Source organism: Rhipicephalus microplus, unplaced genomic scaffold (genome assembly GCF_043290135.1).
Source record: "Rhipicephalus microplus isolate Deutch F79 unplaced genomic scaffold, USDA_Rmic scaffold_28, whole genome shotgun sequence".
Taxonomy (NCBI): domain Eukaryota; kingdom Metazoa; phylum Arthropoda; class Arachnida; order Ixodida; family Ixodidae; genus Rhipicephalus; species Rhipicephalus microplus.
In genome coordinates, this window is record NW_027464601.1 from 4,762,440 (window position 1) to 4,906,618 (window position 144,179).

A 144,179-nucleotide genomic window follows, 5' to 3' on the forward strand; every position below is an offset into this window, starting at 1 on the left:
ATTCAACTATCCGATTTATCGCGAAGACTCTGCATACACGCATGCAAAAGTAAAACTAATATTATGACGTGGCTGCTACGTGTCGCATATAACTTCACCGCGCTCACGACATTTACACTCAAAGCCGCCTTCCGCCATGATGCCAGCGCACCTGTTGTTAACCTCTCTTTCAATTTATTTGAATATTTCATAGATGCAAAACGAGAGCGCGAGGGTGCTGCGTGTGCACCCAGCTACCTTCGAGAGTGAAAATTTTCTGCAGTGGAATGAAAGAACTTGACCGAAAGAGTGCCAACACGCACACGCCTGTGGGAGGTGCGTGCTGAGTGGGCGAAAAGATAGCGCGACAATTAAGGTAACGGTCCTGCTCTGTTAACTCAATGGCGGCACTGACATGTATGCACGCGCTGTATCTTTGATAACCAACGCAAAGGCCCAACATGCGTTTCTGGCGCCACACGCGTTCTCATAGCCATTTTGATCAGGATTTGCTATCACGCTCTGTGCACCGTAGCGGTGCCATGGCTAGCGTAGAGTGAGCTCGGAGCGATTTCGTCTGCGCGAGAAGCTTGGCACATCCTGCATAATACCCCTGGTGACATCTACGCTAAGTGTAATGACCCGATATAGACCAGTATGCAGCCTATCCGATACAAGCAAATTCATTGCTTTCAAGCTGTCATTTTAGACGTAGGATCCTGCTGGAGCACTCATCCTTATCACTTCTAAACAAAACTGGCTACTGTTCCCATAGTGAAATTCATCTCAAGATAAAGGCGAGCATCATTAGTAGCACCATGCTACAGCTTTAGCCACTAGACCAGCACAGCGGGCAAAAATAAATTTTATTGGTGTCCATATACCTTGTTTTAGTATGTTTCGCTTCATGCGGACGGCCTTTCGTCATGCTGTCGATTTTGTTACGCAGTATTATGTGACGACGTAACTTAATAAATTGATCTGAGACGTTTTACCACGGCGCAAGTTGGAAATTGAAGCGGGAGGCTCACGCGCTCGTCCTGGTGGCCGCAGTGATGTACGCAAGTTATTCATGAGCTCTTGAGCTCTCGTTAGTGGCACTCGTCTGCTTAAAAAGGTCTAATACGTATGGATAGATGAAGCAAAGAAAAAAGCCGTGCTGCTTTGTTTAGAACGGTCGTCTCAAGGACTTCGCCTCCAACAATGATGTAAATTTAAACAATAGAAAGGAGTACGGGCTAATGGGCAGATAGATTATTCCTGTCTGGGTGACCAGTTACTTGTCATTTCGACAAGGAAACTCTTCCTTGTCAGTTTGACAGTCGCTTGCCTTGAAGGTGTTTACAACATTCTATGCTCCACGAATTCGAAATGCTCTAGAAGACAGGACAAAAATAGTCACAGCTGCATAAGAGCAAAGCCAATGCAGAGATAAGTTGGGGTATTGTTAAGGAGTTTGTAAGTGCTCCTTCAAGAGCGGTGAAAGGCGGCGCCATATGATAGAGTGCGACCTAAATTGGCACAAAAAGAACTGCAGATAAGGGCAGATCTTTAAATATAACTACCACACATGCAAGCGATACTTTTTAATTATGTGTGTTCAGTACTGCTCAAAAGCAGAACTTAAACATCATGTGTATCCTTCACAAAAGCAAGAAAGCGCCATGTAAGCGTCTTAAAGCACTACTTACTTTGACGGAGTGCACAAGGACAAAACCACAGCGCGCAATAGCGGTTGCTGAAACCCCATTAAGGTAGAGGAATACCGACGAACGTCTAGCTTTTCAACAAATCGGTTGCAAACTTCACTCTCTCCTTGTGTAACCCTGTATTAATAAAACTTCTATTAGATCGCTCTATATTACCTCGAATAGCTGGGCATGAATGAGCATAAGATGGAATTTGAATAAATGTGTAGCATTGTTTTTTTCTCGAGAATATGTATGAACCCGTCATTATTACTATTAATCCATAAATTTACTGGGCTGAAACGTTTCGACCCCAGAAATTGGGATGAAATCAGTAGAAGCTACGACTGTAAACAAATCAGTGTGACTAATAACAATTTTGACGTGTACAACATCAGAATAAAAAAACTTCACAATGATTAGTGCGCTGAAATTGAAGCAATATGATAAAATTGAGCCTTTTAAGGCACCACAGATAACGTGCGACTCCTGAAACATGAGTTTTTTGGACTCCAGTGAACCTGCCGGTTTCGGCTTTCTGAAATTCAAGCATAAATTTCTAGCTAGCCATTGTTGGCAGAAGATACATAAGCCATTTCCAATATTTTACACAGCTTAGCGTTTTCTGCATTTTTGGTCGTGTTAGACCAAAGAACCATGCTCCTATAATTTGATCCCACTAATTCAGCCTGTATAATTCACTGTAAAAGTATTTGTTAAATAACATAAAAACTAAAGATTTTCTGTTTTCGCTACTAATACTGATAGAAAAATAAATTTCTCGCTTTAGAAGACCAGTTTTTTTTCTAAATACAGAGCATTTCTTAGCGAACTTCGGTAACTTTGAGCGTATCTATCTATCTATCTATCTATCTATCTATCTATCTATCTATCTATCTATCTATCTATCTATCTATCTATCTATCTATCTATCTATCTATCTATCTATCTATCTATCTATCTATCTATCTATCTATCTATCTATCTATCTATCTATCTATCTAGCCGCCTACGACTTTAGCTCTCCTGGCCGTTTCGATAATGGTATCGATACCAAACTTGGTATGGCATAACACGACTGTATGAAGAACATATTTGACTAGTCATAACATGAAAATCATAGAATGTATGTCATGAACGTCATGATTTTCAATTCATGGTCTTGCAGCTCTTGCGGTGGGTTCCTTTACATGGTATTTTGCAAAACTGGTATGGTATGATATGATTGCACGGCGAACACAAGCGACAGACTCGAAAATCATGACATGTGTGTCATGTAACGACATGACTACATGCCAAGCTTATGATGCACTCGCGGTTGTTTCGCTAGCGTCACATATACCAAACTTGGTATTACGATATGTGAATGGATGACGGAGTTATGTGACTGGTGAAAGCACGATAATCATGACATGCGTGTCTTGTAACAACGTGACTACATGCCACGCTAATTATGCGCTGGCGGCCGTTTCGCTAGCTTCACTTATACCAAGTTTGGTGTGACTGGACAGGAATGAATGATGAAGATGTGACACGGCTGCAAACATGATAAACATGAGATGCGTGTCATGTAACAAAATGACTACATGCTATGCTCATTATGTGCTCGTGGCTGTTTCGCTAGCTTCACAAGTACAAACCCGGTATCACGCAACGCAAATAGACGGCCTAGGTAAATGACACATCCAAACATGATAATCACGACATGCATGTCATGTAACAACATGACTAAATGCCACACTCATGATGCGCTCGAGGCCGTGTCACTAGTTTCACATATGCCAAATTTGGTATTACATGACGCCCATGAATGACGTAGGTGTTTGACTGGTGCAAACATGATAATCATCAGATGTGTGTCTTGTGAGAACATGACTACATGCCACAGTCAATGCGCCAATGCATTTCGATGTGACGCGGTGCGCGTGCTCGCCGGCATTGCTATGCCATCGAGCACGCGCACCGCGTCGCGTCACCGGGAGGGTACCCTGTCAAAGCCAGGCGCTCTATTTGCTTAAGAAAGCCTCCCACGTGCTATCAGCCGGTGTGGAAAGCGGGCTCAGAGGCTTGAAAGGTGCAGACCGGATGCACGAGCAGGTGGCAGCTCAAAGGAAGAGGAATGAGGTGGTGGCGTACGTGCACAGGTTGTCACACAACCTGAAAAAGATTGCCCGGTGTTGTGACATCAGGGTGGTGTATTCGGCCCCTGAAAATCTCTCTAGGTTGTGCACAGTGGTAAACGCCCCCCCTGGGAACAAGGACATGTGCGAAACTAAGCACCACTGTCCCTTTGTGCCGTGCAAGCCAGGAGTAGTATATTCCATGCCACTCTCATGCGGCACGTACTATGTTGGACAGACGCAGGTGTCTTAATGTCCGTCTCAGAGAGCATCTGCAGAGCCTCTCATCGGTCGTCAGCAGTCATGTAGCGATACATTGCCGAGACTGCGGCTGCTCCCAGCACTTTGAGTGTACAATTGTACTAGCAAGGCATGGCGAACAAATTGTGAGAGAAATGTTAGAAGCAGCTAACATTCTGAGGCTGATGGACAAATTTGTAAGCAGGCCTTCCATTTTCCTCTCAAGTAAAGAAATAAGTAGCCTACAGCGCAGGCCTTTTTTAATAGTTTTATTCGGTGCTTTACACTGTTCTTATAATTCTTTTTAGTTTTTTAACGTTTTACATGTTGTTTGTCTTACGTGTGTGCGGCTGCCTGGGCTTATATGGCTTTAACGTGTTCGGCCCGGTGGTTTCCGCATCAAGTGCATGAATTTTTTTCCTTTTGTCTTTTCTCTTTTCATATCGGGGGTGTACCTTGTGGCGTGATTGCGTTCGGTTGTTTGTCTTTTTGGCAAGCGGTTGTCACGTGGTTTTAGTCACCCTTTTTTAATCATGTTATCTTCTGTTGTTTCGATGCGTGCCCACAAAAAGGCCCTGCGATTGAAATAGTAAATCAGTTGTGAGGACAGCGCTGTGTTTGTGCGTCTTTCTGAATGTGCCGTCTTTTTGCACTGATAAGTCAGTTTAAATATTCATGAAACAACTCACCCAAGCAACAGTTTTAGCGAACTTTGAAAGTATTTTTTCCTTAAAATATACCTTCTCGAGAGTAAGTATTCACAACTCAGACATTCACACAAAGTGCAGTACTGTAGTAGAAAAAATGCAAACATACACATTTTGGGTAAATTCTTTAAGGTGTATGTGCCATAAATTGCACTATCATTACTTAGTTTCACAAACAACACCTCACAATGAAACACCTCATAAAAAGCTTTACTTCACATGCAAAAAAATAGTATAAAAAGACAGAGCGGTACTTTTGAGATATTTTTTTCCCCAAACAACACCCAAACGCTATTCCGGGAAGTTCAAAAGGTTGCCACGTGACCAAGCTTTTTTTCTCTCGAAATATTCTACGGTTTCACTTTTTTCACTGTAGTATATTGGCGGAATTTTTAAAAATACATTTGAGATGGTCGCTAAAAGGGCTGGGACGTTTGGAATGGAATGACCCATTCGTGAACGAACGCAGAATCAACGTACCTAATTCGAAAGTTCTCTATTAGGAAGTTGTCAAGTAAGGGCCCCCAAAGTGTGGAATCCTAAATTAATCGCGGCGAGGCCAATGCGCATGCGCAAAACTGAAACCGCGTTTGGGCTTCGTGTGGGGAACGCTATTTCTTAATGTTGCCGGAAGCCCTGGAGCCTGCCCCAAAAGCTTTGTGTCAGACAAACGTGACAGCACCCACTCAAGTGGTAGCTCTCGACCAAAAATGGAGTAACCAAGCTTTGGTTGAATGTCCAAAGTGCCGCAGACTCTGCTCCAAAAGTTTTGGCTCCACATTGACCCAAAGCGTGCATGCGCTAAGGGCTGTGGCAACCCATTTTTTTGGGCACCTATTGGAAATGTTCCCATTACTACCTGCATTGCAATGTTCGTTTTCGCTCCAGTGCTGAGTAATAAAAGGAAATTCGTTGTGACACGGTGATGCGCGAGCCATTTAGGGAGACCCAAATGACCCACACGCTCAACATGCAGGACGATGACGACAAGACTTGACCACACTTTCTAGCTCTTTCCCCACTTTGCTCATTGTGTAACAAGGATGAATGAATTGAGCATTATTTTTATCATGCAGTCACTGTATGTTACTGAGAAACACGCTCTTAAAACGGCTTTTATTTGAAATAGACTGAACATTATCATTTCTAACGTTCTACTTTTGAGAGCTTCCTTATTAGATCATTGTCACCGGGATAACTCTGCTACTGTAGAAAGATTCTTAATCAAATAAAGAAAGTAGCGATCGCCTATCTCTCAAATAGCAAACCTAATTTTATCAAATCAATTAATAAGTCAATAAATTAACATTAATTTGTGATCTTTTTATCTAATTACTCGTTTCTTGGCCAATATCTCGAAGTGGTTGTGAGCCATGCCTTATGTTTATCATTTTCATCATCCTCATCACCTTACTCTTTAGTGAGACAGCTTGGAGTCGAAAATGAAGACGTCTTCCATAGGCGCGTATAAAACTTACGACATTTGGCAAAATATTTGCGGAAAAAATATCTTTGGGTGACCACGTTAGCTGCATTGCACAAATGTTATACATCATTGTAGGCATAATATATCCTAACGAGCTAACTGTACCCACGTATGATCCAATTTTAAGCGTGAGTGACTAGATAACAACCATGAAGGAAAATGTAAACTTCAGGGCTCGTTTCCCTTCTTTAGGCACTGTGTAAATGAGAACTAACAGACAATAACTAAGAAAGAACTGAAGGACAATTGTCTGTTAGGTAAAATTAGTTCACAACCATGTAAAGTACTTTCATATTGCATGGGAATTCACTGCTTTCTCGAGTTTACCTGTGTGAGACTTTTTTAGACAAAGAAAAAATAATGTCTGTGCCCACCTAACATACGACTTTCAGTCATCCTTGAACAACGCTTTTCTATAGCACCCTATTTCGCAAATACTATATTTCTAATGCTATTTAGCCTACTCAGAAAAAAGAAAACAGAAATATTCATATAAATATTCATTGGCTTGTAAAGCAACATTATGCCGAACTAATTATTTTAGGTAAATAATAAGACAAAACTTTCCAGAAATGTCATTAACTCATGTAGAAGTGAAAATGTTGCACAGGAAAGCCCCCTCCAGAAAAAAACTGTGTACCTCTTGCGCACATTTAGTATTTTGTGTTTCTTTTATTAGCTTTACAAGTTACGTCTCACGATGTTGTAATTCCTGTTTCGATGCAATGTGTGATGGCGTTTGAGCATAACTGCATCGTTCTTCGTAAAACTAACACGTTGCTTCATTCGTGCATCTGGAAGTGAAACACTACGTACTTATGAGGGTTCGTTTTTGTGATGCAAAGGGCTGCAACCCCTTTTTCTTATAAAGTTGAGAGAAGTTTGAATTAAGTGAACGTTAAGAGACCCAAAGAAATAGTCACACAACTAAAAGTTAGCTCATTTAAATGTACTGTGCAGTACGCAACAGCACTGAGCGCAACAAAGTTCAGATCAATTTCTGAGAATGCAATATATTTAGAAAAACAATTCTGCAATTTCGCATTTGAACTAGTGCCCTTATAGCACAAAAAAAGACAAAGCCGTCCAGAGAGTCTACGTTTCTGTCCACTGCGTTGGACATAGCTTCTTGCTGCGACCAAAAGTCAGTTGTTTGTCTTGTAAGTATATTGCGGTAGTGTATATAGACGCACACGTGGATCTTCGTGCACGAACATACATGAAGTATGGTTGAGCTCCCCTCCTAAACTGGCTACGCCCTTGCCCACGTGATATTGGCCAACAGCTGGCACTGCAAAACAAACGATGCTTGTCCAATGCAAGAAGAATCTTCCCTTTTGTTGAAACTTCAAAAGCAAGGGCCATAGATAGAGATAAACGTAAAGGGAACAGAGGAAGGTTTACAAAAGGCGACCAAATGTCAACTGTGATGGGAATAAATTGCAGCTTTGGTGTAAAAATTATTAATCAAATAAATTATTATTATGCATGACACAAAAAGACTGAAACCACAAAAAAAAGGCAATGCTTGAATTATTCATAAAATTCAAGAAAATCATCTAACAAGTGTTGTTACAAACATTCTTAATATCAGAACACAGCCATACAGCCTCGAAAAAAACAGAAAGAAGTTTCAACAAGCGACAGCATAACTTTCAAACCACAGTCAGTGCACTTATGTCAACGAGAAAAAACATTGAGTACATGGCAATATACCGATTTCCACTTTCGAGAACGGTAATAAAGAATGCCATCATCATCGGTGACTGTGGTGCCTCATAAATGTTCTATAAGTATGCCACCTCGCTACTACATGCTTGGGATAATTATTCTGGCATATAGGCTGTTCTCTTGAGAGATTACGAGAAGTAGATCAATCTCTATTTTTAAAGTGCCAATCCCCTTTTAAAAATGGCTATAAATTTTTTTACAAAGACATACTGCGGTTTCTTCACAGGACCGCCTTCATATGCAGTATTCTTTTGTAAATGTATTGTTAGTATGTTGTCATAACAGCACGAAGGAGACTGGTGAAACTGTCAGATCATTCATCTGTCAAAACGATTGTCCTCACTACCACCTTCACATGCAGTATCCTTTTGTGTATATATTATAAGTAACTTGTCATAACATTGTGAATGAAACTACTGTCAGAATATTCATCTATCAACGGATGACCTCACGTTGAATATTCAATAAAACTGTCACTTTATTATTCTTTTCTCCGTGCCCTTCAAGCGATAGATAGATAGACAGATAGATAGATAGATAGATAGATAGATAGATAGATAGATAGATAGATAGATAGATAGATAGATAGATAGATATGGTGGGTTTAACGTCCCAAAACCACGATATCATTATGAGAGACGCCATAGTGGAGGACTCCGGTAATATCGACCACCTGGGGTTTTTTTACGAGCACCCAAATCTGAGCACTAGGGCCTACAGCATTTCCGCCTCCATCGAAATTGCAGCTGAAGTGATAAAATTGTCTAGAGAGACAAGCCTATTCGCGTGATCTGTTAGGCCAGTCAAGCGAAACAATGGCAGAGCTGCAAATGCTGCCGTATGACGACAGGTCAATTGAGTGCGTTTGATGTAAAAGCTGCGTCAGACAATTCTTACTGACGTTCGAGACGGATACGATGTCGGTACTGCCATTGCCATCGGCGACGCACTGCTGATAATCATTGTGATAGCAATGGCACCCATAAATCTCTTCTTTGCCTGTATTCTCACTGTTGCTTGTAAGTGCGATTTTTTCAGTATAATTTATACGGCGTCAATAAGAAATCACCAAAGACAAGTTAGAGAAATCTATGTTTTATCACCAAAAATTATGATACGCGCATCAATTGAGGAACGCTCATGCCGTGTTGCGTGGCGCCAAAGAGAACTTAGCGTACTAGAGGCAGCCATAAAATATTGCATGATTTTGAGCCCCCTCCTCACCATTTGCCATTCCTCACCAGCAATAATACCTAGAAAACACTGCAGAAGTACCACTGAGTGGGTGACTTGGTGTTAAAATGTGACGCCACAACGCCAAAAAACAGCAAGAACAAAAACAGAAAGCAGTCGGTGCTGACTCTCAGGCTTTTTTTGTTTGTTTGTTTCATCGGGGAAAGATGTGTTCGTGAATGTCTTTATATGGTAAGTGAACTGCGCACAATGTTGCCGTTGTGTTGACTGACAGTTAATTGCTTGAAAGCAGACGCGACTGCCTCTGTCTTTTTCTACACTACCAATGAGAGGCAAACCAAACTGAGTGTAGATAGAGAATAAACAATTTTTGAGCACATGGCATCTCTTCAAGATATATAAATTGAGAAAGTGGCATGATTGAACAAGTGTCTCTGAGGCACTTATAAAAAGTTCAGGCATGGGAAAAACTGAAGACTACTAATTGATAGTCCAGCTTCTTTGCAACTATTTGTGTGCATTTACCATAAGGCTGCACAGAATAGTAATATGTATTCAAATAGAGCCTGAAACACTGTTTTGAAGAATCAGGACCTTCTTCATCAAGGAAGCACTTTTTCTCACGAATCAATTGTCGCGAAAATGCTTAGAAGCTGTAAACGACGACCGCATTTACAGTGGTTTGTTTCACGCTTTATTCGCTTTCTCCATTTGTACCAGCAAGCACGCTGAAAGCTACGCAGAGGGGAATTCAAAAGGGGCAAATTGCTAAATACTTTTGCAGCTATCTTCATTAACTTGGATATTTTATTTTCTTCATTTTTTTCTTCAACACGAGGCTTATTCTGGGTGATCGCAGGCGAGTGCACCAGCGCGTTGCATTATCCTTGAGCGGCCACTCTAACTAGACCGCTTGCGATCTTGAAATAAGCCAATGACAGTGAAATTTGTGTTCATGGTGGGATTATTTGCCTTTATCGCATTATTTTGCGAAAGAAGGGGGAGCTACTCCTATGTGACCTTGACAATTATTTGTAAATTCGAGGCCGTGTGCTCCGCTATCAGGTTGGCTTCACATGTTTCAATAAGCTTAGACTATCGACCGGCTGCGTTTTTCGGTACGCAGAAGTGTGCCCTGGGCTCCTTTATCTGTCTGTACCAATACCTAATATTGTTAATTATTATAGTCCAGACAACAACTTCCAGAAAACACTTTATCATTGTTTGTGCATGTTATACTTAAGAATATGCACTTTACTTCCACTGCAATGGCCAGCATGAACACGATCGCAAACGTCATGTCCCATTCAGACACAATCGAGACTTTGGTTTGACGTTTGGTGTCCATTAGTCCTTTGTCTGATAACAAAATAAATAAATGTTTCATTATTTTATAAGTCTCTGCAAACCTGTTTTAGTCATTAGACCACATTTCAGTTGTAGCAAGCATGAAACATGAAAAATCTGTTAGAAAAACATCAAAAAGTTGTTAAAAACATGAAAAAGGCCGCCATGTGAATTCACTGAGGTGCTCGGTATAAACCAAGAGGGTCAAATTTCATCTGCTCCAGCCCATACATGCTACATATTTGGATGCGTGAAACAACAGCAATTATCGCAAATATGTGCTTGTTATTGCAGTACTGCCGCAGTTGAAAGCCTGGGCACTAAGCGGAAATGACTGCCACCGCTTGGTTCCGTTACAAATAGTAAGTTGGAATACCTTTTATGTCATTGCTAGGAGACCTACGGGTATAGTGGTAAAGGTTACGTACATATAATTTGTGGAATAAGCAGGGCACTTTATTGTATTGCAAAAACTTCAGTGCTAATGAGCCTACACAGTGTAAGTTTTTACAGTGCTGACAATTGTGTTTATGGTGGTCATCCCTGATGCCGGTGCCATTTCGTGAACCAGGTGCAACATGCTTTGGCTTCGCCATATTGCAGAAACAGGGAAATGACGCATGATGTTGGTCGCGTGGGCACGAAACTATAAAGAGTCAAGCAGTAACTTAAGCATAGACCTATCCGAGAGACTTAAGCACTAACGAGGAAGCCAGTGTGCTGGTTCATTTGTTGCATTTCTTGCTGCTGCATTTGTTTGGTACGAGCATAAAATGATTCACCAAACCTGAAAGCTGACTAATAACGGCCGCGGCGGTGTCATCGTCCAGACAAACTGAAACACAAAATCATCATCCCATGTTGAAGTGATCAAATGCCGTCATATGATATCCCAGGTCACCAAAATTCGTGAAGTCACTATGGCACCATGATAACGTTGCAATGAAGTCATATGACGTGCTGTCATACGATCACATATAACACCACGTTGCAAGACGCAGTCTGTTGTTCAAAATGACATGCTTTGGCCGCAAATAACAAACTCACAAAGTGGCCAAAGCATGTCATTAAGCAACTACCAACTAGGCCAACAATCAGTACTGTTGTTCAAACTTAAACCGAAATCAAAGGCAGTTTTTCAAAACAAGGATCAATGCAATCGTCTCAGAAGACGACGTTACGACTTTTATGACTTTCGCCTTCGACGTGTACATGTGTCTGTTACTGATGTGTAATTGTATATGTCGCTTGTGTACAGTGTTAAAAGTAACAGGAATTCAGACCATGTCAAAATTTCAGAATTTATTCTTCGCCTCCCGCAGGAAAATTCTGTATTTTTTATGTTGATTGTTAATTAATTGTTGAGTCATCTTTGGCAAAACATAAAATGCGATTGAGTTCCTTTCCCGTAAGGTGTATAACCGAACTAACACGTGTGAAAGGGGTGCTCTCAACCATGTTGAATTCCCATTGTCGTGCTCTTCGTTTACATAGATACAACACCACAATTGAACTTTTGACAATATATTGGAAGAGCCGCCCTCAAAAAGCATATGCATACACAGGAGTTTCCACATAGTCGGAGCGCTTTATAAATAGCGTGAGCAAGCCCGTCGTGATAGTTTGTTGCAAGAGTGAAAGGGGGGCGTATCAGAGCCATGGCGCGAATTGAGCGCATGAAGGCTGTAATGATAGTCTTGTTTTCTATGCAACGCCACTTGAATGCTAGAGCACGTGGTAGCTTGGACAACAAAAATGGCAATTATCGTAATCTTCTCTGTTTGCAAATAAATATATTTCAAGAAATGTACTCGCCAGTTCTTCCAGAAGAAGGTAGAAGCCCTGTCTCAGTACAGCCAATCGAGTTTCTTACGTTGGCTATAATGCTCCTGGCTTCCATGTTGCGCATACAGGTTACTAAGTGGAACTCTCTTCACAAAGTAAATAATCATGCAGTGGCGTAATATTTATTTATTTATTTATTTAGGTACCCTGAGGGCCAGAGGCATTAGAAAGTGGAGTGGGTTACAATAGTTACAAACAAATTATAAAACAGAGCAAAAAAAGTAAAACGTATAAACACAACAAAACCAGGAAAATGCAATGGTGGTGAAAACTTATTTATTTATTTATTTACATGAAATTTTCTGCGGAGAAGCTTCGAGTAGTCGGACATACTTGGCTTGCGGGGGGGGGGGGGGTGGGGCCCTTAGTCCAGGGCTCCGCTTGCAGCAGCCGCTCTGCGGGCCCGGTTGATTAGATTCAACTGATCTTCCAGGTTCTCGCTGGCCAGCAGCTCCTCCCATCGCTCCGCTGTTGGATTTTGTACTGGTTGTAAGGCTGTAATGGCCTGACCCTCCCACGTGACGTGGTACAGAGTGGCTTAGCTGAACACCATGGGCAGAGAGGAGAGTATGCCGAGGGGTGCATTTTACTCAGGATGTGCAAATTTGGAAACGTGCCGGTTTGAATTTGCCTCCAGCTGACCGATTCCTCTTTATTTAGTGTTCGGTGTGGTAGCGAATAAGCTTTCCTAAGTCCTCTGTAATGGTTTAGGATGGCCGAATAGTCGCAAGGGACCGGAACGAGTTCCTCAGGGGTGGAGTTGGAAGGTGCTCGGCTCGCATACCCTCGAGCTACCCTATCCGCTCCCTGATTCCCCTCCAGTCCCATGTGGCCCGGAGTCCATATAATCCGATGCCAAATTCTGAGTGGATGTGTAATGGAATGCTCGCCAGTGTCTGTAACGCTCATGATGACGCTGAGAGCGGGTTGGCTGATGCGCCCCTGTAGGTAGTTGCGGCAAGCTGCTTGAGAGCCCGTGAGAACTGTCAGCGACCTTCGTTGTCTGTAGCCGAGGGCGAGAGCGAGCGCGATGGCAGTTTCTTCAGCATCGGTGATGTTGCGGCACCGCACGGAAGCGCTGGTACGTTCTGTGAGTGTGTGGTCCATGACTGTGGCTACAGCCTTATTGTTTGCATGGTCGTAGTTGGCGGCGTCAACATAGTACGTAGTGTTTTTGTGTGCATAAGTTCGCTCGAGGGCTTCCACTCTGGCTTCCCTCCGGCCCTGATGTAGTCGGGGATCCATATTGCGGGGGATGGGAGCGACCTTATAAGTGGCACGAAGTTGGTCCGGAATGGGCTTGCGACGAGCTGCGTCGTGAAACTGGCTGATGTAGCCGAGGCGTAGGAGCAGGTCACGGCCTGTAGGTGTTTGCTTGAGCCGTTGCAGTTGTGTGGCGAGTTGCGCTTCACAAAGTACTTCAAAGGTGTTGTGTAGGCCCAATGCGATGAGCTTGCTAGAAGGAGTACCCGATGGTAGCTTGAGTGCTGCTTTGTAGGCCTTGCGGAGCATTGCGTCTACTTGGCCCTGTTCGCGCTTGGTGAGGCGTTGGTAGGGCAGACTGTATGTCACCCTACTGACCACGAGGATACGTATGAGTTTCAGTGTGTCCTCCTCGCGCATGCCATGGCGACGAGTGGCTACCCGAGATATCATTCGGGCCACTTGCAGTGTAGTGGTGCGGAGAAGGGAAAGTGTGTGATTCACATGGCGGTTCGACTGTACCCACATGCCTATTATTCGAATGGTGGATTTCTCTGGGATTTGTTTGCCAGCAAGGACAACCTGGAGGCGGGAGCCTTGGTTGTTCTGCGTCGATGGCGGGAGCTTGCGTCGATAAATTCGTAGAAGCTCAGATTTTTCTGTTGCACAGGCCAGGCCTCGTGCCTGCGCGTAATGTTCGACGCATGTGGCTGCCTGCTGCAGGTTATATTTTTTTTCTCCAAGGGACCCCCGCGTGGCCCAGACGGTGTTATCGTTCGCATACATTGCGCGATGGATGCCATCGATGCGGTGGAGTTCATGTGCCAGGCCAACCATAGCTACATTAAAGAGTAGCGGGGAAATCACTGAGCCCTGCGGGGTGCCCTTGTTCGGAACCTTGATAACATCTGATCGGATGGAGCCGAGACCGACTGTGGCAGTGCGGTCTGACAAGAAGGCGTGAACATAACTGTGGACGCGCTGCCCACAATGAAGGGCCTCGAGGCCCTCAAGTATGGCCTGGTGGCTAACGTTATCAAATGCGCCCTTAATGTCTAAAGTCAAGATAATGTTTTCTCCTTGCTGGGGGGCGTTATCAATGACTTCTTTTAATTGTAGCAGTACATCTTGCGGTGAAAGATGTGCCCGGAACCCGTACATTGAGTGCGGGAAAAGGTCATTGTCTTCGAGGTAATCTTGCACGCGATTAGTGATGACGGGCTCGAAGTGTTTACCAAGGCAGGAAGTGAGGGATATTGGTCGGAGGTTTTCGATCTGAAGTTTTTTGCCCGACTTCGGTATCATTATGACCTCCGCGTGCTTCCATTCAGGAGGAAGCGTGCAACGTTGCCAATGATCATTGAAAAACGCCGTTATTTCTTGTACGGCGCTGCCGTTGAGGTTCCTGATAAGGGAGTACGTGATTCCGTCTGCCCCAGCAGCTGTGTTGCGATTGCTGCTGCGAATGGCTGCGTAAACTTCGTCCACCGTTATTGGTCGGTCGAGAGTGTCATTGGCACGTCCACGATACGCAGCTTGAGATGTGGGTGGGTAGAAACCGCCAAAGCATTTTCGCCGGACTTGAACCAGCAGCTCATCGTCAGTACCCTCAAAGGCGTGTATGAGGCGCATGACTGACTTATTCGTCTCATTTTTTTGTGCGAGTGGGGTCCATCAAAGCGCGCAAAATGTGCCACGTGCGGACCGTGCCCAATGAGCCTCGAAGAGAGTCGCTAAACTGGGCCCAATTGAGTCGCGCCAGTTCTGTAGCGTTCTGCTCTGCCTGAGTGGTAAGTGTGGCGATCCTTAGCTTGAGGCGTCGGTTATGTCTTTGCGTCCTCCATCTGCGGATAAGGCTCCTTCGGGCTTCCCACAGACGTAGCAGATGGCCGTCCACTTCCGGCAGTGCAGGTGTTCTGTTAATGGTGGTGGTCCAACGCTCTCGAATTTCTTTAAGTTGGGTGCACCAGTCAGTGAGGCTTGTGAGGCTGTCGAGTGAATATTCGCTCTCACGACGAAAGGCGTCCCAGCTTGTGATGCGTGCTTCTCCAATAGACGGACGCGCTGTGCTCTCTGTAACTTTTGTGCGGAGAATGAAGTGGTCGCTGCCCAAGGATTCCTGCAGGTTGTCCCAGTTATAGTTTGCACGGCCACGGGCGAAGGTGAGATCGGGGCAAGTGTCCCTGCACACACTGTTGCCGATCCGGGTAGGGAACGCGGGATCCGTAAGCAGTTCAAGCTGAAATTTTTCAGTGGCAGCCGCAAGCTGTTTGCCTTTGACATCCGAACGGTTGTAACCCCAGCGTTCGTCGAGAGCGTTGAAGTCGCCGAGCAGTAAGAGTTCTTTTCCCTGGGCCAATCGGCAGGCACCTTGGACGAGAGCATGGAAATCAGTGGTTTTTTGCTTTGGGGCGCTATATACGTTGACAATGATGATACTTCGCTTTTCTCCTTTTTTTTTGCCTGAGAACTAGCTCCACAATCAAATGTTCTATGTTGGTGTCTGGGATATTGTCTAAGCCAACTGCGGTTAGCGCTTTGTCAATCAGGATGGCCGCTTTGCCCTTTGTTTGACTATTATCAGACTCATAACCTGAAAATATGGGTGGCGTTCCGGGCTCCTGAAGCGCTATGTTATCTGGCCGAGCAAGGTGTGTGTTAATGTACTGTTGGAGGAGGCTCCGCTTTCTGCGGAAGTCGCGGCAGTTTCATTGCCAGACTTCTAAATGTTCGCCAATGAGTTGGGCTGTGCTGCCCATGGTTAATTCGTTGAGTGTGAAGGCGTGGGTATCGGAATCTCGGCTTGCGACGCCGATGTAGGAGTGAGGGTGAGGGCGCTGGGTGTCAATGCGGGGGTAGCGAGGATTTCGCATGCATGTGATTCCAATCCTAGTCTATGGTAACCTTGATCTGTCGTGGCGTGCGAGCTACGAGTGGCCCTCTTCCTGCGTATTTTTTCGCCTGTTTCAGCAATTTGCGCCTCGAAGCGTGTCTCGAGAAAGTCGAGGCGTTCTCCGAACTGCGTGAATACGGCACTGAATTGTTGCGATAGCTGCTGCGCGAGCGTTGAGAACATTTCGCGTAACTCTTCGCGTGTGACTGTGGTGCCCGACGCAGCAGGAATTGATAGCGCCATTTTGGGGGTCTTCTGTCTCTTGGGGGAGGTTGGAGGTTTTTTTTCGGGGGAGTCGGGCGGCGATCCAAGACGCGCCATTAGGGCATGAAGTTGAGAACTGTCCTTTGCTTGACGTGCCCTGACGGCCGCCAGCTCCTGTTTGAGTTTTATGTTTTCCTCGAGAAGGTGTTCGTATGCGGTGGACAGGGTATTGAGTGGAGCGATGGGAGGATCTACATTTGCTGACCAGCTCACCTTATTGTCGGCACCAGCTGATGGAGTGGGATAGGGCTTCTCATTATGCTTGCTGGAGGCGTGCTGGGACTGTGGACAGGTGGGTTGCTGCTGCTGCTGCCCCTTGGTCATCTGGTTCTTCGGATGCTGTCGCTGCTGTGGCTGCTGCTGTTGGCCAGGTTCCACAGAAGGGAGGGACGGGAAGGACTGTGACCTCGAGCGTGAGTGGGAGTGGCTGCATGAGGTCTCGTTTTCCTTGCTGAACCACCTACGTTTGGGAGTGGGTGGGTTAGGATGGGGGTTGCAACCCCTGGCTGGTGCTGCTGGTTGAGGAGGTGGCCGTGGGCGCGGGGCCTTCAGTCTCTGAGAGCACTCTTTCGCGCCCGTTAAGTGGGCATCTCCACACAAGTGACATTTGGGAGCACAGGGGTGACCGTCAACGGGGTTGAGGATACCACACTGCCGACACACGGGAGTGTTTGGCGTGGTGCATACGTCTGAGCGGTGCCCCGGTTGTAAGCAGACTTGGCAGGCTTGTCGCGTCGGCTTGTACGGATGGCAGGCCACCTCCCCACCGTAATACAGTACATATCGGGGCAGAAGGGGGCCTTCAAAAGAAAATGCGATGTACTTCAGTGTTACACGTTATACAATGTTAGCTAAAGCAGTTTTAAAAAGTTGGTGGTTCGAAATTGTTGCCGTCAGTGCGGATAAGTGGTTCCATTCCTGTGATATACGCGGTATGAATGACTGGGAAAAGGAGTTAGTTCTGCAGGACGGCAAGCCGACTTTATGGACATGATTTATGCGAGCTGAAATGTACCGAGGAGGCAGAATGAGTTCGTTTCGTAGCTGGCTGTGATAGAAAAGCTTATGGAACAGACAGAGGCGAAGGATTTTCCTACGAGATGATAAGGAAGGTAATCCGAGGCTGGATTTCATAGTGCTTATGCTGGCAGTCCGGTTGTAGTTAGAGAGTATAAAACGAACAGAGTTATTTTGAACCATTTCAAGTGAGTGTATTAAATTTTCTTGGTTAGGATCCCAAACTGATGCAGCATACTCCAGTTTGGAGCGGATAAACGTCTTGTAGAGAGTTAGTTTTAGTGTTGAAGGAGCCTGTGAGAAATTTCGACGTACTTAGCCGAGCATGCGATTAGCGTTATTAATTACGTACGTGGTATGCACGGACCAAGTGAGGTCGGTAGTAATATGTATTCCGAGATATTTGTAAGTGCTGACAGATTACAGTGGAGCATCGTTCAGATAGTAAGTGGGCAATATACGGTTAATTCTAGATACGCGAACGAACTTGCATTTGTTAGTTTTGAGTTCCATTACCCATGTTTTACACCACACAGAAATAGCGTTAAGATCGGATTAAAGGGTTAATAGGTCATTGTCATTAGATATTTCACGAAAGAGGACGCAGTCATCGGCAAACAAGTGAATGTGAGAAGTAACAGATAAAGGTAAGTCGTTAATGTAAATAAGAAAGAGCAGGAGAGCCAGGACAGATCCTTGAGGGACTCCAGAAGAGACGTTCGTTCGGCGTGAGACGTCATCGTTAGCTAAAACAAACTGATCGCGGTTAGAAAGGAAACATTCAAGCCAAACTAAAAGTTTCGAATCAAGATTAAGATTTTGTAGTTTGTGAAGTACCAACTTGTGACATACTTTATCGAAAGCTTTGGAAAAGTCTAAAAAAATGCAATCACCGATGGATGAATGATCAAGAACGATGTTTAATCCATGGGTGAAAGATGCAAGTTGAATCTTGCATGAATAGTTTTTTCTGAAACCGTGTTGACACTTGGAAAAAAAACGAGTTAGATTCGAGAAAACCTGCCAGTTTGGAAGATAATATGTGTTCTAGTATTTTACAAGGTATGCTGGTTAGCGAGATAGACCGGTAGTTAGACGGTGAATGTTTGTTACCAGTTTTAAACAGTGCAGTTATCTTTCCAATCTTAAAGTCGACGGGGAGACAGCCTTCATGAAGCGATTGTTCAAATATCTTTGTTAGTATGATTGAACAATAAGAGCTGGTGTTTTTCAAAAATTTAGGACTGATCGTATCACACCCAGAAGACGAGGAAGGCTTTAAGGACTTGATTACACTTTCAACACCAACGTAGTCAACAATTATAGGAGGCATGGGTGGGTAGTCACAATGGGGGGTGGTCGGAACAGGGGCGTCTGTAGTTGCTGAGAAATTTCTGGAAAGTGCATCATTAAGGGCTTCTGCACACAAATGGGGAAAATAGTGTTTCCAGCACTATCAATCAAGGTTAACATTTCGCTATATTTGGGGTAATAACGCGCCAAAATTTCTTGGGATCAGTTGGTAACATATTCGGAAGCATGGTGTTAAAATAGCAATATTTCGCATTTTTTGGTGTGGTGGTGTACTCTTGTGAGGCTTTTTTGTAATCGTCCCATCGAAAGATGCAGGAAGATTTTTTCGCGGCCTAGTAAATACGATGCTTTTTGTTTAGGAGACGCTTAATTTGTATATTGAACCATGGTGCATTTTGGTTCGATGTGATAGTGCGAACAGGAATGTGTTTACTTGTTAGTTGTTTCACCTTATCTACAAATACGTCCCAGTTAGTTTGAACACTGCGACTATCAAACGTGGAGAGGAAACTATCAAGAAATGTGCAAAGTTCATTATTATTGGAGACAAAATCGGCTTTACCGTAGTCATGAATTGTTTTAACCGTTTTTACACGCTTGGGACAGGATGCGTTGATGTTGAACGATAGCAGAGTATGATCGCTTAAACCGCTTTACTAATTGTGACAAAGGAAAAAAAACAGAGCACAAATTTAAGAAATCATTTGCGAATGTGAAAAAGGAGCAGATAATAGGTGGTTCAGTTGCCCAGGAAATGTTTGGAATATTAAAATCGCCTATTAGAAGCAAAGGAACCGACGGTTGGCGAGACTTAACAATGTTGATAGCGTCGTGCAGTTCGTTGATAAAGGACGGAAATGATGCAGGAGGACGATAGCATACACCGACAACAACTTTTCTACGGGAGAATCGGATAATGGCTCATACTATCTTCAGATCTGAAGGAATATGAACGCACTGTGACGGTAGGGTTTTCGTAATAGCCAGCAATACGCTGCCCCCTTGGCGGGCTGTTCGATCACATCGGTAAAAAGAAAAAGAATGAGCACAGTCGAGTAATTCGTGGTCAAGAATATCTGGATGCAGCCAGGTCTCTGTTAGTGCTATGATATCAGCATTAGTTGTAGTAACGGCAAAATGAAGATTATCGCGTTTTTTAAGAATGCTACGAATGTTTGTGTAAAGAAATGATACGCGATTTAGTTTCCTTCCACTGCCCCTCAGTTTTTCCTAGCTTTCATTGCTCGGCACGGCGTGGTTTTGGGGGTTATGGGGCAGGCGTTGTAGGTGCTCTGTTACGCGATTAGTTGAGGGGTCGAAGAAGTATTGTTTTTTGTTCATAATCAGCTTGTTTTGCCGGAGTTGGAAGGGTGCTTGGTTTGACTGACTTTTCGCAAAGGCCGCAAGTTGATTTCGAGCATGGCGTGTCGCCGGCGAAAAATCTTCGTCCACAGAAATGTCCTTTTCTTTAAGTTTTTTGCGTGCGCAGAGTATTTTGCCTTTTGTTTTAAAATTGGCAAATTTTACGATAATGGGGCGATGTCTACCTGGGCGAAATGCTCCCAAACGGTGAGCCCGCTCAATGTCGTTTGCGAATAGCGGATCAATTACGCCTGTCAAAGCTTCTCCGATGCGGGCCTCAGATTCGTCCCAAGTTTCTTTGCAGTCGGGTACGCCATGAAACAGGAGGTTATTGCGGCGTGACCGGTCATCTTGTTCGTCAAGGCGCGATTTCGAAGTTTCAAGTTCTGCTGTTAGCATGCCGACTGTAGAATTAATAGTTGCACGTCAGCCTTGTGATCGTCAAGAGTTTGCATTTTACTTTCAACGGCTTCCAATCTACTCTGAAGATTTCCAACTTTGTCTTCTATGCTCTTTTGACTACTCTTGATGATTTTTATGTCAGTCACCAACTCCTCTCGACTCTTTGCCGATTCCACAGATCGGGCGTGAACATCTTTTAGAAGATGAAAAATGGCAATCAACTGCTCAGAGGGTTCATCAGGCAAGTTTTCAAGTTGCGGGAGCACCTGAGAACGCGTAAGGGGACCCGGATTAGTTTCGACATCGCCGGATTTCAGTAACAAGAACAGCATCAAAAAACAGTCGCAAACAATTTCAGACATAAGTTGTGGGCGCAGGATCACAAAAAGAAAAGGGTTGTCGCTCTTTTTAGCGTATAAAGGCAATGGTTTACACACCTGCGATGGGCAGAAACGACGTGCGTTAGGCATGCTGTCCGCGCTGCTCTCGCACCCACTGAAAACATGGCCAGGCGTGCAGCAATTTAAACTGTCCTTAGGCACAAATAACGTGGTTGACGAGGGCGATGCGCAGAGGGTCGTGCGCGTCAATGAAGGCAGATGGTGAAAGGAACCTTGTTGTAGAAGGGGCTGGTAGGCGTGACATTTCGGCAGAGGCAGCTTGATCCCGATGCTTTCCGTGGACGACGACGACGATGGCGCCGACCACAGCACCAAGAACGCAAGTGAAACCTGCGATGGGCAGAAACGACGTGCGTTAGGCATGCTGTCTGCGCTGCTCTCGCACCCACTGAAAACATGGCCAGGCGTGTAGCAATTTAAACTGTCCTTAGGCACAAATAACGTGGTTGACGAGGGCGATGCGCAGAGGGTCGTGCGCGTCAATGAAGTCAGATGGTGAAAGGAACCTTGTTGTAGAAGGGGCTGGTAGGCGTGACATTTCGGCAGAGGCAGCTTGGTCCCGATGCTTTCCGTGGACGACGACGACGATGGCGCCGACCACAGCACCAGGAACGCAAGTACAACCTGCGATGGGCAGAAACGACGTGCGTTAGGCATGCTGTCTGCGCTGCTCTCGCACCCACTGAAAACATGGCCAGGCGTGCAGCAATTTAAACTGTCCGTAGGCACAGATAACGTGATTGACGAGGGCGATGCGCAGAGAGTAGTGCACGTCAACGAAGGCAGATGGTGAAAGGAACCTTGTTGTCGAAGGGGCTGGTAGGCGTGAAATTTCGGCAGAGGCAGCTTGATCCCGATGCTTTCCGTAGACGACGACGACGATGGCGCCGACCACAGTACCAGGAACCTCTCCCAAAAAGACTTTTGAAAAAAAGATCTTTTGGATCAAGCAGTCTCTGCGGCGGGTTTATAGAGTCAAAATAGGCTCCTTAAAAGTATTACAGTGGAATTGTCGATCAATGGGGTCGGCTACCACAGATTTATCGTGTATTTCTTCGCAAATTTCCCCAGATATTATTACTTTACAAGAAACTTGGCTTACAAATGGACAAACATTTTACCTAAAAAATTATCGCTTATTTCGTTTAGAAAGACCTAGCAGAGGTGGTGGACTTGCAATTTTTATATCAACTAAATTTAGTCATAAGGCGAAGATTAACTACCTGTGCATGGATTCTAACTATGAAATAATGGTATTAGACATCACTCTGCCAGGCTGTTCCCCTTTTTCTTTTGTTAACGCATACTTCCCGGTAGGAGTACAGGACACAAGATGCTCAGATGCAATGTTAGCTTTCTGCAGGAAGGATGTAGTATTAACTGGTGACTTTAGTTCACACCACGTGTCTTGGGGTTTCAAGACTGATGTAAATGGAAGGCGCTTGTGGGAATGGACTGTTGATAATAACTTATCTTGTGTAAATTTCCTCACTGTTACGTTTATTAGGAGACAATCAAAGTCGGCGATAGATCTGACCTTTTCCAGCTCCTCACTAAACATTTCGTCGTGGAAAACATTAGATTGCGCAACAAACAGTGACCACCTTCCTATTAGTTTGATATTAACTTTCCCGGGATATTTTTAACTGGTAAAATTGGCTCGTTTGTAAATTATGAGCGTTTACAAAAAGACTTAAAGTCTACTTTGGTTCTTCGCAAGGACATGCAGGAAGACATTCGGGCTATGAGTCTGTGTGCAGTATTGAGAAGAGCAATAAAAAAGTCAACTTTTTCAATAACTTCAGGCACAGGCGGGTCATTTAGCCCATAGTGGAACGCTGATTGTATGAGGGGGTATAGAAAACGAAAAGCGGCGTGGAAGCAACTTATCCACAACGAATGCCCAAAAAACTGGTGTGACTATAAATACGTGGCAGCAGATTTTAAACGTACAGTACGCAAAGCAAAAGATGACTATGACACTAACAAATTTAGCTATCTTTCAAAACCATACAACAGGAAAGCGCTTTTTAGATTTTTGCGTTCCAGAAAAATGATACCCACCATCAGACAATATTGATTCTTCAATTCTATCGCCTAGCGAACTCACTGAAATATTAGAAAATGTTGCTAAAGGATTACCAGAAAGATTCAGATCAACAATGCCAAGACACATAGTAAAGCCTATTGCAGGGGAGGAGTTCAATGAGGTGACATTAGCGGAACTAGCGGGTGTAGTGAGGCACTTACCTCCTACAGCACCTGGACCAGATGGAGTAACTTCAGCAATGATAAAAGTACTATATGACGTTTCGCCACATGAACTCTGTAATATGGTTAATTGCTCTTTGAAAAATTCTTGGATACTGGCGGATTGGAAACTTTCCAAAATAATTCCGATACTTAAAAAACAGGAACTTCGGTATACACTTAACAATGTGAGGCCAATTTCTCTTACATCTAATTTGGTTAAACTAACTGAAAGAGTTTTGAATGCACGTGTAATAAAATACATTGAGAAGAAATCAATACTGAACCCAGTCAAATTGGCTTGAAATCGGGATGCTCCATATGGTGTGCGCACGCGGATTTGGAGAGTCGTATACAGTTGGCTAGGCGTAGAAGAGAGTATTGTGCATTAGTTACTCTGGATTTGGCCAAGGCGTATGACAAAGTGGAGCACAAAATACTAATAGAGCAGATGGAAATGTCACACTTACCAAACTACATGACAGCATGAGTAGCAGAGTTTTTAAGGGAGAGAGAGATTTATTGCTTTCAAAGGGGTTGTTTTTTTAACGGATATCGACAATACCGTGGCGTACCACAGGGGGCAGTGCTCTCACCGGTGTTGTTTAACATCTTCCTCAGTTCGATTCCAACACATAGCGATATTCATTTATATGTTTATGCAGATGACATTGCTTTCTTTGCGACAAACAGTGATCTGCAATTACTTTATCAGACATGACAGAATTACCTAAACATGATAGAGGAATGGCTTCAAAAATTGGAATGTCTCTAAACGTAAACAAAAGCGCGCTTCTAGCGTTCTTGTTAAGGGATCCTGTCAACATATCCTTGATGTATTGCACAGAGCAGATTCCCCAGGTGGATTCACTCAAATACTTAGGCATCATATATAACAGCTCGTTAAATTGGAAAAGCCACATCGATCACATTGCGTCCAAAGCAACACGAGCCATGGTGTGGTTACGCAAGCTCAGCATTGATTTGATTGATATGTGGGGTTTAACGTCCCAAAACCACTATATGATTATGAGATACGCCGTAGTGGAGGGCTCCGGAAATTTAGACCACCTTGGGTTCTTTAACGTGCACCCAAATCTGAGTACACGGGCCTACAACATTTCCGCCTCCATCTGAAATGCAGCCGCCGCCACCGGGATTCGAACCCGCGCCCTGCGGGTCAGCAGCCGAGTACCTTAGCCACTAGACCGCCACGGCGGGGCTACGCAAGCTCAGCAACATAACAAGGGGGTTGCGAAGAAATACACTGGTAATGGTCTATAAAATGTACATTAATCCTATCATGGAATTCGGCTGTGTCTTATTTTCGGGCAGTGCGACATATAAAATGAGACCGCTAATACTATTTAGAAAGGGAGGCTTTACGACTGTGCTTTGGACTGCCCAAGTTTGTTGCTAACAATGTGCTATACATGGAAGCGCGTCTACCGTCATAATTGAATAGATTCAAAATGCTTACTATCCAAACATTTTTAAAACTATACACTGTGCCCCAGAGAGCATCATTTTATGCTTTTATTAAAGAACCAAGTTCATTTTTTGAAACTTGGTGGTCACGATTCCACTGCCCACAGATCTTGTTCGTTCAAGCGCTGCTAGAACCACTGAACGTCAAAATCAAAGATATTTTCTCAACAAGAAACGTTAATTTAGATCTTAAGATAGAATTTGAGAATATTTATCCCTCTAACGCAAAGCAAATGTCATTTCAATATTTAAATGATCGGCTGCAGGATTACTTGGCACATGTGAACATGAACAACATAATTGCGACCGATGCATCCGTATCAAATGAAAAGGCTGGGGTAGGTATCTTCTCACGTTCCCTTGACTGGTCCTTTTCGGTTAGACTCCCAGATTACACACCAATATTCATAGCAGAATTATTTGCTATTGTACTGGCACTACGGAAACTTCCTTTGGGCGAATCAGAAGCAGTCGTAATTACAGATTCTTTTTCAGTATGTGCTGCTCTGTCTTCAGGAGCCAACTTAACACTTATGCACTTGTTTCGACAACTCATACCGACAAACTTGAAAAAACTGCAGCTCTTATGGGTACCAGGCCATCGTGGCATATATCTCAATGACATGGCGGATGCACTAGCCACAGTATCTCTTAGCGGTCTCATTATCCCGATTTTGCCAGATACGGCTTACGCGACAGCAATAAGGTTTAGAAACCTCTGTTTGCGTGAATACGACTGCTACTCATTGGATAAATATCGAGATTTCGCACATTTAAGATGCCGCTGGAATAGACAGTGGTGTGCAACACGGCACTTGGAAGTTACTTTTACAAGATTGCGTTGCAGAATTCCTCAACTGAATTATTATTTGCATAATGTTGGTCTAAAGGCGTCACCTTTATGTCAGACTTGCAAAGAAATGGAAACGATAGATCACTTCTTTTTGTTCTGTCACCGATATTCTCATTAGCGGAAAAGATACCTGGTAGCCCCACTTGAAAAATTGGGATTAGAATTAAATGTGGCAGTAATTTTGTCGTTTGGCAGCTATAAATTCGGTTATAGCCACAGGGACGTCTGCTCTGCGGTATTTGAATACATAATTGAAACAAAGCGATTGCCATGTTAGTCTGCCTATATATATATATATATATATATATATAAATATATATATATATATATATATATATATATATATATATATATATATATATATATATATATATATATATAATTTTCGACCCACCATTACCTCCGTCTCAAATCGCATTTGATGGCCTGCATCGCTCCCTGCTAAGATATACTCCTTTTTTCGATTTTCGGCTTTTCTTTCTATATTTTTTTCAGCCCAAAATTACGTTTTCTTTGAAAAACAATTAGTCTTTTAGTTAAGATCCTGCCGCCCGGTTCTTGGCCGATCCCCCTTTGTGGGTGTGCGCCAGAGTGTCAAGGATCATCATCATCATCATCATCACCAGGAACGCAAGTAAAACCTGCGATGGGCAGAAACGATGTGCGTTAGGCATGCTCTCTGCGCTGCTCTCACACCCACTGAAAACATGGCAAGCGTGCAGCAATTTAAACTGTCCGTAGGCACAGATAACGTGGTTGACGAGGGCGATGCGCAGAGGGTCGTGCGCGTCAACGAAGGCAGATGGTGAAAGGAACCTTGTTGTAGAAGGGGCTGGTAGGCGTGAAATTTCGGCAGAGGCAGCTTGATCCCGATGCTTTCCGTGGACGACGACGACGATGGCGCCGACCACAGCACCAGGAACGCAAGTAAAACCTGCGATGGCCGCAGGTCGTGGGTTCGATTCCCGGCTGCGGCGGCTGTATTTCCGATGGAGGCGGAAATGTTGTAGGCCCGTGTACTCAGATTTGGGTGCACGTTAAAGAACCCCAGGTGGTCAAAATTTCCGGAGCCCTCCACTACGGCGTCTCTCATAATCAAATGGTGGTTTTGGGACGTTAAACACCACAAATCAATCAATCAATCAAACCTGCGATGGGCAGAAACAACGTGCGTTAGGCATGCTGTCTGCGCTGCTCTGGCACCCACTCCGTAGACTACACCGTAGACTACATCCATCATATGTACAGTCCATATGTACAGTCTACCATTATGTACAATCCTGGTGAAACGTACGAGCAATAATGGTCTGAAAACGTTTAAGCCCCCTGTATTATTTTCTGCCCGGCTTTTGTTGTGTTTCCGCAGCCACTTTTGTGAACAATTCATATTCAGTTTATCAAAAACAATGTGACTGTGCCTAAACAGCATCCATACGGGCAAAAGGCTGTGGTGGTTGAGTCACGGCCACGTCTCGTAACATTTTTCATTTGCATGTGTCATGTCTTGTTGGAAGGTCTCTCTGAGACGTCACAATGTGCACAAATTTTTGCTCGACAATGCAAGACGCACTAAGACGTGAACGCTACATGTATTAGTTGGTACCCCACCACGCATCTATAAATGCAAACCGCATCTGCGTTGCGTGTCCCGTAACTTGAAGATGTTAAACAAGCAGATGCAACAGTAATCATCTCTTCACCTTCGAAAATGCTCAAGTTTTGCAATTTGACAAATCCTTGCCTCTGAAAAGCACCAGCCTCTACCGTAAAGCACGAAAGTAAATAGGTTGAATGTGAGGTGGATGTAGTCTACGGTGTTTCCCGATCTTGTGGCAAAACGTAAGTAGGCCAAACGGAGCACTGCATCAGTGACAGGCTTAGACAGCATTGCAACAATGTTGGGATTGTCAGAAAGGGTCACCTGGCAACAGATCGCAGAGATTGGAAATGTAAACCGTATTTGCAAGTACGCTCTGCGATTGCTGAATTGAAACAAGTGCAACAGATTAATAATTAGGGCAGAAATTATTGTTGATTTAGGCGACTGGGCGAGCGTGGTTTGTGTATCTTCACCTCAGAAAGAGTTGCGATATCTCAATGCGAAGGCGCAGTAATGAAACGTGACAATACTGTCTGCATAAATAGCAGTCGTTTGGTTTTTTTTTCAGCTTTGCAATAAATATTATTTCAAATCGCGCTCTGTGTGTGTGTTTCTCCCTTTTTATCCATTTTCTTTACTGCGTTTACTATTTCGAAAAATCTGGTGGAGCTTAGATTTCTTCTATTATCATCACTTGTGAACGATTGTACTCCTTACAGCAACGCGGTAGAAAGATTTGGGGATGATATCATAATGTTATTGAATAGTAGTATGAGAGGTACTCAAAGCAAACGTTTGTATTATTGTCACATATGCGAAGTCGGTTCTGTACTACAGTTCACGGTGACTGTGTTCAGTCTCTACGACGACGAAGCAGGCGCCCAGAATCTTGATCCTTTCTTGTGAACGAAACAGTCCGTGGCAAATACCAATTTGTACACTTTGGATAAGTTATATAGAACATAATAACAGCTGTTTAAAGTTGAATTGAGTGCTCTGAGATGAAAATGTCTTCTGTGACCGCCGATAGAACGGAAATTTAGGTACGACAGAAGTGGCCATATTTTGTCAGGACATACACCATCAGAATCGTTCTCGTTGCGCAGTGCGTTGAAACCGCGGTGCGTGAAGCTTGCGTGCGAAAATTCGATGCCAAATCTAATAAGGTGTTCGCCTTGACATCTTGGAGTGGCAACCTCTCGAATGTGACACCAGTTTGTCGCCTCTGCTCTCAATAACACTACAGCAATCGCTACTCCCGTGCGCGAATCGTATGCTTCTGGCGGGAACCTAGTTGAACGAACAGCCTCGCGAGGCTCAACTAAAACCCACAAAGAATGTTTTCGAGTGTAATTACGCATTTGCTTTAGTTGCAGCCTAATCGACAGGGCCAAGAAAACTCCCATATGGCCAATGACTATACTGATGCCGCCAGCCACATTGCTGGCAAAAGAGTGAAATTTTAGTCACTGTTCTCGTTCGTCATCTGCTGGTTCCGCCATTCGACACTAATTAGTTCGGGTGTTTCAATATTTCAATGAGCGTGGCTTTTGCCAACATCTTCACGCTTGTAGATACAGCAAGCAAAACGTCGTGGTGTCTCATCGATGGCTCAGTGATGTACTACACATGCCAAGTTGTTGAATATGCGCAGGCGATGCCGTCGCGGCTTTGGTCCTCAAAACACATGGACTTGCGAACTCGCCACACAACGTCCCCGTGGCAATCGAGTGCTGCGCAATGGTGAAGTATTGCTTTGTGCCTTGGCGTTCTTTGTCCGCCAGAGAAGATGACGTTAGCTTTCACAAACCTGAATAGAAGGGCACGCGTGCCTTTTCCTCTAGGATGTTTTTTGTGCCGTGCAACAATAGTGACAGTGAAAATGAGGGTATGTGAGAATATTGCTGATTTCTGCCACTCTGACATTTGCAAACAACACTGGAGAAAAAAAACTGCAGATAACATGTTTGAATTGCGACTTCGGCAGTCAATCAACCGTCCATAAAAATGCAAAGCAGCATCAAATGACTAAATTGGGATACTCGTGCTTGGATTCGCAGTAAGAAAAGTCTTGAGGTGCTGGTGTTACTCAGGAAGGGGGCAAGTTCTACCTTCTTTCTGGCCGATGCAAATGACTGCAGTTTGTCTCAGTAATATTTCTTCAATAAGAGCGTCATCATGAAGTAATTCATATTAATACCACACAGGTTCTTTACTAGGGTATTGGAATATAACAAATAGCTATCGCTGATTGTATATACTGCGCACAGGGCCACACAAAGATTATGTGACGCCATTTAGTAAATGTGAACTAAAAAGCGACAGCAGGTTTCACTTATGAATTTATGGTGGGCAGTGCGCTAGGCGGGCGCTTGTCTCCATCAGTAAACTGGGTATGTACGTACACCAAACAATGAAAACTGTAGTCTCAGCTGTCCTGCGTCGCCTCAGCGGCGCTCACGAGGCACGCCTACTTGAGGCAATTCGGAAACCGCGTCGTGGCTCCCTGTCTAGGGGCCTTGCCGGTGGGTTCAGGGGCGGCAACTTACTTGGTGTAAGTCGCCTAAGCCTGTAGACTGCGTGCAATGAATGAGTGAACTACTGTCGAGAAAGTGGAGTAAAGGACGGGTATAGCAAAAGTCACTGTCAGTGAAAAGCTTGCTGCGCATAGTCGATAAAGGCGGGGCGCTTTCCCTCTCCGAGTTTGACTATTAACTTCTTCCTCAGCTTCGGGTCCTTGGGATTGTTAAGAAAGATAAGGCCTCTTTCACGGGTGGCGATCATATAGAGGTACTGAGCAGTACTCCACATTGCGCATCTTTCACCGCGCAGAGAAGCAGCCACAGTTTAAAAAAAAAACAAAGCGCGTTGCGTTCAAAACGAATGTTAAAAGCGGACACCCATGGTTCATAGAACAGCGTCGGTAGCTACCACATGCAAGATGACCAATTAAACTGCCTCTTTGCCGAGTTTTACCACGATGGTGGTTTCTAAACAGCGCCATGCCTAAGAAGCGCGTGAATCCTCGAACTGACGTCATATAAACGCGGTTTGCAGCGCCGCCATAGGTCGCACAACGGGCCAATAGAGGGTATTAGAAGAATGTGTGTACTTACTCCACATTGCTATCTGCGATTACAAAAAGGTGAAGGGGTTACAGGAGTAGAGCATTACAACTTCAGAAAAAGACCTCCGTAGGAGAATACTGTGTGGGCTAGAGCCTACCCGAAAACCCGGGCCCGGCTCGGTCTGTGGTGCGGGCAGGCATGGGTAAAGTAGGTTTCATGCCAAGCCCGAGCCCTTCGGCCTGGAGCTCCGGTTATATGTCCGGGCCCCAGTTTGGCGTGCTGTGCACGGGTAGGGTGGTATATGAACTTCGCTATATTCTTAAAGGGACACTAAAGTGAAGCAGGGACTGGGTTTAGACTGAAAAGATGTTCTCTGAGAACTCTAACGCTATTCATTTCACCACCATAAATTTTATTAGGAGATACAATAAATGTGCAATTTCAATGTTATAATCTCGTACTGTCATTTCCGCGTGTGGCGTTTCGGATTTCAAACTGTATCCGTCGTGCTTTTGTGACACTTACTCTTCGAAACATTTTGAAACTTGGTATAGTAAGGCTGCGCCCAATTCAGCGGTCAGTTTAGTTCAGTTTTACTTATTACGATTTACGGGGGTCCTAGTAAACGCCGTCAAAAGTAATGGCGTGATGACTCTGACAGCGTGAATTTTCAGCGTGGCGTCGCAACTCACGCTTCCTTTTAACGCATTTCCGCGCCAACCAAGAGTCTTCTAAGCGTGGTTATTTTAGAATTGTAGCAGAATAATTTTCTCATAATCAAAAAAAAATATTCTTCTCTTGAGTGTCCCTTTAACTTTGTTCAGGAAACGTTGCGTATACATATGTGTTTCGCATTTTATCTCGAAAAAAATGTTTCTTCTATGTGTAGCAAGATATTTAGAGTTATATGACTCACAAGTACTGAACTTTTCGTGTTTCTTGCATGAGGGGCTACATAATTTATGTGACACGGGCGAGTTCAAACTAAATAAACCAGAGACTTCCATTGTAAACCTTTAGTTGTCATGGGCTTTATTCGCATTCTGTAATGTTATGTTCTCTAAATAAAATTTTCTGATCACAGTAATCACAATAACGCAGTAAATAGATAAATAAAGTTATCATTTTACTGTAGCACTTTGATTGTGATTACTGGGCATTGTTCTTGAATATTCCAGCCCTTCATGAAACGTAAGGACTGCATGGAGTCTCGCCACACGTATTCCGTAAAAAGACATCTGTTTCACGTGCCTTTTCATGGCTCCCAGAACTTGTTACGCAAAATGAACAGGCACAGACTGCTTTGTACGTTTCGACTGTTGGCGCTTGAGTCTTCTTTCATTACAATAGGGGTTGCAAACTCGCATCACAATAATTTAGCCCCGCAAAGGCCAAGACAATGAGTAAGAAGGATTTGGGTGGCGAATGCGTTACCCCAATTCACCCGTATTTTTTTTAAGGCTCGTTCCCATAAATCATATATTAGCCATTTGTAAAGGGTATTTAGGGCGAGATTCCAACAGTACATATATAAAAATCTCCGAAACTACTGGAATCTTCACGTTCATTATCGAACGTGTACTTTTCATCACGGTTGTGTATCATCGCATAGGGTATGCGATGATACACAACCGCATAGGGTATGGATAGGGTGCATGACAACAAAATGCTTTAGGCCTGTCGTACCTATGTATCTTAAGGATGTACTTATAAGGAAAAAATAACAAAACAACATCTTCCCAAAGCAAACCCTGTTGGCATGCGAAGCAGCAAAGGTTGCGCACGAGTGGCGTCATGGGTTAAACGGTGCTAACGTGGGACTGCGGTGAGTGCTGGAAGATGCGTTTGAAGCGATGGCTGCCATATGTCTTGTGGTTTCTCTAGAGTGAACACGGGCGCTGAACTGGAGCTGGCGTGCGTTTCACCTTGATTACCATGGCCTTGTGATCGCTGAATTGCACGCTGAGAGGTTCCTGCAGACATTCGACGTCTAAGTTGGCAAAGACCAGATCGATGCACGTTGCCCATATTGTGGTGGGTAGTTCCTGTTCCGCACACAAGCACTTCAGCGAGAGCAAGTCCCGCATGTAATCGACGAGCTATTCTCCTCTTCTTTTGATGGCGTGAACGTTGAAGTCTCCCGTGACTATAAAAGGCGCTCGTCGACATGCCTCGTCGCAAGCAGTCAGCGTCTACACTAGACAGCGCTGAACTGTCGATGGATCGCGTCGACGTCGCCGACGCGCATGACAATGCATTCAGAGCAAGAGCATCTTCGAGAGATTCCACATCGTTCTTTTATGTCGAAGTTAAACGCACGTAGCGTACACCGCCTCCGAGTGTAAACAGCGACTTCTCCAACGTTACGAGTGGTGCAGAGGATGAAGCGAGTGAGATGATATGCGGTGAGCGGTGACAGGCTAGAGAGAGTGACATCAACGCCTATGCACTGCGAGGGAAGGCGTGAACTACTTGGCACCGCCCCAACACCTGCTGCCAGGGCAGTGCAGTTCGGACGGAAGGACAGCGTTACACAAGCTAGTCGAAGAGCTGCTTTTCATCTAAAAATTAGTTGAAGCCAGTCGGGTGTGGGCCGCGTGTTTAAGATCCCTGCCCAATATAATGACAGCGATACACAATATGGCCGCAGCAGTGCTGAAATGACCGACAACAGTATAGTTCGATCAAACAAGGCTCCGGGAAAAGTACATACGCCTGCAAACATTAAAATCGGAAAAATACGACCAAGAATTACGTACCCTGCATGTTCCTTTATTTCGTATCATGTGCATGCAATGAGAATGCATAGATAAGCTTATTCCACCTTCATTACCAAACTGTAACAATCCCGAAAAGAGATGAATATCTCTTGGTTCACCTTTGGTCAGTCTTAGTTAGGAGTTAATCAATAATCACCTTCTGCTTGTACAACATCGCTAGGGAAGCATACATCATTATATTATAAAAGAGAGAGAGAGAGTGACGGAAATTATGCATAACATGCCCGGCAGAAAACTGAAAGGAGAAGCCCTCAAATAGGTGTTTTATCGTACATATGGGATAGTAGAATGAAGCTCGACGACTATAGAAATAAAAGAATGAGCTGAACAGCTATGTTCATTCGGAGAAGTGCACCGAGATCCAAAACTTGCTTCAGTAGTGGAAGTTAAAAATACAACGGCTGGCGACACCTTGATAATTCGCAAGACAGATGTAGCCTACACCCCTGCAGATAGCGCAAGCAGTGCGAATTACTTTGACGCGGCTGTATTTGCGATGAAACTGCGCATAATATGCTTAAAGCCAGTATTTTTTGATAATTTATTTCTTTGCAAGTTTCTTGTGAAGAAACAAGCTGTAAATGTGCCACAGAGGGCCAGAGGGTAGCAGTTGTGTCACAGATAAAAACGATGGCATTTTTGTTCCTTTCAGCTGCTTATAAGTATTTCAAAAGTACAAGTTGTGTGCTCGGTTCGTTATAATTTTCGACTAGGTTGCTGTATGTACAACATAAATGTTCGGTTTTATTTCTCTATTTTATTTACTGTGGCAAAGTGCTACTATACTGAAAACATGCGCTACATATTCACAACAGTGCACGATTGGCTTTATCGTTAGATCCTGTTTAATTTTTATTAGAATTTTTATTAGAATTATGGAATGGGAAAAGAGCGTTGTTTCTTGTGTCCACCGTTACTAATGTGCTCTCTAATATTGCTGTACACAATGCTGCAAATGGCATTTCCCGCTCTACTATCTCTTACGAAACGCTCTTTACAAACCCCATGGTTGTAGTTTGGGCACCCAGTACCAGAGGCCTATTCACAATCCTTCCGACAACGGCGGAGAAACGTTTAAGCGGAAGGACAGGGAGGTTAGCCAGTTCTTGGACTGGCTGGCTACCCTGTGCTGAGGAAAGGAATGAGGAGAAAAGCATGATAAGAAGTAATTTTGCGGAGAGAGAGAGAGAGAGAGAGAAATTACAAAAAAATACCGACAGAGGAAAGGCAATATCAAAATATATAAGACACTCAAGTCTGTCTCTGAGGCCACTTTTCCGCAAAAAGCGCAGCAAAGCTTTCAAAGAATTCTTGGCTGAGGATGGGCTAGGCCAATGACCCAGACTTCTTTGTTCTGACAAAGGCCGATCAACCAGTCTGTCCAGAGCTGCAGTAAGTTCTTGTCTTGGCGCGGTGAAATGGGTGCACTTACATAGAAGGTGCGCGACTGTTTTTTCGCAGCTGCAGTAAGTGCATGTAGAAGAGGTGGTCATTGCAATGAGATAGGAGTATGCGTTCGTGAATGTCACTCCAAGCCACACGCGGCATAGAAGAGTCTCCTCAGCTCGAGATATTCCTGAGGGAAGACGAAGCTTCCGATCGGGATCCAAGTTATGCAGGCGCGCATTTGTGAATTCTGTCGAGTTACGCTGTACCAGTGGGAGATCACATGCAAGTGAACGAAGTCTTGAAGCTGCATCAGTTCTTGAGAACGGAATGGCTCTGTATCGGGTACCGTTGTGTGCAGGTCTGGCGGCCTCATCTGCACGGTCATTGCCGTATATACTGCAATGACCTGGTATACACTGATACACTATGATGTGCTGTTTCTCGATTGCTTGGTGATGAAGGAGCTTTATTTCAGCTACTAACTGTTCATTAGGTTCATGGCGAAAAGGTAACATAAGACATTGAAGAGCTGCTTTCGAGTCCGAGAAGATAGACTAAGTTCCCGAAGATTCTTCAACTATAAACTCCAGAGCTGCACGTATGGCGGCGAGTTCTGCAGCTCTCAACGACGTCAAATGCGATGTCATGAATTTAATTGTGATGTGCCTCACGGGAATAACCACTGCCCCTGCTGAGCTTACTATCCGTGTAAAGCTAAAGGCGTCTATTCTGCTTCTCTTGCAGGAAGAGCAATGTTGCCTGGTTCAGGGCTTGATGCGACTTTTTCATAATTTGAATGGCAGAAATTGTTAAAAGAGCTTTGAGTGGGTGTCGGCACCACAATGAAAACGGCGGCCAAGCTGCATGCGTGAAGTACAATGGAAGCACAGCGCAAATCTAAGCTACACTTGCGCTGAATGCTCAGTGTGGCCTAGAAGTGCAAGGTGAGGCGAGCTGATGTGATGGAAGCCGAGCGAAATGTGTTAGGTGCATTCTCAAAGCGTCTAGGCTGATGTATGCGTTGACTGGATAATCACGCGCAACGATGACTGTCGCTGCTGCAGACGCGCATCTTGGGAGACCAAGGCATACCCGAAGTGCTTGGGCTTGGATAGACTGGAGGACGCGCAAGCATGTTCTTCAGATCCTGGAAAGTACGGGTAAGGTGTAACGCGTATACCCGAGTAACAGAACAGCGTAGAGTAGGAGCATTGCTCGTACCGATGCATCCAACGTTTTCCCAGCAAGAAACCTCAGCACGTGGGTGATCATGGTGAGTTTCGTTTTCATGTGGGCGATGTGAGGGCTCCAGGAGAGGTCGTGATCAACCATGATTCCGAGGAATCGGTAGGTCCTCACGTAGTCGATCGAGTGTTCGTTGATTTTATAACACATGGACTCCTCACCTTATGCGTGAATGTTAAAAGCGAGCACTACTCTGATGATAGTGGATTCCATTAGTGGTCCCACAACGTCAACTCAACTTTCTTACATTTTTGTCGGTGTGCAGCTCTTTTAAATAAATCATTCTCCCGACAATACGAATGTTCATCAAAGTGCTCATTTCATTCCCATAGTGTTTGCAGAAAAAGCAGGTCGAGCATACCACTGCGAAGCAAACATTCAATAAATGTAATATTAAGGGAAACATATACGTCAGCAAAGAGTAGATACTTACCATTTAAAACACATTGTTCTCGTTGCGTTCATTTACCACCTTTATTGGCCTAAATCTATGTCGGGCCTGGTCTGCGGTCGGCGCATGCAGAGCCGGGTAGGCGACCTTTTTCTCGGGTATGGATCGGGCCCTGTTCTCACTTTCTGTAACCGGGCCGTGCTCGGTGAGTAAGTTCAAACGAGTTTCGGGCCCTGGCCGGGCTGGGGCCAAACGTTCAGGACCCTGCACCGCTCTGCTTCGTAGTGTTTAATGGCCTGGATGTCAGGGTAAACACGAAATACTAGCTTGCGCATATAGAATGCACACGGAATTGTGGTGCACAAATCATGTTTTCTCACAGCATATTTATTCTTGAATAAATCATCATCAAAGACGGGATGCTCCGTGCACTTAACGTAAACTGTTTTGAGTGGCACATTCGGACAACTACGCCTTAGATGATCGTAACATGAGTCCCTTTCATTGATAATCACCATTTTCTTTCAGACTTCGGTTGTGACACCGTGTGTTTACCCATGCCTTTTGATATCTCCGAACAATGAGAATAGTGGTATTGTTCTACGACGAGAAGTAGATGGCACACCATGTAAAGTAAGTAAACTTTCCTTTGCTTTGCCCTCTTTCTACGCCGTTGTTACTTGTGGGTACAACTTACACGCATAGTTACTAATTTATTCTTCTCATCACCGGTGAATATCACTTAGTTCGTGCAATGAATAGTCTTCATTGACTCATGATCCAATGATATCCTAATTGTGGTATTCAGCATTTCTATCCCAATTGCTATCATGTTCCTGAACAAATATTGATATTCTTATTGTGGTCTTGGGCTCTAGAGTGGCCTTTTAAATTTGAAGCACTGCATGGTACACGAGTAATAGAGTAGAATAGTGGGCAAGTTGGAAACTATGCACACTTTGGAAATCAGTGCGAACGTGACGGGCACACAAGATGAAAAGGACACTGTACTGGCACTGTCTCACGAATGAAGTTTACTGAAACCTGTAGGCCTTTGTGGCCAGATCCGGTTGCACGTTAAAAAAAACTCAAGTGGTTGAAATTTTCTTAGCCATCTACTACGGCGTCTTTCGTAATCATATGGTAGTTTTGGGTCGTCAAACCCCACATATCAAATAATGAAAGTTTACAGAAACAAAAAAACTGACAGCCTTGCCAGAAAGACGAATCAATGAACGTGATAGCAACAAATGAGAAGGTTGCGCGCACAATGGCAAAGAGAGTGAAACGTGCCCCATGTTTCTCACACACAAAAAACGCATGAGACGTATTCACAGGTACAGATGCACGTGAATCAATAAATGTCTCAGTTGTTACTCCGCTGTGTCTGAAAAGCACGCCGTTTTCGGAAACGGGGACTGCGCAACAATTGCAGGGACCTTTATGCCCTCGCTAACTACAACTGAATAGTTACAATGAAAGTCACTGGCCAGCCAAGACGTACGATTCTCCCCACCACGAGATAAGGTGTGCGAGGGAGCGTTCGTCTTCTCTCTGCGGGGCAAAGTAAGCGTGGGAGATGAGAGCGCGTGCAGCTACGCGTTCAGTTCGCCATCTTGATGGACAAGTGATATTCCGTACTATACCGAAAACTTTTCATTCAGAGACTTTAAAAATCCCCATTTCGGAGAAATTTTCCTGTAAATGTTGGTGAAATTCTCCTACACAACAGTACTGATTTCTGCCCTATCCGCGCACACATCTACTATATTTACACGTGTCTCATGTACTGGCAACTTTTGAAATAATGACTAGCCCCTCCACTGCCGCACAACAAAAGCACCACTTTAATAATTCCTATACTGTTAGTACACTGCACATTGTTGGCTTCAGGTGTAACGCCACTAGTGAACCAGAAGTAGGTCCGCGTAAACACCACAAACAATTCTCAAACGGTATGCATGCGTGCTGCACGCGCCAGAACCGATTATAGCAGATGAAGGCGCAGTGCGACCACTAATTATTGGTCGTCATAGAAGAAGTTAACTATTACGGAAATCGCCTGCAATATCACGATGATTACCTTTTTTCCTTTGGCTCAAAATCACAGTGGATAATTCCCCAAAGAAGAAAAAAATCCTTGCACGGAACATAACTATTGCTAGTAATGCTGAAAACACGATAGTCCTCCCCCCCTTCTTTTCGAGATCCGCTTATTACCAGGAGATGTAAATAGCTTGCCGTTTGAACGTTGATGAATGCGCTTCTCTGTGGCTCAGTGATTAATGCCTCGCATTCATGACTGACAGGTTCTCTGTTCAATTCCGCGCGCCGGAGTCTTTTAGGGGCGAAGCTCTTTAAAGTGGCACGCATTCGTCCCTCGCAGTAGTGCTTAACATGTCGTACGGTTTGACCTGCAAGGTGGTGCTGGTGGGAGATTCCTCATGTGCGTCGTTGAAGAATAGAAATTCGCAGCGTTCGGGTTAACTAAAACCCGAATTTTCCTGTCTGTTATACCTCATTAGCCGCCATTGGCATGTACATTGAGCACTATCTGACACGAAACGGTTGCTACGTTAAACTCGCTGGGCGTAACCTCCTTGGTTTTAGAAAGGTTTAGCGAGCGTTGGGCCGTAGTGCCATGAGTACAGTGAACTAGTATATGCCATGAACTCGAGGTGGTTTTAGGTGGTAAGTAAACACGAAGCTCAAGCCGTAAGAGAGTTTGCGTGTGCCACCTCTCGTTTAGTCCTTGGAATGTCCGCTGGGTGGTGGTGCTTCTAGATGCGGAATATATTGTTACGTGATTTCGTCTGACTGAAAGAGGGCATAGTGGGCATATCCAAGAAAAGTGCCTCAGACTGAGAGTGAAGAAGTGGACGTTGTCGGTGAGCTGCGTTGTGGCTGCGGACTGACAACTGTTATTTTCCACGTAACATTTTGGTGGAGGTGCTGGGTACTCTTCTGACAACGGAGCTACGCAGTGGACGCCTCCTTAAGTCTGCTACCGTAGCTCCGGGTGAGGATACGGCTTCGCCACCTACCTCAGCAACGACAGCAACCCGGTTCGTTGCCCTAACGCAACCTCGTGATCCCGGTACCTGTACTGGAGAGGACAAGTGGCTTAGCATGTACGAGCGCGTCAGCAAGCAATATGGCTGGGACCCAACCGTTATGCTTGCGAATGTCATTTTCTATCTTGACAAGACCCCTCACATCTGGTTTGAGACCCACGAGCATGAAATCACAAGCAGGGAAATGTTCAAACAACAGCTCCGCGACCTCTTTGGCAACCCGTTTGGTCAACAGCTTGATGACCGAAAGCAATTGGCTGTACGTACACACACGTCCACTGAGCCCTACTTGACTTATATTCAAGACGTCTTAGCTTTGTGTCAAAGGGTCGATCCCAACATGACTGAGGCCGACAAGATTTCGCACGTTTTAAAAGGAGTCGCCGACGATGCGTTCAGCCTGCTTGTATTCACCAACGTAACGACCATCGACGCCGCGATCAAAGAGTGCCGCCGTCTCGATCAGGCGAACAGTCGACGCATTTTGCAGCAGTTTCAGCGCCTACCCAACACCACGGCAACGTCGTCTTGCGAAGCACCTCCTTGTCATCCGTCTACAACCGAAGACGTGACGCGCATTGTCCGACGTGAACTCGAGGCCGCTTACGAGGCTGCCAACAAACCGACGTTGCCCGACGCCTCAACGCCAGCTGTCGCCTTGATCCAGGCTGTTGTCCGCCAGGAATTCGCTAACCTTGGTATCCTGTCCACTGCACCCACCCTGGATAATACTGGTTGGTCCCTCGATAGCTTCTGTGGACATGAGATGTCGCCGTCCGTACTCTGTTCTAACAAGGAGCCCGTCTGAATGGCGAACAGCTGATGATAAGCAAATCTGCTTCCGCTTTGGTTGCGCTGGACACATCGCTCGTTACTGCCGCAGCCAATGGCCATCTATGTCTTCTGGCTCGTACCCCGCTTACAGTAACTCATTCCGTCCACCAAACCACCGTTATCCGACCCGCACTGAGTCTTCAGCATTTACTGCCCCTGAGGACTACGGCCACCCTATCCCGTCGTCGCCACCGCCTCAAAGCCGCCTTTCTTGTTCAAATACGCTTCGACGCTCTCACTCGCCATCGTTTAACCGCTGCATGTCCTCGGAAAACTAGGCTGCATAGCTTCTGGAGGTGAAGGTGCCCTGTCGACCTTACCCAAAAATCCTCTGTTGCCCTTACGTTTGAACCGGAACACCCGAGAAGTATATGTTGATGGCACACTTGTTGAAGCTTTAATAGATACGGGCGCTCGCGTCTGTATTATGAGTTCGCGTTTTCGTCGTTGCATGAAGAAGGTCTTTACGCCCCCCTTGACCAGTGTCGTCCAAGTTGCAGATGGTACAACAGTCCCTGTCGTCGGTATGTGCACAGCTTAACTTACCGTAGCCGGTCATCAAGTGGTTGTCCTTTTTACCGTGTTTGCAACATGTCCCCATGACCTCATAATAGGCCTCGATTTTCTTGCCGCCAACTCTGCTCTGATTGATTGCTCCACTGGTGTGCTCCGCCTTGAACTGCCACAAATCAGCGCCGCCCCGTACCAACCTACATGCCGATTACAATGCAGCGACTTTGATCGCCTGCCCTCTAAAACTGTGACGTACGTCGATTTTCTGTGCTCACCAGCTGTGCCCGACGGTGACTATTACGCTACGCCTCTCACCGACGTACTCCTTGCGCACAATGTTGCAGTGCCCTATACGGTGCTAAGCATCACAGATAACAAAACTTGTCTACCTCTTGTCAATTTCGGCTACATGAATCATGTGCTTCCACAAGGCATTTCTGTGGCCCACCTGTGTCCGTTGCCCGATTCACAAATTGAAGTGCTTGCCTTAGACACACTTGTTTCACCGCAACGCACATCTCTCGCAACACATTCGGGCAGCCGTCAAATTGTAGACATGGTCGCCACTGATCTTCCGCCTCCGCAAGTTGAAGCCCTACAACATCTTCTCGAGACCTACCAGGATATTTTCGATTTTGGCGACCGACCTCTTGGGCCGACGTCCTTTGTCCAGCATCGCATACACACAGGTGATGCCAACCCCGTTCACCACCGTCCCTACAGAGTGTCTGCTTTTGAGCGGAGCATAATTCAGAAGGAGGTGAACAAGATGCTAGCGAAGGACATCATTGAACCATCCTCCAGTCCCTGGGCATCCCCGGTGGTATTAGTTAAAAAGAAGGACGGATCGTGGCGATTTTGTGTGGACTATCGCCACTTCAACAACATCGCCAAGAAAGACGCATACCCTCTGCTCCGCATTGATGACGCCCTTGATTGCCTCCATGATGCCGCCTACTTTTCTTCCATCGATCTTCGTTCTGGTTATTGGCAGATTGCCGTGGACCCCATGGACCGAGAGAAGACAGCTTTTGTAACACCCGATGGCCTCTACCAATTCAAAGTCATGCCTTTCGGCTTATGTAATGCCCCCGCCACCTTTAAACGAATGATGGACTCCCTGCTCCATGGATTCAAGTGGTCTACGTGTCTTTGTTATCTGGATGACGTGATTGTGTTTGTTCCCACTTTTGAAGCGCACCTTGAGAGACTGTAGAAAATTCTTGATGTATTCCGCCTCGCCGGCCTTCAGCTAAATTCATCTAAGTGCCGGTTTGGTCGCCGTCGCATTACAATACTTGGACATATTGTTGACGCTTACGGCGTACAGCCTGACCTAGAAAAAGTTCGAGCTGTGAAGGACTTTCCTGTGCCAAAAACCGCCGAAGATGTCCGCAGCTCTGTGGGGCTCTGCTCCTATTTTTGGCGGTTCATCAAGAACTTCGCGGAAACCGCTCGGCCCCTAACAGATTTACTCAAACCAGATGAGACGTTTGCCTGGGGTCCCTCGCAAGCAGCGGCATTTTCTGACCTGACCACTTTGCTCACTTCTTCTCCTGTGCTGGCTCACTTCGACCCTACGGCACCGACCGAAGTGCGCACCGATGCCAGCGGTTACGGAAAAGGCGCTGTGTTGGCTCAGCGACAACGTGGGCAGCATCGCGTGATAGCTTATGCCAGCAGGCTGCTGACCACCTCGGAGCGTAATTATTCCATCACAGAGCGCGAATGCCTAGCGCTGGTTGGGCAGTCGCGAAATTTCGCCCTTATTTATACGGCCGACCATTCATAGTTCTCAACGACCACCACGCTCTCTGCTGGCTCACCTCCCTGAGCAGATTAATGGCGTCCCAAGACTCGCAGAAGCGTCGTTACGACGAGTGGCATCGCGACGAACACTTTCCAACAGGTTCCCTCGTTTTTCTTTGGTCCCCTACGCGACATGCAGGCCTTTCAGAAAAACTTCTCTCTCGTTTCACGGGCCCATACGGCGTACTTAGACGAGTGACCGACAATACATATGAAATTGTCCCTGATAATCCATCAACCTCTTCCGCTCTGCTGTCAAGGGACATTGTTCACGTATCAAGGCTCAAGCGTTACCACACTGCTCCTGCTGTGGCCCCGTCAACTCGCCGGGTCGGCGCTTTGGCCGCCGGGGGTCGTGTTACGTGATCTCGTCTGACAAAAATAGGGCATAGTGGGGCATACCCAAGAAAGGTGCCTCAGACTGAGAGTGAAGAAGTGGACGTTGTCGGTGAGCTGCGTAGTGGCTGCGGACTGACAACTGTTATTTTGCACGTAACAATATGATGAAAAGATGCGTGATGGTGGTACTTGGAGTGTTGACTAGATGGACGAACGGACACACAGACAGATGCATGGATGGACAAACGATTGGTTGCACGGACGGATGGACGCACGGAGGGACGCAGGACGCATAACCGAACATGTATGTATGTATGTATGTATGTATGTATGTATGTATGTATGTATGTATGTATGTATGTATGTATGTATGTATGTATGTATGTATGTATGTATGTATGTATGTATGTATGTATGTATGTATGTAGGTATGTATGTACGCTCGAGAACGGGAATGTACCACAGGGGATGCAAGATGGAAAATGGCGGTACTTTCAGTGTTTACTAGATGGACGCACGGATGGGCAGGCAGACAGACTAGCAGACGGACGGTCGGATGAACGGACGCGTGGAAGTATGGACGCATGGACGCACGAACGGACAGACAGATGGATAGACAGACTCACGGACGGACGCATGGACAACCTGCCCACTACTTCGTCTTCACAAAACGTTCCACTACGCCCCATCTTCGATCCACCACTTCACCTACCATGAAGCCGTTATATTGAAGAGGGAACGGAAGCAGGATATAGCTACCACTTGCGAATAATAAAATTTCTTGTATAGTATATACAGTGTTTGTCAATTCTTTGATCATGTAGGGGCGACATTGGTAGAAGTCAACGGTTTAACGATTAAACCCTCCAGCGTTTCGCCCAACTCACCATCATTCACTTCGTGAATATGCTCTCAGTTTTTCTCTTTCTTGCGTTTTCATATTGTCACGTCACTCCAGGGGTCTAGAGAAGCTTCATTGAGGTCTGAGCAACAGGGCTCTTACCAAGCGTGTCGGTTGGTTGGTTTGTTGTTTCTCAATGTCCTGGCGCAACTCATCAAGAGGAATCGTTCATGAAACGGACGGTACCTTATCTTTGAGATCGCATTGTTTTACCAGCCTAGACAATAATAGATAGGGATGTTTAACAAATAACAGATAGGTAAACGATGGATTAGAAATAGAATTAATAGAGACAGTAAAAAAACCCATGAAGCTAATATGGTTGGAAATGAAGTGAATTTATTTATCACGTTAACATCATATTCGCTTTGTTTCTTTTAGAAAACCGCAGAGGGCCTCGCTAACGTTCCTGTGGGTAACTCATTTTTGAGTTGATCTAAAGTTTCAGCTGCTCGCAAGAGCGGGAATCACTGATTACAACTTTGGGTATGGCGTCAGTCTGCGAAAGCGTGATAGCAACCTCCTCTCCCAACAAGTGATCCGTTACTACTATGCCGGCCGCACCTGCGACCAGGCAATGCACATCCTACTCTTTGCTTCCCCTCCTCTAGATACAGCTTGCTCTTTTGGGCTCCAGCCCATGAGTCGATGAGCGGAAACGCACAGGTGCACACACTCGGCCGAAATCTTAGCTGCCGAGCCTAGTGTAGGGTTCACCATGCCGCTTCCCCTGACACAGATATGTCCCGCGACACACTATTCACCACGTATACAGACATCCTACAGTACTACCGGCTCGGAAGATGCGCATACCCTACATCACAATTTTACAAGACGTGAGGCCGTCGAATGGCACAAACTACAGACCGGCAGCTTCCCAAACCCCCTCCTATACAGTAGAATTTTCCTGGAACAGATAGTGCCAAGGTGCAAGCAGTACTCATATCTGGAGACACTCATACATATGGTGTGGACGTGCAAGCATTACAACACAGACAACACAATTACCGAAGAGTCGTGAGAGTTCCTCTTGCGTGCGTTCGAGCCAGAAAACCAAAGCCAGCCCATCCAGCATGTGGCGGAGGCTTTGGTATCCCAAGAATCCCCACCAACCTCCTCTGAAACAGCGCAACCAGTCTCTGTACTGGCCTCGTTCATTTGTTTAAATTTTCGGGGACAAATAAATGTTTTACTACCACCACCGCTGCAAGAGCAGAGATACGCACGCACTTCTTTGTTTATTGGTGTGAGCCTTTTCTTTGGCTTACTACCCACTACAGGAATCACGTAGCAATATTCCTCTTTCAAAAAAAGCATCGTCCCGAGGCTGCAATGTTATTCAAAAAACAGAACGAAGCAGCTTAAACAATAAAAAATGACACTAAAAGTCAAATGGTACACACCAACATTTCATCAATAATGAGGCAACAAACGCAGCGCAAAGAAAAGAACACAGGAAAAAGTGCTCTTTTAGGAACGCGCTAAGTGACGATTCATGCGCACCACGTGACTATGTCAGAGCTCGGTTATGTTCGTTGTACCCACGTTGACGATGCACTGCCTACATCACTTCTTAGTTTACGTCACTCACGCGGCGCCACAGTTTATACTGACCGAAGTATCGCCTTAGCAAGTTTTCGGGGACGTCATGGCGACGCACAAGGGTCCAAACCTAAAATCGGACTCCCGGTCTGCAAGGTACGTCTTTATGACGCACGTTGTAACGTTGTGCACCGACCTGTTGCTGCTGACCAATGTGTAGCTGGGCGAGCTCTCGAGTTTCCTCGGCACACTCGGTTTATTATTCGGCAGCAGTTGTTACTTGATCGGCGTATTCTTAAGGCAGCATAGCATCCAGCATTGTCTGAACTTCGCGGCCATAGAGAAGGCAAATTGGTGTAAATCGCGTTGTTTCTCAAACAGTGGTATTTATCCGAACGTCACCTAAGGTAAATTGCGATCCCATGTTTTGTGTTGGACGTCGATGTATATGCAGATTATGTTTGCGACTGTCTTATCTAGTCGCTTAGTCAGCCCGTTGTTCTGTGGATGGTAAGAAGTCGTTCAATGCCTAGTGATTCTCACTCGAAAAACTTCACCCGTAAGCTGCGCCGTAAACGCTGTTCCTCTGTCGGTTATCGCTGTAGATGGAGCATCGTGGCACAGAACAATGTGACACATGAACTGCGCTCCCTCAGAAGCAGTGGTTCGAGGTATTGCCTCTGTGTCGGCATAGCGTGTCAGATAGTCAGTCGCAACAACGACCCACTTGTTGCCGTTGGTTTATAAAGCAAATGGGCCGAGAATGTTCATGCCGACAAGATTAAATGGCTTGTAGGTTGGATCAATTGGTTGAAGTAATCACACCGGCTTGCATGGTGGCGATTTTAGACGCTGGAATTCACGACAGCTTTCAACGTACTCCTTCCCGCGTGCCGAAAACCCGGGCCAGTAGTACGTCTCACTTGCTCTGGTGAGCATCCGCGTGTAACCCAGATGACCAGATCTGGGCTTGTCATGACACGCAGAGATTTCATTCCACACGTCCTTCGGAACGACGAGGTGATAATCACGGTTCGTAGAACGGGCGTTACTCTTGTAGTGCAGATCATCAGGGGGGCAGAAAGACGTCGAGACGTGAGACAGATGGTGAGGTGTAACGGCGCTACGACCCTCTAAATAGTCGATGAGTGGTCGAATCTCTTAATTCTCTCACTGCCCTCTCCTCAAGTTCGATGAGTGCTTCGCTACAGACTTATAGACGATGGTCATATCAAACTTCTATAGACACGAGCTCCACCGGGGCTAGTCATCCTGGGGGATCACGTATGTTCAGGAAGCAGCAGAGGGCATGAGGGTTCGTTGCCACTTTGAATGGACGACTATAGAGGTATGGGCAAAACTTCGTGATAGCCCATACTAGTGTGAGACACTCTTTCTCTGTGGTCGTGTGATTCACCTCGGTACCGGACAGTGAGCGGCTGGCATAGTATATGACTCGATCTTTGCCGAGCTGATACTAGAGAAGCTCTGCGCCAACGCCGACGTTGCTGGCAACACTGTGCACCTTTGTGTCAGCATTATTGTCAAAATGTACAAGAATGGGGGCTGACTGCCTCCGCTGTTGTAGTTGGGCAACAGCAGCCTGGCACTCGGTAGCCCATACAGATGGCTTGCCGTCTCGTGTAAGGCGGGTCAAGGGTTTCGCTATCTTTGAAAACCCTCTAACAAACCTTCGATAGCTGACGCACAAGCCCAGACAGAGCCGAACAGCCTTTTTGTCAGTAAGAAACGAAAACGCAGCGGCAGCGGTAAGTTTCTCGGTATCGGGTCGGAATGTTCTCACGTTCACTACATTGCCAAGGAACTTGAGCTTTTCATAACCAAAATGACACTTCTCCGGTTTGAGTTTAAGATCTGCTGATCTAATGAATTTAGCACTTTCCTGGGGCGTGGAAGATGTTGCTGCAATGTTTCAGAAATGACGACTGCATCATCAAGCTATACGAAGTCTGCCACTTCCGACCAGTAAGCACAGTGTCCATCATTCTCTGGAAAGTTGCGGGAGCTGAACACAAACGAAAACGAAAAACTCAAAATTCATACAGGACGTCGGGAGTCACAAAGGCCGTTTTCTCGCGGTCTCCATTGTCTACTCCGATATGCCAGTACCCGCTTTCCAAATCAAGACGTAAATGTAGTGGGAATGGCGCGATCTGTTTAGCGAGTCGTCGACGCGTGGCAACAGGTACACGTCCTTTTCATTCACGCTGTTCACATTACGGTAATCGACGTAGCGTTCCATTTTTCTTTTTGACTAGGACGACGGGAGCGGACCACACGCTGTTGGAAGGCGCCATGATGCCGTCGTCAAGCATTTCTAGAACTTACATACGCATGGCTTCTCGTTCTTTCGTTGACACGTGGTAAGGCTGCTGGTGTACTTGGCGGGCGTCGTGCGTAATTATTCTGGGCCTAGTGATCGAAGTTTGGCGCATCTAAGAGAAAGTGACGAAGCATTACATGAATTCAAGCAAGGGTTTTCGCACTGCTGTTTGGTTTTCTGCTAAGAGGTCAGACTTAATGTCGATATTGTTTAGAGACATATCCGCGGTCTCCACTGCGCCCGACGTGAAGCAAGTAGAAACGGTTCTAATTCTTCTGCAAACACCCACGAAGTGCCACGGAAGCCCCGCCACGGTGGTCTAGTGGCTAAGGTACTCGGCTGCTGACCCGCAGGTCACGGGATCAAATCCCGGCTGTGGCAGCTGCATTTCCGATGGAGGCGGAATTGTTGTAGGCCCGTGTACTCAGATTTGGGTGCACGTTAAAGAACCCCAGGTGGTCAAAATTTCCGGAGCCCTCCACTACGGCGTCTCTCATAATCATATGGTGGTTTTGGGACATTAAACCCCACAAATCAATCAATCAATCAATCAAGTGCCACGGAAAAGGTGTCGGTGTTCGTTACTGAAAATGGTTGTGATTGCCATCGATTGTGATCGGCCATCAATAAGCTGTATAGTACTCCTAGCCACACAAACATCTTAAGTCAGCAGCTTTTCAAAAATACTTTCTGCAATCGCTTCATTTTGCAATCCCTGGCAGCTGACGTCGACTATAACACAGGCTCTTGGAGGGAGCGTTACACTTTCAGCAGAAACACAAAGAATGTTGGAACACTGCTGGTCATCCTGCTTTTCGATTGCTCGGCCAGCTGGGAAAGTGATGCAATGCTCTGGATGATCAAAATCAGCTCCGTACTCCTGCAGGAAGTCAACACCAACAGTGGCGTCGCGAGAACATTCACGGAGCACAAAAAAAATTGCTGCGAAAGAAAAACCGTGGACCCGAACTCTACTCGTGCAGGTTCCTAGCGGAGAGACGGTGTGGCTACCAGCCATTCCAATCACGAAGCCACGCCAAGGCGTGATTACCTTATTAAGCAATGTGGTCATTTTCCTGCTCAGTATGGAATAGTCAGCCCTGAAATCCACTCAAGCACCAATTGCATATCCGTCGTTCAGCACTAGTGTATCCTGAGAAAGCCGCACATACCGTTCAGTCGAGTCTACACCTTTGCCTGTTAGCGTTGATTGGAGGCATTCAGCACGTCGACTGCCAGATACTTCACCTCCAAAGGTCGCTTTCGTTAGTTTTCGCGGTAGGGACTGGAGAACAACGAGCCAGCATGTCACTAGGACGCAGATGAAAAGCACCTCGGCGATGGTGAGCACGACTGCCACCCAGAAGGCGGTGACATGCACGGCTCAGCCAGGTATATATTGTCCTCAATGTCCTGCATTTGCTGGCCATACCAAGGAGACACTGAACATTGTCACGGGGGAATGACGGGGCTGAAGACAGAAGACTATGTTGGGATTCAGCTGTTTAATTGGGCGAACCTGTGCCCGGCCAACGGAAAGTCTGATTACCGTAGCAGTCTTGCACAGATAGCAGTAAACGGAGCATTGGCCGTCGATCAACTACTCACAATCGGCGAAGTGCGTCGGCATTTATACTCTTGTCAATGAATGTTCTAGCGTTATTGCTGGTGGTGACGTAGGTTCCAGAATAATCTGTACAGTTTGGAGAGTGGGCATGATCTTACCGAAATTATCTACTACAATTCTGAATCTTCTCGAAAACTGCAGGCGCAGCTTGCGCTGAGAACTGTGTAGTGTATTGGGGCGATAACAAAACTTGATGAATGGAACGGGACATTGCCCCCCCTCTCTGAAAAAGGTTTCGTCCCGATGCTTCAACTAAAGATGAAGCTATGACAACAATGCAAAAAATACAACGAATAAATTGCGATACAGCAATAATACAAAAGGCACTCTTTAAGTTTGTTAACGCGCGTGAAACGGCTGGAGGAGCGCGCATCAAACGGCTTCAGGTCGCTATCGGCGTCGTTGAGAGTTCGTGATGCCGTCGGAGACAACCTCGTAATCAAGTCGACCGAGACGTCGAACCACCTCGTACGGTCCTAAGCACCGTCGCAGAAGCTTTTCACTGAATCCATGTCGGCGTATCGGCGTCCATACCCAAACACGTTCACCGGGCTGATATTCCACAAAGCGTCATCGAAGATTGTAACGGTGGCTGTCGGTCGTCTGTTGATACTTGATACGGAAACGCGCGAGTTGTTCGGCTTCTTCGGCGCGTTGAAGGTACTTGCTCATATCGAGGTTTCCTTCGTCGGTGACGTTGGGCGATATGGCATCGAGCGTTGTTGCCGGGCTCCTTCTGTAGACCAATTTGTATGGAGATATCTGCGTCGTCTCCTGCACCGTCGTGTTGTATGCGAAGGTCACGTACGGAAGAATGGTGTCCCACGTCTTGTGTTCGACATCAACGTACATTGCCAGCACGTCGGCGATCGTCTTGTTTAGCAGCTCGGTGAGGCAATTGGTCTGTGGGTGGTACGCTGTCATGCGCCGGTGGATTGTCTGGCTGTATGCCAAGATCGCTTGAGTTAGGTCAGCAGTAAACGCCGTTTCTCTGTCAGTGATGAGGACCTACGGGGTGCCGTGACGTAGGACAATACTTTCCAGGAAGAACTTAGCTACGTCAGATGCACTGCCTTAGGGCAAGGCTTTTGTCTCGGCTTAGCGTGTGAGATAGTCGGTAGCTACCACGATCCACTTGTTTCCAAAAGCCAACGCCGGGAACGGTCCCAGTAGGTCCATACAAATATGCTCGAATGGTCGGCGAGGTGATTCAATTGTCTGGCGAAGTCCCGCTGGCCTTGTCGGCGGTGTCTGGCGTCGCTGACAATCCCGGCATGTCCACACAGCGAGTAACGTCGGTGGTAAGACGTGGCCAGTAGTACCTCTCTTGTATCCTCGGGAGCGTGCGGGAAACACCGAGGTGCCCTGCCGTCGGATTGTCGTGCAGGGTCTGCAGGAGTTTCGGCCGCAGAGCTGAAGGCACCACAAGGAGGTACTTGGCTCGGAGCGGTGAAAAGTTTTTCTTTTGGAGAAGACCGTTTAGCAAGAAGAACGATGCAAGCGCGCGCTTGAATTCCTTCGGTACTTCGGCGGTCCTGCCGAGGTATTCGATTAGGGCCTTAAGCTCCGGGTCGGCCCGCTGTCGTTCAGCAAAGTCGCCGGCACTTATCGTTCCCAAGAAGTAGTCGCCATGCGGGTTGTCGGGCGGTGGTTGGTCGACAGGCGCACGAGAGAGACAGTCAGCGTCGGAGTGTTTCTTGCCGGACTTTTAAACGACGGTAATGATATATTCTTGAAGTCTCAGGCTCCATCGTGCGAGGCGACCGCAAGGGTCCTTTAAAGTAGCTAGCCAATACAATGCGTGGTGGTCACTCAGAACTTTTAAGGGCCTGCAGTAGAGGTAGGGGAAATTTTCTACGTAGCCCAGATGATGGCGAGGCACTTCTTTTCTGTTTTGGAATAATTGGCTTCTGCTTTGGAGAGCGATCGGCTGGCGTAACTAATAACCCTTATAAGTCCGCCAGCCCTCTGCACAAGAACGGTGCTGAGACCTACGCTGCTTGCGTCAGTGTGTATTTCTGTCTCGGCGAATTCGTCGAATTGGGAAAGTAATGCACGGGTCTGGAGGTGAGGTTGAAGCTGCTGGAAAGCGTGTTCCTTCGGCGTTTCCCACTTGAACTACACATCGGCCTTGGTAAGGTTCGTGAGTGGATCGGCGATGTGGGCGAAGTTTTTCACGAACCGTCTATAATAGGCGCACAGGCCCGAAAATTGGCCCTCCGCCTTCTTGTCAGTGGGCGGCCGGAAAACGGCGATGGCGGCTGTTTTCCGTGGAACGGGACAAATTCCAGACTTGCTAATCACATGCCCCAGGAACAAGAGCTCCTCGTACGCAAATCTGTAATTTTCTGGCTTCAGTGTGAGTCCGGACGTCTTGATGGCTTGAAGTACAGCTCCAAGGCGCCGAAGATGGTCGTCGAAACTTGAAGAAATTCACGACGACGTCGTCCAAGTAAACAAGTCAAGTCTGCCACTTACATCCTACCAATACTGTATCTAGTACTGTATGCATAACAAGGTGCTACTTCGTTCATGTACCGGACGCCCCCAACAAGCGGTGTACCCAGCACCTCCACCAGATGTCGAGGGGTCGTGACGTGGCCGAAGACAGGAGGCTTTATGTTGGGATTCAACTGTTTATTTGGGCGAACCTGTGCCCAGTAAACGGAAATTCTGATTACAGTAGCAGTCTTGCACAGATAGCAGTGAATAGAGCGTTGGCCGTCGATCAACCACTCACAAGCGGCGAAGTGCGTCGGCATTTTTACTCTTGCCATCGAATGTTCTAGCGTTATCGCTGGCGGTGACGTAGGTTCCAGAATAATTTGTACAATTCGCGGAGTGGGTATGATCTTATTGAAATTACCTACTACAGTCCTGAAGCTTCTCGAAAACTGCAGGCGCGGTTTTCCCTGAAAACTGTGTAGTGTATTGGAGTGATAAGAATACTTGAGGAATGGAACGTGGCAATATATTGAAAAGCCACGCAGACCGAGGCACTGGTATGGCAGTGGCGGTACAAATGGTTTTAGGAGTCCACCGAAAATCACATTTCTTAGGCGATGCGCGTTGGTCGTCGAAGTAATGAGCTGGTTGCACGGCAAGATATGCAGGACTGGCGTAAACGGAAGGTGGCGGCGTGCGTCTATTCTCGAAGTACCGGAGCGGCGGCACAGACTGAAGGAAAACCGAACGAGGTGCCTGAACAAACAGCGGGGAAGAGGACGCAGGCACTTAAAGGCTCTCGGTGAGGTTATACGGTGATAGTGAGCCGGGGTGGGTGTGATGTTATCCAAACTCACTGCATCACGAAGGGCCTGGTGCAGCTTGTCTTTGATACTTGCAATAAAGCTCACCAGAGGGAGTGGTGGTGTGGCAGTCTTTTGCAGCTCCTCCTGTACTATAGAGCAGATAAGGTCGTGGAGACGCTCGGAGTTCTTCCCAATAGCCTTGAGCACTTCAGCAGCACATTTGGTATTAACTTGCCACTCATACAGAGTGGATCAATGCTGAAGCATCTTTGCCATCGCGACTGCCTCGGACAAGAACTCGGCGACTGTCTTCGGGGGGCTCTGTACAAATGCAGCGAAAAGCTGCTCCTCAACTCTCCGCATCAAGCAACGCAACTTGTTCTCCACTGTCATTCCCAGATCAGCCTATCGGAACAGGTGCGTTATCTTCGACATAGGTCGTGACAATTTCATGGGGCATCTGGATGTGGGCCTGGATCTCTCGTTCTGCTCTTTCTTGGCGATCAGCACTTGTGTAAGTATGCAGCAGCCAGCGACGGAATTTGGAGCACGACGTCTTCTGTTTCTCATGGTTTAAGTACCACGAACGTACCTGCTCCGCCCTCAATGTAGAAGTACGCATCTCGTAGTTTGGCCGCGTCGTTCTATTTGTTCAAGGCAGCCACCCACTCGAAGTCGTACAGCCAGTCCTCCACGTATTCGAGCTCGGTGTCATGAAGCGGTGTCGGAACCTTTGAACTTCAGAGGGTGTACCGAATCGCCGTTGGGCTTTTCGTACCTGTTGAAGCGTTCGGAATGAACGTGCTCGTCATACTGCTGTTAACTGTAACATCCGCTTCTGGTTGTAATCCATGAATCCTGCCTCTGGTTCAATGAACGGGAGTGTTCACTCGCAATGGGCTTGTGGTGCGGCTTTCAGGAAGGGTCTGAAACATACGTGAGAGGCTACCATGCATCTCCACCAATTGGCACATCACTACGGGGTCTAGAGAAGGCTTATTGAGGTCTGAGCAAAAGGGCTCTTACTTAGCGCGTCGGCTGGGCTTGCTCGCAGAGCGGGGACACGCGCGAACTTTTTCTTTAGTGGTGTGAGTGGTGTGAGCCTTCTCCTTGGCATAGGGCACACTACTACAAGCAAGTGGCAATTTGTATAGATGCATATACGGTAAGTGATTGTGACGCCCACTAGAATGACGATGACGCCGACGCCGGCGGCGAAAGCCAGCCGAGAGTGTCCTTATAAATGCTATTGCAATAAAACAAACGTCCCAAAAACTAACATCACCCGCGCGAAAGAATTTCAGCTCAATTTAACGAAAACGTTCATTGAGCGTACCTCACAGTGTAGCTAACAGAATATACAGATACGAAAGCATCCGCCAAGATGTAAATTTATGACGCTTCGGTAAAGTCCCGAAAACGTTTTTTTGTGTGTTTCAACATAATGAAGGTGTTGTTTAAAAAGTTTCATTCATGTCTTGCTGAAGAATCTGACACCAGCGTTTCTTTTCAAATTGGCGTACATTGGTGTACACCCACTCAAATTCCTTAACTAGCGCGAGCGTGAGGCGTCCTTTTGTGTGTCAGCACCATACGGCGTACCAAATTTGCGAAAATAGCCACAGTAAACACATGTTCACAAAGTCACCTCTACTGACCCCATGTTACACTACGCTGCCCCTTCTATATGCCATCAACCCATTTTAGCGCCTCTCAGAGAAACCAATTCCATATGTTCGAGCGAAAACCAATCCCGTTCTAATGTTTTTTCTTCTTTATTGAAATGATAAAATAGGAGATGTTTGTGCCATTATAGTGGCACCGGCTACTCCTTTTCTCTTAGTTGACAAGATATGCCGTGGGATCAACAGTAAGGGCACAAAATGCGAGACTCTACAACATACCATGTTTAAGTGCACAATAGCCAAACTGGCCAGGTCAGTTCAGCTAAGACTAGTAGTTTAATATGTTCCACACACAAGGTCAGTTAACCTCTCTCAATGGTTTATATTCGCCCTATAGACGCATATGTACACAATTTTCACATGCAACGTCAGTTCCCACTGAGACTGGTGATTACACATATGGAACAAACTATCTAAATATTACATATTTCCTTCTGCATGAAGCCAACCTCGCATATGGTAGGTCAATATTTCCAAAAAAATATCTGATCCTTCAAGGAACTTCTGGAAGAAGACAAGCGCTTTTTTGTAAAGACCTGAAGTTGGCCATGGACCTAGTAGTTTCGTCACTGTGAAAGGCCTCCTATCTAAATGTTGTAAACTTCTTTGGAATACTTTTTCGCTGCACATTTCAGGTACTCCAGAAGCAACAGACGTACATGTTTGTCAGGATGGCCACAGGAGCACTTTGTACTAGGTGCACGTTTCATCCGGTGTAGGAAGTGTCACGTAAGGGCAGTACCAAGCTGTAGGTAGTGGACGAATGCTTAAAATCTTCTATGTTGTGCTAACTCTGAATAGATGCTTAGTTTGATGCAAGGGTAGAATAAATATGTCTGAACTAATTAGCTGTTTTGTCTAACCACTTGTATTTGGTGATTCTACAGGTAATCTGTTTGAGGAGTCGACAGAATTCAGTGTTTGAAATTGGCAGAATCATTTCCTCTTCGTTATTGTGGACCCTATTTGCCGTGGCGTCTACTGCAGTGTTTCCTTGAATGCTCCAGTGACCTGGAATCTATTGACACGTGATCGTTTGGTTCATTTTCCTTGCTTTTGCATGTTGTTCAAGTTCTCAAATAACAGGGAGGCGTTCATTTTCTATCACTTTGCAGCGACGATTGAGCAGCCTGCGAAGCGCTAAAGATAAACCAATTTTGTTCTCCTTTTCGAATGTTACAAAGCATAGTGCAGGGAGAGTTGCAAGCAGTTCCGCAGCAGTAGAAGACGTCACGCGACATAATTTAAATCTCTAATCTGTTGCCAAGTACAGAATGACAAAAGCTCCTGTTCGTGGTAAGTATGAATCGTCGCTTGTCAGTTGATCACCGGCCATGTGTCATCGACAATTCCAGCCTGTGTCATTGTGTGCCTTCAAATATTGCAGCCTTATCACTAGTCTTCGCGCAAGGACTGGAACAATCTTGAGTGTTCGCGTCTAGCGGAAAACTTAACAGAACGATCTGCAATGACCGCAAACGTTCATGAACGATAGTGTGCAGTTTGCGCTGAGCACTCCTGACCCCAGCTTTCTGGGCTAACACTATATCAAACAGAATTTAAAATTAGAAATTCACGTGGCATTACCTCTCTCTGAAAAAGCAATTGATTCTGATTCTGATGCTTAAAACAGAACACAGGAAAAAATATATGAACACTGAAAATAACAAGTATAAAGGAGGAGGAGGAAGGGAAGGAACGAAAGGCAGGGAGGTCAACCAGACGCAGGTCCGGTTTGCTACCCTGCACTGGGGAAAGGGGTGAGGGGATTAATGGAGAAGAGGGAGAGAAGTGAAGGGTAACGTGTGTGTAGATGTGACCTTATTCATTGCACGCTTATAGGCGGTCGCGTACTCCGGTCGTTTTTAGAAAACTTAGCAATGCCCGCGTCGCTTTGCTGGCCAGTGACACGTAGAGCCATGAGCCAAGGATCTTCCCTTCGGAAAAAGGTCTACTGTCTAGAGTCTCCAACGTATCGCGTAGCAAGTTGCGTTCGCTCGCAAAACGTTCACATGAACACAGTAGATGTTCTATTGTCTCGTCAATGTCGCACGATTCACATCGGGAGCTATCCGCCATTCCTATGCGAAAGGAGTACGCCTTTGTAAAAGCTACTCCTAACCACAGGCGGCACAGTAAAACAAGCATAAAAAGTGCAATAACAATTGGGTACAAGCAACAAAGCACACAGAAACCACAAATAATACACTCCCCAAGTTTGTTAGCGCGCATGGAATGGCTTGAGGTGCACGACATAATTGACTTCAGGTCTTGCATGGCGCCCTTTAAAGTTCGTGATGCAGTCAGGGGCAACCTCCTTGTTGAGTAAGCCGAAACATCGAACTACCTTCTGCGGCATGAATTACCATCGAAGAAGCTTTTCGTTCAGCCCACGTCGGCGTATTGGCGTCCACACCGAAACACGGTCACCGAATTGGTAGTCCGAGAACTGTCGTGAAAGATTGTAACGGCGGCTGTCGATCGTCTGTTGGTTCTTGATGCCGAGGAAGGCGAGCTGTCATGTTTCTTCAGCGCGCTGAAGGTACATAGTAACGTCGAGGTTTTTTAAGTCAGTGACATTGGGCAGCTTGGTGTGAAGCACCATGGACGGGTTTTTTCCGTTGGCCAACATGTATATCGACATCTGTGTCGTCTCCTGCCCCGCCGTATTGTATGCGAAGGTCACGTACGGAAGCATTGTGTCCCAGGTCTAGCGTTTAACGTCGACGTACATGACCAGCATATCAGCGATTGTCTTGCTTAGCCACTTGGTAAGGCCTTTGGTCTGTGGGTGGCACGCTATCGGCCGGCGGTGGCTTATCTGGCTGTGGGCCAGGATCCCCCGATTTGATTCCGAAGTGAAGGCCGCACCGCTGTCGATGAGGACCTATGAAGCACCATGACACGGAACGATGTTCTCGACAAAGAACTTTGCTACCTCAGTGACAGTATCTTTGGGCAGCGCCTTTGTCTCAGCGTAGTAGGTGAGGAAGTCAGTAGCTATGAAAATCCATTTGTTTCCGGACTTTTCCTAATAGGTTCATGCCGATTTAGAGGAACGGCTGGTCAGGTGGCTCAATCGGCTGCAGAAGTCTAACTAGCCTAGTTGGCGGTGTCTTTGGTCATGGGCAGTCTCGAAGGTGTTCACGTAGTTTGACTTCGGCGATAAGGCGAGGTCGGTAAGGCTTTTCCTGTATCCTCGCTAGCGTGCGGTCAACTCCAAGGTGTCCAGCCGTCGGGTCGTAATCTAGAACATCAAGAACTTCTGGACGTAACACTGAAAGTGCAACGATGAGGTGGTTGGCCTGATGTGGTGAGATGTTTTTTTATGAGGATGTTGTTACGCAAGAAAAACGACCCCAGTCCTTGCTTGAATACCATTGGGCACATGGCAGCCTTGCCCTCGAGGTATTTCCCAAGGGCTTTGATTTCAGGGTCGCCTCGCTGTCTTTTTGCAAAGTAATCTACACTTAAGGTTCCGTAGAAGCAGTCACTGTCCTCGTTCTCCTGCGGCCGTGAGTCAACGGGGGCAGTGGACAGGCAGCCAGCGTTATAGTGCCTTCGCCCCAACTTGTAAACGATAGAATGCCGAATTCCTGAAGTCACAGGCTTCGCCATGCGATATAACCTGAAGGGTCCTTCAAGTCACCTAGCCAACAGAGGGCGTGGTGGTCGCTCACAATTTTGAAATGTCTGCTGTAGAGGTAGGGGCGAAACATTGAGGTAGCCCAGATGATGGCAAGACACTGCTTTTTTGTTGTGGGATAGTTGACGTCCGCCTTAGATAGCGATCGGCTCGCATAACTGATGACCCTTTGAAGTCCGTCAATCTGGTTCACGGTGGATCCGAGCTCTACAGTGCTTGTGTCGGTGTGAATTTCCGTACCGGCATTTTCGTCAAAATGCGCAAGCATTGGTGGTGTCGACAGGCGTCGTTTTATTTCTTGAAATACTTCTTACAGCGTTTTTCACATTAACTGGATGTCAGTAACTGTAACGTTAGTGCATGACTTGGTGATTTGGGCAAAATGTTTGAAGAAACGGCTGTAATTGGCGCACAGGCCCAGAAATCGACGCATGGTCTTCTTGTCGGTAGATGGCGGGAATGAAGTGATGGCGTTTGTCTTCCGTGGGTCGCTGCGTATTCGTGACTTTATTATCACGTGTTCCAAGCTAAACAGTTTCTTGTATGCAAAGCGGCACTTTTCTGGCTTCAGAGATAATGCGGATGTATTGATTGTTTCAAGTAAAGCATCAATGCGCCGGAGATGCGCGTCGAAGCTTGAGGAAAACACGACTACATTTTCCAAGTATACGAGGCATGTATGCCGCTCCTATCCTGACCGCTCAGTGTCCATAACACGCTGGAATATCGCAGGCTCCAAGCAAATATTATAGGGCATGACCTTGAACTGAAGAAAGACATCTGGCGTAACGAAGGCAGCCTTTTCTAGGTCTCGCTAGTCGACTTCAATTTGCAGAAGTCCATCGAGAAAAAGTATTGGCGTTGTGGAGTCGATTAAGGGTGCCGTCTATTCAGAGGAGAGGGTAAACGTTCTCCTTCGTGGTCGTGTTGAGAGGCCTATAATCAACGCGGGAGTGTAGTGCACCACACTTTTTCTTCACTAACATCACCGGTGACACCCACGGTCTCTTTGAAGGCTCGATAATCTGGTCGTGTAGGATTTCGTGGACTTATTTTGTTCAGGGCCCCGCGTTCTCGCACCGAAACGCTATATAGGATCTGACGGAGTCTCCTAGCATTTTCTTCTGTGACAATGCAATGTCTCGCGACAGGGGTCTGCCGAATGCTTGACGATGATATAATGCAGATCTGGTATTTAAGAGCACGTTTCTGAGCGGTTCTTGTTTATTCGTCGGAAGGCTTAAACTAAGTTCAAAAGCTGGTAGAAGGGTTTGAGTCGTAGTAGTAAATTAGTATAATTGGTGAGGTTCAGAGCGTTGCTGGCTTCCAGTAGTTATTCGACGTAGGCAACCATTGTGCCTTTGCTGACGTTCTTGTACTTATTGCTGAAATTCATGAACATCACTGGTGCTTTTGACTATGCGCAGCTTGGTGATTTTTCTTGCGACGCAAATATTCCGCTTGACCAACAGGTGCTCTTTACCTTCAACCACACATTTGAAGTCTTCTGGTTTCGTTGTGCCGAAGGAAATGATCACGCTTGAGCGAGGCGGAATGATGACTTGTACTTCCAGCACATTGAAGGCTTGGCTTTCTGAGGGCGAGCGTGGCGAAAGTGTTTTTTCAACAGATAGTGGTATCAATTTCGGTCGGAGGTCATTGATTGCGCCACAAAGGCTTAAGAAGTTCATACCGAAAATGACTCTCTCCAGCGACGCAGTAGTACGACAAAGCTTAGGGGTAAATCTGGCTGTAAATAGCTACATGTGCAGATCGCTGCTGGCGTAACTAGATGACCTAGAGAAGTAAGGAATTTGTGGCCTTCCCAGGTGGTCCTAACTTTCATCAACTTTGCGGCAAACCGCCTACTGATGAATAAATAAATATTCGGCTCCGGTGTCGATGAGAGCTGCGTCGCTGTGGTTGTCGATGACGACGTCCAGGCTGATAACTCATCTCTCGTTGCAGTTGGGTCGTGGCGTCGTATCATGGCTACAATGGTTTGTATCACTGCTTCGATATTGCATCATCAGGTCTTCTGCTGGCATTGGAGCATTGACGTCGGAGCTTCGTTCAGAGTGCGGCAGGTTCTTGAAGCTTTGTCGCGTCGTCAGTGACGGCGTCAGCGGAGGATGCTCGGTGGTTTGTCGCACAGCAATCACACCTCCATCAGTTGCTGCCCTAAGTTTTTCTAATACAGGCTAGGCGACGATCTCAGAAGGGCTAGTGGACTGCCGAGTGAGGTGTGTGTTACAACAAATGGAGTAGTCAAAACAGTATACGCAAAGAGCACTGGACATCCCGCATTTCATCATGATTTATTCAAGAACAAAGGTCCTGCTGTAGAAGATGTTTCCTTCACCATAATTCTGTGCACGCTTTATACGCGCGAGCTAGTTTTCCGTGTTTTGTGACGCCCAGCCCATGAAGCCCTACGTATTAGAGCACTGCACGGGCCTGGACGTTCCACGAAGGCCCGACCCGGGCCCAGAACTTCTTTACCCACCCGCCCCAACACGCAACAGAGACTCAATGCGAGATTTGGGCCTAGCCAATATCCGAGAAAAAAATTCGCCCACCCGGCCCTGCCCGGCTTGACAGCAAATCGGGCCCGACATAGGTTTGAGCTAGAAAAGGTGGTTCATGAACGCGGAATGGACAACACCATGTTTTAAGTGGCAAGTACGTACTCTTTGGTGACACATGCTTAGCTAACAAATATGCTTTAACATACTGACTGTTTTTATGTAGGGTGCATATAGGCCTCACGGTTAAAACAGCTGAGCTGATACACTGAATGCCAACGAAGATACACAAACACACAAAGGTATAAGCTGATATGATAGATAATGGAAGCCGATAAAGTCAGGCATATCATGAAGGGTGTCGAAGACGATGCATTGCACATGCTTGTGGTGAAAACATCTGAGATTGTACGTGATTCAGCACTCTTAGAGCTATGACGAATTGCAAAATCAGTGCATAAATACGTGACGTCATAGTTACTACACGATTTATAGACTACCCTCGTCTCTGCGATAAACCATTGCGGATCAAATATCTGAACCTCTTCCGCCTATCCACCAGCCACTGCGTCTATCAGCGTTGTTGACCTACGCCGACGTCTCGAGGCCTTCACATGCACTTCCATGTAGCATTGCCTTTCCTCGATTCCCAAATACTTTCTATTCAACACAGGTGCCGCCAGCCCCGCAAGTACCACTTTATCGCCATCCGGCCACTCTTCCCAATGGTTTTGATTGATATGTGGGGTTTAACGTCCCAAAACTACCATGTGATTATGAGAGACACCGTAGTAAAGGGCTCTGGAATTTTCGACCACCTGGGGTTCCTTAACGTGCACCCAAATCTGAGCACATGGGCCTACAACACTTCCGCCTTTATCCGAAATGCAGCCGCCGCAGCTGAGATTTGATCCCGCGACCTGAGGGTCAAGAGCCGAGTACCTTAGCCACTAGACTACCGCGGTGGGGCCCTTCCCAACGGTCGTTGGCGCACACTATACAACCGACCAATATGAGACTGTTGAGGTCTACCTTGGCATGTCCAGCGTTTCAGCCGCCGCAGCATTCCTCGTCCAACTACCCTTAGCGCCGACGACCATGCACAACCGGAACAGCCGATGCCCTCCCACCTTCCTTGAAACAACTCGTCGTCGAACCGCCGCACGTCCAACTGACCTCAATTACTATACCGGCACCGGCACTCACTATCAGCAATGGTTCATCGTTCCTCACCCGTCTAAACGGGAAACTGACCATCATAGTTCCAGTGATAAAACAGGTGTTGCCGTGTCCACCTTAGTCGATACTGGAGCTGATGTGTCTGCGTTGAGCGAAGCAATGGACGATGGGCTTCTTCACTCCCTCAACTGCATAACTGAAGGTCGCAAGTTGTTATTCGTGATTCCTCGCCATCTACGTGCTAATAGGTGTTTCGGATTTGCCACTGTGGAATCGGAATAAATCTGAATCGTTCCACAAGTTTGCGACCTCAAAACAGAATAAGAAGGGAATGGCTACAAAGCTTGGAGGAATTGATTGGGGATGGAATCAAGTACAGTATTCACGAAATAGAATGAGATTAGCATTACGCCTTCTTTTGGAAATAGAGCACACTTTCACCGTCGTGCCCTGTGCTCAACTTTATACATTAGTGAAACCCTTCAATTTAACATTACAGCAGTATTTTAAGAGGGTTTGCCTGATTATGAGCATGGTACATTTATGAGCAACGCATATATACTATAAATATTGTTTTTTATAATCTGTTTTGCTCCGAAGTTTTTCTCTATTCCCGCAACCATGTCTCTATGGCATGTTATCTGTCATGCGGAACTTGGTAGCACTTCAGCTGCTTGCTGTCTCCTCATTCTTCACTTTCGTTTTGCTTCTGCCGCCGTCGGAGACATGGACGTATACTCGAAAAAGTGCTTCTAAATGTTTTGATGCGTATTGACACCAGTGTGATGCTTTTATTTACTACAAGCTTTTGTATACCAGTTTGAACGCAGTCTCTCCCCACATATTAACCCCCCCCCCCATTTTCGCAATATGGTCCCCGTGCGTACACAAACAAAAGTGCCGTCGCCTGAAACTATTCGCGAAGGTCTGTAGGTCAGCGCAGCACACATTCGTACACGATGAACTGTGTTTGCGATGAACTGCTGTACAAGATTAACCGTGCAAAGATAGGTGGAATAAACGTTAGAAAGCATTAGTTCGGGTAGCCATCCAAAGCAGGCTACGCCATGTAACCAAGGCGGCACCTCCCCGAATCCCTACGTGACGATTCGTTAAGTAATAATTTTAGCATCGGCGCATTCAGCATAAACAATAATAAAACTTCAATAGTTTAAACATGCACTAATGAAGAAATGCCTGCTGTTACTAAATATTGACTGCTTACTTATCACAAAAAGCACTTACGTTCTAGTAGGTGAAGGTAGTAAAATGCTGTTTAGTAAAACTTGCTAGTTTGCAAAATGGTTGGTGAATAGTGCGGGCTTGAATAGTTATTAGATTACTGAATTTTCAAGCAACGGGCTTTTATACGTGCATGTACATTGCTATATGATGTTAATTAGGTTACAGAAGCATATAGGACAATAAACGAAGTGCGATCGTCTACGAAGAATAATTGATGACCACTAATTACTTTGTGTAATTTCCATGCCAAATGCGCATCACAGCAGCATAAATAGAGCATGAACGAATCACAGACGAGGAATTACACGCAAACTCGCACATAGAATAATAAGACTAAGCCGGTATTGTATACTTGATATGTACGGTTTAACGTCCCAAAGCCACCATATGATTATGAGAGACGCCGTAGTGGAGGGCTCCGGAAATTTCGACCACCTGGGGTTCTTTAACGTGCACCCAAATCTGAGCACACGGGCGTAGCGGTATTGTATACTGTACCAGCCGTTCGAAGGACATTTATACGCGTACTTTAGAATAGCCCTCTACGTGGTTAGCATCCATTGAATTTAGAAAATATTTGGACGTTTCGTACACATCATCTTCCTTTCTGTACATCATTGTCATCATTTAGCACGAAATTTTTATTACCGAGGGACTGACAAAATTTAATTGGTCTATCTTTTTGTTTGAGTGCCCCAATTACTGCAAGACAGTCGGTGGTACTTGAGAGAGATCTGGCAACGTATGTGACTTGGTAGTTACCTGAAAAAGTCAAGAAAGCATTTGCAATTAGCAACTGCAAAAGTTTCAAGCTTTACTTGATGCAGGCTATAGTAAATAGATGCCGCGAAGGTAGTAAAATACGCTCGAAACAAGTAAATGCAAGCTTGGTCAACTTTTTACAAAGATTTTGAAGATTTTGTTGACCACGCAAATACCATTGCTAGCGGGAGAAGAGTCCCCCTGGTAACTTGTAGTGTGGTTGTACTGCACAAGATAAGTCACCAAGCTGATTTTCCACGACCGTGGTCACGTTTCTTAGCGTGGTTGTGCAATTGCTGTGCTTCTGATGAAATTCTCTTTACGTCATTACAATCATTCTTTGCTCAATAAATCAAAAACGATATGCCTTTTCTATATTGAAGAAATCATTGCATGAATGGAATTCACCTGTCTGGCAATTCTCGTAGTGGGAATGCGGAAAGTTCTTTTGGATTCCGAGGATTGGAAATGAATGGAAGTAATTCCACGGCACGGAATTAGAAATGAATGGAGACGCCTAAATCGCTACAGTGTTGCTATATCTGCGCCTTCTTTTATGCAAACCCGCAATGCGACCATTGTTTGATTTGTGGGGTTTAACGTCCCAAGCAATGCGACCATGCTGGTGTAATAAAGAAATATGCGCGCTTCCATCTCCGCTACTACGCTTTCATCTGCACTACTGCAGTTCGCCAGTGCGTGCGTTGATAGTCCTAGTTTCAACGCCAAAAAAGTTCACTATGTCCAATCACTGAATCATTCGAGCCATTTCCCTGTCCCTCCCCTCCTTTTTATTTTCTTGGCATTGACTAATATGGCCCCCTTCTGTGCACACTTGAGATAAATCACTGGGTAATTGTCACTTTGAGCACGGGGCACAGTGTGCTGAGGCTACTACGCTGCCAGAGAACTCGGCTTATTCATAATTCACCAACTTGTTCTTCACCACAGTGCGCCTCGCGAGCAACTCAGCGACCGTGGATGCACGTTAGCCATCCTGCGTGAACGCAGCGTTGTGCATCGAACGACCAGCGCGTACCATCCCCAAACCAACACCATGACCGAGTGTTTTAACAGCACTCTAGGTAACATGCTGTCCTTGTATGTCTTTGCTGACCACGCCAACTGAGACCGCATACTACCGTTTGTTACGTATGCTTAAAATAGCGGCATTCAGTCTAAGACAGCATTTTCTCCCTTCGTTCTTTACGGCCGCGAACCCCCTCGCCTTTATGAATATCATTTTGTTGTATCGCCCGGACACTTCAGAGTCTGAAACTCTATCTGAAGTCACCACCTATCCGGAAGCATGCAGGCAGCACGCATGTTCGTTAAGTACACAAGACGAAGCACACGAAAAGCAGTGCCATGACGCAAACATGCATTCCCAGTGATATTCGCCGGGAACATTGGTATGCCATCGTGTTGGCTCATGAGCTCCTGTCCTTTCTTCGAAGCTACTGCTCGAGTAGGAAGTCCCCTCCCTTTTCCCGCGTCAATCATACCCGGTGAACTATTATGTCGAGCCAATTGAGCCATCCACGCACCGAGGCCGTCATGCAGTGTTTTCTGCAGTATATATATATACGTGTGTGTGTGTGTGTGTGCGCGTGTGTGTGTGTGTGTGTGTGCGCGTGTGTGTGCGTGCGTGCGTGTGTGTGTGTGTGTGTGTGTGTGTGTGTGTGTGTGTGTGTGTGCAATAGCGCTATCATGTATGAAAGACGTGGGCTGGCTCATAGGCCATGTTTATTCTATTCTCTATTCTTCTTCCTCATCTTCTACCATCAGTGACTGCCTGTCCACGTCACAGGATTTCCCTTCCCCCCGAAAAAATGCGTGAGCTACAAACTATGAAGCATGAACAAGTAGTGTCTCATCATAGGAAAAAATTGTCACAAACTCGTGTAGTCCCGTGTAACACGACAGTTCCATGCACTTGCACAAAACGTTCACAGGAACGGCAGTCCAGTGACATCTAGAAGACCTCAGGTGGGCGAGGTTGGCTGTTGCGTTCTGGAGAGCATAACCATGCATTTGATGTGGAAAACGATGATGACACAGCCTGGACAGTAGCGAAAAATGAACAAGGTTGGGAGTCACCGTAGCGTTGGAAGGTTGGATGTCTTACGCGTTGGATTCTCAGTCGTGGCTGCGACAGATGCATTGTATCTAGAATGCGTGTTTTTTGAGAGATGGTGACGTCTAGATGCCTGTGTGCTGGCGGCGTGCAGGAAGTGCTTCCGCGTCTTTTCTGGGCGTTTTCCGTGGTGTTGTCGTCTGTGTAACCACAGGCGTAGAGAGCGTCTGTGGCGATGTTCCTTCATCCGGAACGTCCTACTTCTTGAAATGGCCCAAGGATCAAAGTCCTTAATTTTTTAACTTGTTCAAGTTGCGAGTGTGCTTCCGTTGAAGTTTTTTCTCGTCGTCGTATTTTCTTGGTTTGGTGATGGCTCTGAAAAAATTGCGGGTGGTCGTCGTCGTTGAATAAGGAGACGCGTTCTATATTCCCAGCAATAATTACGAGTGGGATGCAAGCATAATTTGTGTCAAGGAAAGCAGTAGATACATTTTTGTTTTTATCGGTTACCTTTGCATACAATAGTGACACCGTACTGTTTCGACTTTAGGTTGGTCAGGTTTCTGAGGATGACATCGCCGCAAACATGGCTTGACGTGGTTCCGATTTCATATGTTTGTTTCTTTGCGGGAGAATTGGGCCAAGCGTTCCTGAAGTACAACCGCTTTCGGAATGGCTGTGGCTTGACAAGTTATTTGGCCGATATTTCAGGTGGTCTGTTGCGTATCTGGCGATATCTTGAGGGGTGCGATGAGAGTGACGCGCAGAAGACGAGCTACTTGGCAGAAAACCAGGTGGTGGCTCACGTAAGCAGGATGAAGAGTCAAGTACATTGGGTGCTTGAATATTGTCTTGATTTTTGTATTGTATGGAAGATGTTGGCGTTGGCAATATTTCTGCAGATGGGAAACCAGGCGGAAGGTTGGGCATTGTATAAAAACGGCTGGGATGTATTTCTATGAGCAGATGACTGACTTCCCCTGATGGGAATTGTAAACTTCTGCTTTCTGCTCGAATGCGTGAAGGCTGGTATGACTGCGATTACTAAATTTGAATGCATCGATATGGCTTGTTTAATCGAATGTTCATTATTGTTTCAAAACCAGATGACCATTTCTTCTTTTATCTTTTGTCAAGACTCGTCGTTCTCGAATATGTGGGTAATGTAAAATTTAAATGCTTCACCAGTGACGTAGTCGCTGAAGATCGTAACCATCTCTTGTTCCGACCAAGATGCAGCGGTAGCGTGGAGCTCGAACAGGTCGAACCAGCCTTGTACGGGTCCATCGTCTACTGCTCCGGCGTACTTGGACTTGGGAAGGTCAGTAGATGCTTCTGACACGATGCTGGTTGATGCGTAATGCTAGGCGCTTTTACGTAGTCCATGTATGCTCAAGGTGTCATGCGGTGAACTGCGTAGTTGATAAACAACTGATGAAGGGGCTGCAAGGTCTTCTTTCTGTCGACTCGTGGGACGTTATGATGAATGGAAGACGTGGGCGGGCTTATACGCAATGATGCTGATGACCTCTGATGAATGGCGCTCACCCACAGAGGGGGATTGGCCAAGAACCGGGCGGCTGGATACTTAAATGAGACTAAAATGAAAATGAAGCCAATATGAAAAAGTAGTTAAAAGTAATACTACCAAAAAAGAAAAATGTTTGCTGAGCAAGCGGTCAAACAATCTCTTGTTTTTGATAGACATAGCTACGAATTATAAACTAAAGATCTGAAAAGGTTAGGATTCACTAGCACAGTACTCTTTTAGTTGCGTTGATGTAATCAAACACAGTGGAGCATATATCTCTGTGGCAGTAACCAAATGAAGTTCCGCCAAGTGATAAAATTACTGGTAGATTTACTTGTATTCCTAGCTTTTGTAATGAGGCTACTAAAATTCTTTATCTCTGATAAGAATAACGATGACAGAATAAAAAGACATGTTCAATTGTTTCAATTTCGTTGCACCAAATGCATATGCAATGATTATTTCATTCTATCTTCTTCTTCCCCTCATTCTCTACCATCAGTCACTGCCCTGCCTTCCTATGTTATATATATATATATATATATATATATATATATATATATATATATATATATATATATATATATATATATTGCCATGAGTGAGACAGAGAACAAGAGACAACACCCGATCCTGGGCCAGCTGGTCTTATTCTGCCTCTTCTTCCTCGCTTTCCAGCCCATGGCCCAAAGCTGCCGCGCCGCTCTTCGTTACATTCGGCCACACTGCGGACCCGACAAAGAAAAAAAAAGAAATTACAGTTCACTGCACCTGCAGCGGTCCGACTGCTTTTTTCAAACGCGACACATGCACAGCAAAGTTGTTTCTTTTGCGTTTATCGAGACTGAAGTTCGCATCGAAGGTGTTCACACGCCAGGTATTTTCTCCTACACGCTGAGTAATTATGAATGGCCCGTCGAACTTAGGGAGTAGCTTCTTGCCAGGCCCACTGGTGCCCTTTTGCACCCAGACCTCGTTACCAATGTTGTAAGCAGGAGCGGGTCTACGGCGTCTGTCATAGTGGCGCTTTTGATTTTCTTGTGCGTGGGTGGCTTTCTTGATCGCCTTAGTTCGGATCTTCTGACAGGCCGCTTTGCGATCGTTGGCACGTGGAATTATAATGGGAGCATCCAGACTGAGGACCGCTTTCAGCTGTGGTAGTTTCCCATAAACACTTTCGTAGGGCGTTTCCCCGGTAGACATCTGCTGTGCTGTATTAATCGCAAAAGCGGCTGACGGAAGGTGGACGTCCCAGACGGCCTCTCCTCTTTTCCCTGCCTTCGTATTTGGAGCGAGTCGTGCCTGGATGCTCTGGTTGGTTCTCTCAGTAAGGCCGTTTGCTTGAGGATGAAACGCGGATGCGAAGTGGTGCTGCACGCCTGCCGAGCAAAGGTACTTTTTCAGATCCCCGCTACGAAACGTTGTAGCCCGATCAGATATTAACTTTTTTGGTAAGCCTCCATTCAAATCAGTGCTTGAGGAAGTCGATTAGGCAAGTGGGTGCAAGAGATGGCACGGCCTCCACTTCCACGTATTTTGACAGGTAGTCTACTGCTACAATGACGTAACGATTTCCCGCAAAGGTGGTGGGTAGAGGTCCGATGTAATCAATGCCAATCGTGTGGAAAATTGTTCCGGGTATCTGGATTGGTGTTAGTAATCCAGGTTGACACGCAGGCAGTCGCTTAAACTGCTGGCAGATTTTGCAACTGACGACATAAGAACGGACGCTACTTTGCATATTCAGCCACCAAAAACGTTCTTGTAGTTTCTGGAGCGTGGCTCGTTGGCCGGCGTGTCCGGCTTTTGGGGAGTCATGAATGGCTCGTAATATTTCTGACCTGTGGGATTTCGGGATCACCAACAAAGAGGTAAAGTTCTTCGGATCGGTCCGCTCACCAGTGACGTGGGTACAACGCGGCACTGCGCACCACAAAAGTACTGTGATTTTCCTTGTCAGTGATAGATGCAATAATGGAGGCCAAATCTTTATCCTCCTGTTGGGCTCGGGATATAATCATTTGGGCGAAAAAAATGTGGGTTATCCTGGTTTGTTGCGAGCAGTCAAGGGGGTTCCGTGAGAGTACATCGGCGACGCTGTTTAGCCTCCAGGCGCGGTGGTGCACGTCAAAATTGTATTCTTGCAGCATGATTAGCCACCGGGAAAATTTGTGCTTAAGTTGCTGCTTGGAGAACCTCCATGCTATACCAGCATTATCAGTCACAACAGTGAATTTACGCCCGAAAAGATAATGTCGAAACTTGGCATCGACGCTCCATACCACTGCAAGACATTCAAGCTCGTTGGAGTGATAGTGGCGCTCGGTGTCTGATAGTTTTCGGCTGGCATAAGCGACCACGTGTTCCACGCCATCTGGATCACGCTGCACTAACACAGCTCCTAGGCCGACTTGGATGGCATCAGTGTGCACTTCGGTGGACCAGTCTTCATTGAAGTGACTTAGTATGGGGCAACAAGTGAGCTTTTGTTTCATAGCTCGAAAAGCATTTTCTTGTGAGACGCCCCATTAAAACCATGCGTCTTTTTAAGAAGAACGCTCAAGGGAGCTGCGATCGAAGCGAAGTGGGGAATAAACCTTCGCAAATACGACGCCATACCCAGAAATGACTGAACCTGCTTCAAGCAGGTTGGTTTGGGATACTGCGACACGGCAGCTATTCGCTCCGGGAGTGGATGAATGCCGACAGGAGATATATTATGTCCCAGGTACAAAATCTTGGACACCCCAAACTGGCATTTCTCTTTGTTCAAACGAAACCCTGCTGCATAAAGTCTGTGTAGTACTTCGTCCAAATTGCGAAGGTGTTCATCCTCCGTCCTGCGAACGACCAGGATGTCGTCTAACTACAGCACACAGGCTTGGTTTTTCAATAGTCCGAGCACTCAATTCATCGCACGCCGAAAAGTGCTAGGAGCCGTTCTTAGTCCAAACGGCATGCGGTTGAATTCATGCAAACCGAAAGGTGTGCGAAAGGCCGTTTTACTCCGATCTTCCTCCGCGACGTTAATCTGCCAGTTCCCTGCGCGTAAATCAAGCGACGAAAAGAACTTGCAGTTACGTACTGTATCAACAGCGTAATCAATGCGGGGTAAAGGGTAGGAGTCAGGCATTGTACACTTATTGAGCTGTCTGTAGTCCACGCAGAAGCGTAGTGATCCGTTTTTCTTGTGAACAAGGACGACTGGCCCTGCCCACGGACTCGATGACGGCCTAATGATGCCCGCGGCAAGCATTTCATCTACTTCTTCTGCGATCACTGCCCGTTCTCGTTTAGCGTATCGTCGCAGTGGCACGCATATTGGCGGATAATCTCCCGTTGGTATGCGATGGAGCAGCAAATTAGTACCCGGCAGTTCTGCTGTATCGCTAGCAAATACTGGCTGATGGTGAGCCAATATAGAAGATAAGGTAGGCGGAGTGAATGGCTCACCTGTCGGTGGTGGCAGGGTTGTGGCGGTAGTCCCAGCTGTCGAAGACCGTAGCTCGACATGGCCGCGATGTATGGTGAGCTCAATGTCATCAGATAGCAAGAAGTCAGCACCAACGATCATGTCGGCAGGGAGGTCTTCAAAGACGGGAATCGCTGGAAGAACTTTAGTGCCCGCTGCCGTCCGGACTGACATGTCGAGCATTCCGACAGGCATAGCACTTCCTCCAATTCCGCAGAGGGGAGGTTGCGTCCATGGTAGGATATTGTCCGGAGCATGACGTCGGTGTAGCGCCGTTCGTTCCGCACCAGTATCTACCAGAGCAGATAGGTCACCTATTCCCTCAACATGAATTGACATCCGAGAAGTATGACAAGCTTGGTAGTGAATTCGGGTCTGGAAAGGTTGACGACGCTCCTTGGCGTTGTGGCCAATGCGACCGCACTTGAAGCATTCGTGTTGTGTGGAGGCGTAAGTCGAACGGACAGTCGGTAATGTGTCCAAGCTAAGCCGACGACGAGAGTTCTGCTGAAGTTCGGCTGCCTTTTGAGCGAAAACCTGGGGCAACGCTTCAGGTGACTGGCAAGATAAGATAGCAGCATGGGTAGGGTCAGCCAAGCCATCAACGACATACTGGCGGGCAGCCGGAGAGATCCATGTAATGCCACATTTGTTGAGAAGCCCGAGCTTAACGCAGACGTATTTACGGGCGTCTTCCGATGGAGCCTGCCGACGCGATCGCATTCGCATGAAATGGTCGTCGTATGCGGATAAAAGTGGTGGGAAGGCCGTGACGAAGGATAAAAGTGGTGGGAAGGCTGTAGTCCCGTCACTCCAGGATTTGTACTTGCAGCCATCGTATTGATGCCACGCTTTGGCGGAATTGCGCAGTCGGCTTACGGCTAGCGATAGCGTCACGTCGTCAGTCCATGCATGTTGACGGGCCAATGAATGGATTTCATCCAGCCAGACGGTTGGGTCTTGATCAACACCATTATAGTCAGGAATTTCTGGCATAAACGGAGGAGGCAACGTGGTGCGTGCACAGGCTGCTGAGAAGATGACGGTGGCGTCTGCAAGACACTGGCTCGAAGTAGCGATGGCCTGCAGAACCCTGCAGAGTTCGCTGGCGGTTACAGGCAAAAAATTACGCCTGTCTTTTGGCGACGGTACTGACGTTGCTCCAGGGATGGTACCTGAGGCGAAGTCCAAGGGAGCGTGTACGGCGTCCCTGGGCAAGGAGGGGGTTTGTGAAGCCAAATCAGTGGAGTCACCTTGTGGTTTGGCAAGGACGCCTGCAGGCAGCGCTCTGGCTTCGGTACCCGCGGTGGCCAGGTCAGATGCCATGGCCACGGTAGCAGGAGCTGCGGGCCGCTAGAGAGTGCGTCCACTCCGCAGGATGGTTTCTTCACGCAGGTCGTCGCACACAGGTTCGTTGAACGGCTGCGCCATTGTGATGAACGAGACAGAGAACAAGAGACAACACCCGATCCTGGGCCAGCTGTTCTTATTCTGCCTCTTCTTCCTCGCTTTCCAGCCCATGACCCACAGCTGCCGCGCCGCTTTTCGTTACAATATATATATATATATATATATATATATATATATATATATATATATATATATATATTGTGAAGAAGAAAGAGCATCGTGGGCAAGCAACATCGCCACCGCTTGGGTACTGGGTGCTGGGCTTCGCTCGCTCGGCTCGTGCTGATCATCGCCGGCATCTGCTTGACCGTTGCTCTTGCACAATCGTGTTTCTTCGTAGGACCACCGTCGCAACAGTCGCCAATAAACCCTTTTTCAATTGGTGGAGGGTGCTGACATTCCCGTCGCCTGAACCTGGGTGCTGCCATTCGCCGTCGCCTGAACCTGGAGCTGCGCAACCGAACGCTACCTCCCATCATGGCTACCAACAACGCGCAACCTGGCTCTCCCACTCCATCCCCCAGCAACCCTGGCGTTCTTCGTTTGCGAGAGCCCAAGGTCTTTAGCGGAGCTGATGAGACCGACGTGGAAGACTGGTTCGCTAACTGCGAACTGGTGAGCGCAAACAACAAGTGGGATGACGCGGACAAATTGACTAACGTCATCTTTTACCTCACTGACGTGGCCGAAATGTGGTATAACAACCACAAAAACGACATTACGACGTGGTCCATCTTTAAAACCTTGTTTGCTGACGTTTTTGGCCGACCCGCAGTAAGCAAGTCTAGAGCCGAACAACGCTTGCGGACTCGCGCACAAAAGCCAACGGAATCTTTCACCAGCTACATCGAAGACATTATTCGTCTTTGCAACCGTGTGAACACCACCATGCCCGAGTCGGAGAAGATTACAACATCCTCAAAGGGTTAAATGACGGTGCATATCACCCGTAATCCTGCCACCGTTGCGGAACTTGTCACTTTGTGTCAAAGTTTCGACGAGTTGAGCAAGCAGCGCGCCCTGACTCGGCCATTTTCCTCACACGCCGACTCCCTCTCCAGTCTCACTTCTGTTCCCGACCACTCACCAACCCTGCAAGAGATTAAAGACTTCGTGCGTGAAGAAGTAGCTCGGCAACTGTCGTTGATTCCCTTCACGCAGCAGCCACCGTCCTCTCGTCTGCCCTCACCACTCCGCGACGTTATTGCCGAAGAGGTAGCTCAGGCTGTTCCCGTCGCTGCCCACCAGCAGCCTGTGCCTGTGGCCATGCCTGTTGCCCATGCGCCGGCTATGCAGCCCGTGGCCGCGCCTCTTACGTATGCCCAGGTGGTACGTAGCAGACCCCGCCAGCAGCATTTGCCACCCATGTCTTCAGTCGCTCCCCACTCCGCCCCTTTTTCGACACCTTCGGCCGCACCACGAGTCAGCAATTCCTGGCGCACTCCTGACAATCGACCGATCTGCTACGCCTGCGGTACTCCAGGACACGTGGCACGATATTGTTGCCGTCGCTTCCAACCACTCCACGACGCTACTCGGCCGTTACAGTATGACCCACAGCCCATGCACATACCTGCTCCCTATCCCTCACCGCAGTATGGATACACTAACCTTCCTGAGTCTCGGTCACCCCAGCCTCAAACTCACTCTCCCCGCTCCCCATCTCCTTGCAGGCGATCACTGTCCCCAATGCGTCCTAGACCCGCTTCCTCCAACCGGGAAAACTGAACGCCGCAGTTCCAGAGGCAAGAACTGTGCCATCGTGGAAATGCTCAAGTCCTCGCACTTCACCAGCTAACGTTGTCGCTATATCTGTCGATGGTGTTTCTACCTTTGCCCTCGTCGACACAGGTGCTGCCGTTTCTGTTATAGCCACCCAGCTCTGCCGCTCCCTACGCAAAGTGACCACGCCGCTCTCTGGGCTATCGCTTCGTACAGCTAGCGCACAACAAGTTCGACCTCTCGGCACCTGTACGGCCCGCATATTCATCCAAGGCTCTATGTACGTTGTCGAGTTCATCGTCCTTTCGGTGTGCTCGCATGACGTTATCCTCGGGTTGGACTTTCTGTCAAATCATCATGCCATCATCGACTGCGCACGCGCTGAAGTTCAATTTTCGCACCTGTCTGACGAACCTTTGCACGAAACCCTTGAGCGGTCGCCAAAACTTGTCGTGCGTGAGGAGACTGAAATTCCGCCAGCCTCTCTTGCCGTTGTCCCGGTTTGCTGCGATGACTATAATGATGCTACAGTGATGTTTACACCTTCCGACATTTTCATGAGCCGCAGAGCCGTTTCCTTGCCTTTCGCTACACTCGACGTCACTGCGGGCCGAAGCAATATTTTCGTCCATAACCCCCTTTCTGCACCGCTTACGCTACTTGCCGGCGAATGTCTCGGTCGAGTGGAGTACCTCGATTCCTCTTTATTCCTTAACATGCCAGACGAATCGTGCAGTAGCGCCTCGACCAAACTTCATGCCCTTTCCCCACTGGAATGCTCATCGAGTGACACCTTCTCGAGTTCCATCGCCGTCACCTTAAGTGCCCATGAACGCACCGAGCTTCTTAATCTCCTCCAGCACTTCGCGAATTCATTCGACGTTTCTCAGCCGCAATTGGGTCGGACTTCCGCAGTGCACCACTACATTGACACCGGTTCGCACCAGACATTGCGTCAAAGACCGTACCGTGTCTCTGCTGCAGAACGTCACGTCATCAACGACCAGGTCGAAGGGATGCTACGCCGTCGCGTTATTCAACCATCGCACAGTCCTTGGGCATCTCCTGTCATTCTAGTTCGAAAGAAAGATGGATCGATTCGATTTTGCGTCGACTACCGGCGATTAAACAAGGTGACGCGGAAAGACGTCTATCCATTACCGCGCATAGACGACGCCCTTGACAGCCTCCAAGGAGCCGAATTCTTCTCCTATTTAGACTTACGATCTGGATACTGGCAGGTTCCTATGGCAGAAGCTGATCGCCAGAAAACTGCGTTCATTACACCAGATGGCCTGTACGAATTTAACGTAATGCCATTTGGTCTTTGTAATGCTCCTGCCACGTTTGAACGACTCATGGACAACACACTGCGTGGACTGAAGTGGTCTGTGTGTCTATGCTACCTAGACGACATTGTCGTTTTCTCTCCCGATTTTCCTACACATCTGCTTCGGCTCCAACTGGTTCTGACGTGTTTACTCACGCTGGGCTCCAACTGAACCTTAAAAAGTGCCGCTTCGCCGCGCGAGAGCTGTCCATCTTAGGGCACATCGTCTCCAAGCATGGTGTTCGACCCGACCCTGCAAAACTGCGAGCAGTCGCTGAGTTCCCGAAACCTACTACACTGAAAGAATTACGCAGTTTTGTCGGACTATGCTCGTACTTCCGGCGCTTCGTGCAAAATTTTGCGTCGATCATGTCACCACTGACCAACCTCCTACGTGGTGATGCAGACCTTTCATCCTGGTCTTCTGACTGCGACGTCGCGTTTGCCACGCTCCGTAGTCTGCTAACATCTCCTCCAATTCTTCGGCATTTCGACCCAACAGCTGCAACGGAAGTTCACACAGACGCTAGCGGGGTTGGTCTAGGCGCCGTCCTCGCCCAACGCAAGCCGGGCTACTGCGAATACGTCGTCGCTTATGCGAGTCGCACACTTACTAAAGCTGAGGCCAATTACAGCGTCACTGAAAAAGAGTGCTTGGCGCTAGTGTGGGCGCTTCGCAAGTTCCGCCCTTATTTGTACGGTCGCCCATTCAACCTGGTAACGGACAACCATGCACTTTGTTGGCTCGCCACATTGAAAGACCCTTCTGGCCGCCAACTTGGTGGGCACTGCAAATCCAGGAGTACGACATTCGTGTCATCTATCGCAGCGGACGCAAGCATTCTGACGCCGACGCCCTGTCGCGTTCGCCTTTACCTCCCGACTCGGCCTGCGGAACCACTGGTACCAACTCCATCGCATCTCTCGACCTCGACTCCTTTACCAGTGAACAACACAAGGACCCGTGGATCGCTTCCCTTTTTAACTGTCTTTCTGGATCATCAAGCACTGCGGTACCACAATCTCTCCGACGTCAAGCTGCTCATTTCGCCATTCGTGATCAGCTGCTACACCGACGCAACTACGCCCCCGAAGGTCGTAAGTGGCTCTTGGTTGTCCCGCGCAGCTTGCGATCACAAATCTGCGCCTCCTTTCACGACGATCCCCAATGTGGTCATGCCGGAGTTTTCAAAACTTACGAACGCATTCGCCATCGCTTCTACTGGCGCGGAATGTATAATTTCGTTCGAAAATTCGGTATGGGCTGTCCTGACTGTCAACGCCGCAAATCACCGCCTTTCCACTCGTCCGGTGCGCTTCAACCGCTTCCGTGCCCTGCCAAACCTTTCGATCGGATCGGAATTGATCTCTATGGCCCTCTACCGACAACATCAGATGAAAATCGGTGGATCATAGTCGCTGTGGACCATTTAACACGCTACGCTGAGACCGCCGCCCTTCCAAGTGCCACTGCGCGGGACGTAGCATCCTTCATCCTTCATCGCTTCATACTACGACATGGTGCACCTCGAGAACTACTAAGCGACCGAGGTCGAGCCTTCCTATCAGAAGTCGTCACGTCTCTGCTTTCTGAATGCCATGTTGTTCATCGCAAGACCACGGCATACCACCCGCAGACTAACGGGCTCACGGAAAGATTTAACCGCACCCTTGGCGATATGCTCGCCATGTATGTGACATCCGATCATACTAACTGGGATCGCATTCTTCCATTCATCACGTTCGCATATAACACCGCGGCACAGTCTACCACTGGATTTTCACCTTTCTTTCTTCTTTATGGACGCGAACCATCCCACACCATCGATACTCTGCTTCCATACCGTCCTGACGCATCCGAATGCCCATCTGTGTCAGAAGCTGCCCGAAATGCGGAAGAGTGCCGTGAACTCGCACGCACCTTTACGTCACAAGAACAACAGCGCCAGAAAGAAAACAGCGCCGACTCTTCACAAAGCCCCAGCTATTCCCCGGGATCACTTGTATGGCTGGCTGTTCCTTACCAAACCCCCGGCATTTCCTCAAAACTCGTTCCAAAGTACGAGGGCGCATACCGCGTTTTGGAGCAAACCTCGCCGGTGAATTTTCTCATCGAGCCACTTTCCCCACGTGACGACATGCGCCGGCGTGGACGTGACATCGTCCACGTCGCCCGTCTTAAGCCATATCATAGCCCTCTGCCTCCAGACTCTTAGGTCGCCAGGATGGCTCTTTTTCGGCGGGGGCAAATTGTGAAGAAGAAAGAGCATCGTGGGCAAGCAACATCGCCACCGCTTGGGTACTGGGTGCTGGGCTTCGCTCGCTCGGCTCGTGCTGATCATCGCCGGCATCTGCTTGACCATTGCTCTTGCACGATCGTGTTTCTTCGTAGGACCACCGTCGCAACAGTCGCCAATAAACCCTTTTTCAATATATATAGAAAGAGAGAGAGAGAGAGGTTTCGTGCCTCAGAACACCACTAGAATCGTCCTACACGTAGGTACCAACGACCTACTTCGAGCCTCAGCACAGAAAGCTTTCGACAGCTACTGTAAAGTTATCAACAATATTGCCAAGGAACGACCCGAAGTCACCTTGATCTACGCCACCCTCATCCTACCAAGGACCAGAAACTGCCAACGATGGCACCCCAGTGAAACTTTCGTGCGTTGCTTCAACCGTGAAGCGTGTTATTTTAACAATCTGTTGAAGAATTTGTGTCGCCGCTCTCGACTGGTATCTTTCCTGGATCACGGCTTCGAATGGTTGCCTTCGCACCGCGTGCTGGCCACTGATGGCTTGCATCCTAACTTTGAAGGGGTTTCGCTCATGGCGAGCCATATTCGGCACATTTGTTATAAGCCATCCAGCGCAATGTCCCAATCCTGGTTGGACAGTGTGCCCACGGATCCACCTCAGCATCACGCAAGGAGGCCTACCGTTGTGCGCGAGTCGTCTGACACATCATTGGTGTTGGCGAAACAAGAAGTTGTGCTTCCCCTCAGAAGCCACCATCACCCCACGAGCGAATGACGTAGGACTATTGCAACAAGGTTGCTTCGAAAAGTTGCCCGGCAGACTCCACTACGAGAGGTTCGTCAATTGGACCTTCGCATTCAGCAAGGGACCCTCCAGATCCCTCAGCCAGTGGTCACCGCTACAAGCTTCGCAGCCATACCCAAGCCGTTTGACAGGGACCTGCCGATTGACTAAAGACTTTGTCACCCGGTAAAAACACTTCTTGCCCCTGTTCAAAGGAATTCTCAAGGTTATGAAAAGTTGTAGAAAAACGTGTTCGCAACGACCTACATGTAGATACTTTGAACACCTACTTAACCGCGTCTGTTGCACCTAAGGGTCTACGTATCATTGTGAAACCAGCCCTATCTAACATGTCTCAGCCAAGTATAGATAGGTGGGACGACATATTAAGAAATGCTTCACTACAACTCACCCGAGTTACCCTTGAGCATTATCGTTCTTCAAGCAAAAAAATCTTGCACCAACAAAAGCAAATGTTAGCAAATTTAAGCTTCTCGTCTAATGAATCCGCCGCACTAGAGGCATTCGCATCTAAAAAGCATCGTGAAATTTACGCATGGAAAATCAAGAAAATGTCGCGTGATGGTGTTTGGTGCCCTAGCCAGAACAATGCATGCAATTTCGTACCTTTGCAAATGAATCTGGTACAAGCTTACCCCGATACTTCTTTGTCACCTTCCATTGAGAAACATATCGTCAAGGAGCAGAACAATATAGTAAATATTTCGGACATTCTACTAACTGCTGAGGAGCGCAGTGTTGTGTGCCGCGGTCTCAATTTCTGTTCTGCCACAGGTGGACACAGTGAATTTCAATTACTAAAGGACTTGGATAATTTTGCCCGCAAATTATGCTTGCGCGAGCTTTCTCATGACCGGCAAAATACAAATGGTTCCACAAGCGCATTACCTTCAGGAAAACGTTGGGTACCTCCCTCACAACGAGACAGATGCTTAGATATGTATATCAAAGCTGTACAACGAGACGTACTACAGTCGTATCGAAAGCAAACACCGTTTCGCCGTAACCTATCCACCAGTGACAGGAAAGCACTAAATGCCTTGTCCTGTCGCAAAGACATCGTCATCAAGCCTGCGGACAAAGGTGGGGCTGTTGTCGTAATGAACAAGTCTGATTACGAAGCACAGGCCCAAAGACAGCTCGCAGCCACGAGTTTTTACAAGCGTCTGGATCACAACCCCACTAAACAATTTAAATCTCTTGTCCAGAGCACTTTGTTAGAGCTTCGGGAAAACAAAAGGTGCCTGACAATGCGATTCATTCTCTTATTCCAGTAAGTCCTGTTCCCTGTCGTTTTTACCTTTTGCCTAAAATACACAAGATAAACAACCCCGGCCATCCCATTATTTCAGGTATAGGTACTGTCCAGCTATGTCGATTCTCTGATCAGTAGTATCCCAGCATCACTTCCGTCTTACGTAAGGGACACTACCGACTTTGTTTCTGGTATACCTGATCTGATTATTCCTCAAGGTTCCTTTTTGGTCAGGCTAGACGTAGCGTCTTTATACACCAACATTCCGCATGTACACGGAACAGCGGCAGTCGCCAGGTCCTATGAAGCAGCATCACCGGGTAAATTTATCGGCAGCAACACATTAGCAGTATTGCTCAGGCTCATTTTAGAGCTAAGTAACTTTCAATTTGAAGGGCAACACTATGTCCAAGTTAGCGGCATGTCAATGGGTATGCGTATTGGACCCAACTACGCCAATATATTCATGACCCAGCTTGAAAGTGAATTTTTGCGAACCCGCGCGCTGAAACCTTTTTATTATAAACGTTACTTTGATGACATTTTCCTTATTTGGCCGCATGGTGAACAGGAGTTGCTTTCCTTCATATCTGACTTTAATGATGCTCATCCATCAATATTATTTTCTCACACCTATTCCACATCAACGCTTAGCTTTCTTGATGTAAGCATTTCGATTGTAATTGATAAGCTATCCACTGCTCTATACAGGACGCCTACAGACCGGCAACAGTATTTGGACTTTGACAGTAGCCACGTGAAACATTGCAAAACTAGCATCCCTTACAGTCAGGCCTTACGCTTTAAAAGAATCTGCTCAGAGCAATCAGAGTTTCAAAAAAACTGCAGAACACTAAAGGATGCTCTAGTCAAACAAAAATATCCGCCGCAATTAATTGATGACGCAATAAAACGTGCCGACATGCATAATCGTAGAACGCTGTTGTGCGCTGCTAAAAACTCGACTTCCTCACCGCAGACAAACTTAGTCCTTACCCATTCTGCGTCAGTTCCGCGTGTTTTGAATGTGCTGAGAAAGCACCACAATATTCTAATACAAAGTGAACACTTAAGCACCATTTTCACCGAACCACCTAAAGCGGTGTATCGCGAAGCTAAAACTATTCGAGACATACTCTCATCTTCATCATCGTCGAAAGCAGATAGTCCTGACACGATCGGGTGCCATCCTTGCCAAAAACCGCGATGCAAAGTAGGCCCGTACATGCGCACATGCCAACAGGTTACCAGTACTGGTTCCAACTTTTCCTTAAAAATCAAAGGCAATCTTGACTGCGATTCTAAAAACGTGATATACATGATAGAATGTGCGCTATGTGAAATACAGTACATTGGTCAAACAGAAGGGCCTTTTAGACTGCGTTTTAACAACCATAAATCCTCATTTCAACTGCCCATTTCAAGACAAGTGCACCTGCCTGACCACTCTTTTGAAAATCTACATGCCACATTACTAGAATCTGGTTTCCGCACAAATTATGATAGAGAAGCCCGCGAATCAATCCTCATCTATAAGTTCGACGCGGTCGCATCTGGTCTAAATGAAAACTGAGGAAAACTTAGTTGCCTATCTGCGTAAGCTGTATCACCCTGTCCATTTTTTTTTCAACCTTGCTCAGCAAGTGGCACTACATTGTCTGTATCGGTTGATTACGTAGCAGCTTTGTAACGTCTTTGTGATTTTTATTATTATTTTTATTATTATTTGATATATATATTTTTTCTTTTTTCTCCTTGCTTTTACCGGTCGGACTACTCTTCATGTTATGTGCTTTATCTTTAATGCATTTGATCTCTTATTTGTAAGCAACGTGTGACCACATTGCTCGCCACGTGCTCGCCCATGGAAACAATATATTTTTACTCGTGTATTAGGTGCTCTTCAAATTGTGTCACTTGCATATATTTATGCCCATATATGGCCTTTTATGCCGGTTTTCATATTTGTATCTTATTGATATGCACATCCTTAACTGTTCCCATTCTAGGCTTCTGAAAACCTCCTGTAAGCACGCGGTAAATAGCATTGGCGAGATTGTGTCCCCCTGCCTTACACCCTTCTTGATTGGTATTCTGTTGCCTTTTTTATGAAGCACTGTGGTAGCAGTTGATCCCCTGTAGATTTCTTCCAGAATGTTTATATATACTTCATCTACGCCCTGATTCCGCAGTGTCTGCATGACGGCTGATATTTCTACTGAATCAAACGCCTTCTCGTAATCTATGAAGGCTATGTATAGTGGTTGGTTATATTCTGAGCATTTTTCTATTACGTGCTTGATAGTATGAATGTGGTCAGTTGTTGAGTAGCCTGTTCGAAATCCTGCTTGTTCCTTTGGTTGATTGAATTCTAATGTTTTCTTTACTCTGTTAGCAATTACCTTTGTAAATAGCTTGTATACTACAGAGAGCAAGCTGATCGGCCTGTAATTCTTCAAGTCCTTGTCATCTCCTTTCTTAAGTATTAGAATGATGTTAGCGTTCTTCCAAGACTCTGGTACCCTTCCCGTCAGGAGACACCTCGTAAAAAAGGGTGGATAAGAGTTATGGAGAATACCTTAGTAACCTGCGCTTCGCCGATGACATTGCATTGCTGAGTAACTGAGGGGACGAATTGCAACTCATGATTACGGAGTTAGACAAGGAGAGCAGAAAGGTGGGTCTTAAAATTATTCTGCAGAAAACGAAAGTAATGTACAACAACCTCGGAAAAGAGCAGCGCTTCGAGATAGGTAATAGTGCACTTGAAGGTGCAAAAGACTATGTCTACTTAGGGCAGGTAATAACCGCAAAGCCTAACCACGAGATTGAAGTTACTAGAAGAATAAGAATGGGGTGGAGCACATTCGGCAAGCACTCTCAAATTATGACAGGTAGATTGCCACTATCCCTCAAAAGGAAGGTATATAACAGCTCTGTCTTGCCGGTATTTAGCTACGGAGCAGAAACCTGGAGACTTACAAAGAGGGTTCAGCTTAAATTGAGGGCGACGAAGCGAGCAATGGAAAGAAAAATGGTAGGTGTAAACTTAAGAGACAACAAGAGAGCAGAGTGGATTAGGGGACAAACGGGCGTTAAGGATATCATAGTTGAAATAAAAAAGAGGAAATGGACATGGGCCGGGCATGTAGCGCGCAGACAGGATAACCGCTGGTCATTAAGGGTAACTAACTGGATTCCCAGAGAAGGCAAGCGGGTTAGGGGGAGACAGAAGGCTAGGTGGGCAGATGAGATTAAGAAGTTTGCGGGTATAAACTGGCAGCAGCAAGCACAGGACCGGGTTAACTGGTGGAACATGGTAGAGGCCTTTGTCCTGCAGTGGACGTAGTCAGGCTGATGATGATGATGATGATGATGATGATGATGATATGCACATGTATATAAACAGCACTCGTGTCATAAACTGTATTCTGATGAAGGCCGGACCCGCGGTCGAAACGTCAATAAAATCACTTCGTACGTGCGTCTTCTTCCCTACGGATATATATATATCCCCTTCAGGCGCAGCGTCCACATTTGTGGACGCCAACTTCACAGCTCAATATCTCGAAATTTACTTTGAATCTCGCGCGCAACCAGTGCTCTCTCTATCACTACATGTTGCTGCAGCGACCCGTGGCGCCATCTGCCGCAGCTGACACAAAATAACTACAAAAACAACTCTCAAAGATGGACGCCTCCACGTTTTACGGCGGCGCACGTAAGTGGCTCTCACTTTTCAAGCCCTTGCTATGTTTCATTCGAGGTGGCATGAAATTATGCACTTGTCAGTAAGAGCTAAGAGATACCTCATGCCAATAAACAAGACTTTTGCAACTAGAAACTATTTATAACGTCAAAAAGGGTGCGTAAAATACCGCGTCCACGATCGTGGACATTGCGCCTTAGTGCTGCCTTTGTTGCAGGGCAGCCATTTCGCACCGTGTGCGCAGATATGATGGTTATGTGTGATTTTTTGTCTCCAGGACTTGAAGATCATGCTTCAAAACGTCAGAAAGTTGATGATGCGACAGCAGAAGAAATCCTCATGAGAATATCAAATGGAGATATCTCAGATGGCGACTTTTCAGATGACGAATTGGAAGCAGAAAATGAAGAAAACATAGTAAGTTTGCTCGAGATTGTGAGACATTATTTTGTGTTCTCGGGAAACATATGGCACCAAACTGTCTAAAGGTACTTTGACCCTAATTTACGCTGTTTGTTTCAGCCTGCCAATGGTCAGGTGACCGCATCCACGACCACAGCTGCACTGCCTGCACGACCAGACGCCACGGTCAGCTCGAACGCACCTGCGGCATCTACGAAGGCTGAGTTCAAATGGGTGAAGAAAGATTTTGCTCCAAGTGATGTTGACTGCCACTACAATCCTGAAGTAGCCTCGACATGCCAGCAGCCACTTGTGTATTTTAGCAAGTATTTCACCGAACAGATATTTGAAGACCTTGCTGAATTCACAAACAGGTATGTCCTGCAAAGAGACGGTGCCGTATTAGCCACTACAAAAGAAGAGATCAAAATATTTTTTGGAATGCTCATGCTGATGGGTGTTCTGAAATACCCACGCGTCAGAATGTATTGGCAAACTGCAACGAGGATTCCCGCAATAGCCGATTCGATGGGCGTGAAGCGATTCTTCAAAATCAGAGGCGCTCTCCACATAAGCGACGCTAATGAAGAACGGGACCCGAACAGCCAAGACAAATTTTGGAAAGTTAGGCCGTTGCTAGAAGCTGTCAGAAGCCGCTGCTTACAGCTTGTTCCCTTGGAACAGAATAGCATCGATGAACAGATGGTGCCGTTCACAGGACGCATTGCTGCAAAGCAATTTGTGAAAGGAAAACCGAACCCAGAAGGCGTGAAGGTTTTTGTACGCTGCAGTTTTGACGGTCTTGCACATGACTTTGAGTTTTACCAAGGGAAGGGAACGGGAGTGAGCAAAGAACATGCACATCTTGGCCTTGGTGGCTCCGTCGTAATGCGCCTTGTTGAAAGCCTCCCGAAGGCACAGAACATCAAGTGCTACATGGACAATTATTTTACGTCCGTGAAGCTCTTTCTTGAGTTAAAAAAGATCGGCATTTTGGCTAGTGGCACAATTAGGGGAAACCGCTTGGCAGGATGCGTCATGAAAACAGACAAGGAAATGAAGAAAGAAGGACGGGGAAGCTATGATGAGCGGGTTTCCCAGAACGACGAAGTTGTCCTTGTTCGTTGGCAAGACAACGGGACCGTCAACATGGCTTCTACCCACCTTGGAGTTGGAAATATTGGCACCGTGAGAAGATGGAGCGAATCCCAAAAGGTCCACGTTGACATTGACTGTCCAGAGGTAGTCCTGGACTACAACAAATACATGGGTGGAGTAGACAAACTAGACTTCATCATGTCCCTCTACCCAATGCGGACGCGAACGAAAAAGTGGCCTGTGAGAGTGATTTCCCATTTTGCATCTTTTGCGCTCTCCAACAGTTGGCTTGAATACTTAAGGGATGCCAATAAAGCAGGGCTACTAAGAAAAGAGACACTGGACATGATGGCGTTCCAAACAGACGTCGCGAATTGCCTGCTGAACAGCAATAAGCCACAAAAGAAGCGTGGACGTCCGAGCAATGACAACTCCCGAACAGTGAAAAAGAAGGTACCCAATGCTTCACCACTACCAGTCAGCACTGTTCGCTATGATGGGATTAATCATTGGCCGCAGCAAGTAAACATGGCTAACGCACAACGCTGCCGGAGAGAGGAATGCACATCCAAAAGCCGTGTCCGCTGCAGGAAATGCAACATTTTCCTTTGTCTGACATCTCAGAACGACTGTTTTTATTTGTTTCATACCAAATAGACTCTTTCTGATTATTTTTGCGGAAAAGACTTCCTAAGCAGTGTTCCTGCAATGATTATTTGCGAGCCTCCGAAATAAAAGCGTTTGTTTTCTTCTTCTCCACCGTTCATGGGTATTGCAACAAGGAAAGCGAGATGTAAAATATGTATTTACTAGAGCCTATACAACAGGCAGTATGGCGAAAAACCCACGCACAAGCCATGGCGCACCTTCGTCGTCTTCCTTTCCCTGCGTCTTCGTGCGCGCGCTTGGGTAACGGTCACGTGACAATATGACTGCTTTGAGGCGCAATGTCCACATATGTGGACGCCATTGAAAAATTGAACCAATGAATTTTTTTCTGAATTTCTTGTGGATTCCTTCTTTAATAGCGTTATGTATTCATAATCTGAACAAAATTTTTTTTTCGCTACGTCAGATTTAATTCGCGCCTGAAGGGGATATATATATATATGTATATATATATATATATATATATATATATAGATATATATATATATATATATATATATATATATATATATATATATATATATATATATAATGCCACATAGAGTTGTGAGGCGGCAAGCCCTAGCGAGACGAAAAGGGCAAAGACAACGAAGAAGTGTGTATCAGCGCTTCGTTTAAACAAGCAGGCTCCTGTCTTTCTGCCTCGCTGTTCCTGCCTTGTCTTCACGGCTCTTGGTGCGTGACTAACTGGTGGACGTGCTGCGTAATCTGTGCACCGTACGCCGCCACAAAGCAAGAACTCAAGCGTCGTACCGGTGGTTCCTTCTGTGCACCGCGCCAGCAGAAGAATCCGATGGCCATCCCCTGAGTTTGGAGTGCTCGTAATCAACTTGGCAGCTCGGACCAGCCCTACTGACACCAACCCAAATAATACGAACGGCACAACGCCACTTCATTGCACGTTACTCACACCGCAAACGCCAAATCCCTTTCATGTCACTGCACTTGAGGATGTCGAAGACTGGCTCGTTCATTACGAGTTCGTTGCCATGCACAACCAGTGCGACGGCGCAGACAAACTGCGGCACATCTATTTCAGTCTTTCGGACGGCGCACTTGTATGGTATAAGAACCGGGCAGGTATTCTTACATCGTGGGAAGACTTCAACTGCCAACTTCTTGGGACTTAAGCCAGCCCTGACCGACGGGAGAAAGCTGTGCGCGATCTGCAGTCCCGCATACAACTGCCGCATGAAGGGGTTGCGATGTATGTCGAGGACATGACGCGTCTTTTCCACCGAGCTGACCCCGGCATGCCAGAAGAAAAGAAGGTGCGGTACCTCATGCGCGGGGTGAAAGAGCAGCTTTTTGGCGGGTTTGTGCGCAGTCCTCCCTAGACTGTTCAGAATTTCTCAGAGAGGCCGTCAACATCGAAAGCACTCTTAGGTACCGGGCCCCGTAATACGAGCGGCATGTCAACGCTTCAACTATGGACTACTTGGGAGTTTTCGGTGGCAAATGGATTTCTTCCGAGAGCTCATACGTTCAGTCATGCGTGAACAACTCCAGAAGCTGTCAGTGCCCTTGCAGCCCACTATATCCTCGATGTCCAACGTAGTCCGAGATGAAGTGCAGCATGCCTTAAGAGAACCTCCTTTCATGCGGGATTATCAGCCACCCAGTGACTTCCCCCGCATGTCGTATGCTCAAGCTTTTCGGCAACCTTTTACGCCCGCAATACCGCATCCCACCGTGGCCCCAGCCTTGCTGCAGACGGTCCAAGCGGCGCCATATTACAGCGCACCTCGCCTGATTTCGCGGAAATCAGACGTCTGGCGTGCACCAGATCGATGTCCTCTCTGCTTACACTGTGGCGAAGCTGGGCATCTGTACCGACGCTGTTCTTACCGACAACTTGGACTACGCGGATTTTCGACAAACTCACCACCACCCCGGTTCGGTCAGCGACCCCCTGAAATTGAAGAGCATGTGGCTCAGCATCGCGGAACTTTGTCGTCCTTGCACCAGTCACGCTCCCCGTCACCGCGGCAATTTTCTCCTAATCACCGTACCTATTCGAGCGTGGCGCAGGGTCTGTTACCCAGTTCGCGCCGGGAAAACTAACCACAGCAACCTTCGGGGGCGAGGCCGCTCATACTGGACAAGCTCAAGGCCTCCTACCGACGCTTCCGCAAATTGACGATACCCCGACAACGACGACACCAGGTGGTTGCGCAAAGATTTCATTAGACGTTACAGTGCTGCTCGACGGTCGCAAAGTCAGTGCTTTAGTTGAGACGGGTGTGGATTTGTCTATAATAAGTGAAAAACAGGCTGCTCTCCTGAAGAGAGTCACGATGCCTTGGAACCTCAGGCCAATTTGTACTGCTGGCGAGCACATCGTCACGCCACTTGGCGTTTGCACAGCACGGATACAGATTCGTGGTTCTACCTTTGTTGCCAGCTTGAGCGTTCTCTGTCAGTGTTCTCGAGACCTGATCGTTGGCATGGACTTCCTGGGGGAGCATGGTGCTATCATCGACATTTGACAACGCCTTGTCACGTTTTCAACAAAAAGCGCCACACCAGAGCCTAATCCCAGCCACGATCCAGTATGTCTGCGTGTAATTGACGATGCTGTGATGATACCACCGCACTCAAGTGTTATGGTTCAAGTGGCGTGTAACGTATCAGCACACTGTGAATTGGTGGCGGAGAGCAATCGATCCCTCCTCTTTTCCCAAGGTGTCTGCGTAGCACAAAGCGTAGTAGACCTCCAGGCTGGCCACTGCGAGGTTCTTGTTACAAACTTCAGCTACGAGCGCCGACACCTTTTCACTGGTACTGTCATCGCCTATGCATACCGTAACCAATGTGACTGAGAGTTTTGCTTCCGAGGTGACCGATAATGCCGAAGCACTTCATCAGTGTGTCGACATAAATCCAACGCTTTCTGACGAAAACAAACGAAGGCTCAACGACCTGTTGATAGAATTCCAGGCCTGTTTTGCACGTTCATCAGGAATTCGTCAGACATCGATTATCAAACATCGTATTATCACCTACCGCGACGCGCACCCTGTAGGCAACAGTCTTACCGAGTTTCACCAATTTAACGACGCGTGATTCAAAATCAAGTGAAGGAAATGCTTCAAGACGGTGTAATACAGCCATCAAGCAGCCCTTGGTCATCACCAGTGGTCCTTGTAAAGAAGGACGGTACACTTCGCTTTTGAGTCGATTATAGGAAGCTGAATAACGTCACAAAGAAAGACGTGTACCCGTTGCCTCGAGTGGATGATTCTCTTGACAGGCTGAGGCGAGCAAAGTACTTTTCCTCAATTGACCTCAAATCTGGTTACTGGCAAATCTAAGTTGATGAACGTAACCACAAAAAAACTGCTTCTGTAACTCCTGACGATCTGTATGAATTCCGAGTGCTCCCATTCGGTCTCCGTTCCGCTCCGGCTACATTATAACGAATGATGGATACCGTTCTCATGGACCTCAAGTGGAAAAATTGCCTCGTCTATCTAGATGATGTCGTTGTCTTTTCAAGAACGTTTGACGAGCACCTTCATCACCTTCGGAGTGTTCTTGAAGCTATACGATTCGCTGACCTTACCCTCAAGCCTGGGAAGTGCCATTTCGGCTACAAAGAACTGAAGTTTCTGGGTTACGTTGTGAGCGCTGCAGGCGTTCGGCCCGATCCCGAGAAAACTGCCGCTGTGGCCGTTTTTCCAGCTCCGACAGACAAGAAAAGTCTTTAACCATTTCTGAGGCTCTACGCATACTATCGCCGCTTTATCGAAAACTTCTCTAAGATTACGGAGACACTCATCAGACTTATGCGTGACGACACCCCATTTCCGGGGAGTGACGAACAAGCGACTACCTTTGCGGAACTGCAACATCGATTGTCTTCCCCTCCTGTGCTTGGTCATATCGAAGAGGACGCTGACACAGAGGTGCGCACGGACGCAAGCAACATTGGTCTCGGAGCTATCTTGGTGCAAACACAAGATGGGACCGAACGTGTGATTGCCTACGCGAGCCCCACTTTATCACCTGCGGAAACAAACTATTCAACGTCAGAGAAGGAATGTCTCGCGGTAATATGGGCGATTAGAAAGTTCAGGCCTTATCCCTATGGGCGACCATTTATAGTGGTGACTGATCGCCCCGCTTTATGTTGGTTGGCTAACCTTCGAGACCCCTCTAGGCGATTAGCACGATGGAGTCTGCGACTTCAGGAGTTTGATGTCACCATCGTATACAAGTCGTGTAGAAAGCATGAAGACGCCGACACGCTATCACGAGCACCTCTGGAATCCGACCATGCAGCTCTAGAAGACGACAGAGCCTTCTTGGGGACTCTCAGTGGGGCGGACCTCCTCAGTAAACAACGAGCGGAAACCGAGTTAAGGCCCATCATCAACCATTTAGAAGGCAGCACCGCGTCTGTTCCTCGTCCACGTTCCCGTACGTAACCGTCATCTTGCTTACGACACAGCATATTATACAAGAAAAACAGCGGTGCTGGCAGCAGACCTTATCTTCTAGTCGTTCCTCAAGACCTTCGTGATTATATCATTATAGCCTGCCACGATGAGCCGACATCCGGCCATGTTGGATACTCACAGATGCTCGACCGGGTTCGACAGTTATATTTCTGGCCAAAACTCGTAGCTTGTGTCAAACGCTACGTGAAAGGATGCCGCGAATGTTAGCGTCGCAAGCCACCACCTGTAAAGCCTGCAGGCCTCCTACAATCCATCCACCCACCACGTACGCCGTTTGACCAAGTTGGAATGGACCTCCTTGAACCGTTTCCTTTGTCTCACTCTGGAAACAAGTGGATCATCGTGGCAACTGATTATTTGAAGCGTTACGCTTAAACGAAGCCACTGCCACGCGGTACAGCATCTGAAGTCACCCAGTTTTTCTTGCATTACATAGTGCTTCGTCACGGCGCCCTGTCATTCATCATCACTGACCGAGGGACAGCGTTTACGGCAAAACTGTTGGACGACATCTTCAAGCTCAGTTACACGAACTACCGTAAGACAACCGCACACCACGCCCAGAGTAACGGCTTGATATAAAGGCTAAACAAAACACTGGTTGACATGATTCCTATGTACGTGGATGTGCAGCATAAAACGTGGGACGAGATCTTGCCGTACGTAACGTTTTCGTATAACACCGCAACCCAGGAAACGACAAAGTTCGCACTCTTCCGCCTCGTCTACTGTCTAGACGTGCAAACCACGGTAGATTCCATGATTCCTTGTGACATTGACCAGCACGAGCTGCTAACTCCTGATGTCGAGGATTACATTCAGCGTGCAGAGGAAGCACTTCAACTAGCTCGCGTGCACATAAAATCGCAGCAATGTAGACTCCCGAAGATACAACAATCACCATCGACCAGTTACCTATCAACCTGGCGACCAAGTGTGGGTTTGGATTCCTGTTCGACGGCGAGGTCTCAACGAGAAACTCCTGAGCAAGTACTTCGGACCACACAAAGTACTACGGCGGTTGAACGATGTCAACTGCGAAGTTATTCCAGACGAAGGCTCGGCAATGACCCAGCGCCACTCACCGCGAACAGAGATTGTGCATGTCGTCCACTTAAAACCTTATTTTACGCAGTAATACTCGCCTTATTGTGCCGGGGCAGCAAAGATTTTCTTTTTTTTTCGTTGTCCGTAGGGTCTCGAACGAACTTTGAACTGTATTAATGTTTCTTTTTTCTTATGACCAACCACAGACATTTTTTTTGCATTTGCATATGCCCTGTGCACTATAAGTATCGTTTCTCTCTTTCTTTTTATTCCCTTATGGGCCCTGCTGTCCCCTTGTGTATGAGCGTCGAGTCGATGCTCTAATGGAAGGGGGAACAATGCCACCAAGAGTTGTGAGCGCCGGCAAGCCCTAGCGAGGCAAAAAGGGCAAAGAGAACGAAGAAGAAGTGTGTGTTAGCGCTTCGTTTAAAGATACACGCTCGCGTCTTTCTGCCCCGCTGTTCCTGTCTTGTCTTTACAGCTCCTGAGTGTCCCTATCGGAAAAATTGCCATGGTGAATACTGGAAAACATGGTGGGCGTAGTGGGAATAATAGTGGGCATGGTGGAAATAATAGTGGGCATGGCGGAAATTATGATGGCTATGGTGGGACGTAGTGGAAAATATGGTGGTTATGCCGGGACATACTGGGTTGTATGGTGTACAGATGATGGCTAAAGTGGAAATGATGGTGGAAAGCAAAGGCTAGATAGTGGGCAATAATGGGACACTCTGCCCACCATTGCGATAATGCTGGGAAGCCCTAAGCATATGGTGGGTGGTGCTTATTATGGTGGGCTACATGGTGTACCAAGCTGAGAAACTCTTCCTACCAATGCGATAATGCTGGGAAGCACTGAGCAGATGATGGGTGCTGCTTGTTATGATGGGCCACATGGTGCACCAAGCTGAGAAGCTCTGTCCACCATTGCGATAATGCTGGGAAGCAGTAAGCAGATGATGGGTGGGCTTATAATGGCGGGCAATTTATATAGTGTACAAAGCTGGGATATGTACACTACATGTTCTACCACCATGATTTCCACCAAAGGTTAGGCCTACTGACCGAGCCCGTACAACTGTGTTATCCGTGCTTCCGGGTTTCAGAATACACGATTTTGACGATTAAGTATGACAATACAGCGCAGCCATGGCATCAATTAACCTAAATGAAGCATTTTTCATTGTGTATGGTGTCCGCACAAGAAGCAACAAACACCGATGCGACGCGAATAAAGCACTCTCAGAGAACGTAATTAGGTGTCTTCTCACTGACAGCCGCCGGTCGCACTCGCCGGCACTTCTCTAGCTTTTGTACGAGAACTCAGGCGTGGCAATTCGTATGCTTGGTGAACCAATATAATATGAACCAATATGATGTTTTCGGCACACTGCATTCGTTTTGGCCAAGCCGTTATGTAGTTCTTGCTTTAGCGAAAGAGCTACAGCATTGCGCTGGCGCGGCCGCCCTCTAGATTGCGCGAAATGCGTCCCAATACTCAATCAAATAAATTAGGCGGGCGTATCCATGAAGTGAGCCTACAAGCGTCATAAAGCGTGAGCAGATGTCGCCCTTTAGAACGAGCGCGAAACGGATATTAAACTTGGCAGACCCCGCCGGTAAACTGTTGCTGCTCCCCAGTCCACTTGGTTTTTTTCTTGAAGTTGTGAATTGTAAAAAGAAATAGCACTAGTGCCATTAACATAGTGGCAATCATTACAGGCCGCAGTTGCTTGTGTTTAATAAATGTGCAATTTTTAGTAGCAGGTGTAGATCTTGTCTATGTTGTGTACACGACAAACTTAAGTTGAACCTTAAGTTTGTATGCCAACTAAGTATTTAACACACAATCAACGTCGTGTTGGTGTGGCGCAGTGGTTAGCGTCTTCGACTGAAAATCCGCAGATTGCACGTTCGATCCTCCGTGGCACCTTGTTTTTTTTTTACGGGACGGGTGTTTTTTATACCGTTTTTATAGAATTCTTTTTTATTTTTTGTGGCAGCTCGTCACGGTGATTCTGACGTCATTTTGCGCTCAAGTGTTGCCGGCACTGCAGCACCCACCATACCCACCATGCGCCATGGTGGGCGTTTCCCACCATTAACCCACTACATTAATCCACTATAATGGTGGGTGGTTGTTTACACCATGCCCACCATTCGTTTTTTTCCGATAGGGTGACTATATATATATATATATATATATATATATATATATATATATATATATATATATATTTTAAAGCGAGAGTGGGAGATCAATTGAGCTACATCCTGTGATACAGCAGTAACCATGCCAGTGTTTATTTGCGGCAGTTTCAACCCACGGCAGAACTGCATACGTACATGTAGCAGTGCCTTTCTGCGCATGCTTTAATACATTGGGCATGTTTTATCATGAGTGCTTAGGCCAAGATGTTACCAAGGCACATTGATACAGCATGCTTTCATGCAGCGCTCAGCTCATTCATATTATAAGAAATGTTTTGTTCTGCCAAACCGCTCTTTTCACAACTGAAGATAATTCAATGCAATCAACAGTAGTCTATCTCCAAAATACTGAGCTGAAGACTGTGACAGTTCTGTCACTTTCTGAGAGCCCTTCATGTGGCAATGTTGCAAGACGCGAAACGTTCGTGATACGGTGTTTGAGCGCTGCACTTCAACAAGAAGGCATGTACCTTCTTCAAGGCAGCAACTGTATTGAAGGCTGTGGCTTGTTTATTTCAAGCGCCTGACTAACGTAATTGCAGAAACATAATGTTGCCTTTGAGAGGGCTTCATCTTCTGCGGTACCCACGCCGCTAAACATTACATCATTGTACAATGCGTTTTCAATTGAGTAAAGTCCCAGATAATCTGTTTGCCGAAAAAAATATGTTCTTGTATAGTGAATCCTGCAGTTCTTCAGTAGTTGTTTTTGCTGTGGACGTAAAACATATATTGTCACGGGGTCGTAACGTGGCCAAAGACAGGAAACTTCGTGTTGGGATTTAACTGTTTATTTGGGCGAACCTGTGCCCGCTAAAGGGAAAGTCTAATTACTGCAGCAGTCTTGCACAGATAGCAGTCTCGGACTTATAGCGGCGAACGCAGCGTCGGCCTTCGATCAGCAACTGACAAGCGGCAAAGCGCGTCGGCATTTATACCGTTACCGTCGAATGTTCTAGCGTTATCGCTGGCGGTGGCGTAGGTTCCAGAATAATCTGTACCGTTCGCACAGTGGGCGTGATCTTATCGAAATGATCTACTACAGTCCGGAACCTTCTCGAAACCTGCAGGCGTGGTTTGCGCCGAGAATCGTGTGGTGTTTCGGAACGATAACAAAAACTTGTGAAATGGAACGTGGCATTGCCCCCCTCTGAAAAAAGGCATCGTCCCGATGCTTTAACTAAAGATGAAGGTACAATAATAATGCAAGAAAGTACAATGAATAAATTACAATACAACAATAATAAAAAAACACTGTTTCAGTTTGTTAACGTGCATGAAACGGCTTGAGGCCAACGTGCATGAAACGGCGCGACATGGACGACTTCAGGTCGCGAACGGCGTCGTTGAGAGTTCGTGATGCCGTCGGGGACAACCTCGTAATCAAGTGGGCCGAGACGTCGAGCCACCTTGTACGGTCCGAAGTACCGTCGCAGAAGCTTTTCACTTAGTCCACGTCGGCGTATCGGCGTCCACACCCAAACACGTTCACCGGGCTGGTATTCCACGAAGCGTCGTCGAAGGTTGTAACGGTGGTTGTCGGTCGTCTGTTGATTCTTGATACGGAGACGCGCAAGTTGACGGGCTTCTTCAGCGCGTTGAAGGTACTCGCTCACATCGAGGTTTTCTTCGTCGGTGACGTTGGGTAACATGGCATCGAGCGTCGTTGCCGGGCTCCTTCCGTATACCAATTTGTATGGAGATGCGTCGTCTCCTGCACCGCCGTGTTGTATGCGAAGGTCACATACGGAAGAATGGCGTCCCACGACTTGTGTTCGACATCGACGTACTTTGACAGCATGTCGGCGATCGTCTTGTTAAGCCGCTCGGTGAGGCCGTTGGTCTGTGGGTGGTACGCTGTCGTCCGGCGGTGGTTTGTTTGGCTGTATGCCAAGATCGCTTGAGTTAAGTCGGCAGTGAATGCCGTTCCTCTGTCGGTGATAAGAACCTCCGGGGCGCCGTGGCGTAGGACGATATTTTCGACGAAGAACTTAGCTACCTCGGATGCACTGCCTTTTGGCAGGGCTCTTGTCTCGGCGTAGCGGGTGAGGTAGTCGGTAGCTACCACGATCCACTTGTTTCCGAAAGCCGACGTCGGGAACGGCCCCAGTAGGTCCATACCAATCTGCTGGAAAGGTCGGCAAGGTGGATCAATTGGCTGCAGAAGTCCCGCTGGCCTTGTCGGCGGTGTCTTGCGTCGCTAACAGTCCCGGCATGTCCTCACATAACGAGTGACGTCGGTGGTAAGACGTGGCCAGTAGTACCTTTCTTGTATCCTCGCGAGCGTGCGGGAAACACCGAGGTGCCCTGCCGTCGGATCGTCGTGCAGGGCCTGCAGGAGTTCTGGTCGCAGAGCTGAAGGCACCACAAGGAGGTACTTAGCTCGAAGCGGTGAAAAGTTTTTCTTTTGTAGATGACCGTTTCGTAGAAAGAACGACGCAAGTGCGCGCTTGAATACCTTCGGGACTTCGGCGGTCCTGCCTTCGAGGTATTCTATTAGGGCTTTAAGTTCCGGGTCGGCCCGCTGTCGTTCAGCGAAGTCGTCGGTAGTTATCGTTCCCAAGAAGTAGTCGTCATCCGAGTCGTCAGGTAGTGGTTGGTCGACAGGCGCACGAGAGAGACAGTCAGCGTCGGAGTGTTTTTTGCCGGACTTGTAAATGACAGTAATGTCATATTCTTGAAGTCTCAGGCTCCATCGTGCGAGGCGACCTGAAGGGTCCTTCAAGGTGGCTAGCCAACACAAGGCGTGGTGGTCGCTCACAACTTTGAAGGGCCTGCCGTAGAGGTAGGGGCGAAATTTCGACGTAGCCCAGATGATGGCGAGGCACTCCTTTTCTCTTGTGGAATAATTTGCTTCTGCTTTGGATAGCGATCGGCTGGCGTAACTAATAACCGTTTCAAGTTCGTCAGCCCTCTGCACAAGAACGGCGCCAAGACCTACGCTGCTTGCGTCAGTATGTATTTCTGTCTCGACGAATTCGTCGAAATGGGCAAGTAACGGAGGCGTCTGGAGGCGATGTTTAAGCTCCTGGAAAGCGTGTTCCTGTGGCGTTTCCCACTTGAACTCCGAGTCGGCCTTGGTAAGGTTAGTGAGAGGATCGGCGATGCGGGCGAAGTTTTTCACGAACCGCCTATAAAAGGCGCACAGGCCCAGAAATCGGCGCACGGCCTTCTTGTCAGTGGGCGGCGGGAATTCGGCGATGGCGGCTGTTTTCCGTGGATCGGGACGAACTCCAGACTTGCTGATAACGTGCCCCAGAAACAAGAGCTCCTCATACGCAAATCTGCACTTTTCTGGCTTCAGTGTGAGTCCGGACGTCTTGATGGCTTGAAGTACAGCTTCAAGGCGCCGAAGATGCTCGTCGAAACTCGAGGAAAACACGACGACGTCGTCCAAGTACACAAGGCAAGTCTGCCACTTCAATCCTGCCAGTACTGTATCCATAACCCGTTGAAACGTTGCGGGCGCTGAGCAAAGGCCGAAGGGCATCACCTTAAACTCGAAGAGGCCGTCCGGTGTTATAAACGCCGTCTTCTCTCGGTCTCTTTCGTCGACTTCGATTTGCCAATGGCCAGTCTTGAGGTCCATTGACGAGAAGTACTTGGCGTTATGGAGCCGATCAAGTGCGTCGTCTATTCGTGGGAGAGGATACACGTCCTTTCTTGTGATTTTGTTCAGGCGGCGATAATCGACGCAGAAACGTAGGGTCCCATCCTTTTTCTTCACTAACACCACGGGGAATGCGCACGGACTCTTGGACGGCTTGATAATGTCATCTCCCAGCATTTCATCAACTTGTCTCTTCATTGCCTCGCGTTCTCGCGTCGAAACCCTGTACGGACTCTGACGGAGTGGTCTGGCATTTTCTTCGGTTATGATTCGATGTTTCGTGATTGGGGTCTGCCGAATTTTCGATGACGACGAAAAGCAATCTTTGTATTGCAGGAGCAGGGCCTTGAGCTGTTCTTGCTTATCGTTCGGAAGTCTGGGATTGACGTCGAAAGCTATGGGAGGGGCTTGGTTCCTCTGAGCACGTTCCGCAGAATCGGCGAGGGCGTAAGCACTGGTGGCTTCGACAATTTCTTCGATGTATGCGACCGTTGTTCCTTTGTTCACATGTTTGTACTCATTGCTGAAATTCGTGAGCATAACCGTTGCTTTGCCTCCCCGCAGCTCTGCAATTCCTTTTGCGACGCAAATATTTCGGGTGACCAACAGATGCTGACTGCCTTCAACGACGCCTTCCAAGTCAGGTTTTTTAGGAGCGCCGACTGAAATAATGACGCTTGAGCGAGGCGGAATGGTGACTTGTTTTTCCAGCACATTCAAGGCATGGTGTCCTGACGGCGTGCGCGGCGGTAGTGCTTCTTCTGGGGATAACGTTATCGACCTTGTTTTTAGGTTGATGACAGCACCATGGAGGCATAAGAAGTCCATGCCAAGGATGACATCTCTCGAGCAACGCTGTAGGACTACGAAGTCTGTAGGATAAATACGGCCGTTAATGGTGAATCTCGCTGTGCAGATTCCTGCAGGCGTTACGAGATGACCTCCGGCTGTGCGGATTTCAGGGCCTTTCCAAGCTGTCCTAACTTTCTTTAACTTTGCGGCGAACGACCCACTGATGACAGAATAGTCGGCTCCAGTATCGACGAGAGCAGTCACACTGTGGCCGTCGATAAGAACGTCGAGGTCGCTAGTTCGCCGTCTCGCATTACTGTTAGGGCGTGGCGTCGGGTCACGGCTGCGTCGGCTTGTTCCGCTGCTTCCATGTTGCGTCGTCCGGCCACCTTCGGTAAGTGAGCTTTTGCCTTCAGGGCTTTGCCTGGTTGGTGTTGTGTTCAAAAAGCTCTGTCGCGTCAGCGTCGTCGTCGGAGGATCTTCGGTAGTTTGTCACACAGCAACCGCACCTCCATCGGTTGCTGCCCTTAGTTTCCCGGATACGGGCTAGGAGACCGGCCCCGCGTTGGGCCAGAGTACTGCCGGGGGTGCGGTGACATGCGGCGGCTGGGCGACGGCGAACGGGAAGGACTTCGTGGTGTCCATTGAGTTCCTGCCAGGTAGTCGGCGATGCCACGTGGCCGATCTCCTGGCTGCGGACGCGGTGCATTCACGGCGAAGCCACGCAGTCCCATCTGTCGGTACTGGCAACGGCGGTATGTGTGCCCGGCCTCGCCGCAGTGGTAGCAGAGCGGGCGGTTGTCAGGTGCACGCGAAACGTCCGTTTTCCTCGGTGCACTGCGCTGGCCCGCTGGGGAACGGTAGGACGTCGGTTGGGGTGGTGGCGGCGGTGGCGTCTGGCGACGGAAGTGTGACGGGGCGGCGTTTTGGCGTGGACGGGGAGGAGCGTTGTGGCGCACTGCAGCGGCGTAGCTCATAGTTTCTGGCTCGGGCGGCGGTGTTTCGGGAATTCGAAGCGATTGCCGGACTTCTTCTCGCACAATGTCGGCGATCGAATCCACTTGAGGCTGCGCCGAAGGCAACAGTTTGCGCAGCTCTTCCCGCACGATCGCTCGGATCGTTTCACGCAGGTCGTCGGAGTCACTGGCTTGAGCAGCAGCGCATTCTGGAGTCAGGCGACGATTATACTGTCTGGTGCGCATGTCCAGCGTTTTTTCGATGGTGGTCGCCTCGGATACAAATTCTTGGACGGTGTTCGGTGGATTCCTCATTAGTCCCGCGAAGAGCTCCTGTTTGACCCCTCGCATGAGGAAACGAACTTTCTTTTCCTCAGGCATGTCTGGGTCAGCGTGACGGAATAGGCGGGTCATCTCCTCTGTGAAAATTCCAACCTTTTCATTTGGTAGCTGAACCCGGGTCTCGAGTAGAGCAGCGGCCCTCTCTTTGCGAGCGACGCTTGCGAACGTTTGCAGAAATGCGCAGCAGAAGACATCCCACGTTCGGAGCGTGGACTCCCGATTCTCTAGCCAGGTCCTTGCGGTGTCTTCCAGGTAGAAGTACACACGACGGAGCTTTTCTTCGTTGTCCCAGTGGTTGAGGGCGGCCACACAGTCGTATGTTTCTAGCCAGGTTTCCGGGTCTTCAAACGATGAGCCATGGAACGTTGGTGGTTCCCTGGGTTGATGAATGACGATCGCGGGCTGGGACGCTCCGGTTGTCATTGTCGCTGCAGTCGAGGTCATGGTCTTGGTCTTCCGCGCCTTGTCTTGTAGAAGGCCGTACTCCGGTGGGAGACCTTGCTGTCGGCGGCTCGTTCGCTGCTCTTGGTTGGCGTCGGTGTCTTCTCCGCGATGGGGGCTGGGTTCACGGCTTGACGGGGGCGTCCGGTACATGAACGAAGCAGCACCTCCACCAGATGTCACGGGGTCGTGACGTGGCCAAAGACAGGAAACTTCGTGTTGGGATTTAACTGTTTATTTGGGTGAACCTGTGCCCGCTAAAGGGAAAGTCTAATTACAGCAGCAGTCTTGTACAGATAGCAGTCTCGGACTTATAGCGGCGAACGCAGCGTCGGCCTTCGATCAGCAACTGACAAGCGGCGAAGCGCGTCGGCATTTATACCCTTGCCGTCGAATGTTCTAGCGTTATCGCTGGCGGTGGCGTAGGTTCCAGAACAATCTGTACCGTTCGCACAGTGGGCGTGATCTTATCGAAATGATCTACTACAGTCCGGAACCTTCTCGAAACCTGCAGGCGTGGTTTGCGCCGAGAATCGTGTGGTGTTTCGGAACGATAACAAAAACTTGTGAAATGGAACGTGGCAATATTGAGCATAAAATAATGTAATGACAGGGCCTATAAGATACAAAGTTATCTGACGAGACAAACTTGGTCAAGCCACGCACTATAAATTGATTACTCACTGCAATAACAAAAAAGAACCCATCAGCGTTCACATAACAAAATATGACGCGTATAGCACGCATTATTCTCTGATTAATGGTAGTGACCCTTAAACTTGTGTTGTATAAGCGGTGTCTTCCAATGAATTCGTTTGGGTAAGAGGTGTGAAGCAGACGCTCAAAGGGAAAGTATTTATACCAGCTGAGATTTAACGTCCCAGAACAACATTATGATTCTGGGAGACACCGTATGAGAGGGCTCCTGAAATTTTGCCCATGTGCTGTTATTTAAAACTGCATTGCAATCACAGCGCACACGTTTCTCTGCAATTTCACCTTCATCAAAACGAGACCACCGCGGTCGGAAGCAAACCCACGATATTCGAATCAATAGCCAAGCAGCGTATATTCGCTGTTCCACTGAAGTGGACTATCAAAGGACAAGTCAATTATTGGTAGCATGTGAGCAAAAGGTTAAATTAACGTCACTATTTTTTCGTGGACGAAAACGTCTTTTCGCTTTCCTTTTGTTTTAAGATGTTTTCAAGAGTCGTAGTCATTTCTTGTCACTCCCTCGGACAAACTACGCTACGTAATTGTCTCAGCAATTGTGGAGCACAATCTCTGAAACAATATAATAGAAATGCTTTTTTGACATTTTTCATAGCTCAGTTAATATAGATAATATTTCTTGCCTTTTACGTCCTCACTTGTTATCCCGCATACGTAACCACACTCTAAAAATAAAAGAAAATAGAGGCAGGCAAATGTCTTCCAACACACCTTTTTTCTCCACAAACAACCTCAAGTGTACCAGCTTCCACAGAAGGTTGTCGACTGTCGCACAGAACCATCGTTCAGAGACATAGTAATATACTCATAGCAACATTCTTTTTTTTGTTTTTGTCGTAGTCTTGTATTCATACTTATTCTTTTTAAGTAAAATGTGTATTCGCCTTGCTAATATAGCCTTTCAGCGCCGCAGGTGCTCTGTATAAATAGAGAAATATAGCGTACCCTTCTCGAGTGAGTGTCTATGTGTTGAGCCATTGGTGTGCTAATTTCCAGAGCGGTAACAAAAAGCAAAAGCTGGTTTCCCTAATTTTATTCAGACACCTAACTATTTGATAATTTTTTGCAGATTACACGAAATTCATCACCAAGCTTACAGGTACGTCATATGTTTTGTACTCAAGGAGATTGCGTGTCGTGTATTCTGTCACTTGATTTTTAATTGATTACTTTTGTTCTAGCCGGGTATTTTGCATCAGCGCAGCATTAGTGCTAGGCACGTTGTAAAGTGGTTTTTGTGAGCTTTTGTCACACACTATCGTAGCTATAAACGCTCAGGAAGAAGAAGGAGAACAGAATTTTCACAATTCAATTTTTTGTAGTTGGTGTGGCCTACACTGTGAGGTATACTTTTAATGAAGCGTATCATTAACCGTCATTAGACACTGCACCGTGGTCCCTTTGTAAACACGCTTCGCAAATTTTTCACTTTTGACCTCAAGTGATAATGACATACTCAAACAGAACATTAAGGTACTCGAAATTGAATATCAGCCTTCCAGTGACCATACAAAAATGTGGATTAAATAAAATGGTAAAAAAAATTAACACCATTGGTTTCTGAAGACGGTCAAGCGATACACAAACAAAGATAAATAAATTAGCTAAATTTACTCACCTCTTATTCTTTTTTTTTTATCAAGTTTCAAGAATTCAAGTGCATCAATGGACTCTGCCAGTTCCTGAATTTAGAGCTACAGCTGAAACGATCGAAAAGAGAAACCAGACTGATTCGCAAGCGGAGAGGTCTCTTTAAAAAAGCTAAAGATAAAATCAAGAAAAGGAGGCAGAGAAGGAAGAAGAAGAAAGCAAACAAGAAAGCAGAGAAGAAGAAAAAGAATATTGAATAAAAATATAAATGTCAAATACTATTGACCAGATAATACAACGTGAATTAATGGCCTTGTGTAGTGGTACAAAATGCGCTTGCTTGGATAATATCGATTTGAAAAATTTGCACAGCCTTAGTGTTACTCATAGACTCCAGATCCAAGAATTACTGGCTCATAACCCTTAAACAACGTTTGCGTATAGCGTCTTGATCCACCAATGACATTTATTACTCTTCAATAAAGTGGCCTGTGGCTATTTATTGAGCAATTCAAACTAGATGTGCCTTCATACTACTACTACTGCTACTACTACTACTACTACTATTACTACTACTAGTACTATCATAACTGAGTGCACAAAAAATTGTTGCACAAAAGGAAGACACCTGGACACTACTACTACTGATTGATTGATTTGTGGGGTTTAACGCCCCAACACCACCATATGATTATGAGAGACGCCGTAGTGGAGGGCTCCAGAAATTTCGATCACCTGGGGTTCTTTACCGTGCACCCAAATCTGAGTACGTGGGCCTACAACATTTCCGCCTCCATCGGTAATGCAGACGCCGCAGCCGGGAATGTCATCAAAGGAGTAGCATCGGTACCGAATGACAGTTGGATCACGGCTCTTATGGTAGGAGGGAACATTGTAAAGCGATACATGACCTTCCAAGCAGACATCTTCCAAGTTATCGGGTAGTCTTGGTACCTCCACATTACCCCAAATCCCCTCACATTTTTGACGCCACATCAAGTCCGGCTGCTTTGATCTGCCCACGTGTTTTGCGAACAAGTGTGCGCTCTTCTGGGAGCCATGTGGCATTAATATATAAGCTGCGCCTGTTTGACCCATGATCATCATTGCTAATAACGAGAAAACGAACTTGATACTCTTCGACTTGTTCTCGTGAAATTGGAAATAAGGTGCATTGTTTTCATCATGAACACGGCATAACTGTTCAAGAACGTGAGATCGGCTACAGTCCAGCTCATTTAAAAGAGGCACTAAGATAAGAGACAAAGGGGTATAACAGACACCAGTGCACCTATATTAAAATATCGGTTGATATGAAAATGCATATGTGATACCCTGCTGGCAAGAGACATCTCATACAGAAGATATATATAGCTGCCCGGAGCTTACCTCTTATAAAAGGGTTCAACTGTATAATACAATAGAAGCATGGCAATATCAAAGCGCCGCGTGAGAACGTAGCCAGGTGTTGGGCTGCACACACAGCGTAGCAATTGCGTTATGAATAAAGAAAGTAGTCAATTTTTTGTATCGGCACGTCCGCAGGTGAATATAATCTTGCTGCCATGTTCATGGTAACAACGGTGATTAATCGACGCAGGCAACTATAAAACATGGATTCATAAGCATGCACAATCAAGTAGGCATTAGACACGGTATCCAAAAAGCTTAACCAATAACGACATGGGCTGTCGGTTGAAGCAAAAACTGAGCCTAATTCACGTGTTTTCACACTCAAAGCTGTGGTGCTTGTTGAGCACGCTAGAAAGTTTGTCCGTATATTCCTTTATACCTTATGGCATGGTGTTGACACTGTAGCGGGCGATGACGCCGGTGATAGCGATAATTTTATTTGTGTGCGCATACCAATTCGTATGCCCAGGCGCACGGCGCAGACGCGGCCAACATGCCTCACGTTATCTCCGGGGGGCCGCGGAAGACACGCAGCCACGCCCCTTTTGGTTGTAGCTTTCGAAGCCTGTTTTCTTGGAAAGTAAACTACTCTTGTCCCAAACTTCAAGAAGTGTGGGTGCCTTGTTTTCGCGCCTCCATGGGGCGAGTACGCTACAAAGTGGTGACCCCGACGTTTGAAAAAACAACAGCCATGTCAGACGAGGACGGACTAAGCTCACTCACAACCAAGGCCTCGGAGTTAAAGCTTCCTCATTTCTGGCCCAAAAACCCGAGGGTGTGGTTCAGCCAAATCTAGGCCCGTTTCGAGCTTCGACACATCACATCGCAGCAGTCGAAATACCTGCACGTCGTTTCAGCATTGCCACCTGACATCGCTGACGCCGTAGACGATGTGCTCGCCTCCACTCCATCGGAGAAGCCCTACGACGGACTAAGAAGCACCGTCCTCAAACGTCTTGAGGTGTCCTAACAGAGCAGGCTGCAACAACTCCTGTCTCATGAAGAACTCGGTGACCAGCGTCCCTCACAACTACTCCACCGAATGCGTCAGCTGCTCGGCCAACAAGCGTCAGAGGAGCGTCAACATCCATTGCTTCGCGAGTTGTTTTTGCAGAGACTGCCACAGTCAACACGGATGATACTCGCTAGCTCGGATGACGTGACTCTCGAACGTTTGGTTCAACTCGCCGACCGCATCACCGACTGCACTGAGCCACCAAAAATGTCTATTGCTTCAACGGGAAGGCCCGAACATGCAGACCGGTTAGGTCACTTAGAGGACAGAGTTGACCGACTGGTTGCAGCAGTTGAAAACCTCGCCCTGTCCAACAAACACCGGCCTGCACGGCATCGTTCACCGTCCCGTGCTCCAAGCCCGCAGCACCGCGGACACTCAAGCGAGGCAGAGCAGAACATCTGCTGGTACCACCGTCGTGTTAGAGAGCAAGCCACTCGCTGCCCCCATCGATGCTCGTGGACGGGAAACGCACCGGCCAGTCGCTAACGGCGGAAAGCGACACGGATTATTGTTTAAGCCACCTCTTCTTCGTTGTCGACTGCATCACCGGCACACGCCTCCTTGTCAATACCGGAGTGGAGCTATCTATCCTACCAGCAGCAGCTCAACATCGCCGGGGCGGCAAGCTCATTTCGAGCCTAATTGCAGTCAATGATACTGCTATTGCATCATATGTAGTCCAGTCAATGACGATAGACATCGGACTAAGGCGTACATATCGATGGCTCTTCCTTGTGGCCGACGTCAGAATTGCCATCCTGGGAGCGGACTTTCTGAGCAACCTCAATCTTGACGTCAGCATTCGCGATCGTCGTCTCAAGGATAACGTCACTTCGCTCGCTATTATCGGACTGAAGTCTGACCTGTCCTCATGCGGCATTTGCACTTTCAACCCAGAGTCAAACTTTCGAAACATTCTGGCTGAATTCTTAGAAATCACCAGACCTCGGAACACCGAACTGCCAATCAAACACAAGGTGACGCATCACATTGTCATCACCAAACCGCCCGTCACCACTAGACCTAGGAGACTCGCTGGACAAAGACACGAAGTCGCCCGCCGTGACTTCCACCACATGCTCCAACTCGGCATTATTCGACCTTGTTCCAGCAACTGGTCTTCCGCGCTGCACATGGTGCCAAGACAGCAGTCTGGTGACTGGCGGCCTTGTGGTGATTATCGGGCACTCAATGCTGTGACAACGGCAGAACAATATCCTCTCCCACACATCCATGATTTCAGCGCTCGCCTCGCGGGAACATCTTCACTAAGCTGGATCTGATTGCCGCTTATCACCAGATTCCAGTAGAACAAAGCTACATACCAAAGACGGCCTTGACAACGCCTTTCGGCCTCTTTGATTTGTTCGTATGCCGTATGGACTGAAGAACGCGGCACAAACTTTCCAGCGTTTCATGAATGAGGCCACTCGCGGACTGTTCTTTGTTTTTGTCTACTTAGACGACATTTTGGTCACCAGCAAAACGCCGGAGGAGCATGAAAACCACCTGTGCCCCCTCTTCAAGTGTCTTGACGAGCATGGTCTAGTTTTGAAGCCCCAAAAGTGCATCTTTCGTGTTGAAGCACTGGATTTCCTAGGTCATCAAATCAGCCCGCAAGGCATCTTGCCGCTCGAATCACAGGTGCAAGCAGTCAGGAAATTCCCCACGCCGACATCTTTCCGCAAGATGCGCGAGTTTCTCGGGCTAATCAACTTCCATAGGCGCTTCATCTCATCCTGTGCACACAATCTACAGCCGCTAACTGACATGCTGCTCCGGGACGGCAAGGAAACGCCCGAGTTTCACTGGTCAGCGGAGCACGAAAAAGCCTTCCAGGACGCGAAAACTCAGCTTGCCTCCGCAACACTTCTGATGCACCCGCTTTCCGACGCGCCAACGCGGCTCATGGTTGACGCTGAAACGACGGCAGTGGAAGCAGTGTTGCAACAATACGACTGCAAGGACTGGAAACCGATAGGTTTCTTTCAAAACGTCTGAAACAGGCGAAAGTGCACTACAGCACCTTTGGAAGAGAGGTGCAGGCCATATATTCCCCCGTAAAGCATTTCCGTTTCTTCCTAGAAGGCCGCATTTTCCACTTTTTAACGGACCACAAGCCACTGACGTACGCGTTCAAGAACAACAGTTCCTCATATTTGGAAAGAGAACTGCGCCAACATTCTTTCATTTCCGAATTTTCCATGGACATCCGCCACACAGCAGGAAGCGAAAACCAAGCAGCCGACGCACTCTCCCGTATCGACACCATTTCAGTGTCCGTCGACTTTGAGACATTAGCCGCCGCCCAGCGGGAAGACCCAGAGCTAACCGAGATGAGACAGAATCCACTGTCACTGGTGCTAGAAGAGATCCCGCTACCATACACAACGACTATGGTCACATGCGACACATCGCAGAAATCTCCAAGACCCTTCGTCCCCATCCAGTTTCGGCGTGCAGTGTTTGACAGCCTTCACGAACTCGGCCACCCAGGAATCCGCGCGACGCAGAGGCTTGTCACTGACCACTTTGTGTGGCCCAGAATTAACGCCGATGTTCGACGCTGGGCGAAGACGTGCCAAACATGTCAAGCAGTCAAGGTGACTCATCACACGCACACAGCACTTTAAGTATTTCGGCCACCAGAGTGTCGTTTCGACCACATGCACTTGGACTTGGTGGAACCTCTTCCTCCTTCCCAGGGTTACAGATACCTGCTCACTTGTGTCGACCGATACTCACGGTGGCCCGAGGCGACGCCGATTCTGGGTATCGCAGCCGGGACCATCGCACAGGCGTTTGTGGCCGTATGGTTTTCACGCTATTGCTGCCCACTGCGCATAACGACCGATTGTGGGCGACAATTCCAGAACAACCTATTATCTGCGCTGGCAAGGCTTCTGGGAACACGGCTCCAGTACACCATGGCTTACCATCCAGCGAGAAATGGAATGGTGGAGCGGCTACACCGTCAACTGAAGGCATCTTTAACAGCCAAATTGGATAGAGAGCACTGGGTGGAGAAGCTCCCTCTCGTTCTTCTGGGCCTGCGTAAGGCGATAAAAGAAGACCTCGGATTCTGTGCAGCAGAAATGCTGTACGGCTCTACAATCCGACTACCGGGAGAATTCTTCGGTGAGAAACCAAGCGCTACGCCGACGCCTTCAGAACATATGAAAAGGCTACATTCCTGGTTGGAGCACCTGCAACCCAGCGCGCCACGCGTCAGCCGCAACCAAAGAGTGTTTTCTTTCCCAGACATGAATGAGGCAACCTATGTGTTCGTGCAACGTGACACAGTGAAAGCACCGTTGACTCCGGCGTACGACGGGCCCTTCCGCGTGCTTTCGCGGTTGCACAAAACTGTGACCATTCGTGTTCGCGACAGAGAGGACGTCGTTTCTCTCTATCGCGTGAAACCGGCTCACCTCATGGACTAACTCGCACATTAGTTCGTTTTTTTTTCAGGCTCCGCGGTCTAGGGGGAGGGGGACCCCTTGTAGCGGGCGATGACGCCGGTGATCGCGATAATTTTATTTGTGTGCGTATACCAATTCGTATGCCGAGGCACTCGGCGCAGACGCGGCCAACATGCCTCACGTTAACTCCGAAGGGCCGTGGAAGATACGCATCCACGCCCCTTTTGGTTGTAGCTATCGAAGCCTGTTTTTCTTGGAAAATAAACAAGTCTTGTCCCAAGCTTCAAGGAGTGTGGGTGCCTTCTTTTCGTGCCTTTGTGGGGCAAGTACGCTACAACACTATAGATAAGATAAAACTTGCGGATTTCATGATCGTGATGTATTAAAAGCCTGATTCAAGTATACTGGCCCTAATTTTTTCAAAATGTGCCTTGCTAAGCGAATATGGTTTGAGGACAATGTCCGGGCCAACTGAAAATGTCGCCGTCGATCGTTTAGCAGTGATGTTTAAGAACTACTCTAACGTGTGAGCTGTTTCAGACCTTAGGCCTTTTTCAGTTTACACAGACACAATTGTTGCTTTCGTTTGTTTTTGTCAACATTTAGGCATTGCTCGCTTTATCAAATTTATTACCACATGCCACTGGACATATGTGAGACGAATTAGATGAGATATATAAAGATAATTTTGACGAATGTCCTACTTAAGCTGTAGCATATACGGTAACACAAAGTGTGATCTCCCACGGTTGTTCATAGTTACGACACAATTATTTAACTTTTCCGAAATATTATAACATGGCGATGAAATGGATAGAGAATAATACGTAAATTCATACCTATGCTGTGAGGTTATCGCAGCCAAATAAAATACGATGAGTAAAAAACTCCTCATGGCTTAAGCGTACAAAAAAAACTATTTTCATCTTGGCTTAACAAAACACAAAGACTGGAAAATAATGGCAGCCTCGTCACAGCATCGCTAGTAGTAACGAAAATGTCAAGCCGATGACAGCATCAACCACAACAACATTGGGATAGTCTTGCAAACCTTTCAGAAGGATTTACAAAACTTCAGAAAGAGTTAAAATGTTTAAGGGGAATCTGCAAAGTAGGTGCACAGCATCACACGTTCAGCCCAGCGGATAATAAATTTTGCACGTGTTACTCTGTGCGTATGGTGTGGATAGGTGAGTGTGATGAACGGCTACTGCATGAGTCTTCTGTATTCAACTACACATGCAAAGTTGCTTAACACTCATCACTCTCCTGTGCCCGATGTTTAACCAGGCCATTTGGTTACGGGTGGTAAAAATGATTCAAGAACTGTCATATCCAGCTTCTCTGGATGGATGGATGGATAGATGGATGGATGGATGGATGGATGGATGGATGGATGGATGGATGTATGGATGGATGGATGGATGGATGGATGGATGGATGGATGGATGGATAGATAGATGGGTGGATGGAAGGATGGATGGATGAATGGATATGGCTGTACCCTTTAGATCGGGCGGTGGCTAGCGCCACCAAGCCGTAATACTTAATGAACCAAAAACTTGATTTATTTTTTTAAGTGAGATTGAGGATTCGTACTTTGCAGTGAACAGTTTAGTTTTCACTCTTGCCTTGACTTTAGCCACCAATCAGATAACCTCCTTCTAGTTAAGTCTACCTGCTTAAAGTCGATTTTGTCCTCCCGGTCCCTTAACCCGAATGCTTTGAAAAACTCTGCGCCATCATCCTGAACTATAGGGCGAAGCCCTTTACAGAACATTATTAAGTGTTCGGCAGTTTCTTCTTCCTCTCCACACGCACTGCATACTGTGTCTACTCCTTCACATTTGGCCCGATATGTTTTGGTTCGCAGTACTCCCGTCCTGGCCTCAAACAGTAGAAAACTATCCCGAGTATTATCATAGATCCTTTTCTTGGCAATTTCCTGCTTAAAAGTTCGATAGATCTCTAGTGCGGACTTCTTAATCATGCCCATTCTCCACTTGTCAGTCTTCGTTTCCTTCACTTTCTTCTTAACCGATAGTTCTTTTTGGTTTTGCCACCTGCTGCTTTCTAAGTATTTACCAGTCAATTTCCTGGTTCGCTTCCTCCATTTTGTATCGACATTCTTCAGGTACAAGTAACTGAAAGCCTTCCTAGCCCAACGCTCCTTCCTTATTTCGCTCAATCGCTTCTCAAATTTTATCTTGCTGCTAGCTTCCCTGCCCTCAATTGATGTCCATCTAATATCACCTTGTACTCCCTGATTTGGTGTATTCCCGTGAGCTCCTAAAGCAAGCCTACCTATTCCACGTTGCTTAGTTTCTAATCTTGCTTGAACTTCTCATGTCATGCACAAGACCGCATTGTCAAACATCAGCCCACGAACCATGACCCTTTTTCATATTACTCTCACATCATACCTATTGTAATTCCACTGTGCCCTATTTTTCATCACAGCTGCATTCCTGTTACCTTTAGTCGTCACGTATATTTCGTGTTCCCTCAGGTACTCGGTCCCATTGCTTATCTATACGCCCAGATATTTGTATTTATCTGTTATCTCTAGCGTGACCTCCTGTATTCTAAGCTCACTACCTTCGTTGTCATTGAAAAACATGACTGCTGATTTTTCTTTACTGAATCTAAAATCTAACCTATCTCCCTCATTACCGCAAATGTTCATCAATCTCTGCAAATCTTCCTTGTTGTTGGCCATTAGCACTATATCATCTGCGTACATTAATGCTGGTAGTGCCTGATCAATAAGTTTTCCTTGTTTGACTAGACTAAAGAGAAGTTGAAGCCCAGTCCACTTCCCTCTAATTTGGCCTCTAATCCTTGTAGGTACATCATGAATAATAAGGGTGACAGGGGACACCTCTGGCTAAGCCCCCGTTTTACCTCTGCAGGCTTGGATACCTGTTTTTCCCATTTTATAACTACCTTGTTACCTTTATAGATACCCTTTAAAAGATTAGTGACTACATGTTTCACGCCTAGTGTGTGCAGTATTCCCCACAATTCCTCATGAACCACGCTATCGTACGCTTCCTTTACATCCAAAAATACTAGCCACAGGGGCCTGTGTTCCTTTTCTGCTATATCGATATACTGCGTCAGTGAGAACAGATTGTCTTCCAACCTCCTGTGTTTCCGAAACCCATTCTGCAGTTCCCCCAGCACCCCCTCATCCTCGATGCATGCCTGCAGTCTTTCCTTTATAATCTGCGTCGCCAGCCTGTAGACCACTCATGTCATTGTTATAGGATGGTAGTTGTTTATGTCATCTTTGTCTCCCTTTCCTTTATACATCATGCTCATCCTGCTAAGTTTCCATCCATCGGGAACTTCACCATCGATTATAATTTTGCTCACTGCCTCTCTCAAAGCTTGCTTAGACTTCGGACCTAATGTCTTCATCAGGATAATTGGAATGCCATCTGGGCCTGTTGATGTACTACTAGGAACCCTTTTCTCAGCCCCTTCTCACTCTCGTTGTGAAAATGGAGCCATTGCCCCACTTCACTCGTCCTTGTGTATTGTGGTGCATAAAGTACTTCTTTGTTGAAATTTTTCTGTTACTCTTGTATTTGAAGTGTATATTCAATATATTGAAGTATATATTGAAGTGTATATATTGAAGTATGAAGTATATATATTAAAGTACTGAAGAATATATTGAAGTATATATTAAAGTATATATTAAAGTATATTGAAGTATTGAAGTATATGTTCAATAGCTTCGTCCCCTTCTAGCCTAGCACCTTGGGCTGTAGTTATAAAACTCAGCTCTAGGCTCGTCTCATTTCTTAGGGAGTTTAGATGGCTCCAATATTTCGCAGCTGCCTTTCTATCTTTTTTATGTACTTCTGCCAGCCACTGAGCTCCCTTTCTTCTAATCGTTTCATTGATCAGAAGGGATGCATCCCTTTTACAGCTCAGAAAGTTTTCCCATTTTCTTTCAACATCGTCTGTCAGTTCACCCCACTGCTTAGCATGTCTGTGTTCTCTAGAGGCTTCCTGACGTTTTGCTATGGCTCTCTTAGCTTCCTCATCCCACCAACTTTTGGGAGTCTTCTTTTCCAGGGTGACTTGTCACGCGTCTTAGCAAGCTCTAGCTCAAAGAGTCTAATTAGATTCGTGTATGTCCACACTGTCTTATTATCCTCCGTGATCACTTTCTCAATTTGTTTAGTGGGTATTTCAATTTGCCTTTCCGGATAAAAATTTTCCTGTAGTTGCTCATTTTGTCTCCTTCCCACTTTCATCACTCTTCGAAAACTTAGCTTGATACGTTTGTGATCCCTACCCAGACTTCTGGAGCCACCTTCATCTATGTGCATTCCCCTGAGCTTATCATACATCCTATGTGACATCAGTGCATGATCTATCGTCCACTGCAGCCTTCCTACCCCCCATGTTATTTGCCCTTCACACTTCTCGGTACTGTTGCAAACGATCAAATCAAGCCTTTCACACATATCCATGATCATTTTGCCTGTCGGGTCGGTATACCCATCTATATCTTCTATGTGCGCATTCATGTCTCATTCGTGGGCCCCAGCTCGAAGCTAGCGCGTTTTCAATAAAATGAGTGAGTTTTCCGCGAATAATCATATCTAGAGAGGGATTCTTGAAAAACGTAGACAACAGAGTGCGCCTGGGCACCTAAACGAACGAGAAGGCTGCAGTAATCATGTTAGGCTAAGCTTTAATTTTGTGCATCGGAGCGTTTTTTTTTCGGCTCGTGAACTAGTTTCACAGAATCCTACGAAATGTCGCAACCGAAACAAATCTAACAAGTTTTTGTTTCAGTTTCCATTTGTCACTGGGAGATTGAGGAGACTTGCTTTTCTTCATTTTCATTACTTTATAGTGTGTTTTTAAATACTTCGCATATATCACAGTCTTAAGATGTACTCTAAAAATTTTTACACCCATAAGAGTGTATTTGTTTTGTCCCATGGGCAACACCCTTTTAGGGTGTCCAGGAACGCCCAAAACAATAAGGTGATTAGAAACACTCTGAAACCGTAGGGGGTAAAGAAACGTTACACCCTAGTTTATTAGGTGTTTATGAACACCACTAAACTATGGCTGTTGGATGAAGCTACACCCATGCGAGTGGGCTGTACACGGAAAACCCCCTTGAAACGATGGCAGTAATATGGATGAGCATACTTGATCAAATGAAGCGCAATTAACGGGCAACAAAAGTAGAGAGACAGGAGGTGACGCTTAGACTTGTGTGTTGAGCAGAGCCGTTCACAGCACTATATCCCATCAAATATGATGCTAAATTACTGCCCTATTATTCTTTAATAAGACCTAAATTAGTATACGCGAGTGCAGTATGGGACCCATACACTCAAACTAACATCAAGTGCCTGTAAAGAATACAAAGGAAAACCATCCGGTTCATTTTTAACAAGTTCTCACGAGTCGACTCTCCTTCTGAAATAATGAAGGCCAATGACATTTCCCTTCTTAGCACACGTCGAAAACACATAAGAATTGACCTTCTTTCTCTTCTTCTGAACCACGAACTTGCGATTGACCCATCGCCGTACCTGAGATCGTTATCAACGAGACCCACAAGGCATCATCACGCCAAATCTCTAACACCCTATTTCTGCAGGACACACGCTTACAAGTTCTCATATTTTCCACGCACGGTCTCAGATTGGAACGGAAACACTCGGGAATCCTCAGAGAATCTATTTCTCCTTCACTCTAAATAGAATTGTCGAAATTCCGGTTTCCGATCTTTTATTACTAGCGTTTTTTTTCCTTTTCGTTTTTTTCATCTTGTATGTGCTGTAATTATTGTATACTTATATAATTACTTTCTTGGCTTGAACGGTGAAAATAATTGTGTTTATTGTTTTGTATTTATCAAGTATTTATTGTTACTTTATTCGCACGACATACGAAGTATGAATTTGTGGTGTTTTTTTTTCTCTTTTTTCCGGTACATGCGTCACTATGAAATATTTTGCTATGTCTCTCCTTGTGTTTACTATGAGTGTATGAAACACTCACCCCAAACAATCTTCATACCACTTATTCTTTCGACTATGTCCCCTTGTAACTGCCCACCTACTTGGACCAAAATGTCTGCAGTATGTAATAAATAAAAATAAAAATAAAAGATAAATAAGCATCACCAACTGGCCCAAGTCTCAATTGTTCTCAGGGAGAAGCATATATGAACCTTCTCTGCGGCTGACAGGGAAGACGGAAGATACAGGTGTCCCCTACTGCACTTATACTTGCATGCATGCAGCTGATAAAATAAGGTGCCATGGACTTGAATGAGCTGCATGAGACCAGTGTACATATGTGTACTTAGACTGGGCCGTAAACGACAAAGACGTGGAAGGCACCACACACACACACACACACACACACACACACACACACACACACACACACACATACACACACACACACACACACAGTAGTGCAAGCAGTAACCTGTAGCGTAAGGTCCAACCGAACATAACGCCGAAGCAAAAAACAATTAAGTGCATATGTTAACATCTGCCTTTATTATGAAAAAACTGAAAATCTGACAAACAGGAATCTGATGACATTAATGTAAAACTTTGAAATATGTCACGGGACCACGTTTTTTTGTCTCTATACCAAAAGTTCATTGTTTTCAATACAATAAATCTCCACAACTTTCAAGAACATTTGCGCTAGTCGGGCAAACGACTGAGACGTATGGCGTTTGATTGACACCTATACAATAGAAAAAAACACGTAGAAAGATTAAGCGAGTTTGTTGAGTCACATTTAAAACCTATTACATCTCGCAGTGTAAATTTCGACATTAAAAAAGAGAACATTCAACAAGGTAGTGTATTTGCAGTTGTATTAATGTAATGCCAGTGTTGGTATACTTCTAACTGCAAAACCACTCGTCACTGCTGCTTGCACAATAATATTCAGCTGCTGAGATGACTGGTGCCTTCGAGAGAAGTGGTGCAAAGCTGTTCTTTCTGTACAAGAAATTCAATCCCGGAAACCTAAAATAAATACACAAGGAACAATGACTAAAATTTCACAAAGAGTGCAATGCATAACTAACTGCTTTCTTATGGGTAAGTATATTTCGAGTGCATAGCAAGCATATTAAGTGGCATCGGGCTCCTATGCAGTGAGAAATGCTAGAAAAAGTATGCTGAGCAATAAACGCCATAAAAGGCGCACTGTGGCAGAATCATTATGCCTTTCGTGCCGTAGATATGAACCCTACTTTACCCTGTCAGCTTGCTCGCGCAGGCAAATAAAAAGGTGCTGCTCCAAGTTGATAATGTTCTATTAGCTGCATGCAAAATAAAGTACTTTATCTCGTTAAATAAAGTACTTTACAGTTACGCATTAAAATGCGAATGATACTAGTGTTCTTGAATGGGCTGACACTGACACGATTATATAATGGAAGAATTGGCTATAGGGCCATTCTACATCAGAGGTTCTAGCCATTTTGGTGACCACCGCAAATGTATTAAAAAAATAGCACTCATTTTACTGCAATAAACAAGGTAACTGCTAGATTATTTCGCAGACAAATAATTCATTGGTCACGTGGCTGCCTCCTGAACTTCCCGGAATCTCGTCTGGATGTTTGTGGAAAAAATTATTTCATAGGTATATCTTCTTCCGGGCCAAATTCGGTCTACAAGTTAAGTGAAGGGCTTGCGTAAAGTGTTTGAAGCTCAGCAATATTATTATCAATTTTCGACCACATACGCCTCAAATAATTTAGCAGGAATGTGTTATATATGCATTTTTCTATATCAATGCTGCAATTTGAATGAATATCTGAGGAGTTATTGCTTAATCCACATAAGGTATATTTGGAGGAAAAAATATATTAGACCTCTCATGCTGTCAAACTTTACGAGAAAAAATCGCAAATTCCAGAAAATAATTGTTTTGTCTCTAATGAGACGCCGCTTGCACATAGTGGTGGTTGAAATAAAACAGACTTTGTACCTAAATTGAAGGAAATAAACAGTTATTTTCATGTGCCAAATTTTGTCTTAGCAATTTATGTTTTGAGAAAAAGATCACAGCATATCCACGGAGTGAATGATGATGAGTAGGGCGTAGCGTTCGTCCATCTGGACACACAAACGGATGGACAGACAGTCTGACGCCAGTATGGACGAACACAAAGACGGACGGACTCACGGACAGACCAACAGACGGAAGCCCGGACGGATGGATGCACAGACGAACGAACGAAAGCACAAATGCACGGATGAACGATTAGCCCCACGAATCATCATTTTGTCCGTGTATATGCTGTGAAAATCACTAACGCTATCTATTGTGCAACTCATCAAGTGGCTACATAATACTAGTACGACTACAGAGGAGGGAATGACCCACGGCCTCAAGAGCTTTGCCTCTAAATGATTTTCGAAGTTCCAAGTTCCCCATTCGCCATTTTGTCATACAGCCGCCGACGCCTCGAAGTTCCCTATTGCCGTTGATGGGAAAATTCAAAAAAATATTTCATTCCTTGAAATAGAAATTGTAATGATGAAACTGGTCACATATAAAGAACTGTTTATTTGCTTTCAATTTAGGTAAAATGTGATTTTTATTTGGACCACCACATGATGCAAATTGCGTCTCAATATGGACAAAAATGACAATTCTGTGAAATGAGTGATCTTTTCTCGTAGAGGTTAACAGCTTAAGATGTCTAAATATTGTTGCGTACATGCACGAAGAAAAAGAAGCGTATACGGTGAACGCACTGGTGGCGCAGAGCGAGAGAAGAAGAAGAGGATCAAGAGGATCTTTAACCAGTCGGCCGCTTCTGAGCTGCCCCTCACGACCTAATAAACGGCCCCTTTCAACGTCTACCAGTCTCTTTCAAACGTAACACAGTGGTGGAGGTGCTGGGTATCGATCCCAGTACCTCTCGTCGACCACTCGCCGTGAGACGAGCTATTACATAGTTGACCTCTGTAAGTCTGTCGACGATGACAAAAGGTCCATCGTAAGTGGCCAAAAACTTTTGGCATAACCCGCGCTTGCGCATCGGAGTCCACAACCACACCAGATCACCACGGCGATAAATCACTGGTCGATGGTGAATGTCATAGCGTGCCTTCGCTTTGTCTTGCGATGCCAATGTGCGTAGTCGAGCTATGCGACGCGCCTCTTCGGCGAGGCAGAGAGTCTCGGCGACAGTGACGTTGTCGTGGTCACAGAAAGGCAATATTGTGTCGATTGGGTGCCGGGGCGAACGTGCATAAAGCAAAAAGAAAGGGCTATAGCCTGTAGTCTCATGCTTCGCGGTGTTGAACGCGTAAGTAATGAACGGGAGTACGTCATCCCAGTTCTTGTGGTCGCATGAGACATACATAGACAACATGTTGATAATGGTGCGGTTGGTACGCTCCGTCAGCCCATTAGTTTGGGGGTGGTATGGTGTCGAGTGACGCAGGCGGGATTCACATAAACGGAGTAGCTCCTCCACGACATCCGCTGCGAATTGTCGTCCACGATCACTGATAATCAGGCGAGGTGGCCCATGTCGGAGGATGACGTACTGTAACAAAAACGACGAGACTTCACTGGCAGTTGCGGAGGGGACGGCTGCCGTCTCGCAGTAGCGTGTGTGGTAGTCGACGCAAACAATTATCCACCGGTTGCCCTTAGCCGATTTTGGGAAGGGGCCTAGAAAGTCAATGCCCACTTGTTCGAAAGGTGCGCTTGGAGTAGGCATCGGCTGTAGAAGACCAGCTGGACCAGTTGATGGACGTTTGTGACGCTGACATTGCATGCAGCTTGCCACATAACTCTCAACAGACTTCTGCATACCAGGCCAATAAAAGCGCTCTTTAGTCCGGTGAAGCGTCCGCGCCAAACCTAAATGTCCAGATGTAGGGTCGTCGTGCATGACACTCATAATAACTGTTCGCAGGCTCTCCGGGACCACTAGAAGAAAACGCGCGCCACTGCTGGAGAGGTTCCTTTTGAACAACAGTCCATCACGCATACAGAAACGGCGTGCACAAGTGGAAGCGGATGCAGCGGTGAATAGTGGTGCTAGTTTAGCATCTTTCCGCTGTTCTGCTCTGAAAGTGGGATAGTCCGGGAACGTAGGCGAGACAGACGCTACAAGCTGGTCAAGGTCATCGGATTCACAATCTGTTGTGCTAAGTGGCATACGTGAAAGACAGTCCGCGTCAGCATGTCGACGACCACTCTTGTAAGCGACGGTAAAACTGTATTCTTGTAGCCGGAGTGCCCAGCGCGCAAGGCGGCCACAAGGGTCACGAAGGTTGACAAGCCAACACAACGAGTGGTGGTCGGTTACGACTGTGAATGGGCGTCCGTACAGGTAAGACCTAAACCGCTGAATTGCAAATAATACCGCCAGGCATTCTTGTTCGGTAACAGTGTAGTTTTGTTCCGGCCTGCTTAGGGAGCGACTTGCGTATGCGATGACGTGTTCGCGGTCGCCGAAACGTTGTACTAGGACGGCTCCAATACCTGTGCCGCTAGCATCTGTATGAAGCTCTGTCGGAGCAGAAGGACTGAAGTGCTGAAGGACGGGTCGTGACGTCAACAAAAACTTCAATTGGCGGAATGAAGAATCGCACTCCGGAGTCCACTCAAAAGAATTGTCCTTTCGTAAGAGGCATGTGAGAGGGTACGCAATGTCGGCAAACTTCGGAATAAAGCGGCGGAAGTATGAACAAAGCCCCAGGAAACTACGAAGCTCCTTGACGGAACGCGGTGCATTGAACGCCTCAACTGCTGCAGTCTTCTAGGGGTCAGGGCGGATGCCATCCTTGTCAACGAGATGCCCGAGCACAAGCGTCTGGCGGTCTCCGAAGTGGCATTTCTTCGAGTTTAAAATTAGGCCAGCGTTTCGGATGCAGTTCAAAACAGTATCCAGACGAGAGTTGTGTTCACTGAACGTGCGGCCAAAGATGACGACATCGTCGAGGTAGCACATGCAGATGTTCCACTTCAAGCCACGCAGGATGGTGTCCATAAATCTCTCGAACGTGGCCGGTGCATTGCACAGTCCAAATGGCATCACGTTAAATTCAAAGAGCCCATCAGGGGTTACAAAGGCAGTCTTTTTCTTGTCCTCTGGGTGCATCGCAATTTGCCAATAGCCGGATCGTAAGTCTACGGAGGAAAAATAAGAGGCCGAATGTAAGCAGTCTATTGCGTCCTCTATACGTGGCAGCGGGTATACGTCCTTTTTTGTCACGGCATTCAGTCGGCGATAGTCGACGCAAAATCTCCAAGATCCGTCTTTCTTCTTAACGAGGATTACCGGTGCTGCCCACGGACTGGCTGACTCTTGTACCACTCCCTTTTGCATCATTTCCTGCACTTGATCGTTGATAATTTGTCTTTCTGACGGGGAAACACGATATGGTTTTTGGCGAATCGGACTTGCCGCGCCAGTGTTGATGGTATGGCGCGTTCGAGACAGGGGGATAGGGGTTAATTTACCCTTCTGCGCAAAGTCAAATACCGAAACGTGCTTCGACAGCACATTCAATAAAGTTCGGCGCTCGCTTGAGCTAAGCGACTTATTTATCGTTGCCATAAGCGCCCCGTCCAAATTGTGACAACCAGTTCCGTCACGTTCTTCCGGCACGTCTGTGAGCTCGACCACTGATAAGGTCACGTGTTCTTTGCTGACCGAAGCTAATTTCAAACCATTGGGTAGTGTCACGGGCTCAGAGGAACTGTTTATAGCCCATAGGCCAGTTCGTCCGCCATCAATCGACACCACACAATGGGGAACTAATACATTCTTCTTCACGAAGTTTATGTGCAGACGCGGACTGTCTTTCACGTATGCCACTTAGCACAACAGATTGTGAATCCGATGACCTTGACCAGCTTGTAGCGTCTGTCTCGCCTACGTTCCCGGACTATCCCACTTTCAGAGCAGAACAGCGGAAAGATGCTAAACTAGCACCACTATTCACCGCTGCATCCGCTTCCACTTGTGCACGCCGTTTCTGTATGCGTGATGGACTGTTGTTCAAAAGGAACCTCTCCAGCAGTGGCGCGCGTTTTCTTCTAGTGGTCCCGGAGAGCCTGCGAACAGTTATTATGAGTGTCATGCACGACGACCCTACATCTGGACATTTAGGTTTGGCGCGGACGCTTCACCGGACTAAAGAGCGCTTTTATTGGCCTGGTATGCAGAAGTCTGTTGAGAGTTATGTGGCAAGCTGCATGCAATGTCAGCGTCACAAACGTCCATCAACTGATCCAGCTGGTCTTCTACAGCCGATGCCTACTCCAAGCGCACCTTTCGAACAAGTGGGCATTGACTTTCTAGGCCCCTTCCCAAAATCGGCTAAGGGCAACCGGTGGATAATTGTTTGCGTCGACTACCACACACGCTACTGCGAGACGGCAGCCGTCCCCTCCGCAACTGCCAGTGAAGTCTCGTCGTTTTTGTTACAGTACGTCATCCTCCGACATGGGCCACCTCGCCTGATTATCAGTGATCGTGGACGACAATTCACAGCGGATGTCGTGGAGGAGCTACTCCGTTTATGTGAATCCCGCCTGCGTCACTCGACACCATACCACCCCCAAACTAATGGGCTGACGGAGCGTACCAACCGCACCATTATCAACATGTTGTCTATGTATGTCTCATGCGACCACAAGAACTGGGATGACGTACTCCCGTTCATTACTTACGCGTTCAACACCGCGAAGCATGAGATTACAGGCTATAGCCCTTTCTTTTTGCTTTATGCACGTTCGCCCCGGCACCCAATCGACACAATATTGCCTTTCTGTGACCACGACAACGTCACTGTCGCCGAGACTCTCTGCCTCGCCGAAGAGGCGCGTCGCATAGCTCGACTACGCACATTGGCATCGCAAGACAAAGCGAAGGCACGCTATGACATTCACCATCGACCAGTGATTTATCGCCGTGGTGATCTGGTGTGGTTGTGGACTCCGATGCGCAAGCGCGGGTTATGCCAAAAGTTTTTGGCCACTTACGATGGACCTTTTGTCATCGTCGACAGACTTACAGAGGTCAACTATGTAATAGCTCGTCTCACGGCGAGTGGTCGACGAGCTGCCAAAACTCAATTGGTTCATGTTGCGCTCCTGAAACTGTACACGCCACGACAACTTGACTGACTCGTCCGGCGGCCTTCGTCTGCGCGGAGAGGAATGTTGCGTACATGCACGAAGAAAAAGAAGCGTATACGGTGAACGCACTGGTGGCGCAGAGCGAGAGAAGAAGAAGAGGATCAGGAGGATCTTTAACCAGTCGGCCGCTTCTGAGCTGCCCCTCACGACCTAATAAACGGCCCCTTTCAACGTCTACCAGTCTCTTTCAAACGTAACAATATTATTTTTCATCAAAATATCTTTTCTTTGAAGTAGTCACAGCTCAGATATTCATACGAAGTGCAATATAGCAATGAGAAAATGCAAACATAACACACTTTGGCTAAATTCTTGCAGAGGTATGTGGCCGAAAATTTGTATAATATTGCCGAGTTTCAAACACCTCACATAAGCTCATTTACTTAACATGAACCAAAATTGGTATAAAAAAGGTGCGGTACTTGTAAAATATTTTTTTCCACAAACAACACTCAAACAACGGTCTGGAAAGTTTGAAAGGCAACCACGTGACCAAAAACTTTTTTCTCTCCGAAATATTCAAGCAGTTCACTGTTTTCAGTGCATTAAATCAGCACGATTTTTTTTTTCATACACATTTGCCTTAGCCGAAAATTGGCTGGGAAATGTCGAATAATGTGACCTAGTTACCTTCACTAAATGACCATTGCATACTGCTAAATTAGGGCCATTTGTTTCAATTGAGCTGTCAGGGTTAGAAAGCAGAATTCCTTCCCGATGCAGCGTAGGCTGTTCTGTGCTGTGCGTGTTGTGTTCCCAGATAGATACGCTGCCCAGTCTTACATTTTGGCTGCAACACATGCTTAGATACCGTGCAGTATGTATAACATTAAAGGGTTTTTGTGCAACAAAACACTAATAATACGCTTCACATAGCGAAAATACCTTTAACATCTGAAGTACTTAGCGAAGTTACTCGCCAAAGCGAGGCGATGGCAATAAAACTCTGAATAACAAGAGTATTTTGAAAGTTACACATGATGGAAACAATCTGAATAAAATGTGCTCGAACGTTGGCAGTTATGTTCAAACAAGCGTTTGCGCGGTTCAAATAGGCAATTCGACCACGCACGCAGATTAAAGGTCTATTCAAACAAAAGTCCAGCTTCAACGCTCGATCCGCTACATAGGCACGGTTTCAAACTACGTTGCGGGTGAACGAAAATACCGGTGAAGACAAATTTAACGAAATTGAATGTATTAGCAACCAGGCAAACTTCGCTAGGCGCACCTAACGCGAAACAATATGCTGTGTGTTCACCCGATGCATCAACCCGAGTTATCACGGTAGTGTTACCGCACAAAACCAAAAAGAACCGAAAAGAACGACATGGACACCAAGCGTTTGTTTTCCGTTCTCGGTGTTTTTGTGCAATAAGAAAAAAAAAGAAAGTAAATGAACTACCGACATGCCCAAGCATATGCGTCTTACATACGGTTGATGCTTTGAGCTAACTGGCGCCGTCCCCACACATGTATTAATTAGTAAACTAAAATTGATGTGCAGCACGAGCGGGCACCGTTAAAAACGTCTGCGAACAAAGGGCACCGCAAAAATCTGTTCAATTTCTTCGCTGAACTTCAGCGGCGCACGCTCACTCTGTTTTTTACTCCAAACAATCTAAAAAAACAAACAAAAAAACTTGCCCACAATCACACTTCGCCATCATCCCCGGGAAACAGTTCGGACAAATATTCTAGCTAAGTAAACATATGCTGATTTGTCATCAACTAGTTGAAAACAAAATTGTTTGAAGGCGTTATTCTCGTGCTCACGCAGTTAACAAAGCGCTGAACGGAACAACGTAAGAGCGGTACTCACTATTTCACTTCGAGTGCTCCACAATATGAATCCACAGGTCCAGTCTTCAGGATAGTGCACCTTCGCAATAATCAGCACTGACAGAACACACTGGTGGAGCACAGAGAGCAGGCACATTTCAAATTAAACACCGACTAATAAACTATACCGATCGAGAAACCACACGCACACACACGGGAGGGTTCATCGCCAGCGCACGCAGTGATATGTAAGACGATGTCGACCCCTTTCCCGCGCTGTGCCCCAGCGCGCAGCAATACCGGGCCGCCACGGAGGAAGGCGGGCAGCCAAGGTTGTCTAGGCGACAAGACTTGATGGCGCCTTGTGGCGCTCTCAGACCGGCTAGATGCGGTTTAACGCATGCTCCGGCCCTCTGCTGATAACGCGGGTGATGTTTTTTTTTTGTTTGCGGCAGTGATCTGTTGAGTTATGCAGGCAGGCAGGCAAAGAACTTTATTAGTATCCGGAGGCGGCGCATCTGAATCGCAGTGAACTTTGTGACGGTGAAGTGCGGCCAGCACGAGCTACTAGTCAGAACGCGCATTTGTAATATTCAGGAGCAATGTTTAGCGCACCTTCGCCGGCTAATGTAGTGAATTTTGGTAATAAAGCTAAGCTGATGCTTTTAGCTTAGCTCTGTGGGTGTTTAGGGACTGCACATTCAAGGTCATGCAGGCGACATTTTATCAGCACTTTCATTTCGGTAATTACATTGCAACATTGCATGCAACGGCCGTCACACTATTCGATGAGAACATATTGATACGCAACAGCCGGCACAGCCTGTCTGGAAGAAAGAGAAAGACGACGTTGGTGGCTGGTTGTTGATGAACTGTCGCCATCTTTTTCGCCGAGCACAGTGCATCGTATTTAATTTATTAAATAAGTTACCCGTAACATTATTGGTGGAGGTGGACGACTCCCGTACCTCAATGGAGACGCGCAGTGGTCGCCACACCGGGGACTCTTCGGCTACTTCAACTGCCAGTGCCTCATCCCCACCGGTCTCTCGATCCGAGTCGACAACCTACGTCACCCTGCCACCCCTGCGGGATCCTGGAACTTTCTCCGCTGACGGCACCATCGACGTTGACTCCTGGCTGCACCGGTACTAGCGAGTCAGTGCTACCCACCGCTGGGATCCCACGCTCATGCTCGCCATTGTTGTGTTCTATCTCGACGGCACGCCGCTGACATGGTTCGAAACCAACGAAGCCGAAATCACAAGCTGGGATATTTTCAAATCGAAGATCCGTGATCTTTACGGCGATTCATCTGGTCGTCAGCTCAATGCCAAGAAGACTCTCGCCACTCGCGCCCAGACCTCTACTGAATCGTACGTCTCATACATTCTTGACGTCTTGGCGCTTTGTACCAAGGTCGACCAGCGCATGTCAGAAGAAGAAAAAGTTAACCATGTCCTCAAAGGGATTGCTGACGATGCCTTCAACCAGCTGGTTTTTAATAATGTCACGAGTATCGACACGATTCTTACAGAGTGCCGCCATCTAGAACAGGCTAAAGCCCGCTGCGTCACCCACGGCATCACGCGCCTGCCGAACACAGCTGCTACTTCCTCTTGTGATGACTCCGTCCGCCCAGTTCCCCGATGTGACAACCTCACCCACATCATTCGTCGATAGGTCGAGGCAGCCCAACCAGTAGCTACTCCATTTCCAACGCCTGATCCTTCACCGACCACTATCTCACTGATACAAGCCGTCGTTCGTCAAGAATAATCGAACGTCGGCCTACACCCCATTCAACCAGTCTACTCTGCCGAGCCTTTTTATCGTCGCCCATCCGCTCCTCGATTTGGTTCCAACTACTCTCGACAGCGCAATTTGTCCGAATGGCGTACACTGGACGACAAGCCCATATGCTTCAACTGCCGACGTGTCGGTCATATTGCTCGCCACTGCCGCAATCACTGGGCTCCGCCGGCACGCTATGGGCCTCCTACCCAAGCCACTTCTGACCACCAGTCGTCCTCAACATTTGATTTTGGTTCTCCTATGCCGACCACAACCTCTGATTCTGCCGCACCTCTGACGAGACCTCGCTACGCCCGCTCACCATCCCCTGCTCGCCGTCAATCTCGTTCGCCCCCACAACGCCGTCCTGCCTCTCACCTATTCGCAGCGCCCCCGACCGGAAAACTAGGCAGTGCAGCTTCTGGAGGTGAAGCTGCATTGACGACGACCTCTGCAAGAAATCCTCGTGTAACATTACCGACCACCAGGAATCTGTTAAACGTTACTTTAGACAATGTACCTGTGCGCGCTTTGATCGATACCGGCGTGCATGTGTCCATAATGAGTGCTGCTCTTCGTCGCCGCCTAAAGAAAGTTGTCACACCCGCCTTGAATCGAGCCGTTCGAGTCGCCGACGGAAGAACTGCCGCGATTATTGGCATGTGCTCTACCCGTGTGACTATCGCCGATAGAAGCACTGCTGTTCTTTTCACCGTTATAGAAAATTGTCCTCATGAAGTAATTCTAGGCATGAATTTTCTAATCGCTCACTCGGCCCTTATAGATTGTTCAGCTGGCTGTCTTGACCTTGAAATGCCTCTACTTTCTGATCTGACCAACCCACCCCAAAGTCGCCTTTGCTGCATTGATTTCGCACGCCTTTCGCCTAACTGTGTCACACATATCGACCTCTTCTCTACACCACCTGTACCTGACGGCGATTACATGGTGGCACCAATTCATGCCGTGATGCTTACGCATGGCGTCGCTGTTCCGCACACCATTTTGACAATCGTTGAAAACCACACATGCCTTCCTATTGTCAATTTTGCCCTCACTGCCCAAATTCTCCCACAAGGAAGAATTTGGGCAGTGAGGCAGCCGAAATTACTGCTCTACAAGACCATACGGCTGAACCCTTCAGAGTGGATGATTGCTGCACCTCAGGCAATGAACCAACTTTATCACGTTCATCGGGCGTCGACGTTGACCACATGGTGCCATCAGACCTCGCTCCTGATCAAGCTGAAGCCCTTCGTCAAGTCCTGGAGTCCTATAGTGACATTTTCGACTTCGCCAGCACGGCTTTAAGCCGAACGAGTGTTGTTACTCATCGCATCAATACCGGTGTCGCGAGTCCCATTCACCGACGTCCATACCGTGTTTCCGCGTTCAAGCGCACAGTCATACAACAGGAAGTCGAAAAGATGCTCGCAAAAGACATAATCGAACCCTCTTGTAGCCCCTGGGCTTCTCCTGTCGTCCTGATCAGAAAGAAGGGTGGTACATGGCGCTTTTGTGTAGATTATAGGCATCTCAACAAAATTACGAAGAAAGATGTTTATCCGTTGCCTAAAATCGACGATGCCTTAGACTGCTTTTACGGTGCTACGTATTTTTCCACTATCGACCTTCGATCTGGCTATTGGAAGATCGCTGTGGATGAGATGGACCGTGAGAAGACCGCATTCGTCACTCCTGACGGGCTTTATCACTTCAAAGTTATGCCCTTTGGTCTCTGTAATGCGCCGGCCACATTCGAAAGAATGATGGACTCGTTGCTCCAAGGGTTTAAATGGTCAACCTGCTTATGTTATTTAGACGACGTTATCGTTTTCTCGCCCACATTCACTCCCATCTCAAGCGTTTATCGGCGATTCTTGCAGTTTTTTGTAGAGCCGGACTTCAACTGAACTCGTCAAAATGCCACTTTGCTCGTCGTCAAATAACCGTACTTGGCCACATCGTCGATGCCGCAAGAGTCCGCCCAGATCCCGAGAAAATTCGCGCCGTCACGGACTTTCCTGTTCCGAAGTCAACAAAGGACGTTCGCAGTTTTGTGGGCTTGTGCTCCTACTTTCGACGGTTTGTTAAGGACTTCGCCATCATTGCACACCCACTCTCAAACCTCCTGATGAAGGACACCCCGTTTTTCGGGGCGCTGATCAAGCCTCATCTTTATCCCAGCTCACGACGCTCCTTACAACACCGCCGATTTTAGCCCCTTTCGATCCATCAGCTCCAACCGAGGTTCGCACTGACGCTAGTGGGCATGACATCTGGGCAATGCTAATGCAACATCAACGCGGACATGACCGTGTTATAGCATATGCAAGCCGCCTGCTTTCTACAGCCGAGCGCAACTATTCAATCATGGAACGTGAATGTCTCGCTTTCGTGTGGGCAGTCGCGAAGTTTCGCCCATACTTATACGGGCGTCCATTCCGGGTAGTCACCGACCATCACGCGCTCTGCTGGCTGGCCTCACTCAAGGATCCCACAGGACGCTTCGCTCGTTGGTCCCTACGATTACAAGAATACACGTTCACCGTAACGTACAAAACAGGGCGGTCACACCAAGATGCTGATTGCTGATCACGCTACCCTGTGGAAGAGGCTGCCCATACTGACACCTTTCCAGACCTTCTGTCTGTGACGCAGCTACTCAACCTTGGGCACGAACAACGCCTGGATGCTTCCCTGCGAACCATCATTGGCAAACTTGAGTCAAGGCCTCGTGACGCATCTCTACAAATGTTCCTGGTAAAAGACGGCATCCTGTATCGCCGTAACCTCGATCCATATGGCCATGACTTGCTCCCCGTCATACCAGCACATCTTCGTGCGACTGTTCTCAACCAACTTCATGACGCTCCTTTGGCGGGCCACTTGGGCGTCTCTCGCACATGCGACCGTGTACGTCGTCGTTTCTTTTGGCCTGGTCTTGCCCGCTCTGTTCGACGCTACGTCGCCGCTTGTGAACCCTGCCAGCACCGCAAAAAGCCATCTTCCCTACCAGCTGGATTCCTTCAGCCGATCGACATTCCCATTGAACCTTTTTTTCGAGTAGCCCTCGACCTGCTTGGCCCATTCCCGATCTCCAGCTCAGGCAACAAATGGATCGCTGTCGCCACTGACTATGCGACGCGGTACGCTATCACACGAGCACTTCCGACGAGTTGCGCAACCGATGTGGCGGACTTTCTGGTATATGATATTATTTTAAAACACGGAGCTCCACGCCAACTTCTCACTGACCGGGGCCGCACCTTCCTATCAGCTGTCGTTGATGAAATCCTGCGCTCTTGCTCTCCCAAGCACGTTTGCCATTTCGTACTATCCGCAAACGAACGGTCTTACGGAGCGCCTCAACCGCACCATAACCGACATGCTTTCTAAATACGTAGCGGCTGACCACCAGGACTGGGACGTTCATTTGCCATTTGTGACGTTCGCATATAATTCGTCACTTCACGACACTGCCGGCTATTCGCCATTCTATACGGCCGAGAGCCCGCCCTACCATTTGACACCTTGCTGCCCTCGGTCACGGAGTATGCCGGCGAAGCCATCGCGCGAGCCGACCACGCACGCCAACTCGCCCGCAGCCGCCTGCAGGCTTCACAGGAGCACCAAAGACAGCTCTACGATTCCCATCATCGAAACGTGCACTTTTCACCGGGTTCCCTTGTCCTCCTCTGGTCCCCCACTCGGCGTGTAGGGCTTTCTGAAAAACTGCTGTCACGCTACACTGGACATACCGCGTCGTTCGCCAGGTGACTGACGTTACATACGAGATCATTCCAGCCGATTCAACGTCATCATCGTCACCTTCGAGTGGCATCGTGCACATAGCTCGACTCAAGCCCTATTACCCTCCTTCTACCGCATCCGAGTTGCTCAAGCACCGAGACGGTGCTTCTACCGCCGGGGGGTTATGATACGCAACAGCCGGCACAGCCTGTCTGGAAGAAAGAGAAAGACGACGTTGGTGGCTGGTTGTTGATGAACTGTCGCCATCTTGTTCGCCGAGCACAGCGCATCGTATTTAATTTATTAAATAAGTTACCCGAAACAATATTGCCACGTGCCTACTGCTAGGAAGACGAAGACGACAGCGCATACGCGCATCTGCCCGCTTTTTTACAGCAACCAATAACGAGAAAGAAGAGGAACGCTCTGGCGCGCAGTAAATAAAAATACTGACCTGCTGCTACTTTCTGAACCTGTTAATTGGTACTTCTGTCTTCACGTTGCGACAATACATTTCTACTTAGCTTGCAGTCCTCAAAACAAGACCACGGCTGAAAATATTTCATTAATGCTGTTTTCTCACTACCAATAAAGTCAAGGCTTTGACCGAAGCACGTCTTCTGGGGAAGTTACATAAATTAAAGGAAGGGGATCCGAGAAAAAAACGGAGAGAGAGAGAGAGAACTAGAGAATTCATTTAGGCTCCCCTGAGGAGAGCTTTGTACGCAATTTAGTCAACAAGGCTCCCGTTATTGTGCCGAAGGCTGCGTGAAGGTCACCAAAATGTCCTTATTCCGCATTTTTCTTTATGGTCGGTGTCCTCTTCCTAATTTCCACGACGAAATCTTAAGGACACATGAAGATGAACATTCACTACAGTAATTAAATAAAACGTGCCTGCTAAAAATACATGACGCCAATGTTCATTTTTAAGGGACGTGATGGCCTGCTGACGTGGTGGTTATGGCTAAACAACTGTGCTGTTTTTTTTTTGCAGGTGGTGGTTGTTTTATCTCCAGATTTAAATGTTTCAATCTTATGGGGGACGGGGGGAGGGGGAGTGTTCTATGCATGGCTACACCAATGTGCGCAACATTAGCTTGTTCTGGTAAATCAGTGTACTTTGCGAGTGTTGACTAATTACGCAAACGACACAGATGAAAGAAACAGGTACAGGAGAATTAGCCCTTACTCTATTGAACAAGCGTCGCTCCTATTGTATTTTCCATCTTATAGTAGTTTGCGTGCTTTATCGATGAAAACTGAGATTCGGTCACATTACTTTCTGCTTCGATTCATAAGTAGACTCGCCAGCAGCTAGTAGTGGGAGCCTTGCCGGTATCGTATGGTGGTTTCGGGTCGTTAAACCCCACGCATCAATCAATTATTTGTATTCTTGCTCATTACACCCCTAATATAAGGGTGTAAATGGGGTGTTTTGAGGATGTTTTAATTACGAACTCCTCAATTTTGAAAACTGGGGCGTAAAAGGGTGTCCATATGGGTGCTTTTATAGCGTACACCCATTTTACATCTTTTAGGGTGTAAAATTTTTTGAGTGTACATTTGTAATTCTTACTTCATTATTTTACACATCACAAGGAACACAACGCTCGATCGAGTTAGGCGAACAAAGCTACTTCGTTTTTTCGTATGCGTATTATAGTGTAAACTTCTTTTCCGTCTTCATAATTTTGTTATGCTCTTTTGAGGTCCCCACAATTCAACAATGTAAACACGCTAACTAAGAGTAAAGAAGCAAGGTATAGTAAATGTGAAATTGTACGTTTCGCCAGTGGTTTTTTGTTGCGAAGCGCTTCTTTCTGTAGTATCTATCTATCTATCTATCAATCTATCTATCAACTATCTATTTATCAATCTATCTATCTATCTATCTATCTATCTATCTATCTATCTATCTAGCCAACCACGTGCGTATGTTTCGCTGAGTATCCCATACTTATTTTGTCTGCTAGGTAAAGAGGCGATATGCGTAGTATATATCGCCGTTTATCATATACAGCACTACATAATATATGTATCGCCTCCTTATCTCGGGGTAACTCAGAATTTGTACTCAGGGGTACGAAAGCTTGTCGAATACGTTTGACGGGTCATGGCATTATTAAATTGAAAATCCTGTTGTGTACGTACGTAGAGAAACGTTTTACTCCACACATTTATGGCACATAACCACATACCCCATGTGGTGGTATGCTGGTTGACGACATGGGGGATTGACAGTTTGTGGACCATGGAGCGTTGGGAGCAGAAATTTGTCATTTAGATGCAATAGCGCCAGGAAAACCTGAAACGAGGAGACCCGATGAATGCAAAAGGTAAATATTAGGGTTTTAATTTAGACCAGGCCTTATGCATGACAATCAAGTCCAGTACCACAGCACCGTTTTAGGTCTCGAAACTGCATTGGAAAAACACCGTATTGGTTTGATTAATTGGTTGATATGTGGTGTTTCACGTTAGAACCACCATATTATGAGACTACGTCCGGTACGGCAGTAACCAGGTTCTATCTGTAATCCAGGTGCACGAGCCAAAGAGACCCAACCCGCGTGACATACGATGATCATCACTACAATGGTTTTGTTATACAGATGAAGATGAAGTACATAGTCAGTGCTCACACTATTTTCCCCCTTCGCAAAAGAGGGCAGCAAGTTAGAAAGGGTTGGAACGCCGAATATACGGTTTAATCGAGAGACGTGGACGATATCGGTGTGGTGGTAACGACGAACAGGAGCCGAGTTCACAGGAGCAACGCGCTAGTTGACTTCGCATGTTCGTTCCAGAACGGTGTATGGACCAAAATATCGGTGATGGAACTTTTCGCAGAACCCAGGTGCACGAACAGGCGTCCACAAAAGGACTTCATCGCCTGGGCGGAACGCAACAACTCGATGCTTTGCATCAATGTCGATTTTTCTCTTGTCGTTCTGAATGGTAGCAGTGTTGGCGCGGGCAATTTCACGGCAGTGGGCCACGCGAGCGGTGAACTCTTCCGGGAGAGATGAAGATGGATTGGAAGATGTGGACAAAAAGGTGGTGTCCAGAACAAAAGTCGGTAAACGGCCATACACGATAAAAAAAGGACTGTAATTCGTCGTACGCTGTATGGCAGTATTATATGCGAACCTGACGAAAGGAAGTATTGTGTCCCAGTTTTTGTGATCCGGCTGAACGTACATGGAGATCATGTCGGGCAAAGTTCGGTGAAAACACTCAGTCAGACCATTGGTTTCTGGGTGATACGCTAATGTGGTCTTGTGGTTGGTGTTAGACGCCTGGAGGACGTCAGCAAGGACGTATGAAAGAAATGTCTTGCCACGGTCACTAAGAAGCACACGCGGTGCGCCATGTCGTAAAATAATGGCGCGAAGAAAAAAATCGGTGACTTCAGAAGTAGCACCAGATAGAAGAGCTGCCATCTCCGCGTAGCGAGTAAGGTGGTCCATGGCTGTAACAATCCAACGGTGACCAGCTGGCGTAAGCAGAAGAGGTCCGTATAAGTCTATGCCCACAAATTCAAAGGGAGTGGACGGGCATGGCAGTGGTTGCAACGGTTCCACGGGAAGACACGTGGTACGTTTGCGGTGCTGGCATGACGCACAGGAAGCGACCCACTTGGCGACAGCAGTGGAGAGGCCCGGCCAAAAGCAGCCAGTCTTGAGGCGGTCGCAAGTCTTGTGGAACCCTAAGTGGCCAGCTGTCTCGTCGTCATAAAACGCCTGTCAGACTTCCAGACGAAGTGAGTGAGGAATGACGGGAACCCATTGGTTACCGAGAGGATGGTGATTTTGCCGAAATAATGTTCCATCTTGAAGCTTGAAATGGGCAAGTTGTCGTCTTAGGCGGCTGCTTGGAGCACGCGATAAGCCAGTGAGCCGATCGATGATTGTGTAGCTGTAGGTATCGGCATTATGAAGTGAGGCGAGATCAGTGGACGAAAGAAAGGCCGCCGAGGCAATGAACTCTTTCGGACTAGCAGCTGTCTGCTTGGTCACTTTGGTGGGCGGTGACGAAAAGATGGAAGGTGGCGCTTCGGCGCTTTGCGAAAGCGGGCAACGTGACAAAGCGTCGGCATCTTGGTGCTGTCGACCCTACCTATATGTGACGCTGTAGTCATACTCTTGCAATCGTAGTACCCAACGGCCAAGGCGTCCCGACAAATTTTTGAGAGACGATAACCAACAAAGAGCATGATGAACAGTCACTATTGGGAAAGGCCGGCCGTATAAATAAGGGCGAAACTTTTGTATGGACCACACGATGGCGAGACATTCTTGCTCAGTAATGCTGTAATTTTGCTCGGCAGGTGAAAGAGTACGGCTCGCGTAGGCCACAACTTGTTCTTCGAAAGCGTTGTTCGGCTGAAGAAGGACAGCACCGATGTCAAGTCCACTTGCGTCAGTGTGTAGCCGAGTAGGTGCTGCAGGGTCGAAATGGCGAAGCAATGACCGTGATGTGAGGCATCGCTTGAGCGTGTGAAAAGCGGCTTCGCAGTCATGCGACCAGACAAATGGTGCTCAGAGGAGCACCATTCAGAGGCGCCGCAATAGTAGCGAAATCCCGCACAAAACGGCGGAAATACGACGCCATGCCAAGAAAGCTGCGGAGGTATTTGGGTGTGGTTGGTGTAGGAAAGTGCAGTACTGCGGCAACCTTGTGGGGATCGGGCTCAACGCCATGTTTACTGGCGACGTGACCTAACACCTTGATGCTGTGACTGGCAAACCAACACTTCTTAGTGTTGAGCTGGACACCGGCATTAGCTAAACACGTGAGGACTTCGTATAGCTGTTCCAGGTGCTTTGAGAAGCTGAACGAAAAGATGACAATGTTGTCCAGGTAGCAAAGGCACGTCTTCTATTTTGATCCCCACTGTATCGTGTCTATCATTCTTTCAAATGTGGCTGGGGCGTTGCATAGGCCAAAAGGCATCACATTGAATTCAAAGAGCCCATCTGGCGTAGCAAACGCAGTCTTATCTTTATCAGACTCGTGCATTGGAATGTGCCAATAACCAGAGCGCAAGTCGAGACTTGAAATGTACTCGGCACCTTGTAAAGTATCAAGAGCGTCATCAATGCGAGGCATTGGGTAGGTGTCCTTACGAGTAATTTTGTTGAGTGATCTATAATCAATGCAAAACCGTACAGAGGCATTCTTTTTTTTTACTAGTATGACAGAAGAAGACCATGCGCTTGTCGAAGGCGTGATGACGTTGCGCGCGAGCATGTCGTTGACTTGTTCTTCTATAAGCTTGTGTTCAGAAGCCGACACACGGTAAGGGCGGCGGCCAATGACACGAGATCCGTCGGTGTCGATACGATGAGCGGCCACTGTCGTTTGACCCGGACCTGCAGAACAAACGTCAAAGCAAGCTTTGTGCTTCATTAATAACGCTAGTACGGCATCAGTTTGCGTTGGGTTGAGATGTTAACACAAAGTGCCCTTGAGAGCGGAAGATGGATCTTCAGCTGGCATACACTTTGAGAATGACGAAGCAGATGAACCAGTGACGACACAAACCGGGGCTTCTTCGGTAATGCTGGGAACAGTGGTCCCCTCTGGCAGAAGTAGTGGTTCTGCCGTCGTGTTGCAGGCGGTGATGCTTGCATGGCCACGTGAGAACCGCACTGAACAAGATGCGATAGTGATCCCTCGAAAAATACAGCGCTGGCAAGGAACAACCACAGCATCACCATCTAGAATGTCTCGTGACTTTATCGTAAGGACACGTTCTTGTCCGGGAGGCAGGAGGAAATCCGCAGCTGTGACAAGGCTGGGCGACGAAAGGTCGGCAGCAGAAGAAAGTTCAGTGAACTTAATACAAATGAGGGGCCGACCACACGAAATTACAGGAGACGCAGCTCACAAGAAGTCCCAGCCTTAGATTATCTGATGAGCGCACGAAGACAGCACAGCCAATTGTACGTGATGACGGATTCCATCGATGAGAACACAAGCAGTACACAATCCGGTCGGGCAAATCGGACTGTCATTAGCGCCACATAACATGGGACCAGAATAAGGAGTTTGCACTTTACGCTGGTGAAAACACAATTCACAATCAACTACCGAAATGGCAGCTCTAGTGTCTATAAGGTCATCGACAAAAACACCTTCCACACAAGCAGGTAGTGAAGTAGCTGGGTGAGACGGAGGAGTTGTAACATTTCGACAACGAGCAGTTTCCCCACCAGAAACTGCACCTTCTAGTTTTCCGAGTCCAGAGAGATCGGTGCGAGACGTAGGGGTGATGACGTACGCCGAAACGATGATGGAAAATGGCAGCGAGATGAACGAGAAGGATGAGGTCCAGCATGAGACCGTGGAGGGGAGGGTGACCAACGGGATGTGGACGGATGCGGTGCGGGTTTGTATTCATCGGGTCTCGGGACAAAGTCTCTTTCGTAAGCTGGATAACTACGACGTTCATCTTGCTGACGGCGGCGGCAGAAACGGGATATGTGACCCCTTATGCCACAATAGAAGCAGACGGGACGCGGAGGACGCCATGAAGAACAGTGAGGTGGCCTTGGCACTCGCGTTGCCATCGCAGCCAAATGGTCACACCCGATGTCCGCAGACACGGTTGGAACTGGTGCCGGGGCCCGTGATGCAACTTCTGCGTACGAAGGCACCAGACAGCGCACAGAAGACGGGGCTTGTGCAGCGCTTGTTATTGATGCCAGTTCGTTCTTGATTATCTCACGCAGGTTGGGAGGAGGTGGGCGGACAGACGCAATGGTTGGGTTGCCTGGAATAAGGCCGTGGGGTTCCTCCCTGACAATTGTGTGGACAAGGGCTCGCAATTCATGCTGTCCAGTAAAGCGAGCGTCGCAGGAAGTGTGTGGAAGGCGCATGGAATAAAGCGTGTCAAGGCGTTGGCATATGGTGGTGACGTCCCGGACGATAGTTGTGTTCTGGATAACGAGAGCATTGAACGCCACAGAGTTGATACCTTTTAGTAGGTGTCGCATGCGCTCCGCCTCCGTCATGTCATTTTGTGCTCGGCAACAGAGAGCCAGAACGTCTTCAATATAGGACGTATATCATTCGTCGTCCCCCTGGATGCGGGTTGCGAGCTTCGGTTTCGCTACCGCAGAGCATCCTGCAGACGTGCCAAATACCTGACGGAGATGCCCCGTGAAGGCCGAACAATCGGAGAAGTCGCTCTCGTGGTTGTAATACCAGGTTTTAGTGACGCCATTAGGTAAAAAGGAATGTAGCGCAGTTTGTGCGCCTTGTCCCAATAATTACACACGCTGGTTCGATCATAACTGTCCAGCCATTCTTCGATGTCTTCGCCGCGAAGGCCGCAAAATACCGGAGGGTCTCGGTGAGAGTTATTCACGGTGTAGTGAAGCTTAAGTGGCTGAGAAGGAGCAGTTGCAGAAGCGGACGCGTTGGGTTCTACCATCGCTGTTGCATGAGGGCACAACCGTTGACCAGACCGGAGCTCCAGGGGTTACGGGTAGAGCAGGAGGACGTGGGAACCAAAGCACACTCCACCCCTTATGAGACCACGTCCGGTACGGCAGTAACCAGGTTACATCTTTAATCCAGGTGCGCGAGTCAAAGAGACCCAGCCCACGTGACATACGATGATGATCACTACAATGATTTTGTCATATAGAGGAAGATGAAGTACATAGTCAACGCTCACAATATGATTATTAGAGACGTCGTAGTGGTTGGCTCCGGAAATTTTCGCCTCGTGGGGTTCTTTAACTTGCACCCCAATCTGAGCACACGGGTCTACAGGATTTTCGCCTTCATCGAAAATGCAGCCGCCGCAGCCAGTATTTGATCCAGCGACCTGCGTGCCAGCAACCGAGTACCTTAGCCAGCAAACTCTGTGGCTGGGCAACGCCATATTGCTGGCGAAACTGCAATTGTGGTTGCGTTGCTGGCCATTAAATTTCTAAACATCACACATGTGCTCCTAAGACACATGATTTACGTCAGCTCAGCGTCAGTTACACACTTCATTGGCATCCGCTGAAGTTGGACTGCCCCCCACTAACCAGAGTTACCATCCTCGCAAGCACAAGCGCTACATATCCGCTTACCTCTTTTATGTTGGTAATAACCACGTTGCTGTTGCCATTGTTGTACAACTTTAAACATCTGGTTATATAAAAGATACGCTACTGTTTAACATATGTGTGAGCGACAATATTTGTATATGTGCTCAGCATAAGTTCTTATTGTTTGGCTTAATTAAAAAGTACAACGTCCCATTCCTTGAGAATGCTTCGAATTACACTGATCTTCAAGTTACGTGGAATTCGCCAACTGAAATGACAAGCGTCCCTCCTGTCTATGGGATCAGAGCGTATGTCCATCTGTAGGGCTTCTTCGAGGAGGCTAAAAGAATAACATTGCACTGAACGTATAACTTCGTGTTTTATGTGGACCGTTATCGCAATATCAATAATATGGGCACTATTGATAGGTACTCGCCACCAACGTCGCCATCGCCGTCATGTTTCTTAAGAGTCCCGATTGACGTCATTTCCCTGTGTACCGTATGGAGGAGGAGGAGGATTGAAAGAGGAAGGACAGGAAGGTTAGCGAGTTCTTGTGTACCGTATGATCTACGCGCGCGTGAAAGCGCATGGACGGCGGGGAAGAACACGGCTGATCAAACGTATCGGCCCATCTCCGTTGATCATATGGCGCATGCGATAAGATTAACCCTCGGGTGAAGCAAGCTATAAAATTCTGCTGAACCAAAGCGTAAACGCCCTCTTTGCGTTGAAGGCGTATAAAAAGATGCGGAGATAAAGGTGAGGGTGGGGAAAGAGCGTTCTAGCTGCGGCTGTGAACGTTGACTTTAAGGAAGCGGTGGCAAATGCTATATCACCGTTTCTAGAAATATGATGGCAGTATATTTCTAGACACTTTAGCTATATTGATAGACATCAGCGGATGGCTTGTATATCGTGGCTTGTATCAGCGGATGGCTTGTCAACAAAAGTCCCTTAGCAGCTTCCCCTTTCTTAACGCGAGTGGCTCTGTTCTGTTCCAGCAGCGTTTTGTAGAGTAACGCAACACTTGATGTAAATATTTAGCCTTAGTTAGTTTGTCGCTACCACACTCATTACATCACTTTTGCGGTGAAACTTTCAGAAAGTTCACTTCTGAAAACTTTCACAAAGCTTTCAGAAAGTTACAGAAACTGGAGCTGTCAAAAGAAACAACAAACCGTCATCGATAAAGCATATATTACGATCACGATTAAGTCTTTTTTGTTGCTCAAGACAGCGGGGTAACCTGCGCTCATGCACTTCTATCGCGTTTAAAAATTTCGCAAACTTGTATGAGTCTATCTACATTTTTTCCATGCTTCATTCGCTCAACTTCGTATTTTTTTCTTGGTAAAAAGCGCATATGCATATATCTACGCTCAAATGTATAGCCAGCTGTCCAACGCTTTCTGCGTTGAGGTGGCCGATACCACAGTCTTTGGCCATTGTGACAGCGAAGAATCTATTCCACATATCTTTTGATACAGCTGACAGAATAGTGGACAGGGACTATGTCTTTGTAACGAGTTCAACAAAGAAGATAATCAATGTCTAGCATAGAAAAAAAACAATATTACAAGTGAGTGAAGATTAAACTGATGAAAGTGGCTCCGACTCCGAGCTAACCAGCATTAAGGCCCACCCCCCACCCTTTTAAAGTGAACCAACGGCTTTTAGTTAAGGACAAAAGCTTTTATGAGGGCTACCAACATATTGATCGAAGTGCATCTTTTTTTTATTATATGTTCTTTTAGTTGCTACTTTCTTAAAATTGATATCGTGTTTTTCGGAGGTTGTTATTACTTCTTCGAAGAAAGTGTGCCCTTTATCGCAATTTATATATCGCGAATCCAGAATTCTGTGAAAAATTGGCGTCAGCTTTCCAGCATTGCTTCAAAATCAGATTCAGAGGTGTGTAAAGGCGAGAACATCAGAACACATGATGTATAGTTCAACTGTCAGGGAGTCGCGCACAAACAGGAGCAAAATTAAGTTGAAACACTTGAATACAGGACTTTGTCAGTATAAGAATCTTAAAATTTGGGGTAATATACGCAAATGTACACTTGTAATCAATGCAGGAATATTTTGCGTGGTCGTTGTCACTGATGAAAGCCCACTCCTTTCAAGTGGTGATTCTCGCCTTCTGAATAAGGGGGTGTATCAACATACACCAATCGATATTTTGCTGTGCTGCACCTTTTGTTAATATATCATGCTAGCCCTACTCCTAGGAAGCTCCTCGCCTCATATGGGGGCAAAAACTGTTTGTGCCTGTTATCCTCGAACGTCTTGCAACTCGTTGATTATCAGAATAAGGCAGTTCTTCATAGAAGCGTCTGTCGACGCAATGTCTTTTGCATCATCTTCATATAGTTCGCTATGTACTGATAAGAGGGGACGAAGCGTACACACGCTAGCGCTAAAAATCAGTTCTGTTCAATCCTTGAGGAAGACAAGTCTCAACACAAGCCCTGTTTACGAATCGTTCATCGCAAATTTTCATCTTGGCCTTTGTTTTTTTTAATACTTCTAATATAGTTACTCAGTACTTGGCATTGTGCGTGCCACCGGACACTTCATTCGAACGAGTCCAAGAGCCGAATTCCGTAGAGTCACAGCACAACTAAGGTAACGTTTATATTAGCCAAATAGGTCGACAGTTGGCATAGCCATGTCACGGCACCACACCAGACCTGTGACCCCCCCCCCCCCTTTCCCGGAAGTTTTCTTCCCTGTGGCATACTTGACGAAAAAGGCCCATATGAAAGAAGTGCTCACTGTCCCCCCCTCCCCCCAAAATATGCATATGCTCTTGCGGCTGACGTGTCAATGACGGCTTAGATCATGCTCATTCGATCAAAAAGTAACAAAAATACAGTGGTCGTTAAAAAATAGGGGATCCTAAAGCTTCGCCCTGAGTAGTTCAACGCGATAGCGATCTTCTGCTCTTCTAGTGCCTACTTCAAACACCTAATGCCCGAAGCCTTTTCGAATCAGCTATGCACCCTTTACATAGCCCTAAAGAAACAGGCACAGTGGCGTCTGTGCGTGGTGTAGTAGGTTACCGGCTTTAAACCACAAAGTCATTATGATAATGACATGTTCTGACGCCTAATTTCCTTGGGCGCTTGTACCACTATTATTACTTCAATATTTCATGTTGCATTGTGAAGCATGCATACAGGACCCGTGTGTTTGCAAAGCATGTGTCACTATCACTGCATTTTCAAGCAGAGGAAGTTATTTTCAATATATTCCCAAGCAGACAATTAACCGTGTGGTAGAACATCCACTTGACAATTCAATGACACATGTTCAACTTCCACTTGAACCCAAACTACGGAGGTTTGATCCCAATTCTGATGAAGTAGTTTTCGTTATTTACTCTATTTGCATCGTTATTGATACTTAGGTGACGCAAATGGTGACTTTTCTCTTGAACCAACGATGCGGAAGCCGAGAACATTGACGGAATTTTTGAAAGACGAGCTCTGTTTAAGGCTGTTACGTTAAAATGGGAGTTGATGGATAAAAAAGAATGGTGAAACATTTTACGGACGTGAGTTTATTCATTTTTTTTATTTATCCGAAGGCACGGAGCCCTAATTGTAAAATAGCACACATCAAGGACGAACGTTGTTGTTATCCTCGGCATTTCAGCCCCAATGCACACCGTTAAAAAAGTCACATATTCAATTACACCGCGGCAGAAGCAGGATAGAAAGCGGGCACCACTGATGCATTGCCGGAATTCCCCGCCCTTGTGGTCACTCTAGATTAACTTACACTAATACTATTAGTTACCTGTATTGAGGCTGATGACGGAATTGAAAAGATTATCTGCAGGTCTAAAATCAGAATTTCTACAAATTAGAGCCTAGTTATTGACAATTCGTTAAAATAATGGATGTGAAGCGGCTGCAATATCGGCTGCCTTGGCGAACAGGTTCACTTCGCCTCCACCTTTCCTGTACTCATCGAGGATACCAAAAAAGGTGATTACATACGTGAACAAAGTACAAAAAACTTGATAACACTAATGGCTAAAACGAACGACCTACGGCGACTTCTACTGTTAGAAAACGGTGTCAGTAACGATGTATATACACGTAGATTGGCCCCTTTGAGGCGTCAGAAATGGCGCGTTGAAATGATGTACTTTTACTAGCCGACATAATCGTAAGCACAGGAGCGGATGTTTGAACTCCTGTCAAAATTTTAAAGTTTCGTATTTGCAGACACGCACATATACAAATAAACGCACGAGCATAAATAAGATATGTACAAATACACTACCCCCCTCCCTCGCTGACTGGCGGAGTTCAGCCGCGACGGCGGCGCGTGCCTATGTGCGTGGAACAGACGGTGAAACGGCAGGCAAGCAGACGCGGAAATGTGACAAAAGTGTGGCTGCAGGTAGTTGCAACCGTAACGACAGAGATATATCCCACCGGCTTCATTGCTGCTGGTTTGCCTTTCGTTCCTTGAATTCTCAGCACTCGCCACTTTCCTATCCGACAAACAAGAAAAGTGTCTCGGGCTGATAACATGCTTGCCATTCTTGAGTAAAAGTTGCGGAAGCGTGTCGCTAATACAATCGAGAGGTGTGCAAAATTTCGGGCCTGTTTTTGTGAGGCGAAACATTACTCTTTGAACACTTTCTTTATTCAGCCTACTCAGTTTTACTGGTCAGCATAATATTATCTCGTGTTTTGCGCTCCAACACCACGAGATGATTACGAAAGGCGCCTCAGTGGAGGACTCTGGAAGTTTCGACCATCTGGTGTTCTTTAACGTGCAGTGACATCGGACAGTTCTCCGCCCGCTTCCATTTCGCCTCCATGAAAATGCGACTACCATGGCCTGGATCAAACCCACGACCTTTGGATCGGCAGCCGAGCTCCATAACTAATGCTCCAATGCGGGGATTACATGATCAGCATATTTTCATCAGCTATATTAACCGATTACACACTAGGTTTGTTGCCGCAACGTCACTTTACGCCGTCAAAACAGTAATCCCTGTATAAGAGGCTAAGTTCAGGCATGACCACAAGCATTTCGTCTTTACTACTGACCGACCCAGAACAGGTACCCATGTCAGCGCTATACAACAGAGTGAATAAAAACAACGAAAACGAAAATTAAACGCAACAAGCACTTTTCGCAATAACGTTCTGCCCATAGACTCAATGAGCCAAAAGTTCGATGCTCACTAGACTGCCCTTCGCACAGTGATCGTGAGCGAAACCCCGCAATGGTTCATCAGCTCAAGAACTGATAAAGCGCGCATTGCTTGTTTGCCTCAAGTTCGCAACCAACGTTCTGCTGCTCGCTAATCACTGAAAATAAATGCCAGCTCTGCTTCGAATTCTGCCAAGGGCCTCTTATCCCATTCGCACGTGGTGGCCACTTTTTCGGCGATGTGTTTTTTATATCGTTGTCATTCTGCCATTGCTTAATGTCCATCTTAGTCACCGATATCCTGTTCAAGCGACCTTCCTTCGTGAACAGCGTTTGATAGTTTCATGAACCTACACTTGAGCCCAATCAAAACGCAGCGCGTTAGGTGGCAGTTATGTGATAATGTTTCAAGTTCGCGAAATTTTGACAAGTTATGTTACCGCAGAATGAATATTTTATTATTTCTGTTTAAGTGTTACAAATTTTTTATTAAAAAATTTCTCTAGAGTCACTATTACAATGTTCATTAAGCAATTTTTGTGAAAAGCAAAGCTTGACAGACTGAAAAAAAAATACCCTAGTATGCTCTATATGATGCAGAAGCTTATTGCACTAATAGACATGTTGTGCTCATGTATGATTTTTTTTTCATTACTTGGCGATTTTACGTAAAACACCCTGTAGAGGTTGGACGATGTAAACTATAGGGAGAAGTGCACCGTAATCAGGCTCCATGCGCATCGAAAACAGGTTATAGGGGCGAGGTGGACACAACACTGCAATACGAATCACTATGGCACAAACAAATTTATCTTGTTAGATAAAAAACTGCGCCTCTGTTCAATGATATACTGCGAGACATAGCACTCATCAGATTCATTGGCGCCGTTCAAAGCGTACTTAGCAAAGAATCGCACTCTGCGAACAAAAGCAGACAAAAAACTACTACAACAAACAATACTTTTGATCGTCTCACAAACGGAAATAGTCTGTGGCACCATAGAACTTATCATGCACTGTATACTATTTTCACATTGCTGGAAACGTTGCTTTGATATGATAGCATGATATACAATTCTCGAGCATTTTGTTTAGGCCCCTAGGAGCGCTTTCAACTTGTCAATTAAAAGTTACTCATGCAGTTCGTGCCTATATTCGGAAGTGAATCACACTTGCGATACCATCAGCCTATATAATTCTAAGGTATATGCCGGGCTGCGGCAACGTGTCTATATATCGGCTATGTATAAGCATAGAGAATACATGCTCGTCGAGATTGAACCAGTACGCAAACGCATTGCTGGTTTCTATAAATCCTCTATATATCAGTGATCAAACTTCTCGGTGTAATCTCTAGTGCTCACGTAATTTCGAGAACAGGATTTACAACTCGTGTCCTGCGTGTAATATTATCCAGAACAATTTATAACAATCGCGAAAGTGGCCAAACGTTCTGGTGCAGCCTGCGCTGAGCAGTGCTTATTCGTTTTCTGGTCGCCTTTTCTGGAAGCACACTGAAGTATTGCGGGACCGAGCCGCTTGTATTTTGCTATTGTTTGTTTCTTGTCATCACTTATGTATAATTATTTAACCTGGAGCCACTCCACTTTTTCGTGATAATCACGATGAAGATTACCTTTATGTATGGCTCACGCCCACTCTTCAGGACTGGCCAAGAAAGAAATTATTTATATAATAAAGTGTTCAAATATAATTGTATGACTGAAGACTTACATAACAGCTAAACTAACGTAATGACGCTACCTTAGATATTTCAGGTGAACACCACCCTGAATCATTTAAAAAAATTCACCGTATAATGTAGGTGTGTGATGAAATGACGATGTGGGGCTCCCGAGGAGAGAATATTTGAAATGACGAAGCCTAATCCCATTCGATTAAACACCCTTTTGAAAATGTTTACCCTCAGTGAATTCAAGCAGATGCATGATAAATAATTTTTAGTTGTTTCATCCTTGTTAAAACAATAGCAAAAAGGTGAAAGAGTTAGACCACCTCTGTGCGTATATACTATACTGAAATTTCGGAAAGCGAGAGCGTTTTTTACAGAAGTGACTGTACTACTTTTTGTGTGGAGCAGAGATTGCTACGCTAAGGGAACAAGAGGTGTCAATACTCGTATAGGTGAGTGATAAATGACTTCAGAGCGTCAAATTATTACTCGCATTCTCAATCTGTCACGAATCATGAGGGTTGTTGATCAAAGAATTAAGATTATCGGATAATCGAGAGCGCCTTTGGCCACAACGTCCGCTACTTCATCATTTTTTGTTAAGTTTTGTCCCTTTTTGGTCCAGTACCACATTTTTGTAATTATAGTTTTGTAGGTAGGCAACAGAAAATGAAAATATCGTGATATGATTGAAAATATTAATGAATATACCATTCAAAAGCCACGTGATATTTGATAAAAGCTATTTTTAGTGAGTGCCCAACACAGATAAAGTATCTGTAGCTACAGCCACACTTGATCCGGCACCGACGGCAAACGCCTCATTCGGAATACTATGGTTGAACGTCTACTGCCTTTCTTCAAGCGCGTGCTCTTTGTCACTTTCCTGCCTTTACGACGCATCTTCCGTCTACGCTTCTTCTTAAGGGGCCTTTCTCAGCCTGCTGCTTGCACTTCTCGCTCTCCAGCACTTTCGCTGGTTTTGTTCGCTGTCTTGCCCGCGAAGTCTAAGTAATATGCGCGCAAATCATCTTCCTTACTCTCCAGACTGGCAGACAGCTTAACGCGTCTCATATTACTGCAGCTGTTTTCTTCCGAAAAAAAAAAGCTAGCTCTCGTTCCAGAGAGCTACTCAAAACTGCATCGTATTTACTAGTCTCTACTTTCGCCTCGTCTCCTGATTTCACCCCGGTTTTCCTGGTTAGCGGGTGGAAATCTGCTTGGACACCACATGCAGATTCCACCGGGGCGACACAATCACGTGAACTAAGCTCAACTACCTGAGAGCTGTCCACAACTGCTCTATCCTGCCGGACTTCCTCACACTCTGTTGGCCTAATATCACCGTTCTTGCCTAGTGGGTCGATATCTCCTTATACTCTACCGACAAGATCCAACATTGACACAC

The 144,179-nt window shown here is 46.9% G+C and overlaps 1 protein-coding gene across 1 annotated transcript; it reads left to right on the forward strand.

Moving 5' to 3' along the window:
• Positions 1-8,820: 8,820 nt before the first annotated feature.
• Positions 8,821-101,736, forward strand: LOC142786707 (uncharacterized). Its single transcript, XM_075884343.1, has 5 exons — positions 8,821-8,970; positions 10,787-10,854; positions 36,786-36,890; positions 100,938-100,967; positions 101,512-101,736. Exons 1-5 carry the CDS (start codon positions 8,925-8,927, stop codon positions 101,716-101,718), a joined length of 456 nt encoding a protein of 151 aa, XP_075740458.1. The 5' UTR covers positions 8,821-8,924; the 3' UTR covers positions 101,719-101,736.
• The last annotated feature ends 42,443 nt before the right edge of the window (positions 101,737-144,179 follow it).

Excerpts from the sequence above, each read along its gene's own strand:
- LOC142786707 (XM_075884343.1), top strand. The coding sequence starts at position 8,925 with ATGGCACCCATAAATCTCTTCTTTGCCTGTATTCTCACTGTTGCTT. Across the intron at positions 36,891-100,937 it reads TAGATGGCACACCATGTAAA|ATTACACGAAATTCATCACC; the intron begins GTAAGTAAACTT and ends AATTTTTTGCAG. Across the intron at positions 100,968-101,511 it reads ATTCATCACCAAGCTTACAG|TTTCAAGAATTCAAGTGCAT; the intron begins GTACGTCATATG and ends TTTTTTATCAAG.